This window comes from Corythoichthys intestinalis, chromosome 10 (genome assembly GCF_030265065.1).
Source record: "Corythoichthys intestinalis isolate RoL2023-P3 chromosome 10, ASM3026506v1, whole genome shotgun sequence".
In the NCBI taxonomy this organism is placed as follows: domain Eukaryota; kingdom Metazoa; phylum Chordata; class Actinopteri; order Syngnathiformes; family Syngnathidae; genus Corythoichthys; species Corythoichthys intestinalis.
This window is the reverse complement of record NC_080404.1, coordinates 43,636,171-43,743,411: the sequence shown is the minus strand read 5'-3', so window position 1 is coordinate 43,743,411 and position 107,241 is coordinate 43,636,171. Positions and strand designations below refer to the sequence as shown.

At 39.3% G+C, this 107,241-nt stretch overlaps 4 protein-coding genes across 4 annotated transcripts; 3 read left to right on the top strand and 1 right to left on the bottom strand.

Annotated features, from left to right (window-relative positions):
• Positions 1-5,960: 5,960 nt before the first annotated feature.
• On the bottom strand, positions 5,961-10,381 carry epcam (epithelial cell adhesion molecule). The gene is made up of 9 exons (XM_057847691.1): positions 10,062-10,381; positions 9,253-9,354; positions 7,266-7,530; positions 7,126-7,191; positions 6,953-7,019; positions 6,783-6,881; positions 6,503-6,700; positions 6,385-6,429; positions 5,961-6,305 (listed from the first exon to the last, which is right to left on the bottom strand). Exons 1-9 carry the CDS (start codon positions 10,120-10,122, stop codon positions 6,282-6,284), a joined length of 927 nt encoding a protein of 308 aa, XP_057703674.1. The 5' UTR covers positions 10,123-10,381; the 3' UTR covers positions 5,961-6,281.
• Positions 10,382-20,349: 9,968 nt separating this feature from the next.
• Positions 20,350-51,042, top strand: si:ch73-105b23.6 (fibrillin-3). Its single transcript, XM_057847578.1, has 26 exons — positions 20,350-20,371; positions 20,481-22,562; positions 23,454-24,398; positions 24,834-24,945; positions 25,050-25,062; positions 25,163-25,454; positions 25,531-25,664; positions 28,189-28,356; positions 28,431-28,610; positions 31,435-31,657; positions 34,081-34,230; positions 36,705-36,922; positions 37,167-37,242; positions 37,341-37,631; positions 43,046-43,282; positions 43,367-43,519; positions 43,670-43,848; positions 45,596-45,788; positions 45,858-45,977; positions 46,059-46,178; positions 47,704-47,724; positions 47,818-47,879; positions 47,990-48,182; positions 48,309-48,437; positions 48,620-48,752; positions 50,737-51,042. The coding sequence occupies exons 1-26, from the start codon at positions 20,350-20,352 to the stop codon at positions 50,876-50,878; spliced, it is 6,588 nt and encodes a 2,195-aa protein (XP_057703561.1). The 3' UTR covers positions 50,879-51,042.
• An 18,192-nt stretch (positions 51,043-69,234) lies between these two features.
• On the top strand, positions 69,235-73,828 carry calm2a (calmodulin 2a (phosphorylase kinase, delta)). The gene is made up of 6 exons (XM_057847701.1): positions 69,235-69,372; positions 70,152-70,182; positions 72,133-72,276; positions 72,355-72,461; positions 72,528-72,663; positions 72,744-73,828. The coding sequence occupies exons 1-6, from the start codon at positions 69,370-69,372 to the stop codon at positions 72,770-72,772; spliced, it is 450 nt and encodes a 149-aa protein (XP_057703684.1). The 5' UTR covers positions 69,235-69,369; the 3' UTR covers positions 72,773-73,828.
• A 1,305-nt stretch (positions 73,829-75,133) lies between these two features.
• Positions 75,134-96,504, top strand: stpg4 (sperm-tail PG-rich repeat containing 4). Its single transcript, XM_057847697.1, has 6 exons — positions 75,134-76,275; positions 82,094-82,348; positions 82,435-82,499; positions 82,667-82,712; positions 89,279-89,383; positions 96,373-96,504. Exons 1-6 carry the CDS (start codon positions 76,189-76,191, stop codon positions 96,481-96,483), a joined length of 669 nt encoding a protein of 222 aa, XP_057703680.1. The 5' UTR covers positions 75,134-76,188; the 3' UTR covers positions 96,484-96,504.
• The last annotated feature ends 10,737 nt before the right edge of the window (positions 96,505-107,241 follow it).

The window sequence follows — 107,241 nt, the reverse complement described above, 5'->3', positions numbered from 1 at the left end:
CCTCCTCCCGCAGCCCAGCAAAGGAGACACCCCCCCCGGAATCCAGGGTGGTCCCCTGGGCCACCCGCGCGCCCATCTACCGGCCCTCGGGGATGGCAAGAGGGGACGCACCACCAACCCCACGCCCGTCCCCAACCCCGTCCGCCCAGCCGGGCCGCCGCAGCCCCCCAGCCGACACGGCACGCCACGGGGCCCCCAGCAGCCCACCAAGCCCAGGGCAGGGCAGGGTCCCCCGCCATAGCAGGCAACATCCAGCCAATACACTGCCACCCAGCCAGCGATCCGCGGCGGAGCACAGGGCAGATACCCAGTTAGTAAAGAGAGGGGAAGCCGGAGGCAGGAGAACACCAAGGAGTCGCCGTGGGGCGACGCGAGACTGGAGCCCCGACCTCCCCCCACTCCTGCGGCCGGCAGCCCAGCCAGAGAGGAGGCCACGCCTCGGGAGCCATGCCATGCCTTCAATTGAAAATATGTTTGTCATTTTCCAAGATGACAATGCATCATGCCACGGAGCTAAAACTGTTAAAGCATTCCTTGGAGAAAGACTCATCCTGTTAGTGTCATGGCCTGCAAATAGCCCAGATCTCAACCCTTTTGATAACCTGTGGTGGAAATTGAAAAAAATGGTCCACAGCAAGGCTCCGACCTGCAAGGATGATCTGGCAACTGCAATCAAAGAGAGTTGGCACCAAATTAATGAAGAATACTTATCAAATCCATGCCTCAGAGACTGTAAGCTGTCATAAAAGCCAGATGTGGTGCTACTAAATCCTCGAGATGTGTTTTAATTGTTATTTCTTTGTTTGTTTCTCATGATTCCATATTTTTTTTCCTCAGAATGTAGGAATTCCATATATATTTCCCTGCAGTTGCTCTATAAAAGTAACATTTACTGACCACCACAATGGTTTTATTCATTTCTTTTAGTGTTTCTGAATGCTAAAGAGTTGCACTTTTGAACTAATTCATTATTTTTTTCAAGCTTTTTATCCAAGTTTGTTTTACATGAAAAAATGTCTGAGTGAGTGCTCGTCCGAGACTGGTGATTCCATACTTTTTGCTAGGGGTTGTATTATGAGTCATGAGCTGCCTAGCATTTCTAATATTCGCAACCCTCATTGTCTTGTTAAGAGACAATTTCACTTTTTTCAGGATGAAACCCAATAACAATAACTTGTCTTTTAGGATGTTTGCTTGCCTTTTCCACATCTGCCACTTTGGATTTCGACTTTTTACCTGCATTGTCAAGCCCTTTGAGGTTGTCTTGTTGTGTCACTTGTTGCATGAACACATTGTGTTTCTACAAGCAAGACAAAACCTGACTGTCTGGTTGAACGCAATTCTGAACGGCTTTAGCAAGACAACAAACATGCATAGTACACACCTCCAAGCCAACGCTACTATGGGTTGTCAACCAGCAAGCTGGCCCCATACTCTGTATTACCAATAAAATTACACCCATTTAGGCGTGTGCCGATTTCTAGTTTCAATGTATACAGTGGTATGGAAACGTCAAGGTCTCAAAACCGCAAAAATTTCCCCGTCATACCGTCCCTAAGGTATTAGCTATTTTTTATGTCCCAAAAATGCATGGAGAAATCCCTCACTTGCAGCTGTAAGGCTCAACCCTCCCCCACCAGTTGTTGCTCAGTGTCAGTGAGTCAGCTGTGCTACACGATGGCTGTAGGAAGTGAAACTCCTGAACTTTTTCCCCCATGGAAGAAAATGAAATCGCTAGCATGGGAATACTTCGGCTACAGAAAAGTTAACAGACGGCCGCGGCTTAGAGGAGGGCCAACCGACATGTAAAACATGTTAGCGGCGGGTGGCCGCCGAGGAGGCAATACCTCCAATATGATTTTCCATTTATACAAAATTAAAGATGAGTAACTCCAGCGTGTTTAGTGTGTCTAGCAGTGTTTTTTCTTTCTGGCAACTGTCTGTGTTGAGTGTATAATGTGAACATGATACGAGTCAGACACACGTGCATTTTATGGAAAATAATTCAATTATTTTTGTTCTGAAAGCTAAGACCCTCCCAAATGATGTTGAATGTACAAGAATATATTTGTTTCACTCAAAAAAGATTTATCATTTGATGAAGACGTAGAGGTCAAATTTTGGCAAGACAAAAGTTTTGTCGCTTACAGAAAGTAGTGTGAAAATTGAACAAAAAATTTACTTCAAATAAAAAAATATGTTACATAACATAAGCGAATTAAGTAGTGGTGCTGTGAGATCCAAATTTAATATTTTGTATGACTGACATAGGCTTCGGCAAGGATTCATACAATTTATTGATGAGGTCATCAGGAACATCAAAGAAAGCAGTCTTGCATGTCTCCCAGAGGTCATCAACACTCTTGGGTTTCTTCTTCCATGCTTCCTCTTTCATCCTACCCCAGACATGCTTAATGATGTTCATGGCTGGTGACTGGGCTGGCCAGTCCTGGAGGATCTTGATCTTCTTTGCCTTGAGGAACTTAGAGGTAGAGATTGAAGTATGCGATGGAGCAAAATCCTGCAGCAGAATTTGTCCCTTTTTATGGTTAAGAATGTAAGAGGCAGCTAAGATTTGTTCATATTAGTTGTTATTGCTTGTAAATCTTTTATACGTGGAACGAATATATTTTTGTACATTCAACATCATTTGGGAGGGTCTTAGCTTTCATATGAGCCATTTCTGAAACCAGTTGAATTATTAAAATTCAGGTTATTAGCAATTGTTTCTACAAAATGGATAAGCGACAAGACTTTTGTCAGGGACTGTAGTTATGTCCCAGTTTGCTAATATGTTTTGAAAAATAAAAATCCTGTTCAATGAAAAAAAAAGTTTTTATACCCAGATATCTCAAAGTAAAACATTTTAGAGCTTTAATTCCAATACCGTGATACCGTAAAATTTTTGCTTACACCGTCAGAATCTCATACCAGCACATGCCTACACCCATTACTTGAACCTAAAGTGACAGAAATATTTAGTATTGAAACAGCCACAAGACCACTTTCAGTCAACATTCACCACCATTAAAACGAACACAATATGTTACTGTATAATCAGTGGCTATTCCCCATTTAAAAACTTGACACGAGTTGCTTGTCATATATCAAAAAGGTTTTCATAGGCACCTCAAAATAAGCTTTAGCAGCAATGCACTTTGTATACAGTACACATGTAACTTTATGAGGAACACAACTATTACCTATAAAAGGACAGATACTACGGTGGCCGAGAGCTGTCAGGCGAAATGCAAAGTCCAAACACTTTGCAAATTGAAAAAGCACAAACCCCAATTGCAAACGCTTTGCAAAAGATAAAAAGCACGAATGCAAACTGCCACAACACGATCCCCAATACCTAAAGCGCGATCGCAAATTGGCAAATGCAAGAACCCCAATTGCCACAACACGGCAGCAAATGTCTCGCAGCACGAATGCAAATTGCCACGACACAATGCCCAATTCCCAAAGCGCAATTGCAAATCGGCAAAAGCCTACCCACGTACCACGTGCTCGCTGTATGGTTCCGCCCACTTGTCCGTCAAAACATAGTGTTAACCTGTTACGGCTACGTACATTTCTCCTATTTACGGCGTGTTTTTCTGCTCCTTAACATTAATAATCAAAATGGTGAAGGCGTGTGTGGCTGTTGGTTGCACTAACAGAGAAGATGGAAGGAGAGACTTGAAGTTTTACCGTATTCCGAGGGATCCAAAGAGGAGAGCGAAATGGACGGCTGCAATTCGACGTGAAAACTGGACACCAAAAAATCACCACAGACTATGTAGTAGTCATTTTATATCCGGTAAGATGCATTTAATATATATTTAGAGGGTTTTGGCCTGACAACCGCAATTAAGATCATTGCTAGGCTAATCGCCGACAACATACGACGTAGTACGACATAGTTTCAAATTCAAGATGTTTGTGACTTCCCTTTCTTCCACCATCGTTATTTTTTGAATAATATTTAGCTGGTACCAAGTGAAAGAAACTGGCCTCGTCTACGGGGCTGACAAATAACCACAATTAAGATCATTGCTAGGCTAATCGCCGACAACATACACGTATGTATGTAGTGAGAGTGCTATCGCTAAACCATATAAACATTAAAAGCCTTAACTCCATTGACAAACGACATGAAATACATTAGACTTGACAGTGGATGTTAGCAATAACAAAAGATTTTGAATTGAAAATTTCGTAACTCACCTTTCCAAGCACAAGATAGATTCCTGCCGAATTTTCGTGGACGAGGACCTGTTTCACCCAACCAGCAACGAAGTATTTATAAGCCTCCAAGCTCTTGAAGTTTTTCATATTTTCGTGAGAATAGGCTGATTTAGTGTGGACAAGATAATTGTAAATATCTGCGTAGCAGATGTCAGGCAGACAGGGCGAAGACAGTGGGTCGAAAAACATCGATTTGGGCATCAAATATGGATCTGGCGACTGTATAGAACGAAGCTTTTCCTCATAACGCCTTTTATGCAACAGATCCAGTGAGTTTGCGGCATCAGAAAGCACCGGGTCTTCCATGAAATGCATTTTAAATTCCGCCATCAATTGAAAACAATGCTAATACAGAGTCAAAATGACGGACAAGTGGGCGGAACCATACAGCGAGCACGTGGTACGTGGGTAGGCTCTATTGCCACAACACAACAGCAAATGGTTCGCAGCACGACCGCAAAAGGCTCACAAGACAATTGCAAAGACGATGACCCAGAAGTTAAAAAATAATAATAAAAAAGAGGACACTTTGTATATTGCTAAAATTTGTGACCATCTCCACGGGCCTCCGTAAAGTTGCCCCCCCATCAGACGCAAATTTATATAAAAATGTTAATAGTTTGTGCTGTAACGGTTTTGTAGATACAGTATTATGCTTTTATTGAGATATTAATTACGAGTGGGGATGTCAAATTGGGGGCTTAGAGGGATGTCATCACTTGAAATTAATATCTGAAGCCCCCTGATTTACTGCTAAATGAAACCGAATTTGTTTCCGCTATGTTCGTGCTAGCCTTGTTAGCACACCCCTGTTATTGAGAGTTGGTACGCTCCATTAGCTGCGGGAACTAAGCTAAGAAAAAGCTACGAGTGACGTCCCTACTCGTAATAATTATCTCAATAAAAGCATAATACTGTATCTACAAAACCGTTGCAGCACAAACGATTAACATCATTTTTATATAAATTTGCGTCTGATGGAGGTGGGGCAACTTTACGGAGGCCCGTAGAGATGGTAACAAAGCACATATAGCAATATACAAAGTGTTGTCTTTTTTTTTTAACTTCTGGGTCATCGTCTTTGCAATTGTCTTGCGAGCCTTTTGCGGTCGTGCTGCGAGCCATTTGCTGTCGTGCGTTCGTGCTTTTGCCAATTTGCAATCACGCTTTAGGAATTGGGGATTGTGTTGTGGCAATTTGCATTCGAGCTGCGAGCCATTCGCTGCAGTGTTGTGGCAATTAGGGTTCGGGCTTTTGCCAATTTGTGATCGTGCTTTAGGAATTGGGGATCGTTTTGTGGCAGTTTGCATTCGTGCTTTTTATCTTTTGCAAAGCGTTTGCAATTGGGGTTCGTGCTTTTGCAATTTGCAAAGTGTTTGGACTTTGCTTTTCGCCTGACACCTCTCGGCCACCTTAAGATACTGTGGCAGTGTCAAATGGACAAAATAACTTACGATAACTCGTTTATTGAAAGTACAAAAAGTGTTCTCAAATTCCTCATTCAACAATTCATCTCATTGGCTCCAAATGACAGCGGTAGACATTTCATCCATTTGATGGGGGAAGGTGGCTGCCAACTCTCCCACATGAAGTGGATTGGACATCTTGATTTTATTGAAATTCGTAACAAAGATGATTGCTAGCGTTAAAAACTGGAGGAATCTTTAAACCTCGCGTTAACACACCTTAAGAAAAAAACAAAAACAAAACAGCAATAACCTTCAACCACAGCCTTTAAAACATTTTATTAAAAACAATCCAACACAACACACATTGTAAAAACTGTACAATCTAACAAAGAATTTAAACCGTTTAGCGTCTAAAACATCCATTTCCTATGACAATTTTTAATGCATGTATAGTAGCGGGGGAGTGCTTCAAAATGTACACAACATTTATAAATAGAAAGCAGTATGAATAGTGCCAATGACAAGAATGTAGATTTGTTCCTTTACAAAAATGTGTCTTTCTCACATAGAACGGTAAAATGGCACACTGCAAGTATGCGCATCTGACGGTGACTCTGGCCTCCTGCAGTGATGATGGATTTACATGGGATCCATTTCTCTTTGCTACAACAAAAAATATCAACGATTAAACGATTTGAAGAGTGGGAATAAAAAAGGATATAAAACATTGCCATCTACTGACCTGAGCTTTGTTGTACTGCTGACTCTGGCGTCTTTTGAGGAAGAACTACAGACACAAAATGGAGAAGTTATGACTGGTTATAATTAAAGACAATGAATGAAGATTTATTTCAACTCACCAGGAGTAGCAAGCCTGCCACCACAGTGAGGACAACCACCACAATGACTGCGATGATCCCACCAGGAAGATTCTTCATGGTGAATGTTGGGGCCTCCTCATCTACGTAGTACACCAAGATGTTCTCCATCTCCATATTCCGACCTCCCACTCTGGGCTCAAACTTCTCTTGATCCTTGAATAGAGGAAGCACTTTGACCTGAGGAGAGTCAGGATGTCAGTTATAAAAAAACAAAGCTGAACTTAAAATAAATAAAAGGTGAAAAACAGCATGTCCGTACATCTTTCTCCATGTAGTAAGCCATTTTACTCAAATCGGTCTTGCGCTCTCCCTTGGGCTTCTTCACATCCACCACAATCGTGCGGGAATCAGGATCGTACTGCAGTGGAAGAAAATGCTAGTTTTACAACATCGGTTGGATATATAATACACACTCAAGCTCCCACTTACCTTAATCTCTTTCACAAATTCCTTGTTAAAATTGTCATAACGCTTGTTGATAGCATCAGCAATAGCCCTGTTACAGAAAGATCATTCTTTACCAAAATGTTTTCATTGTATACTCAAGATAAAACCATATACCGCTATTCTGACCTTTCAATCATAATTTTGCATGTACTTACATTTTCAGTTGTTCTGGGTCCACAGGACCAGTCACTGGTTTGTGCTTCAGCTGAAGACGGACCCAGCTACAAGAAAAAACATTTCAGGAATGTACAAAGAAATGACAGGTTGCCCATACGCTTCCTCACAAACAACTTACTAGGTCTCCACCAGCTTCTCACACTTGAGGTTCTTGTCTCCTTTATCTGTTCGACGAACACCGGCGCTGTTGACGCACCAACACTCCTCTGTGTTGTTGCACTGCTTGGCCTTGAATTTGCCATCATTCTCACACTCTGGGTCATAGATGCCGTCATTGTCCAAGAAAGCAGTCTCCACGGGTTTTCCTCCGATGCCAGTACGGGTGTCCAGGCCTTTTTTGGCTCTGTACATCTCAGCTTTCATCAAGAAGCACTTGGGGATCACTGAAAATAGAGGTAAACACATGCGTCAAGGATACTAACCATTGGAGTTTCTTCAATTAAAGTCATTTTTCACAGTTAATAGGGACCAGAACCTGCCGCGATAAGTGAAAATCCGCGTAGTAGTGCCCCTTCCCCCCCTATTTTTTGTGTGTGTGTGTTTAATGTATTTAGATTTAGCACTGGAAAGATACATCCAAGACATATATAATTAAAAAAAAAAAAAATTTTAATAAATGTTTTTTAAACACTTCAAATTTAATAATTATGATAAGTTTTAAACATGTTACTACTGAATTATTTTTAAACAAGAATAAAGTAGAAAAATGCTTGTCTTTATTAAATGCGTCATTGTCCGAGTCCCCTCAAATTCGCTCAAGCTGCTCACTTACATACGAGTTGCCACAGCAACTGTTTAACAAGTTAAACGATGATTGACACATGCGGCGCTTTAAAGTTTCGGCTTCAAGATCAAACCTTAACGTCTGTCAATCATCGTTATCTTTAATAAGCAACTACAGTGCACTGCTTGACCAAGAAAAAGAGCAGGAGGGAGTGTGAGAATACGGGGCTGTTTACATAGTGACGCTCCAATAATACGACAAAGTTCACGTCCACATTCAAACAATGTTGCAATTCTGCGTGAAAATGATGTAGTCCTGATGCCAAGGGCAGTGCAAATTTACAAGGCGACAGCCAATGATGCACTTCTTTGACACCAACAACCTCCTTAGCCCGGAAGACAACATACCCGCCCACTCCGAGCAATGGCATTTTTTTTTTGCTCCAAAAATGCACAAAATTGAAAACATTAAACATATTTAAATGATAAATATTATTAAAACAGCAAATTACAGCTGACGTTCCTGCGAGTGCTGACATCATCAGTGCGAGAGCGTTCCATTTATATGGTGGCAGAGCAAGCCCCACAATCGAATCCATCCATTTTGGAGCCCGGAACCAAAGGTTTGAGTCTTCACATTTAGTTTTCGCTGTCACCATATAAAGGCGAGGCCATTCCGCAACACAATTGTTGAGTCTTAGTGTCGCAGCGTCACCATGTATGCTGCCCCCACGTGATTGGATCGGGATAGCTCGGGTATCCCGCACTGGATTGAGGGCGCGAAGTAGCGAGGGATCTAGTGCTGCAACGATTAACTCGAGTATTCGATTAGAAAAAATGGATTAGAATTACATTTTTCTTCTTCAAGTATTCTTTTACTTAAAGTGGCGTTGTAATGGTGTATTTTGAAAGTGTTTGCATTTAGTTTTATTGATTTGGGTGGATACACAGCCTTCTAGTCTGCCTCATTTCACATGGCTGAATCCAGCTGCTCCATGTTAAGACCAACATAAGCCAAGTTTTTGTTCGAGCTATTGTTTTTTTTTAATGCATTCGTCATTTAGTTTATTGGTATATTTATATTTTTTAAAGGAAATACGTGTCCGAACCATTTGTTAAGAGTATTGTAAAAAATAAATAAAAAACAAAGCGTCTTATAGCATTTAAGCTAGCAGACTTTTGCTATGCAAGTCAGCAAATTATTCTTTTTGCTGTACATAGATCCTTATTTATCTACTTCTGTATGCAGTTTGAGGCTCAGCTCAGGTATTTTAATTTTTCATGTTCCTTATCCGATTACTCGATTATTCGAACTAGTTCATCGATTAATCGACTACTAAAATAATCGATAGCTGCAGCCCTAGAGGGATCCCTGTACTTACATGCATTGCAGTCGAGCTTTTGTTTCATCTGATCACCAACCAGGATGTAACACTGGCAAGGAGTTCCATCACAGGTGGCCCACTTCATAGTGCTACATGAACCTGCAGAGCAAAAACATTCAAATATGAAAACAAAAAATGAGTAATGTCTAAACACAATGCAAAAAAATAACTTCTAATTACAGCTCGAATTTGTATTACTAAATGATATTTTTTGATGATTTGATAGTTTATAAAATAATCGGCAAGGCTCTAAATTTCTAAAACAAAAAAAAAGGGTGTAAGTCATAAAGACTTATTGTACAGCAGTGTATAAAACGCCATCAATTTTGCAACTAAGGCAAACAAGCACACGACAATTCAGGTAATGGGCGTTGGTTTCTCCAAACAGAGAAATCCCAGGGGAGCAGGACTCACAATTCCCCACCCCCACTCTGCACAGAAACCTAAATGCATTTTATAGATGGCATTGACGTTTTAAATCGGATTTCTCCCGGAGTATTAAATAAAAGTCCTTCATTGTTAACAAATAACATACTTCAATACAACTAAACTGAATCATTATGATTAAAACAGGTGTGTGCGTTCATTAAAATACGGCAGAAACAGGTGAGGGGGAAAAAATGATTTAGATTCTGTACAAATAATATTTCTAGCTTTAATGTCAAATATCTTCGTTTTCAAACGGTAAGCGCTACTTGAAGCATTTTATTTTATATTGTTTTTTTTTTTTTTTTTTTTTTTTTAAATGACGTAAAAGCGAACATTGTTGTTTAACGCTGAAAGTAAACGGTGGATAAATTACTTACAGCTTTGTGCTGACGCTCCGACCGCAAGCGCGGCAAGCACGAGAGCAATCCACATCTTCATTGTAGAAATAAGTGAAAAAAAGTTCCGAAAATGCCTCCTTTAGTATGCTTTCGAACCGTCGTCCACAGAGGTCAAAAATGGAGTAGAGAAACAAAGCTTCCTGTTGTAACGTCTTACTTCCTACAGGTGTGTCCTCGTCAAACCTGTTTGGGCAGAAGGGTAAAGGCTGGCTCACTCAGCAACAGGCGTGTCTTTCTTGAAACTCCCTTGGTTGACTTGACTCAATCAGTTTTTGTTGTCAATAAACTGATAAGCAGTCATGAAGTGAATTTATAAACCAGGTTGCTTCAATGCGTCACATAATTTGCATAGGTGTTAAGGTAGGCGGGGTTTGAAAAAAATTAAACGCACTTTTTCCGGAGTGACCATATTTGGTATTGGAAATCTGGTTCTCATGTACGCGACTTTCGGCTTGAGACACCTGAGAGAACAAGTGTTTACTACTTGCTGTGAGGTTATTGCAAAAAAGAGCCACAGTAAAAACATTAGAAATTAAAACTTTTTTTTTTTTAAGTAAAATATTAAAATGTCAGTATTTGATTGAGTGACAAAAAATAAAATGATATGGAGGTAGATTTGTGTCTTTATTATTCAATCAAAAAAAGTTGCTTCAATCAAAAAAAAAAGTGCTTCAATCAAAATATTTATTTTCTATCAAAGAAAAAGTCACTTCAATAAAAAAAAAAAAAAGTGTTTGAATGCAAGAATAAATTTGAAACTCAAGAATATATATTTGGAACCTATTTTTCTTTGATTGACTTTGACTTTTTTGATTGACGTAATGTAGTTTTGCGTTTGGACCACATTTTGGCTAGGACATTTGTGTCTTTATTATTCAAAAAATAAGTTGCTTCCAACAAAAACATATTTATTTTCAAAAGAAAAATCACTTCAATCAAATAAAAAAAAATCACTCGTAGAAAAAAAAGTTTTTGAATGTGAAAAAATATTATTATTATTATTATTATATTATTATTAATATTATTTGAGACTCAGAAATTCGCTTTTGAACACTGAAAAGGTTTTCTTTGATTGAAGCAATCCTTTTTGTGTTTGAGCCATATTATGGGTAGGACATTTGTGTCTAAATCATTCAATCCCAATAAAAGTTGCTTCAATCAAAAAAAACATTTTTAATCAAAGAAAAAATATATATATTTTTAAATATTTTATTTCAATTTTTTAATTTTTTTATTGAAGTGTCACTTTTTTTTGAAAAGCAAAAAGTTTTAAACTGTTTTTTTTTTTTTTTTTTTCAAGTGGAATAAGTTTTGGACGCACTTTTTTTTTTTTTTAAGTGGAAAAAGTTTTGAAGGCACTTTTTTTTCGAATGAATCATTTTGACACAAAGATCCAACTTCAACGCTACTTCCGACATGTTTGAATTTGAATTTGAATTTGAATTTATTGTCCCAATGCGAATTTCTGAGTCTCAAATAATTTTTCACATTCAAAAACTTTTTTTCTACAAGTGAATTTTTTTTTTTTTTTTTTTTTTGGATCGAAGTGATTTTTCTTTTGAAAACATATATTTTTTTGTTTGAAGCAACTAATTTTTGATTGAAAAATAAAGACACAAATGTCCTAGCCAAAATATGGTCCAAACGCAAAACTACATTACGTCAATCAAAATAGTTGTTTCAATAAAAAAAAAAAAAACAAAAAAAAAAGTGACTTAAGTCAAAACAAAAAAATTTAAATAAAAGAAAAATAGGTTCCAAATACATTTTTTTGAGTTTCAAATATATTTTTGCATTCAAACACATTTTTTCTGATTGGAGTGACTTTTTCTTTGATTGAAATAAATATTTTGATTGAAGCAACTTTTTTTTGATTGAATAATAAAGACACAAATCTACCTCCATAAAATAATCTCAGTAGCCTACAGATGTATTCTCAAATTTTAAAATTTTTCAAATTGTGTCTTATGCTTTTCATAAGGTAATACAATAAGGTAAGGCACATTCTTCATATAGACTATATGAACAACAACACTAACACTGTATGATATAGTGTTGTTAATATCTATCGATGAAATTTGTATAGCATTGTTTTATATTTACGACTGAACACCTTCTAAATTCACCACTGTCACATGATGACGTGTTAGACCTGCACCCGTATATTGAGTCAATATGTTTCGAGACTGAAACCAGTTTGAAGAAACTTCTGATGAGCTGCTGTGAGTCACAGTCATTGTAGATGACTCAGTCAAAGCTTCAGGTTTCAGTGATTATTTACATGGAAAACATTCTTCCTAATTGTTGTGTCCATAACTAAAAAATTCAAATTACAGTAGTTTATCATGGCAATGCACTATTACAATGTGTGAAATATATTGCATAAAACGATTTTACATTTTTAAAAAATTTAAATAACAGGAACCACATACCGTATTTTTGGACTATAAGTCGCACCTGAGTAAAAGTCGCACCAACCAAAAAATGCGCAGTGAAAAGGAAAAAAAAAAAAAACATATATAAGTCGCACCGTACAGTATAAGTCGAATTTTTGGGGGAAATATATTTGATAGAATCCAGCACCAAGACCAGACATGTTATCTTAAAAGGCAATTTAAATTAAAAATACAATATAGAACAACAGACTGAATAAGTGTACGGTATGCTAATATTACAAGACGCATAAACAACGAACTGAGAACATGCCTGGTATGTTAATGTAACATAGCTATTAAGAGTTATTTAGATAAACTAGCTTAGATGTTCAATGTATTTCTTGTTGTTGTTTGTGTATGTGTTTCTTTTCTTTCTTCTCTTGTATTTCTTTTCTTCTGTCCCCCCATAATCCCTTCCTGTTCGCTGCTTTGTCATAATAAAAAGGTATTTTGAATGATCACAATGGGAGTATGTCAGACTCTCAATGTGAAACATTAAAACTGTTCAGAATCCGGGCACTTAGACTTCCATTCTCTGTGTCAAACAGCTGAACAGGACAGGTTTAAAAAAAAAAAAAAAAAAAAAAAAGAGTTATTTAGATAACTATAGCATACAGAACATGCAAAAAAGCAACAATGATATAATAATGTGTTAATAATTCCACACATAAGTCGCTCAAGTGTATAAGACGCACCCTCTTCCAAATTATGGAAAAACCCTGTGACCTATTGCCCGAAAAATATGGTACGCATAACAGCAAATCAATTACATCTTTTAGGAAAAATGACAAAGCAAAAAACTAGGGCTGTCAAACGATTAACATTTTCAATTGAGTTAATTACAGCTTAAAAATGAATTAATCGTAATTCAAACAATCTATAAAATATGCCATATTTTTCTGTAAATTATTGTTGGAATGGAAAGATAAGACACAAGACGGATATATACATTCAACATATGGTACATAAGTACTATTTGTTTATTATAACAATAAATCAACAAGATGGCATTAACATTATTAACATTCTCTTAAAACGATCCATGGATAGAAAGACTTGTAGTTCTTAAAAGATAAAGGTTAGTACAATTTATAGAAATTTTGTATTAAAACCCCTCTTAATGTTTTCGTTTTATTAAAATTTGTAAAATTTTCCATCAAAAATATAAACTATTAGCTCGCCATTGTTGATGGCAATAATTACACAATGCTCACTCATGGTACTAACCCATAAAATCTGTTGGACCCAAGCGCCAGCAGAGGGAGCCAAACACCAAAAACCAAGTAACAAGCGGACATTACGCTGTACTGTCATTTTAGTCTGTTTGAGCGGGCATGTGCCTTAATTGCGTCAAATATTTTAACGTGATTAATTAGAAAAAATAATTACCGCCCGTTAACGCGATAATTTTGACAGCCCTACAAAAAATCAAATTTCCAGTTCAAAAACTAAGATGGCAAAAACGAGGTAAAAGAACATTTTTAAAAAATCTGCACTAAGTAAATAGTAGTGGTGTTAATCACCAATTTCATGATGAGACAATACGATATTGATTTCGTGGACAACAATATAATATTTACCGATATTAAAAAGTGCCATGATTTTTATCAAGGGTGTTTGATCAATTTTACACGTTAAAAATGCGATGTCAAACAAGCAACAAGGCTGTAAAAAACCTTCGATGGCCTGGGGCGAATAACAATTACTATATGTTAAAGTGCCTGTGACAGCATAAAAAAAAAATCTTAAATAGCATTATTATGTGAATTAGAATCATATTTTAAGACGATTCGACGATATAAAACAATTTGGCAAAGCGTAGCTGACGAGAAAATTAGTCTTTTAACCCTTTAATGCCTGCAATATGAAGCGATTGTCAGAGAATCACAAAATTTGAAAAATTTGAAAAAAAAAAAAAATATGTGTAATAAGCGCTCTAATATCTATAACCCTTGCTGAATCCTGTTTTTTTTCTCATGGAACCTGCAGATGCATGAGTTGACTTGCTTCCATTATTTTTTTTTTGAGGAAAGATATTTCAAAATTCTGCATTTGTCTCAAAATCATGAAATTCTAAGTGTATTAACCGTGATACATTTGGCAAGAAAGGGTTAATCTGCCAAATGAGGAAAATACGACAGAGAGGAGCAAAATGTCCTGAATGTTTCAATCCCTCTACTCCAATATTTTTATAGGATATTTTTTTTTATCTAAGTATTTTTCCCAAATTTGCTAAATAAATGGTACGGTCATGACAAATAACAGTCTTGCGCTAAATGGAACATGACGTATTAAAAATGCATTTATTCAGTATGACAGGGCAAAATTACTGCATAATCAAAGTCAAAACTGGCAACTTCTTACGAACGATATTTTATGCCACCAGAGTTAGTCCGGCTTTCGTCATTTCCCTGCCCCGGCTTCTGAGAATGTAAACAAACCAGGAGGCGTGACAGCTAGCCGACATGCTAACCCGAACCGAGCACCGTTTCCAAGTCTTATTCTCGCCTTTCGAAGCGAAAAATCACACAAAACAACCCCAGATCATGTCACACAGCAGAGGGGCTGTCGACTGTCTTCACCAATTGGCAACCCCCCCCAACCCAGCGGCGAACAAGTTATAGCTCGTCGTTCTCCTGCTGCAGGCAGGAGAGCTCGTTTGCCGGGAAGCAGCTGGAGAATGACCACCATACAAACTGGCCGACATCGGAGCGGGGCGCTGCTCGTGGCCAAGCCGAGGAAAGCGCATTCTCGCTGGGCACGCGAATAGGACCGAGCGGGCTGGACTGGCCATCCATACCGGCCGACGTCAGAGCGGGGCGCTTTTCGTAGCAAGCCGAGGAAAGCGCATCCTCAGCGGGCATGCCTCTATCGTCGGCCGTGTGTCCTTCCCGGTGGACAGGGAGTATTTTCGCCCACAAAATGCAAAGCATCTCCTTATTAAAATGTGTGCCATGATCCCAGTATTTGACATAAAATAAAACACGTAGCTTACTCATGTCACAATGATCCCATTGTTGTAGGACTTGTTTTGGCTTTTATCTGTGGTGAACAGGAAATTTTTGAGACCCAAAAAGGCTCACACACCTCTCCCAGGTGCAGCAACAAAAGCCTGCAGCACATAGGGTTGGTGTGATGCGAAAAATAAACGAAATAATCTGCAAATTAGGTGGAATCCGCAGTCGTTCTGCATACTGTAGTATTGGCTGTACACTGAAGATGATTATCCCGCTGATGTCACATTCGCAGTCTTCGTCATCCCAGGAAGTTACTCATTTTCATAGCGTGGGATTAAAAAAATTGAAAAAATATATCAATCGCTTCAACGCACATCCAAGTGGTCAATTTCATTCAGGAGCATAAAATACCACTTGAAATATGGAATAAACATGCTTTTTGCTGTCATAGACATTTTAATGTCCTCCATGCTTGACTGCGGTAGTGAAGACAAACAAGGCCCGAGGGTTCTGATGCATGTACGGCATATTGTGCGAAAGCTGACAGGCAACCAGGTTATTTGGGTGTTCCCCTTCCCAGAGGTTTAAGATGTCAGGGCAGTGCACATTATTGTCTTAATTCCCTGGGGTGGAGGAATCAACTCGATGGAAGAGGAGGAGGAGGTGGAGGTGGAACCCTCAGATACTACTTGAACACTAAAGTGATGTTTGTGAGGATACGCAGAGTGTGAACCAAAGGAGGGGAATGCACACCTGTTCCCATACCACAGATCACAAGGAGAGGGGGAACTATGCGGTGAGTAGATTGATGTAATACTTTGTGCTGCTTTCTATTAATAGTGGTCAAGTATTCAATCCACACACCCAGGATCTGCATATCTATATCGATATCCTACTTTACTTAAAATCGCTGTTCAAATGATGCTTAATTTTGATTGCACCCATGCTACATTCAGTTCACCATATATGAATTTCAGTTACGATGTATGAATTTCGGCGCCAAATGACAAATGAGTTGTGATTTTTCCTTAACAGATTAGATAAATGAAATTGTGGTCTATATTAGGTGCAAAATGATGTTAACTTTTCATGTTGAGTGAAAGACCTGCACGATACAGCCAGATGTCAGTAACTGTAAAGTACAAGTAACTTAGCAATGTCTTGAAAAAAGTAAAAATATGTATTTAGATTTACTGCTCATCTGACTTTGTACTTTAAATCTTATTTGCTTAACTTGTGCAAAGAATTTTTAAATAATAAATATATATATTAGTATATTCTCAATAATAAACCACTTTTTTTTTTGTCTATAATTGTGTATAATTTACTGTAAATAGTTACAATACAGCGTTTAAGTTTCCAGTAAAGTTAGAGTTGACTGCATTTATGTAATGGGAGTCTGCTGCTGTACTATCATTGTCCAACTATTTACTTGTCCTTGGACACAGACAATAGTCTTACGTGCCCCAAAGGGAATCTTGACATCTAGGCTGTAACACAATCAGAACCAGCATATAAACCTATTATTCCAATATTTCCTGTGATTGACTGGTCTTTCAGGTTAGATATTAAACTCCAGTCAGTGGATTTGGATTTTTGAAATCATCACTTCATTTTAAGGATTCAAATGGTAGTTAATTCATTGACTGGCATTGATGAAAATAGGCGTCCAATCATTGGGCTCTTTCCAGCCTTCTCCTGTGAATATCAAAATTGGTTTGGTACTAGTAGATGTCTATCACCGTCAATGGCAGCCAATTGCTGCCCAAGATGCATCCTCCCACCAATTAGTTTATCACTATAGATGTCCGATCCATTTGTAGCAGAGACTGGCAGCGAATGAATGTTTGTTTATTAGCTGTTAGCCCTTCCAATTCAAATGGATGGGAAGTGTACTTGTTGTAAATTCATTTAACTTCAAAGCAGAAGGATGAAAAGGAAATGGCATTCAGTTCAATTGCAACTTCCTAATTCATAGGAAATGTGCAGTTAGTCATCCAGCTATAGCTTAGAACCACTGAGTTATCTCCTCGAATCCCCCGAAAGCTTAGAACCATTGAGTTATCTCCTCGAATCCCCCGGTTCACCTGACAGCTGGCCGGTTGATATAGACACATGTGTAGTGCATGGGCCGGAGCTGATCATGGACAATCTTAGCCTGGAACTCCAGACTCACCGCAGTTCCAGCGATAGAGTCTGGCGACCGTCCCACGGATCAAATTCCCAGGGCGGAACAACCCACAGCAAACAGACAGCGGAGTGGACCAATCAGCGCCGGGCGGACAGGATTTTGGTAAAACGACAAGAAACTCTAGCGCGAGCGATGAAGTTTATTCAACATGGCTAGCACAAGACAGACTGTTGTCAATGTGTCGATGTGTTTTTGGTCATTTAAAACTGAATTTACCGCAGATTGGAACATATTCTCGACTCTCCCGTTCGCCATATGTGTTGTTGTGGAGACGACCTGCGACGCGAAAGAGTGATGTTTCTAGTTAAGAACACATCACGCAAATAAACTAATCTGATTGCACGGATGATTTCGTTCAGGCTTGAGAGGCCATTTTGGAGCTGGGTCCCAGACTATTCTCACAGTGTTTGAAAAATAGAGGGAGAACAATCTGGCCGTGCCGGGCAACGACAATCTCCCTTTCCGGGTCTCTAAGTTACATGTTACATCTGGCAAACAAAGAGTTAATAAATTTTGCCATTGCACAAACTCAGAGTAACATGAGTAATACTACTGTTAAAAAATTAGAGGAACACTTGTTCAGCAGAGTTTAGCAACCTACTTGGCAAACATCTGGGATATTGATATGGTCAGTTAAGTAGCAGAGTTGGTTGTTAATCAGTTTCAGCTGCTTTGTTGTTGTTTAACAAAATCAACAACAAGTGTATCATTTTACTGACTGACTTTCTACTGCTGTAGTTTTTCATTTGGCTTGGATCACCATCTCTGTTCATAGAATGGTGCGGTACTTGGACACTACAAGGGTTGCACAAGTACTTCATCTCCTTCAGGATGGCACATCAATTTGTGCCATTGCAAGAAGGTTTGCTGTGTCTACCAACACAGACTCAAGAGCATGGAAGAGATTGCAAGAGACAGGTAGTTACTCCAGGAAAGCTGTACAAGGCCATAGAAGGTCCTTAAACCCTCAGCAAAATCGGTATCTGCTTCTTTGAGCAAGGAGGAACAGGATGAGCTCTACCAGAGCTCTACAAAATGGCCTCCAGAAGGCCACTGGTGTGAATGTTTCTGAACAAACAATCAGAAACGGGCTCCATGAGGGTGGCTTGAGGGCCCGGCATCTTGTTGTGGGCCCTGTGCCCACTGCCCGGCACCGTAGAGCTTGATTGGCATTTGCCGTATACTACCAGAATTGGTAACTATGCTACTGGTGCCGTGTGCTCTTCACCGATGAGAGCAGGTTCAACCTGAGTACATGCGACAGGCATGAAAGGGTCTGGAGATGCCATGGAGGATGTTATGCTGCCTGCAACATCATTCTGCATGACCGGTTTGGTGGTGGGTCAGTGATGGTCTGGGGAGCCGTATCGCTTGACTTATGCAAAGATTTCTTCTATAGGTTAGATAAAGGTATCCTGACTGTTATTAGGTCTGAAATCCTAGGTATGAAATCCTTGGACCCATTGCCAGAACCTATGCTGGTGCAGTAGGACCTGAATTAGTCCTAGTCAATGACAATGTGGCTACCTTATGCAGGCAGTTGCTGGAGGATGAAAGAATTGAACCACTGACTGGCCCCAACGTTCATCTGACCTAATAGAAGACTTCTGGGACTTTGCTGTGTGTTTAGGTCCATCCGGCACAGCTAGGTTGCTGCACAGATTGTCCAGGAGCTCAGTGATGCCCTGGTCCAGATCTGGGAGGAGATCACACAGGACACAATCCATTGTCTCATTAGGTGCATGCCCCGATGTTGTCCGGCATGCATACAAGTAGCCTGGTACTCCAGACTCACCGCTGTTCCAGCTATTGAATCTGGCCACCATTAAGCGGATAAAATTTCCAGGGCGGAGCAAGCCACAGCAAACAGACAGCGGAGTGGACCAATCAGCGACGGGCGGGACGAGGGACTTGCGCGCGGAAGTTATCATATGAGGAGAGCGGAGTTTATTCAACATGGCTAGCGCGAGACTGACTGTTGTCAATGACTTGTGTCGATGTGTTTTTGGTCATTTAAAACTGATTTTACAGTGGATTGGAACATATTCTCGGCTCTCCCGTTCGCCATCTGTGTTGTGGAGACGACTTCCGACGCAGAAGAGTGACGTTGCTCGTTAAGAACACGTCACGCAAATAAACGAATCTGATTTGTCGATTGATTTTGTACTTGCTCGAGAGGCCGTTAATGGGCTGGGTCCCAGACTATATTCTCAGTGTTTGGAAAAACACAGGGAGAACAGTCTGGCCGTGCCAGGCAAGCATAAAAGCTCTTGGGGGCCACACAAAATACTAAGAATTATTTTGAGTTGCTAAAATGACATTTTGGCAAAATGGACCAGTCTGTTGCATCATTTTTTTCACTTTAATTTTTGGGGTATCTTTGATTTCCCCCTCTATAGGGTGATCATTATAATTTGTATCAAATTATGTGGCACGTTTTACTAATTCATAACCCTTACCCTGTTTAGATCTGACATGTTTTCGTCGTGGTGCTCAGATTTTTTGAGCAGTTTATATAACATAACATCACTAGCTAACAATCGTAAGCAGATATCATAATAGTTCAAGAAAAACGATGAGCATTGCTCACTTAGTTTGGATATGATTTAAAATTGTGTTTTTCCCTGATCTATTTTCTTTGTGCTTCCAGGTTCCAAATCTTTTGTCTGATAAGTCTCTTGGTAATGCTAAACCACACCTCTGCAGGTAAGCAAAGCGTTTCCTCAGTCATAACACACAAATTTACAAAATCACTATGCTCCGGCATTTCTCACGTTCTTTCGCTCTCTCACTCTCTATCTCTTATTTTAATCAGTTGCTGACCTGGAACAATGTGAATCTGCAGGCAGCAAGTGCCATCAACAAGCGGAGTGTCTCAAAGTCCAAAACAATTTCACCTGTGTGTGTGGCATGGGCTACCAGGGTGATGGTGTTATGTGCAGTGACATTGACGAATGCTTTAGCGGCCTGCACAATTGTCATGCGAAAGCCCGCTGCAATAACACGCTTGGCAGCTACAGTTGCTTTTGTCTTAACGGATTCATCGGCGATGGCACTAACTGCCAGGATATTAATGAGTGTCAAAAAGAAAACGGGGGCTGTCACCCCTTCGCAAGCTGCAGCAATTTCGAGGGTGGACGTCAGTGCCAATGTAAAGTCGGCTTTGATGGAAACGGCTTCGAGTGCACTGATATAAATGAATGCGCCAACCAAAATATTTGCCACTGGAATGCCACATGCACCAATAACCCTGGCTCTTATGTGTGCACCTGTAATGCTGGCTATAAGGGCAACGGGAACTACCTGTGTTTGGATATCGATGAATGTTCAGAGACTCCGCAGGTGTGCTCGTCTTCGCTCGGTTACAAAGGCTGTAAAAATCTGCCCGGTACATATCGCTGCACATGCAGCAACGGCTTTGAGAGTAATGGCAAGAGTTGTGTGGACATTGATGAATGCGCAAGCAACATCTGTAGTTTATTTGCCGACTGTTCGAACACCATAGGGTCGTACCAGTGTACGTGCAACGGCGGTTTTGTCGGAAATGGCCTGACATGTGTAGATATAAACGAATGTAATCAGGACAACGACTGCGACCCCAATTCTGTATGTATCAACAGGCTTGGGAGTTATGAATGCTCATGTCTGGAAGGGTTTGTTGGAGATGGTAGATTTTGTGAGGATATTGATGAGTGTGGAGAACCAAACATCTGCCCTTCTACCACTACGTGTGTCAACACTGCTGGGTCATATTTCTGCGACTGTGGCAGTGGCTTCATCTTTAATAAATCTGAGTGTCAGGACCTGGATGAATGCGAAGCAGGTCTTTGCAGCCCAAACTCTGTCTGCACTAATTCAATCGGTACCTTCGCATGCCAGTGTGCAGCAGGTTACAGAGGAGATGGCTTCATATGTGATGATTTGGACGAATGTTCAGTTCCGACTCTGTGCCACCCCAATGCTCTTTGCACTAACCTCCCTGGTATCTACAATTGCAGCTGCCAGGTGGGTTACTCTGGAGATGGCGTAAACCAGTGCAGTGATGTCAACGAGTGTCTGGTGGATAACGGAGGATGTAGAAATAAGGCTACATGTGTGAACAACTTAGGCTCTTTTACTTGCCTGTGCCAGAAGGGATTTATCTTGGTTAACCAGACTATTTGCCAAGATGTAAATGAATGTGAGGAACAGGACAATCTATGTGGTGTCAATGAAGAATGCAAGAACAACGATGGTTCATATGAATGCCCCTGCCAGATTGGATATTACCGCCCCGCCATAACCATGGACTGTGTCGATTTTGATGAATGCACAGAAAATGTATGCCATGTTAATGCAACATGCCTAAACACGATTGGCTCCCACACTTGCACCTGTAAGCGTGGCTTTATAGGCAATGGAACCCAGTGTGATGATATTGATGACTGCTCTGTGGTGGACACGTGCCATCCACAGGCACTATGCACCAACTTTATCGGAGGTTTCTTTTGCTCCTGCCTGCAAGGCTTTGAAGGCGACGGCTTCTTCTGTAGGGATGTGGACGAGTGTATCCTTTTCGATACCATTTGTCCAGATTTTTCAAAATGTGTCAACTCCCCAGGAGCACATGTTTGCTCATGTTTGAACGGTACAGTTGTGTTGAACGACACTTGTGTGCCACCCAGTCCTCTCTGTAGCCCAGGGTGTCACATTAATGGCCTGTGCCACCACACACCTGCTGGACACCAATGTGTTTGCGACCTGGGTTATATTGGTGATGGGCTGGGTTGCTTTGATATAGATGAGTGCCAGAGGGAAGACATTTGTCCAGATAACAATACAGAATGTGTAAATTTCCCTGGTTCGTATTCCTGTGATTGCAAGCAAGGCTACACTCTCAGTGGAACTCAGTGCAGTGGTGAGACTACATATGTTCTTTTTATTATTGTTTTTACATTTTCCGGTATTTGCAAATTCAATGCTTGCAAAATGTGTTCTAAAGCCTGCCCATATATGCTGTACATAAAACCAACAGCATTCACAAAAATAACAATATTAATTTTTGTTGGTTAAACTTTAAAATTCAAAAGCAATGTCTGAAAATTCATCATTCATTGTTTAAATATATATAATTATTTTAATCTATGTCAAGTATTTTGAGCTGCGTTTGTGGCATGTAAAACATTGCGGATTGGCCATTACATCTGCAATGCTCATCTGCAATACAACTGATTATTCATTCATTCATTCATTCATTTTCCATGCCGCTTTTCCTATTTATTATTATATAGTAATTCAAGCAGAACTAGTTACTGGACAGGCAGCTGCTCATGAAAATTAATTGTGTTACCCAAGCATTCCAAGACTATTCAGTTAGATTTGGCTGTCATTTTGTAAAGTGGATGGATATTTAAACAGTCACACTTATCATTTCTTGTTTCATGTTCCTTTGGTATGATAATTGCATGCATTTGTGTTGCTTAATTCACCCAGGGTTTTCATATTGAGCTGTTTTTTTTTGTTTTTTTTTCTTAAACCCTTTTCTGTCAGATGTCAATGAGTGTGAAACGGGGACACATGAATGCAGTGACTTTTCACAGTGTAACAATACAGTGGGAAGCCATGTCTGCGTCTGTCTCAGTGGCTTCACAGGAGATGGGAAGAACTGCTCTGGTAAGTGTCAATTCCCTGCACACATTTATTGTACAATTTGGCTATTTTGCTCCATTTTAGTAATTGTCATGAGAGCTTTCTTCATCTCTATTTGGGGCTGCTTCCCTGACAATGTCCCATTTTGGATGAATTATAGACTTTGATGAATGCCAAGTCCAAAATGGAGGATGCCATAAGGTTGCCAGCTGCATGAATATCCCTGGATCTTTCATCTGTGAATGCCCCATTGGAATGGAGGGTAACGGTTTTTATTGCCAAGATGTAAACGAATGCGAGCAGAATTCCACGATGCCGCACAACTGCAGCGGCCAGGCATTGTGCCTCAACACATATGGAGCCTACAACTGCCAGTGCCTGGATGGATACCGCGGAGATGGCTTTGATTGCGACGATGTGGATGAATGCCAAGATAATACAACTTGTAGCACAAATATGACATGCAACAACACCATCGGTTCCTATTCTTGTCTGTGTATTGTTGGCCTGGTGTATGACGAAGGAACATGTGTGACTCAAGACACCTGCCAGAACAGCAGCTCCATATGCCATCCCCTCTCTGAGTGCCACCACTTTCAGGGTTCCTTCTACTGTCAGTGCAAAGACGGCTACGAAGGCAATGGTTACGAATGCTCTGATGTGGACGAATGTGACCTATTCCAAGTTGAAATATGCCCTACCTTTTCTTCCTGTATTAACACTAATGGCTCCTACCTATGCGAATGTTGGAAAGGTTATCTCAAGAATGGGACATACTGTCAGGACATAGACGAATGTGCAATCGGGAACTTCACCTGCCCGGTAAACAGCACGTGCAACAATGTCAATGGCAGCTACGAATGTATATGTGACTCGGGCTTCTCCGGCAATGGATCCATCTGTTTGGATGTGGATGAATGCTCTCTCGACTATATTCAGTGTCCTAATTCCTCCAGCTGCCTGAACTCGATGGGGTCTTTCTCCTGTGAATGTTGGGACGGTTACCAATACAATGGTAGGGTGTGTGAGGATATTAATGAGTGCCAGAAAAACTCTACCTGCCCTGATTTTAGCACGTGCATGAACACCAACGGCAGCTTCCAATGTATATGTGACTCTGGATTTTCCCTTGTCAAGGACTTATGCATGGACATCGATGAGTGCAATGACACAAATGTTGAGCACATATGCAACAATGGAACATGCATGAATGTAATTGGATCCTATTACTGTGAATGCTTTAGTGGATATTGGAGCAATCGAACAAATTGTGTTGATGTAAATGAATGTTCAGACACTAACTCAACAGTTTGCCCGCCTCACTCAACATGTGTCAACACCCCTGGTTCTTACCGTTGTCCTTGCAATCAGGGTTTTATTCATAACGGTACCAAGTGTCTGGATATTGATGAATGTCAACAAGCAGGTTTTAGCCTTTGCCCGGAGAACTCATTCTGTAATAACACAGCAGGATCCTTCAATTGCGAGTGTGATCCTGGGTTCAGTTCAGTTTCAGTTCAGCTTCTGTTGACTTGTAAAGATATTGATGAATGCAACTACAATACATCCTGTCGCTTTGATCAGGTGTGCACCAATGCTCCTGGGACGTACAACTGCACTTGTCCTTTGGGATTCCATGAAGAGGGGGGCAAGTGTGTTGATACCAATGAATGTGAAGATTTACCTTGCCATTCCTTGGCACGGTGTTGGAATACCCCTAGTTCCTTTTCATGTCATTGCCCTCTGGGCTTTGCAGGAAATGGCTCATGGTGCAAAGATGTAGACGAGTGTGTGGCATTTACCAATCCATGCCATCTTAGAGCTCAATGCCACAACACCCCTGGGTCATTTGTATGTTTATGCATGCAGGGCTTTGTAAGTATCGGGCCTCTGTGTGTAGACCTTGATGAATGCCAGCAGGCCAATGGGCAGTGTCACTTTGCTGCTACCTGCTCCAATCATGTAGGAGATTTTAAATGCACCTGCAACCAAGGCTGGAGTACAACAAAAGACAATGGTCATGGAAAAGGAGGATGTGAGGACTTTGATGAATGCGTGTCACCCTCAATATGTCCTGGGCAAACTTCTTGTAAAAATCTGCCAGGGTCTTATGCCTGTTCCTGTCCAGAAGATAATGTAGTGTGCAACATAACTCATAATGGTTAGCTATTATATAATATTATAACTTGTGTTTTCTTGATAGTTAGACTGATCAAATCTTTCCTCTTAACCAACAGAGAGCATCCTTTACCCATTTGGAGCAGAGGTCGGCGACAGACAAATACACATGGACACCAAAGACGGAAATTCTCCATATATTCTACCACCGATAGGGTTTCCATTCATGGGGAAATTATGTGACAGAATTTATGTAAGTTTTTTCTTTTTGCCAGAAAAAGAATGTGAAACATTTGGAATAATTTAGGTTACTGCATGCTTCGTGGTCAGATAATCAGATTTTCTTCAAAAGCACAACAATAGAATGCATAATTTAAAAAACACCACAAAAATAATGAAAAGGTTTTTACTTTTAAATTCTGGCTGAAAATGGGTGTGTAGACTTTTGATGTTTAATGTAATTGTGTAGGATATTTATTTTATTTAGTTATTTAGTTATTTAATGGGGACAGCGCACATTGATGAGCATCTAATTAGACATCCGGAACATAAGTGGATTTTAAGGGGGGGGTTAGGGCAATGACACTTTTCGGCCCCCTGGTGGCCGAAAAGTGTCATTGCATGAACTTGACTTTCCTACATATATAAAAGTTGTAAAGCAATAAAACTACAACAAAAATGAATGAAATGAACAAAAAATATATTTTTATAATGGGTCAAAATTATTTTTTGAACAGATCATGTGACTAGCACCTTAGACGGTCATTTGCTTTCCATATGATTTAAAAAAAAAAAAAAAAAAAAAAAAAAGGAATTTTTTTTTCTTTGATTGAATTTTTTTTTTTTTTTTTTTTGATTGAAGCAACTTTTTTGGGGGGGGATTGAATGATTTAGACACACAAATGTACAACCCATAATATGGCCCAAACACAAAAAGTATTGCTTCAATCAAATGAAACTTTTTCAATGAAAAAATAAGTGTGCAAATGCATTTTTCAATCTGAAATATTTTTTCGCATTCAAAAATGTTTACTATGGTTGAAATTTTTCTGTTTTTGATTGAAGTGATTTCTCTTTTTGAAAATATATATTTTTTGAAGCAACAAATTTTTTGATTGAATTATAAAGACAAAAACATCCTAGCCAAAATGTGGCCCAAACACAAACTAACATTACTTCAATTAAAAAAGTTGCTTCAATCCCCAAAAAATTAAATCAAAGAAAAATAGCTTTCATATGCATTTTTTTGAGTTTCAAAACACAAATCTACCTCCATATGGCTCCGCCCAGGGGATACAATTTTTGACTGGGGTAACTACATTGGCACGACACCAGCAGGCGCACCATATTCATATGGTTGACGATCTTGGCGAAAAGTATTGCCTAAGCAGCCTGATTTAGAATTCCTCTCAAGAATGATGGGAAACAAAAAACACTCATTGTCAACTTATTATTATAAATATTCTTGGAAGTTCATTTTGCTGACACTGAGTTTCGGGGTCATCAGCATCATCATCAGCGTACAATTGAAATTCAACGTTTACACATGAATTTTGGCAAGTCATTAATATACAAAGAAAATAACAGTGGGCCAAGTGTTGATCCCTGAGGCAGGCCAACATGGACATCTAGAAGTGTTGATTTGACACTGTTAATGGAGACACACTGTCTCCTGAATTCTAAGTAAGATTTTATCCACTGAAGTGCAATAAAAAAAGGTACCGTAATTTTCGCACTATAGGGCGCACCTGACTATAAGCCGCCACCCACCAAATTTGGCACGAAAATGGCATTTGTTCATACATAAGCCGCACAGGACTATAAGCCGCAGCGGTCCTCATTGTATTATGGGATATTTACACCAAAAGATATGAACCGGGAACAGTTTATTTGGCAGCATATTCATACGACTGTCATAAAACCAAATGAGCCACCATGAAGCTTTGAACCAATTAGCTGCAAAGCTTCAGCTGCAAAGCTTCATTGCTTCAAAAAGCTTCATTTGGCCATCACTGCTCCCTTGGGGAAGACAGTCAACCTCTGCTGCCACCTGCTGTTAACACTGTTGTTGTCCAACATGCCTCCGAGCATGCATTGCAGCACTACAGATGTAAATAAGAATCAACATTCATGTTCTGTACTAATGATCCTTTTAGTTACTGTTCCAGTTGTTTCATTAATTGCTAGTTATGGTATTTGGTAACACTTTCTTTGACAGTGCCGCCATAAGACTGTCATTACACAATTATAATTATTACGTGACACTGTCATGAGCATTAATGAATGCTTATAACAGGTGTCATTTAGTGTTACCCGGCAAATGATCTCATTTTGAATGGATGTAAACGATCCAAGCTGGACATAAATGGAGTTAGTGACATAATTTGCCGGATGGCACTTTATGACATCTGTCATAAGCATTCAGTAATGCCCATGATTGTGTCATGTCATAATTACCACGGTCTTATCATGCTGCTGTCAAATAAAGTGTTACCTATTAAGCCAAAAAAACCAACAAATAAGCTGCACTGGACTATAAGCCGCAGAATTCAAAATGAAGTTAACAAGTAGCGGTTTACAGTCCGAAAATACGGTAATTGAGTTCAGATATTTTTCAACCTGTTTAAGATATAAAAATTTTTCTTAGGCTTGACATATTTTACAAAATATATGTTTGAAATTAGATTAAGTTGATGAAATGCTGTTTTTTTTTCTTTCACTGTCCTTATAGTTCCAGATTTGATTGAGATCGGTGCATCTTTTTCTCCTCTCTTTAGTTCTCTGATAATGGCCTTGTCCAGTTTCAGTGTGTTGCCGAGAATGAGCAGTATCTGTTCCCAGCTCCATTAGCTCATGGATTTCCCACTGATATGAATGTGTCTCTTTTGGCGGTCTTCTGGGATGATGTTGACCTCACCCAAGGCGATGGACGTCTCTTCTACAAAGTTAGTTCCCATGCACAAGAGGTCCTTTAAGAACTTCATTATTTCCATTCTGTTGATATTTTTTCTCTTTTAAGGAATACCACGAGTCTGATAGTTCAGATGTATACTTCCACATAGTGTTCAATCGTACAGCCAATGATGTTTCAAAATTCGAGGGGTTGAGAGGAAAGCCTGCTTTTACGCCTGCTTGGATCCTCAAAATAACTTGGGACAATGTAATGGCTGTGTCTTTCCAGAACATCAATCAGTCAGAGGTAACAATTTTTCTGGTTGTGTTTTGCTTTTCTTTGTTTCAGGTGAACTTGGAATTTTTCATTTGTGTGCACACTCAAATCATAACTAATGTAGAAAATATTTTAGCGAGCAACTCTCATGTTTCTGAACTACTGCGATTAATAAATTGGATTTAAGCGTCCTCTTGAGGCAGGCTGAGTAAGTGCAGGGTAGTGGTAGGGAATCCTTACATTTGTACACACAATGCCAGTTTACAGTACTACAGTAAAAATTAGAATATCAAGTAATTGTTTTATTTTGGCATTTTAACATAATAGATAAAACCAGCAAAAATCCTATTGAGCCATTACACTCAACTTTACATACCTGAAGTAGTTTTTTGTTTTACCTATTTTCAGAAACAACAACCTTTCCATGATATACAGATTTTGTGAGTAGTAGTGTATCTGTTAGAAGTGCAGAACAATTCATTACTAGGCATGTGCCAGTATGATAACTTTAAGCCAAAACATCACGGTTTCACGGTATCATGGTATTGCAATTACAGGTCTAAAATGTGTTACCTTGACATATCTGGGTTTTAAAAAACGAGCAAAATTTTTTCCCCCATTGAACAGGATTTTTATTTTTCAAAATATATTAGCAAATTTGAACATAAGTATAATATTAGGTTAAAAAAAAACAACTAATAACAAAATATTCTAAATGAAATAAATGCATCACTGCAAGAGCCTTTAGATGAGTCTAAACCCACAGCCACAGCTCAATGTTATTACAATCAGAACAAAAATAATTGAATTATTTTCCATAAAAAGCCCATGTGCATGACTTGTGACATGTTTACATTACACACTCTTTCTCAAAACAGTTGCCAGAGAGTAAAAATCGCCACGTTTTACCACCGTTAGAAACACTAAACACTCTGCAATTAACTCTCGTAGCTGGTGGGAAATGTTCATGACAGTGTTTACTAACCTTTAATTTTGTATAAATGTGAAATCATATTGTTGGTATTGCCTTCTCGGTAGGGATGGACGGATCGATACCAAAATATCGATATTTCGATCCAGCGCGTTGAGTTTTAGGTATTGATCCCCAAGCAAAAGTATCGATATTTGGAATTAATATACAGTATTATATTTTCTTTGTCTATTTTGGGGGTATATTTTTGTGCACACTTTTTGTACTACTTTTCCCTTAGGCTCACACAAATTGGGAATTATTTTCCTGTCCAAACTCAAAAATACAAAATACATATTTTATCTTCTTCCACAAAAAAAAATCAGGTATAGGGACTTTAATAAAAGTGTTAAGTGAATGGTTTGTTAAATATTTAGAGATTTAAACTATCCTGCTGCAGACTTCAAGATTCTCAAGGAAACTTACTGACCTAATGCTTTACTTGACCTTATTATTTCTTATTCATTTAATATTATTTCTTGTTAATTTATGTTTAGTACTTATTTTGTTTAATATTTTTCTGTGAAATATATTTTTCCATATTGTTTTGTTTCAAACAATTAAATGCTTGATTTCTTATGTTTTGTTGCTATTTATTTTTATTTTGTTAAAGGTCTGTTTCAATTATTTCAAAATCTGTTTGAAAATTGTGTTAGTAGAATAAAATTCAAAAACGGCAAGTGACTATTGTTTATTGGATTTGTTTTTAATGATCAACCATTAAAGGGTGGTAACATGCTATTATTAATTCGTTCTTTAATTAGATCAAAAATATTTAACTTGGGTAGATTAAAATTTGATCAAATCCAACGTGTAGCAGGGAAATGTTCTGTGCATATGAATTTAAGGGTCATGGTTAAAGAGTGAGACTGACTAATCAGATTTTGTTGATAATGGTTTGGTCTGTGAGTTTGTAGGGAAACTGCTTTGCTAGTTATTAAAAGCAGCAGTTTTTTCATTGCAATGCATATCTGACACAAAGAGACTTTTAATAGTTTTTGAGTGCTTACTGTAGTTGTACATTAGATATAATCAGAATGGCTGAGAACTCTGCAGGGTTGTGTGTATATATAATATATATAACTTCCGGTATCGATATGGGATCGGGATCACAATATTTGGCCTTGTTATTACTTGGTATCGGATCGAATCCAAAATCACTGGTATCGCCCATCCCTACTTCTCGGCAGCCACCCTCCGCAAACATGTTTTACATATCGGTTGGCACTCCTCCTCTAAGCCGTGGCCGTCTATAAGTTCCAGCCGTCGTGTAGCACAGCTGACTCACTGACACTGAGCAATAACCGTTGGGGGAGGGTTGAGCCATATAGCTGCAAGCGAGGGATTTCTCCATGCATTTTGGGACATAAGAAATAGGGACGGTATGACAGAACATTTTTGCGGTTTTGAAAGCTTGACGTTTTCATCCCACGGTATACCTTGAAACCGGTAATCGGCACATGTCTGTTCTTTACCTAATAAAATATGTACTGACACCATGTTTATTCACTGCAGACAAACACATTTCAGTGTATTCTGACCACGGATGGAGTACAGTCCTTTGCCCTCCTACAATATGGAGAAATGAAATGGGGTCCGGGCCAGAGAGAACATAACGATGCTCTTATCGGCTATATGGATGGAAGAAACATCCACAAGGAACCTACTACCCCCACAGACAATATTTTTGGCCCAGGGGGAAGATACAGACCGCAACAAGTGAAAGGGTCCTTGGGGAAATTAGGCCAGTTTGTGTATGATCTAAGTGGAATTAATGAGTCTGTGGCGAACGCTGGACTGATGTGCCAAACATGGGCAATGAAGGAGCATAATCCTGCTGACTGGATTAATGACTTGCCCTCATGTCACTGTACCCGCACCCAGGCTCTGGAAGATTTGTCCTTCCTGCAAGAAACCGCTGACCAAGGATCACAGCTGAAGATTTTGAGGGCTCAGAGATGGGGCGGTGCCAGGGGCCATGTCTTTCGATCACTTTTGGCCAATAAATATGGATCAGGAAAGAGATGTGTGTATGATCCTGAAGGACCTCTGCTGGCTGGTTACAATGAGCGGTACTTCTCAGGACACAGTGCCCAGAAACATATTGGTAATTAGGGGTGGGAACCTCTTGGTACCTCACGATACGATACGATTTGTGACAGAAAGCTCACGATAACGATGATCTCACGATATGACAATATGACGATTATCGATACATTGGTCGGGAAATCATTCTAGGATATTCTACAAAACAACTAATAAACAGAAAAAAGTAAGCTTTTGTCATCCTTATGCTGTGAATTGTAATGAGTTTATCACTAGTAGACACCAATTCCATTTGAGCTGGGAGGGTGGCAGCGTGTGATTGAATGTCATCCCTCCTACTTCAAATGGATTGGACGTCAATGGCAACCCATGAGTTTAATTTGGGCGCATTTCAGGCCATTTGATGTTGACAGAGGTGGGTAGTAAAGCGTTAGATGTACTCCGTTACATTTACTTGAGTAACGTTTTGAGAAAACTGCACTTTTAATAGTAGTTTTACTAAGCCATACTTTTTACTTTTACTTGAGTAGATTTGTGAAGAAAAAACGCTACTCTTACTTCACTACTTTGGGCTACACAAGAGTCGTTCCATTTTTCCTCTTTATTCTACATATTTATTTATTTATTTTTGCTAGCGGCGCTACCAATTTCACCAAAGACGTCGCAACAATAATCACATGACTCCATTACACCAATCAGACGCAAGCTAGCTGTTCTATGAACACGCAAGCCTGTTCAATCACGCGTCTTTAAAGCACCGTAACAAATGAAGTATTTGACATAGAATGCTGCCCTCGATAGGAATCTAAAGCGCGGATTTAAAACTCTCTCTGTTTTTATTCGGCACTGATTGACCACGGAAAACCAGAGATATGATCCTTTTAATTTCATAATAGTGACTATGAAGGAACTACAGTATTCACTTTTCAAAATAGTAACTTTTCTCCACTAGAGGGCAGTGCACTCATGCTGTTTGGACGAATAATGCTTCATTACTGTGTTTTTCTCTCTCTCTTTAATGTTTTTTTTTTTTTTTAGGGCTGTCAAACGATTAAAATTTTTAATCGAGTTAATCACACATTAAAAATTAATTAATCATAATTAATCGCAATTCAAACCATCTACAAAATATGCCATATTTTTCTGTAAATTATGATTTGAATGGAAAGATAAGACACAATACATTCAACAAACTGAACATAAGTACTGTATTTGTTTATTATAGCAATAAATCAACAAGATGGCATTAACATTATTAACATTCTGTTAAAGCGATCCATGGATAGAAAGACTTGAAGTTCTTAAAAGATAAATGTTAGTACAAGTTATAGAAATTTTATATTAAAACCCCTCTTAATGTTCTCGTTTTAATAAAATGTGTAAAATTTTCAATCAAAAAATAAACTAGTAGCTCGCCATTGTTGATGTCAATAATTACACAATGCTCATTGTGCTTAAACCCATAAAATCAGTCGCACCAAAGCGCCAGCAGAGGGAGACAAAAAACACAAATAACAAGTGGACATGACACTGTGCTTTCATTTTAATCTGATTGAGCAGGCCATGTACGTTAATTGCGTCAAATATTTTAACGTGATTAATTTAAAAAAGTAATTACCCCCCGTTAACGCGATAATTTTGACAGCCCTATTTTTTTTCTTCATTTTTTTGACTTAATGTGGTTGTGTAATGGGTTATTGTACAGTATCATTATAACAACAGTTCATATAGATAAGTTTGTGCTGAGAGAAAAAAATACAATTTAAAAAAATAAAAAAACAAGCAGTTACTCAAAATGTTATTTATTACTTGAGTATTCTTTTCACTGAATACTTTTTTTACTTGTACTTCAGTACATTTTGGATGACTACTTTTAATCTTTCTTGAGTAATATTATTTTGAAGTAACGCTACCCTTACTTGAGTAAAATTTTTGGCTACTCTAACCACCTCTGGCTGTTGATTTTTAGTCCATTCCTGTTGATTTTGGGCATTTATGGGTCACCTCCAGTTTATTTTGAGTTACAGAACGGGAAGTGACCCAAGAATCTCCCCAAATGAAAAGGCAGTGACTCAAATTCAAAAGAAAATGGCCTGTAAATGCCCTAAAATGAACAAAAAGTGAACTGTAAGCGCCCCAACGAAATATCAATTCTTGGCAGAAGCATATCGATAACCTTTTGGGATACAAAGTACCACAATAAATCACCATTTCAATATTTTGTCACATCCCTATTGGTAATTGGACATATATATGTGGGTGATGACTAAAGTCACTGACTTTGACAGCATTAATTAGCTCAGACTCAAAAACCAAAATTGACCATCTAATGTGCTGTATTTATCAATCTCCGTACTTGGATGTAATTAGAGTGGATGAAGTTCCTTAACTGTCAGAAAAATTTTACTATTTCTTTTTCTACACAATGGTTTTATACTCTACAAATTTTGTCATATCCGCAAGTGATATTTTTTCTATCTCCAGATAAAGATCTTCTGCCTTTCCAGTGGTGTTGTATTGGGTCTCCTCTTTGCCACCTTTATCTCAAAAAGCGGCCCGTTGACCGGTGCAGTGGTTACAGTTGGGCCAATTTGGACGGCTCCAAGCTAGCCAATGGAGCAACACAGGGTCTCGGTAACAAGATCTCTACCTTGTATAATGATAAAGTTCTGTTTTCTATTCTATTCTATTCTATTCCATTCTATTCTTGTTGTAGTTCTCGTTGTAGTTCTTGTCCCTGGTCCTGTTTTTCATTACGTTTTCTTTAGGCTTTCATCGGGTTTTCATTGAGTTTTCGAAAGGTTTCATCGGCCTTTTGGCGAGTTTTCATTAGGGTTTTTTTTTTTTTGTCGGGTTTTAGTTGGGTTTCCGTTTGGTTTTTGCCAAGTTTTCATCAGGTTTTAGTTAGGTTTTCAACAGGTTTTCGTCAGGTTTTTTTGTCAGTTTTTTGTCGAGTTTTCGCTGGGTTTTCGTTGAGTTTTCGTAAGGTTTTATCGGCCTCTCGGCGAGTTTTCGTTAGGCTTTCGTCGGGTTTACGTTGAGTTTTCGTAAGGTTTCATCGGCTTTTCGGCGAGTTTTCGTTAGTGTTTTTTTTTTTTTTTTTTTGTCGGGTTTTAATTGGGTTTCCGTTCTATTCTTGTTGTAGTTCTCGTTGTAGTTCTTGTCCCTGTTCCTGTTTTTCGTTACGTGTATCATCGGGCCGTTGGGTTTTTGTTGAGTTTTCGAAAGGTTTCATCGGCCTTTCACCAAGTTTTCATCAGGTTTTTGTTAGGTTTCCGATGGGTTTTCATCACGTTTTCGTCGAGTTTTCGTCAGGTTTTTTGTTAGTTTTTCGTTGAGTTTTCGTTGGGTTTTCGTAAGGTTTCATCGGCCTTTCGGCAAATTTTCGTTAGGTTTTTGTTAGGTTTCCGATGGGTTTTCATCACGTTTTCGTCGAGTTTTCGTCAAGTTTTTTGTTAGTTTTTCGTCGAGTTTTCGTTGGGTTTTCGTTGAGTTTTCGTAAGGTTTCATCGGCCTTTCAGCAAATTTTCGTTTGGTTTTTTTTTGTAGGGTTTTAGTTGGGTTTCCGTTAGGTTTTCGCCAAGTTTTCATCAGGTTTTTGTTAGGTTTCCAACGGGTTTTTGTCAGGTTTTCATCAGGTTTTTCGTTGGGTTTTCGTTATGTTTTCGTCAAATTTTCGTCAGTTTTTTTTTTTGTCGGGTTTTAGTTGGGGTTTCCGTCAGGCCTTCGTCGGGTTTCTGTTGAATTTTCGTAAGGTTTCATCGGCCAAGTTTTCGCCAAGTTTTCCTCAGGTTTTTGTTAGGATTTCAATGGGTTTTTGTCAGGTTTTCGTCAGGTTTTTTTTTTGGGTTTTTCGTTGAGTTTTTGTTAGCTTTTGTCCGGTTTTCGTTGAGTTTTCATAAGGTTTCATCGGCCTTTCGTTGAGTTTTCGTTAGGCTTTCGTCTGGTTTTCGTTTAGTTTTCATAAGGTTTCATCGGCCTTTCGGCGAGTTTTCGTTAGTTTTTATTTTGTTTGTCGGGTTTTAGTTGGGTTTTCGTTATGTTTTCGACAGGTTTTGTGTTAGTTTTTCGTCGTGTTTTTGTCGGGTTTTCATTGGGTTTTTGTCAGGTTTTTCGTTGAGTTTTCATCGGGTTTTCACTGGGTTTTTGTCACGGTTTTTCGTCACGGTTTTGGTCACGTTTTCGTCGAGTTTTCGTTGGGTTTTCGTTGCGTTTTCGTAAGGTTTCATCGGCCTTTCGGCAAATTTTCGTTAGGTTTTTTTTTTTGGTCGGGTTTTAGTTGGGTTTCTGTTAGGTGTTCGCCACGTTTTCCTTAGGTTTTTGTCGGGTTTCCAACGGGTTTTTGTCAGGTTTTTCGTTGGGTTTTCGTTATGTTTTTGTCAGGTTTTTCGTTGGGGTTTCGCGATGTTTTCGTCGAGTTTCCGTCAGGTTTTTCTTTTGTCGGGTTTTAGTTGGGTTTCTGTTAGGTGTTCGCCACGTTTTCCTTAGGTTTTTGTCGGGTTTCCAACGGGTTTTTGTCAGGTTTTTCGTTGGGTTTTCGTTATGTTTTTGTCAGGTTTTTCGTTGGGGTTTCGCGATGTTTTCGTCGAGTTTCCGTCAGGTTTTTCTTTTGTCGGGTTTTAGTTGGGTCTCCGTTAGGCCTTTGTCGGGTTTTCGTTTAATTTTCGTAAGGTTTCATCGGCCAAGTGTTCGCCAAGTTTTCCTCAGGTTTTTGTTAGGATTTTAACGGGTTTTTGTCAGTTTTTTTGTTAGTTTTTCGTTGAGTTTTCGTTAGGCTTTCGTCCGGTTTTCGTTGAGTTTTCATAAGGTTTCATCGGCCTTTTGGCAAGTTTTCGGGTTTTTTTTTTTGTCGGGTTTTAGTTGGGTTTCCGTTAGGTTTTTGTTATGTTTTCGTCAGTTTTTTTGTTAGTTTTTCATCGTGTTTTTGTTGGGTTTTCTTTGGGTTTTGGTCAGGTTTTTCGTCTAGTTTTCGTTAGATTTTCGTTGCGTTTTTATCAGGTTTTTGTTGGGTTTTTGTCAGGTTTTTGTTTTTGTTTTCGTTCCTGTTCTATCAAACTTAGCCATTTTGTTAAAACTCCTTTCAATTCTTTGTAAAATGTACAACTCAGCAATGGTGTACGGCATTCTCCATTTCATCACCTTCGATGGGACGGAGTACTCCTTTAAAGCATTGGGAGAGTTTGTGATAGTGCGGCTGTCTTCCAACACTGGATCTAATATCTTCACCCTGCAAGGACAGACTGAGCGGCTGCACACACACAAAAAAGGGAGCATTAACTTCCCAGCGGTGGTACGCATGGCTTCTTTCCACCAGGGCATTGGCAAGGTCAGTCTTCTTGTGTGTATGGAAAAATAACACCAGAAAGTGAGTGTGGATGTGTATTCATGAGTTCAGTCCAGGGGTTTTGGAGTTTTCTTTCTTAAGCAGACTTTCATTTTAGAAGTTGCAGTATCAAATGTATAGAAACTTGGGCTTCTTTCTGAAAAATTATCAAAACACCGTAAAAAAATAAACAACAACCCGAGTGTACAAAACATGTACTGTACTTATATTTTATTGACTCTTACAGATTGAATGGAGATGTGCAGAGAAAGGAGAAGGACTGCAGTTATTTGTAGATAACGTTGAAATTTTTGTCACTGTTGGTAACAGCTACACTCATCTGATACAACATCTTAAATCTGCTGTGCTGTAAGAAATTGTAACCGACAACCTTTCTTGTGTCATAAATTATGTTTATCAGGTGTTGTGCACGTAGGAGAGAAAGACTTTGTAGTACGCTGCATTTCAGTGGATCGCTGTGCGGCTTTGTATGCTGGTGGTCTCCATGTGCTCGTGTGGCGTGTGGAAGGCCGCAACCAACTGGCAGCCATAGTGGAAGTTCCCCAGACATTTTACAACCGAACAATTGGTCTCATGGGTCTCTGGAGTACGAACCGCTCAGATGACTTCCTCATGTCTGACGGCCGGCTTCTGTCTTCAACTGACAGTAACCCGCCCTCAGAAGACGCGCTGCATCTTTTTGGGCTGTCCTGTGAGTGAATTACGGAAAAACAGACGTAACACATTATAGGGAAAAAAATGACAACACTTTGATTTGGAGCATTTGTTGTTTCATATAATACAACTCATTTTATGTAAGCTCAGTCACTGATCACCATCTATTCAAAACTTGACGCTTATAACCTTTAAATTGCATGTGACACGAAAAAGCATGTTTATTTCATAATACACGCGGTATTTTATGCTCCTGAATGATATGGACCGCTTGGATGTGTGTGGAAGCGATCGCTATATTTATTTAGTTTTTTTGAATCCCGCGCCATGAAAATGAGTGACTTCCGGCTTCGGTCTTGCACTGAGGAGGAGGGCGCTGTGACGTGTACGTGTGTGACGTGTGAAGGCGTCCTCTTCACTAAACAGCCGTACTGTTGTGTATGAGGACTAAGGATTCAGCTGATTTTGCGGATTAAAACGTTTATTTTTCGCATCACGCCAGCCAAACGGCTGCAGAAAAATCTTGCTTTATGAGGGAGAGGCGTGTGCGCCTTTTTGGAGTTTCAAAAGGTTCCCATTCACCGTGGATATTGGCCAAGCCCTACTACTGTGGGACAATTGGACTTACGAGGAAGTGAGTAAACATCTTGTTTTGTATTATGTCAAATATTAACACAGCGATTACAAAGTAAACACTACAAACTTTAAATAAAGGACTACTTACCTTTGATCATTGATAGGCATGTAAAAAGCTCTCCTCATGCACATTAGCTGCACGTTAGCTGCACAACAACTGCAGCCGCCCTCCTCCGGGCAACGAACTGTAAATTGCTTTCCACCGGGCGGTTTGCCGATCCGCGAAGACAATCGACAACCCAGTCGTCATGTCAAATAATCCGGGCTAGTTATGTGTGATTTTCCGCTTCGAAGACTTTGAAACATCACTCGGTTCGGGTTAGCATGTCGGCTAGCTGTCACGCCTCTTCGTTTGTTTACATTCTCCGAAGCCGGGGAAGGGAAACGACACATGTCCGATTTAGGTGTCATAAAATATTGTTCGGGAGGTGCGACAGTAAAGGTGAAGTCGACAGTTTTGACCATTATGGAGTAATTTTGCCATGTCGTCCTGAATAAGTGCATTTTTATTATTTCATATTCCATTTAGCACAAGACTGTTATTTGTCATGACCATGCCATTTATTTAGCAATTGGGGAAAATACTTGGATAAAAAGAATATCCCTGTAAAAATTTTGAAGTAAAGAGACAGAAACAATGACATTTTGCAGCTCTCTTTGTCGTGTTTTCCTCGTTGTGAATAGTTTCCCCTCGAAGGGGTGACTGGTCCTTCTCAAGCCATTTTTTTAGCTATTGGGGAAAAATACGTGGATAAAAGGAATATCCTGTAAAAATATTGGAATAGAGAGACTGAAACAATGACATTTTGCGTCTCTCTTCGTCGCGTTTTCCTCGTTCTGAATAATTCCCCCTCAATGGGCTGAATAGTAAAACCGATGAGCCCATTCTCCCGCTGACGTCATCCACCTGTTGGGGACGCTAGAGCGCTATAATGGTAGGCGTGGCTAACCGGCAGATTAAAAGACTAATTTCTCGTCATCTGCGCTTTGCTAAATTGTTGTATATAGTCGAATCGTTTCAAAATATGATTCTAATTCACATAATAATGCTATTTAACACTTTTTTTCTCCTGCCGTATGCTCTTCAACCCTTTAGAGGGAAAGTTTATTGGTCATCGAAAGAACTTACATTACAGCAATTAGTATTATTATTATTTAAATGATTTATCATTATAGTATTTTTTAATACTGTATTGGCCCGAATATAAGACGGCCCTGATTATAAAACGACCCCCTCTTTTTCAAGACTCAAGTTTGAAAAAAGACTTTTTGAACACTAAATTAATTTTCATACAGAAAATAATTACAGTTCATCTGAAACAAATGGTTATAACAATATATTTGAGAGAAAAAGCATGTTATTTTGCCTCATTCAAATCTTAATATCTGAACATTTAAATATGTAAACTAAAGTGCAATCACATTCGTAAATGAGTGGCTTCTGGTTTTTGAAATGTAAATAAACCAATCTATTGTGATACAACAACAAAATTGCAATAACTGCATTAACCATCGAAGTGAAGTCTAACTGTAACTGTAGTCTTGAAACGAATCAGAATAAGGAAAAATATTGCAATAAAATAATGCAAACTGGTTAAACATGAGAGTAGCTGAGATCTGTCATGACAGAACATTGCTTCAAAGATATCTGGCGCCATCTAGCGTCATGAACGGGTATAATGTCTAGACCACGAATATAAGACGACCCCCACTTTTTCAGTCTTATTTCAATGCAAAAAAGACCGTCTTATATTCGGGCCAATACTGTACAATTTTTATATGATTACAAATACGTAATTTTTGCACTATAAGGCACACCTAACAATAAGCCGCCACCCACCAAATTTCGCAAGAAAACAGCATTTGTTCATAGATAAGCCGCACTGGACTATATGCCGCAACAGTCCTCACTGTATAATAGGATAGTTAAACCGAAAGACCGGTAACACTTTATTTGACAGTGGCATCGTACAACTGTCATAAGACCAAATGAACCATCGAGAAGCTTTGAACCAATTGACTGCAAAGCTTCAAAAAGCTTCATTTGGCCATCACTGCTCCTTTGGGGGAGATGCTCAACCTCTGCTGCCACCTGATGTCAACACTGCTGTTGTCCAACATGCCTCCTAGCATGCATTGCAGTGCTAAAGATATAAATAGCTTCGTGTTCTGTGCTAATTATTTCTTCAGTTACTGTTCCAGTTGTTTCATTAATTGCTAGTTATGGTATTTGGCAACACTTTATTTGACAGTGGTGCCATAAGACTGTCATTAGACAATCATATTATGACATGACACTGTCATGAGCATTATTCAATGCTTAGAACAGATGTCATTTAGTGTTATCCGGCAAATTATTTTACTTTTGAATGGATGTAAAAGATCCAAGCTGGACATAAATGGAGTTCGTGACTAGGGGTGTGACAAAATATCACAATGGTGATATATCGTGATACTTTGTATCCCAAAAGGTTATCGATATGCTTCTGTCAAGAATCGAGATATCGTTTTAAAAACGTGTCAATTAAAAAAAAAAAAAAAAAAGGCTGCCATTGACGGTGCTCGACGCCCAATCCATTTAGACTGGGAACGTTCGTTCATTCAAAACCAGAGCATTCAGTCATTCGGTCCGATTTTCGGGGCAATTACAGGTCACTTTCTGTTCATTTTAGGGCATTTCCAGGTCATTTCCTGTTGAGTTTGAGTCACTGCCTATTCATTTGGGTGATTCCCAGGTCACTTCCTGTTCTGTTATGCAAAATAAACAGGAAGCGACCCATAAAATACCCCAAAATCAACAGGAAGTAACTGAAAATCAACAGGTAAATGACCTTAAATGGCCCAAAATTACCTCATTGCCTGGCATTGGCTGCCACTGCCGGCCATAGACGTTTAATCCATTTGAAGTGGGAGGGATGGCAGCGAATGAACGAATGTTCATTCGCTGCCACCCTCCCAGTTCAAATGGATTGGACGTCTACTAGTGATAAACTCATTCCAATTAACAGCAGAAGCTTGTTTTTCTGTTTATTAGTTTTTTGTAGAATATCCTAGAATGATTTCCTGACCAATGTATGGATAATCGTTGTATCGCCACATCATCAGATCATCATTATCGTGAGCTTTGTATCGCAAATCGTATCGTATCGTGAGGTACCAAGAGGTTCCCACTTCTATTCGTGACATAATTTGCCAGATGACATATGTCATAAACATTCAGTAATGCCCATGATAGTGTCATGTCTTAATTATGACGGTCTTATGACAGTCTTATGACGCCGCTGTCAAATAAAGGGTTACCTATTACCCCAAATACACAGTGGCGCCTCCAGAAATTTTTCATAGGGGTGGCCAGATGGGGCCACTTAAAATCTTGGGGTGGCACACCAAAACGAAAAGCCATAATTTCAGGTTTTCATTATATTATTGCAGTAAAAAGGTCAGGGGGAAACTATCAGAAAGACTTAAGGACACGGCTACTGATATACTTTGGTGTATTGTGTAATATTTGATGTTACTAATGATTTAATGTGCATAGTCCATAAACTTTCCAGTCTACATTTTGAGTTCCACAACAATTCTGTTTTATTGTGTTGTGTATATATTAGGCATAAGGTGTACATTTAACAAGGGCTGTCAATCGATTAAATTTTTTAATCGAGTTGATCACAGCTTAAAAAATAATTAATCGTAATTAATCGCAATTCAAACCATCTCTAAAATATGCCATATTTTTCTGTAAATTATTGTTGGAATGGAAAGATAAGACAAGACGGATATATACATTCAACATACTGTACATAAGTACTGTATTTGTTTATTATAACAATAAATCCACAAGATGGCATTAACTTTATTAACATTATTTCAGTGAAAGGGATTCACGGATAGAAAGACTTGTAATTCTTAAAGGATAAATGTGAGTTTGTATATTGTGACTAAATATTGCCATCTAGTGTAATTGTTGAACTTTCAGTAAATGATACTGTAGCGACTTAACTGTTCTGCCGAAATGCATGATGGGAAGTGGTACAACCGTGACTGTGTGTACTGGCTGCAAATGCTATATCTTCTCTGCGTTGGGTACACTACAGGGTGTTAAGAAAAAGATCAACTGTCATTCTTCCCCACGTCGCTTCCCACAATATTTTTGGTTGCTGTGGGAGAGATGACAAAGCTTTTGCTAATTAAAAGCACGGCCCCAATGAATGCTTGTATCTACTCCACTCTGCCTCTTATCTCTGTATATAAGTAAAACGGTGCCATTGTAGGCTGTTTGCTGCAATGCGTGAATGCGTCGTACAGCGAATGCGTTAATTGCGATACATTTTTTCACGTGAATAGTTTAAGAAAATTAATTACCACCCGTTAATGTGATAAATTTGACAGCCCTATATTTAACAAAACAAAATAAATGCATTCATTTGGGATGAAATGCAAAACTGATGCTACAACAATCTAATGATATATTGGCAAGCGGGGTGGCCAGTGGGGTGGCCACTGCAAATACATTAACAAATAAGCCACACTGGACTATAAGCCGCAGGATTCAAAATGAAGGAAAAATGTAACGGCTCAGAGTCTGAAAATTACGGTACATTTATATGGCAATAGACATCCAATGCTTTTAAATAGGCAGTCAATGATCATCTATCAGTGTTCATTCAAATTAGATTGGACATCCATTACCGTCAATGGCAGCCAATACGTTAAATGAGTGCAAAAAAAATCATAATTTGTGCATGAAAGAGTTCAAATAAATTTTAAGATATTCCTAACTACACATGCAAATTACAGTAACTGCTATGTCATTAGGGGCAGTCCCACAACCAGAAAGCCTACTATTTTCTTCCTCTCCACTGAATCCACTTGAAGCGGTCTCTCTCAAAGAACTGCTGGAGGGCTTCAGTCCTGATGTAGTGGAGCAGCAAAGGAAAATCTGCCAAGGCAGTATGCAATGTGTCCATGACAGTCTTGCATCCAGCAGCCCTGACCTAGGGCTTCAAACACTGAATGCGGAAAAACAATACCAGAATTTAGCCCAAATCTATGGTAAGGCGTCTGTTAAAATTTAAAGCATATCAGATGTGCCCTTGACTAAATTGGATGGACTTTTGTGTTTGTGTGTTCTGGTAGGCAATACTCCTCCCATAGTGACAGAACCTACGCTAATCCATGCTCAGGTCAACTCTCCTCTCAACATACGGATCATTGCTCAGGATCCTAATGGAGATTCTATCTTTTATTCACTACTCTCACCAAGACCCCGGCAGGCCTCCATTGGCAGTGGTGAGACTCAAATACACACATATCAGCATGTTTCTTATCCTTGCTGAGGGAAGACCAAGGCTAATAAGCTTTGCTTGAGATCATTTGTCACTGTCCAGTTGCCATATATAATTGAGGTGCAATCAGACTACTCCTGTTTTTCCAATCCAGCTGATGGATACTTAACCTGGATGCCCCCTAACATCCAACCGGTCAAGTTTACTATTAAGGTCACAGACATGCGCTCCAGCTCCTTATTTACACCCATTCTACGTATCTGCAACTGCCTCAATGGAGGGACGTGCTTGTCTGACAGCGTCATTGAAAACCACCTTCAGGGAAAGTTCCAGGTAAACGTTTTACTATTCACATATACACTGTAATTTCACCTCTAACAGTAATACATTAGTAAGGCCACTTCCTTCATTTACAGTGGGGCAAATAAGTATTTAGTCAACCACTAATTGTGCAAGTTCTCCCACTTGAAAATATTAGGCCTGTAATTGTCAACATGGGTAAACCTCAACCATGAGAGACAGAATAAGGAAACAAAAAAACAGAAAATCACACTGTTTGATTTTTAAAGAATTTATTTGCAAATCATGGTGGAAAATAAGTATATGGTCAATACCAAAAGTTCATCTCAATACTTTGTTATGTAACCCTTTGTTGGCAATAACGGAGATCAAACGTTTTCTGTAACTCTTCACAAGCTTTTCACACACTGTTGCTGGTATTTTGGCCCATTCCTCCATGCAGATCTCCTCTAGAGCAGTGAGGTTTTGGGGCTGTCGTTGGGCAACACGGACTTTTAACTCCCTCCACAGATTTTCTATGGGGTTCAGATCTGGAGACTGGCTAGGCCACTCCAGGACCTTGAAATGCTTTATACGAAGTCACCCCTTTGTTGCCCTGGCTGTGTGTTTGGGATCATTTTCATGCTGAAAGACCCAGCCACATCTCATCTTCAATGCCCTTGCTAATGGAAGGAGATTTTCACTCAAAATCTCTCGATACATGGCCCCATTCATTCTTTCCTTTACACAGATCAGTCGTCCTGGTCCCTTTGCCGAAAAACAGCCCGAAAGCATGATGTTTCCACCCCATGCTTCACAGTGGGTATGGTGCAATTCAGTATTCTTTTTCCTCCAAACAGGAGAACCTGTGTTTCTACCAAAAAGTCATATTTTGGTTTCATCTGACCATAACACATTCTCCCAGTCCTCTTCTGGATCATCCAAATGCTCTCTAGCGAACCGCAGACGGGCCTGGACATGTACTTTCTTCAGCAGGGGGACACGTCTGGTAGTGCAGGATTTGAGTCCCTGGCGGCGCATTGTGTTACTGATAGTAGCCTTTGTTACTGTGGTCCCAGCTCCCTGTAGGTCATTCACTTGGTCCCCTTGTGTGGTTCTGGGACTTTTGCTCACCGTTCTTGTTATCATTTTGACGCCACGGGGTGAGATCTTGCATGGAGCCCCAGATCGAGGGAGATTATCAGTGGTCGTGTATGTCTTCCATTTTCTAATAATTGCTCCCACAGTTGATTTCTTTACACCAAGCGTTTTACCTATTGCAGATTCAGTCTTTCCAGCCTGGTGCAGGTCTACAATTTTGTCTCTGGTGTCCTTCGACAGCTATTTGGTCTTGGCCATAGTGGAGTTTGGAGTGTGACTGACTGATGTTGTGGACAGGTGTCTTTTATACCGATAATGAGGTAAAACAGGTGTCATTAATACAGGTAACGAGTGGAGCCTCGTTAGACCTCGTTAGAAGAAGTTAGACCTCTTTGACAGCCAGAAATCTTGCTTGTTTGTAGGTGACCAAATACTTATTTTCCACTCTAATTTGGAAATAAATTTTTAAAAATCAAACAATGTGATTTTCTGTTTTTTTTTCCACATTCTGTCTCTCATGGTTTAGGTTTACCCATGTTGACAATTGTAAGCTTCTCTAATCTTTTCAAGTAGGAGAACTTGCACAATTGGTGGTTGACTAAATACTTATATGCCCACTTTACACTGTAATTTCACCTCTAACAGTAATACATTAGTAAGGCCACTTCCTTCATTTATCTCTTTTTCGTTCATGTCCCAGGTGTTGGGGTGTTTATGCCCGAAAGGGTTCAGTGGCAAGTTTTGTGGAAACATTGCAGACCAATGTAAAGGCAAGCCATGTTTCCGAGGGGTGCAGTGCCAATCAGATCTGCAAAATGGGGACTTTAAATGTGGGGACTGCCCTGATAATACAGTGTCCAACGGAAAGGAGGGATACAAGTGCTTTAAGCATGGTCAGTCATGAATAAATGGTTACTCTTAGGTCCTAACAGGCAGTTTCACACTCCAATGTTGTTTCCCAGACATGTGCATGCCTCCGTATACCTTCCCCTGCCACAAAGATGCGACATGCTCCAGCACCAAGCAAAACTACACCTGCACATGTAAATCAGGCTTTTTGGGAAATGGATTGAATTGTACAGGTATGCAACACCCTGGAGGCGGATAATCTCGCCTTTACTAAAATTTATCCAACATTGCCTCCTTCTGTGTATGTACTGAAGATATAGACGAGTGTGCTGAGGTGTCAACTTGTCCCAATGCCAAGTTTGAGTGTAAGAACATACCAGGTTCTGTCGAGTGCTACTGCAGATACCAGAATGATAAGGACACTGACGGATGTGGTATGCCTATTTTTAGTTCATTCATCATTCATTCATTTTTAATTTTCCTTTGATAGTCATATACTCCTGTAATCAAATACTATCTGACTTTAACGATAATAAGACATGAATACATGCTGTGTAAAAAGTATGTTTAACTACAACAACAACAGCAATTGGTAGTACTGTTCCAATTGCTCAATATCTGAGCCCATCATTACAGTGATCCCTCGTTTTTCATGGTTAATAGGGACCACAACCTGCCGCAATACCGTATTGACCCGAAAATAAGACGGCCCTGATTATAAGACAACCCCCTCTTTTTCAAGACTCAAATTGGAAAAAAGACTTTTTGAACACCAAATAAATGTTCATACAGAAAATAATTACAGTACATCTGAAACAAATGATTGTAACAATATATTTGAGAGAAAATGCATGTTATTTTGCCTCATTCAAATCTTAATACCTGAAAATTTAAATATGTAAATTAAAGTGCAATCACATTCGCAAATGAATGGCTTCTGTATTTTGAAATGTAAACAAACCATTCTATTGTGATAAAACAACAAAATTACAATAACTGCATTAACCATCAAAGTGTGGTGTAACTGTAACTGTCGTCTTGAAACAAATCTGAATAAGGAAAAACATTGCAATAAAATAATGCAAACTGGTTAAACTTGAGAGTAGCTGAGATCTGTCATGACAGAACATTACTCCTCAAGTTCAGCATTCGCTTCAATGATATCTGGCGCCATCTAGCGTCGTGAATGGGTATAATGTCTAGACCCCGACTATAAGACGACTCACACTTTTTCAGTCTTATTTCAAAGCAAAAAACACCGTCTTATATTCGGGCCAAAAAACCCCCCAAAAATGTTTTTTTTTCTTTTTCAATGTATTTATTCAGATTTAGCATTGGAAAGAGATATATATTAGACGTTTCGTCACTTTTTTCCCCCAAAGTATAATTAAAAAACAAAATGTATATAAATATATTTTAATAAATGTTTTTTAAGCACATCATATGTAATAATTATGATAAGTTTTAAACACGTTACTGCCCCACTGAATTATTTTTAAACAAGAATAAAGTAGAAAAATGCTTGTTTTTATTAAATGCTTCATTGAGTGAGTCCACTCAAATCCGCTCAAGCTGCTCACTTACACACAATGAGTTGCCACAGCAACTGTTTAACAAGTTAAACGATGATTGACGCATGCGGCGCTTTGAAGTTTTGGCTTCCAAGCACCTATCGCAAGATCAAACCTTAACGTCTGTCAATCATCGTTAACTTTAATAAGCAATTCCAGTGCACTGCCAAAAAAAGCGGCAGGAGCGAGAGTGTGAGACTATGTGATCGGATCGGGACAGCTCTGTCTATAAAATACTGCATTTATTCATTTATTTTCTTCATTGAAAAGAAAATCCGCTATGGACTAAGGGCGCGAAGTTTAAAGCGTGAAGTAGTGAGGGATCCTAATTTGTGTAGCTTTCCTTCCTAATATACAGTAATAATATACTCATTATCTAACTCCACAGGTGACTCTGCCAACCCTCCAGGTAATCATTAAAATGAATTTGTTATAATCCTGAACATCTCATTTAGTCGTAAGACGCCATCACAGAGGTGTCAAAACTTTAATGTATTGACAGGGGCAAATGTGTTCACTGTGCTTGTGGATTGGGGGAGGAACGGGCCGGACGGACTTGATCAGGTCGGTTAGTGTGCCCGTGGCAATGACTACTATATAATTTCTGCCAGCTGATGACAATTGGCCATCACTATTCAATTTAAACTAGAATACCGATATTTATTTTCTTTCAGTTGGTAAACATCCTGTCTCAAGGCTTTCAGAACAAATTCTACAATGCCAGAAAGATGGACCCAGGACACAGTTCAAGTCCAAATCAGGTTGAGTATCGAATTAATGTGTCCAGTGATACACCTCACTGGTACATCAGAGACTACCTAGCCAGAGTCAGCAGCCGTTATGACATCAGCGCCATAGAAGTTGATGGTAAACCACACATCCCTAATCATGTACTAACCAACTATTTTCAAATGACTTTTGTATGGTCATGTTTGAGAGGAAAATGTCATTCTAAAGGTTTTTGTCTCTTGTTCAATGCCTTTTCACCCACAGATCTGGATGAGTGTCAGGCCAATGAGGCGGCATGTGTGTACCCTGCAGTATGCACCAACACTTATGGGGGCTATAGGTGTGTGTGCAATGGCACAACTGATGTAGATGAATCACAGTCTTGTGTATTTGGTGAGTATCAATGCATTTTTGACATAGTAATGTGAATTACTCAGAAACTAGAGCAGTTTGAGTTGTCACATGCAGTTTCAGTAAATAAGCAACAAAACTTCCAGAACAAAGCTAATAGAAATGTCTAAAGTCTCACTTTGTTGAAAAACAAATGTATAGTAACAATTGCATTTCAATTTCAGCAGAAAGAGACAACGTTAACAACAAAAATATAGATCTTATATTGGGCCTGGTTCTGGGAATTGGAATCCCACTGCTTCTCATTCTGGCTGCACTGGCCTATTTTTGCTGCTGCAAGAAGACAGTGACTGGAGAGTAAGTAATCAAAGCTACAACTAAAATATAAATATATTGAGTTTACAAAACAAAACAATAAAATCCCATGCTATCAATGAACAAAACAGTATCATAATATTTGGGTCTTTTAAAACTTATTTGTAGTAAGTAGTAGTAGTAGTAGTAGTAGTAATACAGTGGGGCAAATAAGTATTTAGTCAACCACCAATTGTGCAAGTTCTACTACTTGAAAAGATTAGAGAGGCCTGTAATTGTCAACATGGGTAAACCTCAACCATGAGAGACAGAATGTGGGGGAAAAAAACAAGAAAATTACATTGTTTGATTTTTAAAGAATTTATTTCCAAATTAGAGTTGAAAATAAGTATTTGGTCACCAACAAACAAGCAAGATTTCTGGCTGTCAAAGAGGTCTAACTTCTAACGAGGTCTCACGAGGCTCCACTCGTTACCTGTATTAATGGCACCTGTTTTAACTCATTATCGGTATAAAAGACACCTGTCCACAACCTCAGTCAGTCACACTCCAAACTCCACTATGGCCAAGACCGAAGAGCTGTCGAAGGACACCAGAAACAAAATTGTAGACCTGCACCAGGCTGGGAAGACTGAATCTGCAATAGGTAAAACGTTTGGTGTAAAGAAATCAACTGTGGGAGCAATTATTAGAAAATGGAAGACATACAAGACCACAGATAATCTCTCTCGATCTGGGGCTTCATGCAAGATCTCACCCCGTGGCGTCAAAATGATAACAGGAACGGTGAGCAAAAGTCCCAGAACCACACGGGGGGGACCTAGTGAATGACCTACAGAGAGCTGGGACCACAGTAACAAAGGCTACTATCAGTAACCCAATGCGCCGCCAGGGAATCAAATCCTGCACTGCCAGACGTGTCCCCCTGCTGAAGAAAGTACACGTCCAGGCCCGTCTGCGGTTCGCTAGAGAACATTTGGATGATCCAGAAGAGGACTGGGAGAATGTGTTATGGTCAGATGAAACCAAAATAGAACTTTTTGGTAGAAACACAGTGTGTTTGGAGGAGAAAGAATACTGAATTGCATCCGAAGAACACCATACCCACTGTGAAGCATGGGGGTGGAAACATCATGCTTTGGGGCTGGTTTTCTGCAAAGGGACCAGGACGACTGATCTGTGTAAAGGAAAGAATGAATGGGGCCATGTATCGAGAGATTTTGAGTGAAAATCTCCTTCCATCAGCAAGGGCATTTAAGATGAGTAGTGGCTGGGTCTTTCAGCGTGACAATGATCCCAAACACACAGCCAGGGCAACAAAGGAGTGGCTTTGTAAGAAGCATTTCAAGGTCCTAGAGTGGCCTAGCCAGTCTCCAGATCTCAACCCCATAGAAAATCTTTGGAGGGAGTTGAAAGTCAGTGTTGCCCAAGGACAGCCCCAAAACATCACCGCTCTAGAGGAGATCTGCATGGATGAATGGGCCAAAATACCAGCAACAGTGTGTGAAAGCTTGTGAAGAGTTACAGAAAACGTTTGGCCTCCGTTATTGCCAACAAAGGGTACATAACAAAGAATTGAGATGAAGTTTTGGGATTTACCAAATACTTATTCTCCACTATGATTTGCAAATAAATTCTTTAAAAATCAAACAATGTGATTTTCTGAGGGGCTTTCCACATTCTGTCTCTCATAGTTGAGGTTTACCCATGTTAACAATTACAGGCCTCTCTAATATTTTCAAGTGGGAGAATTTGCACAATTAGTAGTTGACTAAATACTTATTTGCCCCACTGTAAGTCCAGCATGTGTCTAAAGATACTGTATGGATCATGGGTAAGGTGTTAATGACTCATAATCCCTAAAATGACTAGCCTGCTGTCTGTACTATATATAAACAACCGTTTATGGAGATAACACAGGGATGACTCAAGTATTGTGGGATTATAATGTTAGATTAGAGTACATCATGATATGGTTAAGGCTATGGTTACTTTAAATGTGCTTTATGCCTTTTTCTCCTTGCAGTTTGCCACACCTACTGTACGACCAAGTACAAGAATTGCCCAATTCTCAACCCATCAACTACTCTGACCCAACTTTACACTACACGACTCATTGCAGTCCCAGGATCATAGACAACATCACACCCCGGCAAAGGAACAGATAGCACATGCTGAATTTAATTTTACATAAAGCATGTGTATGCTTGGGACACACGCAAAAAATCATATTCCATGCAGACATGCGAAACAGACCTCAAGCACTTTTGAAGCTGATGTTTTATGATAAAGATGGAAAACTTATTTATATGGTGAAAAACGAGTAAACCTGAATGACTTTGAAAGCTTATTTTTGTCATTTATCCCACTGAATATTAGTCAAGTTTGACGCGGATGTTTTGATTTTCGCTCCTGCAAACAATGTTTCTTCAATCAAAGTCAGCGACAGAAAAAGACAATCTCTTGGCAATATGAAAGTAATCTACCGCAGTGCTTTGGCATCCAGTTGAAATGCCGCCAACAGACTCCTCGATGGCCTCATTAGCATCTGCCACAAACCTGGCAGCAAACTGCTGCCTTTTGTTCCGAAAAGTTTTCATCTGTCACTCCAAAGTCCATCCATTAATCTCAAAAATCTAAAGCAACACCTTTAGTTTGAAGCTAAATTTTTAGTGTTATTTTAAATTTGTGTGTTTTGAAGAGTCTTGCAAGCAGCAAAAAATGTCTGCGATTTGAACTCTTTAAAATTACACGAGTTTGCACACTCTAAACCAAGGGCATAGGTTTGCATAGGGATGGTAGGGACACAACACTAGCAACTTTTCAGGATGCTCAAATTGTCCCCACCAACTTTTAAGCAAACTTATTTGCATTATATATTAAGTTTAGCTGTTTAGGTAATTTAGATTTTCTACCCATATGTTGTAAGGATAGAATTGACCTTACCATTTTTAAGTGAATTATTTTCATTTTGTTCAGACTTACATTGATCCCTTCTCACTTGCTGAATATGTCAGGCCATTTTTTTCTCCACAAACGCACGTTTGATTAGCTGATGACTTGACACCCGCCCCCCACACATACGCATTCACAGCCCCGACAGAAATACAACATGTCGCCTCCTCCGCCCCCTTCAAAGAGGAGGGATACTAGAAGTTTTTTTCAGGCCAGCAGCAGCCACTGCAGGTAATGTAAAAAGGTGGAGGTGAGGAACACACGACTAATTTTGCTATTGAAAATCCGACCTGCATCAGAGTTAGCATAACATTAAACTGTGTCAATTTGCTAACCGGCAAAACTCGAGTCGGAAGCTAGAGAGTTGTCCTACTGTATGTGTTTTCTACTGTTAACGTTAATTAAACTGTGTGAACCGAGGTGTACCCCCTTCTCCCAATTTTAATAGTTTATATTTGTTTATATGGTCTTAAAGCTGCCTAAAGGACCTTTTTTTTTTTTTTTTTTTTTTTTTTTTTTTTAACTTTGGCTGTGTTTATTGACAGAAACAGCAGTGTTTTATCTGAAGGAAGGCTCCATTTTTATTATTATTTTTATTTCCTAAGTTTTTTTTGTCGTTGTTATATTTGATTTTTTTGTTTAGACCAGTGTTTTTCAACCGGTTAGAGATCGTCAGGTGTGCCGTGAGAAATGATCCAGTATTGGGTTTTTTTTTGTTTGTTTGTTTTTTTACACGTCGTCGGGCGGAGTTGCAGTAGCAAGGAAGGAGTAGGTAGGTTTTGGTCGTGTGCAGATGAGTGAGGTATTTCTCTTGTTGCGTTCAAGACCTGCTCGGATTTCTAGCCATCAGCCATCTTGCTGTCCACAACAATGTGGACCCCAGTATCCTTTCCATTTTATCCATATGTGACGACCGCCCATCCTCCCCCTGTGCTTTATTCCAACACATTGCGGCAAGGCTATCCAAGCAGCTATCCAACAGAGCCATGGTGCCAAGCAAGCTTAAACGTAATCTCCAAACAAAACACCTGTAACTTCAAAACGGGTCGACGGACTATTTTGTTCACCTCCGTTAAAACACAGAGAAATCGGCAATTTTTTTTTAGAAAAACTACAGAGTTAAATGAGAAAGCCCTCAAACCTTGTTGCTGAACTTCTTGCTAAATCCAAAAAGTCCCACAATGAGGCAGAGACATTAATACTACATGCATACAAAGCGCTGATGCGGTTAAAGACATTCGTAAAGTCCCCGTCTGATAATTCTGAGCTTTTCAAGCCTAACTGCTATAAAAACAGAGAGACGAAAGCTGTTGAAGAAGATTCCTGCCAGGATATCGACTTTGCGTTCATCAAAACAGGCTAAAGTTTCACACTGAGTAAGTATACATACTGAGAAATTATTTAATAATTTAATATACTGTACAGAAAATAATTTTGAAACATTTTTGGTTTGTGGTGTGCCTCAAGATTTTTTCCAATGTAAAAACGTGCCGTGACTCAGAAAAGGTTGAAAAACACTGGTTTAGACAATGTTGAGTGGCAAATGTCTATTTTTTTTCGCATTTCTGGATAGTTAAGAGATTATTAACAAGTTTGTATTTGTTGTGTATTTTAATATCATTTAAGTTATGTTCAAATATTGCACTTTCAATTTGCTAATAAAATCCAGACATTTATTCTGGAATTTTAAAAAACCTTTCTTTAGTAGTTTTTGAAAACAAAGGTTTGAATCCAACGGTGTATCACCCAAACCAATATATATGAAAGTATAAGTCAATACATGTTTATTTTGCATTGATCAATTAGCCTATCAATTAATTAGGTTCATATTCGTGAGCAGGGCCGGCCCAGGCCAGTTGGGGGCCCTAAGCAAAATGATGCATAGGGGCCCATATTTTTGGCCCACCATTTCGTCACAGTGTACTGTGAAACCCATACATGCAATCCAACCCATACGTCCATATTTTGTATATTAATCAGATTTTGTTGCACTGCGTACTTCAAACTTCTCACCCCAAATGATTGTCAGTACTTACAGTAGATAGCGCCGAACCTTTTTCTAAAAGAGGAAAGAAAGACGTTAAGGAAGAACTTTTATTTTTTTTAAAGTTTGTAATCAAGTATCAAAACTCACAAAAGTCAAATAAAGCAAACTGTAGTAAACAAAATAGAATATAAATTTAAAAATTGCCAGATTGGAGGCCCCCTAGTGGTCAGGGGCCCTAAGCAGCTGCATAGTCTGCTTATTGGCTGGGCCGGCCCAGTTCCTGAGAAATGTAACCCTGACTGACCCCTGTTCACCCAATCTTTTTAGTCTTATTAATGTCCAGTCTGCAGCAAAAAGTGTATATGCAGGTTATGCTGTTATATTGTCCCTACCAATTTTGAGACCAAACCTACCTCTGCTCTAAACCCAATAACAGTTGATTGACAGATTTTTTTTTAAGATAAAGCATTTAATTCCTTTTGACCTTTTAACTTGCCATGATTTTTGTAGCCCACATAGCTAAAATCATGCTGTGATGCACAACTAAGCACCGAGCTCACCTGTTACCTTAAGCAGGGAAAGCGGTATAGAAAATGGATGGATTGATAACAGGAGGACGCCCACTGTTTTTTATTTTTAAAATATTTTTGCCCGTCACTTTGAAAACAATTCATACTTTGGTCACCAGATGTCACTGCTGAGTCTTCCAAGCAGAGCAGATCCAACACGTTTGTTTGTGATCACAGTCTAAGCAGAAATGCAGAACGCACACACAGACGGCTTGACACCTGCACTGCAGACTTCATCTGGTAGTGGCCACAGCATGCTCAAAGAAGAATGATATCATCTTAAGGAGGCGTGTAGTTGGTAGGCCTGTGAATTTACACTCCTGCAGCTGCAGATCTGACCTGTAGTTCAGTAAGGGCCAGAGGACACAGCACGCCATAACACACTGCACTCTTTACTTCCTTTTTTTGTGGTTAAACTAAAAATAAAAAACTCACAGTCACTATGGTACAAACCATAATTTACTTTATTATTATTTTTACTTCTACTAATTCTATTATTTCACATTTCTCACTCCTGAGAGAGAAAATTGTGCAAAAGCCACATTAAGTATTCTGGAATGAACGAACTCCAGATCCATGTGATAGACAAGGACACATGTGACTAAGGGAAATCAAGCCAGTGAGGGTGAAATCACCCTTGCAAGAGATATTTGAAGTGCCACACTTCTGGAAGGTCCAAGTAGCAATTTCAACACCAACTCCACACAGATACTGCAGCAGAGGAGCTGGAGGCAAGCCAGCCAAGGAAGGAGGGCGCGAGAGGGCCAGATTGACAGAGGACAGAAGAGTGGTAATGAAAAGTGAGAGTGTAAGAATCAGACACTGGCATTCAATTTGACAACCGTAAGGACCCAGTAAAGAGATTTGTCTCGGAATACATTATAAATGTTTGAAGCTAATTGCTGAAAACAAGTGAGCGACTAAGAACTGCAGTGTGTAGTACTTGATGATACATCGTCAAGCTGTTTATCTTTATTTCAGTTTGCGTTTGTCTTGTGCAGCTAAAACAGAAACTGATTGTTACAAAGGTGTCAAACACTTTTGGACGAAAATACTTATTAATCTTAGTCATTTTTTAGTCATTTCAAAATGTGTTCGTCTTTGTCTAGTTTTGGTCAACGAAAACTCAGACAAATTTCGTCTAGTTTTAGTCGACAATTCTCAAAATGTTTTCGTCTATAAACTTACAACGTTTTAGACTATGAATAAATAAATAAATAAAAGGTTTCCAACACTTTTGAATGAACATGACAGATGAGCAAGTGTTGTTATTCTTACTTTAAAAAAGTAATTTTTTGGTTACAAATTACTTCTCCCAAAAAGTAATTGCGTTAGTAACTGAGTTACCTGAATTTAAAAGTAATTAGTTACTTGACTAAGTAACTGGTGATAATTTTCATGTTTTTTTTTTTTTTTTTTTTTCCAAAAAAAAAAAAAAAAAAAAGGTCACACAATCTGAAGTTTAAAGGGTTTTTGGGACAACAGGGGTATTGCGGATATTGCGATAACTAGATAAAAATAATAATAACTAGATAATAACCTTGCTATGTGTGGAAGTCATTTAATGTTGTGAATCAATTGTTAAAGTTGTTAAATTGTTCCTGTTATTGCATTACTTCCCTTTCGTCTATTTTCGACATGTGTAAGTTTTAAAACTGTTTCATCATTTAAAGATAGATTTAAGTTAAGTTTTGCCGATTTAGGAGTATTTTAGATAAAAAGGTTCGCTAGGAAGGTTATCTACAACAGAACCTTTATAAGAAGTCTACTACCTTTAAGATGGCGGCTGTTTACTAACACATCTAGTTCTTTATTATATATGTTGCTAATGCCGCCGTGTCTGTCATTTACATCTAGGTCTGTATATATGTGATATCTACTGAAGCATCATGTAGTAGTTTGTAGGCTATCGGCTATAGTCAGGTATTATTGGAGCCACCTAGCATAGAAGCATCGCATTTGCAACGGCGTCACACTCCCTTGCCTCCTCCCCACTCCTGCTCTGCTCTCTCGTCTCCGTGAGTCCGTCTTTTTCCAGACTTTTCTCGCGGCAGTCAACCAATATCGTAACGCATAGTAACGCACGCCTTTTCCGCCTCAGTAACGGTAACGGCGTTGCCAAGATGAGAAAAGTAATTAATTAGATTACTCACTACTGAAGAAAATAACGCTGTTAGTAACGCCGTTATATTCTAACGCCATTACTAACAACACTGCAGATGAGCGTGTAAGTGTTGACTCTATAAGGATATCACCATTTTCAAGATGATAATACACACTCAGTAGGAAAACAGCACATTATTTGCCATGAATTAAAGTCACCTGAACGGCACAAACTGTATGTAAGATGTTTTCCAAGAGTTGAAAAAGACACCGTGTCACTGCGCTAAATGCTAATGCTAACACGAACGCTATGCTATCGCAGAGTGTTCACTCAACACAGACATTTAAAGGCTAAAGCAACATGGCATAGCCAAGATATGAAAGCAAAAACTTACCAAGCATCACAAGCACATATGTTCCACAAAAGGAGCGACGTATGGCGCGGAGAGGGGAGGGGGGTGTAGCCTTAGCACGTCACATGAGTGACACAACTAAACACTGTTAAATGCTTGCTAACTACACATACAATAAAATCACACATTGTGAATTTATGACGGAAACTATGGCGAATTTTCATCTCGTTCTCGTGTAGTCAGACAAAAACTGGCATCGATCTCGCTATGTTTTAGTCTCCCAAGACACGTTTTCAGCGTGTCATCGTGACGTCATCGTCATGAAAAAATTTGTCGTTGGCGAAATACTTTCGCTCTCGTCATCGTTGATGAACACAACATTGGTGTCAAATAGTGTTGGGCTTATACCATTTTCCGATTTCCATCACCGATACCCGACAGTTTTGACCGATACTGTAACGATACATTTTTGGAGAAAAAAAATCTACCAAATATTAGGGATGTCCCGATCACATATTTCTGCACTCAAGTTACCTGATTTTGAGAATCTGCCGATACAGAGTCCCGATCCGATACCAAAAATTAAAAAAATATACATTTTAACAAAAAGTTTCAAACATGCCATAATGCCACCTTCATAATGTGTTTTTTTTTTTTTCAACAAGATTAATGTAGAAAAATGCTTGTCCTTATTTAATGCTTCATTGAGTGAGTCCACTCAAATCTGCTTGAATATGATTTGACCCTCATGCTGCTGAGAACAACCTCTCACTTACACAATGAGTTGCCACAGCACACTACCGCTAGTGTGTAACAAGCTAAACAATGTTTGACATACGTATTTGCGCCTTTGATCGGTGGGCTACCAAGCTACTCTGGCAAGATTAAGATCTAAAAACCTGTCAATCATTGTTAACTTTAAGTACCAAACGCAAGCTGTACTGAACAGTTTGGCCGCGCTGCTTAGCAGGAGGGAGGGTGTGGCGATTTACGAGCATGAAGCAGAAAGACATAAATATATTTTTTAAATATAAAACCCGATCATTTTACCCGATTCTGATCCTCTGAAAAATGGCGAGATCGGCCGTATTTCTGATCCCGTGATCGAATCGGGACATCCCTACCAAATATATATTTTTTTCTTTAAATACAACATTTCTGCATACTTGAATGTAAAATAATTCTATCGCGGTTAAGTCAGACACTGCTTAACTCATTGTCTGCCACTGATGATGCTAGATGTCCCATGCATTTGAAGTGGGATTATAATAAATTTATAAACATTCATTTGCTACCACCCTCCCACTTCAAATAAATTAGACATCAATTAGTGATAAACTTATTTAAATTCACAACAGAAGTATAATTGGACGCCATTGTCTTATTGGTGGCGTGTGTAGCTGGCGGCCATCTTGGGTCAGAGGACCAGCTGTTGGAAACTAGGTCTCGAAAAGTACATTTTGCACAGCAATGGCAAGTTATTTCTTAGTACTTGCCGAAACCGATGGCATCATTTTAGTGCCGTATCGGTACTGATACTAGTGTGCAACGTAATGTAACTGTTCAGAAGTCAGAATCATAATTATTTAATGCACACTCATACTCTTCTTGTAGAATTTTTTGAAGACTAAATGGTGTTATGCGCTTTTCCACCTTTCAAGGCGCTCAAAGTGATTTACACTACATTGCCATCTACCTTCTGGTGACGCAGCACCAGGAGCAATGTGGGGTTCAGTATGTTACTCAAGGATACTTAGGCAAATTCCTCGAACCCACAACCTCTGGATTGGGGGACACCTACTCTACCACTGAACCACGCCATCCCCATGACTAGATCTCATTTAGGGAATAATACTGTAATTTTCGGACTATAAGCCGCTACTTTTTTCCTTCCTTTTGAATCCTGCAGCTTATTTGTTGATTTATTTCGGATAATAGGTAACACTTTATTTGACAGCGGTGTCATAACACTGTCATAAGACTGTCATAATTATGACATGACACTATCATGAGCCTTTCTAAATGCTTATGTCATTAAGTGTCATCCTGCAAATTATGTCACTAACACCAGTTATGTCCAGCTTGGATCTTTTACATCCATTCAAAAGTGAGATAATTTGCCGGATAACACTAAATGACATCTGCTATAAGCATTCATAAATGCTCATGACAGTGTCATGTCATAAATATGATTGTCTAACGACGGTCTTATGGCACCACTGTCAAAAAAAGTGTTGGTATATACCATAATAAGTAATTGATGAAACAACTGGAACAGTAACTGAAGAAATAATTAGCACGGAACATGAATTTTGATTGTTATTTACATCTGTAGCGCTGCAATGCATGCTAGGAGGCATGTTGGACAACAACAGTATTGACAGCAGGTGGTAGCAGAGGTTGACTGTCTCCCCAAAGGGAGCAGTGATGGCCAAATGAAGGCTCTCGAAGCAATGAAGTTTTGCAGCCAATTGGTTCAAAGCTTCATAGTGGTTCAGTTGGTCTTATTACAGTCGTATGATGCCGCTTTCAAATAAAGTGTTACCAGTTAATATTTTTTGCTGTAAATATCCCATAATACAGCTGGGGCTTATAGTCCAGTGCGGCTTTTCTATGAACAAATACCGTTTTCATGCCAAAGTTGGTGGGTCGCGGCTTATAGTCAGGTGCGCCTTATAGTGTGAAAAATACGATAGTTAACTTCATATGAAGTAGGGCTGCAGCTATCGACTATTTTAGTAATCGATTAATCGATGAACCATTAGTTTTAATAATTGGGTAATCAGATAAGGACCATTAGAAATTAAATTACCTGAGCTGAGACTCAAACGGTACAAAAATCTATGTACAACAAAAGAACAATTGGCTAACTTACATAGCAAAAGTCCGCTAGTTTAAATGCTATAAAGTTCTAACTTTTTTCCAATGCTTTCAACAAATGGTTTAGACACATATTTCCACATAATAGGCTAAATATACCTAAACTAAATTACGAATGCATTACAAAAAAAAAAAAATTTGCTCAAACAAAAACTTAGCTTATGTTGGTTTTAACAGGGAGCACCTGGATTCAGCCATGTGAAATGAGGCAGACGAGAAGGCAATGTATCCACCCAAATCAATAAAACTAAATGCAAACACTTCCAATATAAAGCAATAAAATGCCACTTAAATTAAACGAGTACTCGGAGCAGCAAAATTAATCGAGTTAATCGATTAATCGTTGCAGCACTAATATGAAGTATGATTTTGTTTCTGTACTTCAGTCGAACTGCTATAAAGGTCTGTAACTGCTATAAAGGTCTGTCACATCACAGGTTGGAAGCAGGGGTGAAAGTGGCTAGAATCTCTTTCCAGAACTCCCTGACGTGAAGGTCCCCACGGAGCCAGAAATTTTATTTTATTTTATTTATTTATTTATTTGGGGGGGGGGGGGGGGGGGTCAAACCCCTTACACTACTGAAATGCAAAGAAAACTGTTTAAGCACAGTTATTTCTATAACACATACAAAAAGTGATTTTCATTCAAAATTGTATTTTTTTTCAATGATTTGCAAAATAAAACATAACAGAAACAGCAATAACCCCAACCTCCATCTCCTAATTTTTATTTTCCCTCATTTCCTCACATACTAAATGCCACATCTCAGTTTTAACTACTTAAGAACATAAGCTGTATATCAAAATTGAAGTTAATAGAAACATTTACTTTTTTAAAAATAAACATACATTCAGAAAAATAAATACAAATGACTTATATTATGCAGAGCAATATATTTTGAAGATCGCGCAAACATTGACTTTTTTTTAAATCATAAGGAAATGAATAAGTAGACTAACATAAATGGACAAATATAAGTCTAAATAAGCCTCCTCAACTATTTCGGTTGCTCTTAAAGATTTGATCCATTTTATGTTGCATTGCCCTTTTTTGTCGCATCAATTCAACAACCTATTTTTTTTCCTGTTCCACAAAACATACACATTTGAACCAATCAGAGCTAACTATCTCTGCTGATCACATGTCAGTATGTCAGCCAGTTGAACTGATAAATGAGTCCAGGTGTTTTGCTTTGCTGCGTGTATTCGCACATTGACGTCAGACTCAGATAACTGCAGCAGTTGGGGAAGCCTCCATGCCGTCCGTGGAATAAAATAATAAATATTGGTGGAAACGGATTACGCTACACATGCACTTTATTATGCTTGCTGTTAACACTTGTGTATGTAAATCTGATGTTGGTAGATTGTTTTCTTCTTGGAGATGAAATGCATGTGTGGCAGCAGAGCATGTTTTTTTTTTTTTTACATAGCGTTTTGACAGTTGCCTTCATATTTTCGGAATCAAAGCACCGTGTTCCGAAACAACATTCCAGCCCTGAATCTTATACCGGAACTGCGTTCCTGACCGTTCTGGCCCACTTTCACCCCTGGTTGGAAGGAAATCCATGGCCAGTTTGAAGGGTGTGTTTACTGACGATCTTTGAAGTTTTATAGCCTTTAGATTATATGACGTGGAAACAGCTGGTAAAATTACCTTTTATTCTTACTACTCCAAATACATTTCAGTTGCTGAACTTTATTCATACTTTAATTTGAGTGAGACAGAATGTGAGTATTTTTCATACTCCTGGCACTCTACAGCATATGGATGAAGTTTCATTTTCACTTTACAGGATTTAAAGCTAGGTTTGTACTATGATCACCTCAAATAAGACAATTACAAAAACAAATTCTCAAAAATACAAAATGTCAATGGAGATGGGAAACTAAGGACATGTTTCATGCTATATCCATTTCCTCACAACATGATTGAAACAGGCTGGCCCAAATAAATCCTCTTATCCGATTTGAGGCCATTAATCATTCCTGCCTCGTGATGTAATTTTGGAAAACAAGTCATCCCCCGGTAACAGGTAGGCCAGCCTTCTCGATGGGATTGGTTCATATACAGCAAGCCCGGTGTTGGACTTTATACGCCTAATACTGTTATTGCACGGCTGTAAAAGCAGCCGTGTTTCCTTGAAGTGCTTTGCTTTAGGCTCATCTACATTGTCCACTGACAGAGCCATAGCTTGAGCTGGTTGGTGCGGCGAGACATTTCAGATCTTGCTGAATTGCCTGTCTGTCATAAAAAATTCATTCCCAAACGACCACACTCATTCAATCTTGGTTTACCCTCAGTGCACACGTATTGAAAGATACACAAACAAGTATTTAGCTTGTATTTCAGTTCAAACATGGAAATAAGGCAAAACAAACACGCAGAATCACACACATTACGTAATGATCTTTTCATTGACAGCAATGTGCAAACACCTGACATTCTCTCCCATGAAAGGTGATCCACTCCTTTGGCACTGGACCAACAGGTGCATTACACAGCCTCATTTATTTGTAATGTCGTCTTTTGGTTTCACAGGTAAACATAGCCTTGTTATTTGTCATTCGGTTCACATGCTATATGAAAAAAACTCTCTTTATACTGCATGATGTTATAGGACAATAATGATCCTTGCATCTGCTAAACTACAGTGAACATTGACCTTCTCGGTTGAAAGGAAATGAAAGAAGCTACTTCATTAAAAAAATGTTCTGGGTCAGCCCTAACTGATAAGGACTATTACGGTTATGAGTAAAAGTTACATATTAACAGAGGTGACGAAAAGACAAGCGCACTGACTTTCATTTTTTCTGTTAACGGTAAAATAACGTGCTATTTCTTCAAAATGCAAAAACATTTTTGCATACGTCACAAATAGGGTTGTTCCGATCATGTTTTTCTGCTCCCGATCTGATCCCGATCGTTTTAGTTTGAGTATCTGCCGATCCCGATATTTCCCGATCCGATTGCTTTTTTTTGCTCCCGATTCAATTCCAATCATTCCCGATAATTTTTCCCGATCATATACATTTTGGCAATGCATTAAGAAAAAAATGAATAAAACTCGGACGAATATATACATTCAACATACAGTACATAAGTACTGTATTTGTTTATTATGACAATAATCCTCAAGATGGCATTTACATTATTAACATTCTTTCTGTGAGAGGGATCCACCGATAGAAAGACTTGTGACTTTGTATATTGTGACTAAATATTGCCATCTAGTGTATTTGTTGAGCTTTCAGTAAATGATACCGTAGCCATGCCCAAATGCATCATGGGAAGTGGAACCATGACTGTGCGTAGTGCTACCAATTGATATATCTTCTCTGCATTGGTGAATAACATAAGGTGTTAAGATAAAGATCAATTGCTACCTTGCTTCCCCTCATTGCTTCCCATGGTATTTCTAATTGTAGGGAGAGGGATTGTAAGGCTTTAGCCAATTAAAAAAGTCTCCAAAGGCTGCCAAAATTCACTCTACTCATTTTACGCTGCCTTTTATCTCTCTATAAGGGTAAAACGGCACCATTACAGATTGAGTGCGACAATGGGTGAGTGGGTCGTGCAACGCATGTATTAATTGCGTTAAATATTTTAATGTGATACATTTTTAAAAACATTAATTACTGCCGTTATCGGGATAAATTTGATAACCCTGCCTTAAGCCTAAACTAAAGACTCTGGATGAGTATAACATATTATGTCTGTAACGTTAAATACAATTAGAAAACGATTTCATTAAAAAATATATATATATTAAAAAAAGGCATGGCCGATATTTTTTTGCCAATTCCGTTACTTTGAAAATGACGTGATCGGACCCGATCGATCGGCACATCTCTAGTCACAAATATTGGTGATTGGTTTAGAGTTTATGGAGCAGCAAGTCATGTATCCTGAGCTCTAATATGGGCTCGCCATACTAACCTTTGACCTTTTAATCACCATTGTTCTCCATCAAGTCCACTGGGAGCAATGCATCGTCTAAAGAACAGCTGATTGTGCACGCTGGATGACTATGCCAGGTGACGTGCTTTTACATGTTCATGGTCACTTGTTCATAGTACTACAGGTTTTCCATGCATTCATTCATTCACTCATGTTCCAGCTGATCTGGTTCTTGTGACAGAGCTAGGCCTTTGTGTCGTCACCTTTTGGTATTTTCTAATCTCGAATGACAAAAAGACCTCTGTATGAAAACAAATCCAATGTGCTCAAGATTATGCAGGTTGCAAAAAAAGCCTGGCAGATTGTTAGGCTGCACAGTTGGTCACATGACCTGGCATTACCAAAGATGGAAGTAGGGAAATACTGTTTATATCTATGAGGAGACGCTAGAGATTTCTTTGAGCAAAAGGAGTGTTACAAGTATAAAGTTGTTCTTGTTGAACATCTACCTTCTCTCTGCCTCCTCCTCCTCTCCCTTTAGAGCGGGCCTGAGACAGGTGGCCGCTGGGGGACAGGAGTGCAGTCAAGCATCAGCAATCATGGTATCAGATACTCCCTCACACTAACTGTATAATTAGACCTGAAAATGCACCATGAACAGTAGTGTTGCACTAATGCCGATAGTTATATTGGTACTGATATGGCATTAAAATCACATCATCGGTATCGGGAGTGCTAAGAAATATCGTGGCGATGCTGCGCAATACAGTGGGGCAAATAAGTATTTAGTCAACCACCAAATGTGCAAGATCTCCTACTTGAAAAGATTAGAGACCTGTAATTGTCAACATGGGTAAACCTCAACCATGAAAGACAGAATGTGAAAAAAAACAGAAAATCACATTGTTTGATTTTTAAAGAATTTATTTCCAAATTAGAGTGGAAAATAAGTATTTGGTCACCGACAAACAAGAAAGATTTCTGGCTGTCAAAGAGGTCTAACTTCTTCTAACGAGGCTCCACTCGTTACCTGTATTAATGGCACCTGTTTTAAATCATTATCGGTATAAAAGACACCTGTCCACAATCTCAGTCAGTCACACTGAGCTGCCAAACTCCACTATGGCCAAGACCAAAGAGCTGTCGAAGGACACCAGAGACAAAATTGTAGACCTTCACCAGGGTGGGAAGACTGAATCTGCAATAGGTAAAACGCTTGGTGTAAAGAAATAAACTGTGGGAGCAATTATTAGAAAATGGAAGACATACTGACGATCTGGGGCTCCATGCAAGATCTCATGCCGTGGCGTCAAAATGATAACAAGAACAGTGAGCAAAAATCCCAGAACCACACGGGGAGACCTAGTGAATGACCTACAGAGAGCTGGGACTACAGTAACAAAGGTAACACAATGCGCCGCCAGGGACTCAAATCCTGCACTGCCAGATGTGTCCCCCTGCCGAAGCCAATACATGTCCATGCCCGTCTGCGGTTTGCTATAGAGCATTTGGATGATCCAGAAGAGGACTGGGAGAATGTGTTATGGTCAGATGAAACCAAAATAGAACTTTTTGGTAGAAACACAGGTTCTCGTGTTTGGAGGAGAAAGAATACTGAATTGCATCTGAAGAACACCATACCCACTGTGAGGCATGGGGTTGGAAACATCATGCTTTGGGGCTGTTTTTCTGCAAAGGGACCAGGACGACTGATCTCTGTAAAGGAAAGAATGAATGAGACCATGTATTGAGAGATTTTTGAGTGAAAATCTCTTTCCATCAGCAAGGGTATTGAAGATGAAACATGGCTGGGTCTTTCAGCATGACAATGATCCCAAACACACAGCCAGGGCAACAAAGGAATGGCTTCGTAAGAAGCATTTCAAGGTCCTGGAGTGGCCTAGCCAGTCTCCAGATCTCAACCCCATAGAAAATCTGTGGAGGTTATAGGTCATCCTATGAGTAAAACAGTGAAACATTGCCTTTTTCATGTTCAGTAAGTATGTTACGGTATACGACAGAAGAAAAAACGGTTTTTTTTATGGATGTGCCATGTTTTAAAATCTCGTAGATAACTACATCACCAAAACACGGAAATCAAGCAGATCAGTGCAGTGCAGTGGCTCCACCCAGACTGGGGTAACTACATTGGCACGACACCGGTGGGCGTACCATATTCAATGGATGACGATCTTGGAGAAAAGTATAGCCGAAGCAGCCTGATTTTAGAATTCCCCTCAAGAATGATGGGAAACAAAAATTTCTCATTTTCATCTAATTATTATAAATATTCTTGTAAGTTAATTTTATTGCTGACAGTGCGTTTCTGGGTCATCAACATATTGTGCCCCCCCGCCCCAAAAGTCAAACTCCGCCTATAAGGGCGTGTCTATAATGACCCACTTCCGCATTACGATGACGACGTCACGGTCTATAAATAGCATTCGTACGCTATTACTTTACATTCAATGAGTATGCACTAATTTAGAATTAAAGAGGAAAAAACATTATTACATTGTAAAAATTTACCGGCATCGGTCGATACCACACAGCTAGGGACCGGAATCAAGGGCCAAAAAACGGTATCGGTACAGCACACATGCAACAGTTATCTCACTGTACATACTCAGAGAAGTGTACACATTTTGAAGGGATAATTCTTGACATAACTAGACATAACTGTGGAGGAAATATTTTCCGGTGCACTAGGGCTGTCCTAAACGACAAATTTTCTCCTGATTAGTCAACCGACTAGTTTCACGACTAGTCGACTAATCTAATAATTTTCTTTTTTAGTAATTAAGCAATGAAATTTTTGTTGACACTTATTAATTCACAAAACCATTTTGGAACACTTAAATTCTTTATTATAAGTACAAATAATCACGTAAATAACAATAATTAATCACAAATAAACAATGAGGTTAAATGCTAATAGAATTTACTAGTGCAAAAGAATGGAAAGTAAACAGATTCAGAACACTGACTTTGCCTTTCCAACATTATTCAAAACAATTCTTAAAAAATATTCTAGCATTATTATTATAGTATACTACCATATATAATAGAAGTATAATAATTAGAATAATTATTCATTGCCAATCATATTTGTCATAAAGAGTGTCATTTGAAAGCCATTGTTAGTGTAGAATCTGTATTCTGTAGTAGTTACTCAACATATTATATTAATTCTGAAATATGTGGGATTAACTCCAGAAATCGTTATTTATATGCAAGCTTTACGCTCCGTAAAAAAACATTCTTCGTCATTACTTCTGGTGTCGCTAATAGATTAATTTTTTTATTTTCGTGAGCAAATGCTGTTAACCAGCTGTTGAGTGTTATTGTATGACTGATTGGAACTGTACTGCCTTGTTTCGCCACAGGGTGTGCTGTCGTGTGCTTTATGTTCGGTGTGAAGAAGAAGAAGAAGAAAGTTAAAAGAGGCATTAGCGGCCTGTTCTCAACTTCTCCCTCACTGCACTTTGGCTCTCATGGAGAGCACGTTAGCTCATGTGTTCGAAATAAACGATAGCCGACGTGCAAACTAGCAAGTGAGCTGTAAAAATAGCGAGCTTAGTGGCGTGAAAAACGCGGGAGAGCTAAGTGAAGCTAGCAAACAGCTAAGCGATGCTAAACGGAGCTAAGCGAAGCTAAACGATGCTAAATGAAGCTGAGCGACTGATACTCAGTCCGTTGTCGTGAACAGTCTATTGTAGTGCGTGTGTGTGGAGGAGAGAATATAAATGAAGCATTCAAATGGCTTTCTTTTTTATTTTGTTATTTGTTTGTTTGGTATGCTGACATCATTATACATGACGAATAGTTGGGCGTGCTGCTGGCCAGTGTTGTCAGTAACGCGCGTTACTGTAATCTGATTACTTTTTTCAGTAATGAGTAATCTAACGCGTTCATTTTTCTACACCAGTAATCTGAATAAAGTTAGTTTCCATAGTGTCTCTGCGTTACTGTTTTTTTCATTGCCTTATAACGTATGTAGAATGAAGAATATTGTAGTCATGTACGAAGAGCATTTTGAATGGAATATGCTAAAATAAAAGGTTCACGGTACGTGTTTCCATGACAACCTCTTAGCTATTTCCTGTTTTGGTCTCGCGTCACGTGTTGTGGGACTGAGGCGGTTGGACATTCGCGCCAAGTGTTGAGACGTTGCAAGAGAATGTTGATGTGTGGATATCCATGAATGAAGGTGAGTATTTTTCCTTCATTCTGGAGGGTATCACCAAAAGGTTGGACCCCCTACATGCGCGGCCGTTTCGTAGCTTTGCCGTAGCAACGACGGGCAGTCATCGCTCCAAGTTGGCAAGCTTTGTTTACATCATATGCGTGTTGCACATTTATGCCGTGAGGTGATGTGTTCGTTTAGCATCTGTGGGATGTGTTGTAAGTTCAATTGAGTGTAAAGTGCTTAGTTGCCGCCACGTTTTGTGGCCAAATTGACCGCGTGTGTGTTGAGACGAGTACTTCCGGGTTGTTAATGTGCACGGCTGCACGCGCATCCGCGCTCGCCACCACCTTTGTGTTTATTGCACTGTACATTACACTTGTGTGTTGTTGATTATTGTGCCGTCAGTTTGCGATGTTTTACATTGGCACTGATATGCTGTTAACCATAACCCGAAATTCAGAAGTTTTGCCATTAGGCTTAATCTTAGACTTAACGGGGTTAAATTGGTCGGTGGAGTTGATTTCAACAAATTCCAAGCAGTTTGTCAGATATTTGTTAGTTTCAGGACTCCGGAGTGGCTAAGCTAGCGCGGAATTCTGATATTCCCCTTTAAATTCAATCATCGGACAGTCAATTACATGTGATGACATTTTTCTGCTGTCATTCTTATGTTTAGGCAGCAAAGGGGAAAAATGGGTAAAAAGTAACTGATAGATTACTTTTAAAGTAACTTAGTTACTTTGATAATGAAGTAATCAGTAAAGTAATTAGATTACTTTTTTTGAGGCATAATCAGTAATTAAATTACTTTTTCAAGTAATCTGTGACAACACTGCTGCTGGCTCCGGTGGCCCAAGCTCTTGCTCGTTGGGGCAAGGGCAGCTGGTTGGGGGCCCCCTATTGGTTGGGGGCCTAAGGCGATCGCCTACTTCGCCTGAATAGATCCGCCTATGCGCATAGGTGTCCATCTAATTACGCATACATATTTAATTTACCCTACGAGTCCCAAATTGGGATAGCACACGCATACATTTTAACATCCTAATGAAAATGTAATTTGATCCTGGCAATCTGTGTCAACAAGGAGATAAGCCTGATGCAACGAATTCTTACTATCTATAAATATATTTATTAGTAGCTAAACTGTTTGGGAGTTCCCTTTGGATGACGCCCATCTGAATGTAATGCACACACTAGCTAGCCTGCTGTGGATGTAGCACCGCCGCCGACAGACAGGATGTCTGTGGCTACTGGCTAAGATGCAGCGAAACGCAGAAAATGGGGAGTGACGCATTGCAGGTACAAACAAACCAATCACAGGGCGCCATTTCTTTCAGCAAGGGCGTGTGCCCCATCACTGAGAAGCACGCTGTATTCATACGTCGTAAACTAGACCGTCGTCGTTTCAAGTGTATAATACCCTCTTTCAGCGCAAAAACTACTACAGAAGACACGAACTTGAGTAAAGTGTAGTGCTAAATTTTATTAGGCGTTCTTGGCCTAAATAAAATCTCAAATAGATAATATAATTCTTTGAATAAAATGGCAGTGAGCGGAGGGATATTGAAAGGAGGAGGGGTTTAGGACAACGGTTAAAGGCGAACCCAGTTGCAGTCGGCGGCGGTGTGTCCATCATTCAGGCTGGCAGTGTGGCGAGTTTACGTGCTAGCATAGGCGTGCAAAGGATTTTGGCCGCGAACAAGAAGCTCTATCTACATCGAAATGGTAAGTGAAAATAAAGCCACTCGTCGTCGTTTTTCAATCTCGCGCTGCCATGTCGAATCATCGTTAATGTCCCATATAACGGGACGTCGGAATAACGGGAAACGACGCCGCCTTTGAAGTTGCGACCAAAATGTCGCATTGTTGGTCGAATGGCGTCCTAATCTTCTTTTTGACGCCAATTATTATTCATTCGTAAGTTGCTACCTATGCCAGAAGATGAATGTACACTAATGTTTCCGCGTCTGCGTGCTGCCTTATTGGCGCTCTTACTGCACAGCTACATTGATGCGAATGTCTCATTTGGTACGTACGCGGTACTGGCGTGAATAAAAGTATTAGTCCGTTACTTGGTAGTATGTGACGACTTGTCATTAAAATGCGCGACGTTTGTGTCGAAAGTGTTGAAGGCTCAAGGGAAAGCTTCTTAATGTTAGGTTGCCGCCAAAATTGCAAGCAAAACGTCACGTATTGTGTGTGTGTGGCCATGTTCTCGCACCAAACGGCTCATTTAAAATGGATGTAATGTGGATAACTGGACGCTAGGTGGGAGTTAACCTATCTTTGGGCTCAGTCATTCCCTTTTGGATAGCCTTTTTTTTTTTTTTTTTTTTTTTTTTTTTTTTTTTTTTTTAAATATAAATTGAGAATCTACTTTCAATTTGTCAGTGTTTGCGTCTAAATGCACTGTAAGTTAAGCCTTCTGCAACACTGCATCATTAAGTCATTTACGATGCGGATTTGGTTATCATATTTTGAATTAGTGTATTTTTCTTTTACAGGCTGATCAGCTTACAGAAGAGCAGATTGCTGGTAAGCCATCTCGACATAGCTCTTGAGCTGCTTTCCTCACATTCTCCAAAGGCCATATATAATCGATCTTTCATGTATTCAGTGTTGCCTTATAATGTGGCCTCCTTGTTTTCAAATGGGGGACAATCATGGATTTCCTGCCTGTCTGCTTGCCATCAAATAAAATGATGAAATCTGGCTGTGAGCTTGATATGTGCTTTGGCCTGGGTGTGTCTTTGCATGGAACGAAGGCTTGTGCAGTTTCGTTTAAAATATAAATGGTTGTACTCAAGTTATATAATGTAGATTGCTTGGCCCAGTTACTGCTAGTTTTATTTTTCATGTTAATGTGGCGACTAACATGTGTATTGTTTGAGTTTGCAGATCTGCCTTTGATAATTCAGAAAAGGACTTTTTTTTTTTTTTTTTTTAAACCAAAATGTGTTTCATGGTGGTTTTGCAATAAGCGGTAGCTTTGATTTATTTTATTTATTTTATGGGTCCTTTTCTGTTTTGAGCTGCTTTTGAAACAAGGCAGTGTGTGCTGTTACCTTGAACATCCATTGACTACTGCCATGCAGTACCCTCACCGATAGTCATTGGACTACATTTTAGAGCTGTAGCTATTGATTATTTTAGTAGTCGATTAATCTGTCAACTAGTTCGAATAATAGAGTAATTGGACTAGGCACATTTAATGCGTTGCAGAATCAATTTGAAGAGATTTGAAACAAAGGCTTGCTAAGATTGTACTTTTAAAAGGGCATTACATGTTAAAACAAAATTCCCGGGTGTTCAATCATTTAAAAATAAAGGAAAATACCTGAGCTTAGCCTCAAACGCTATAAAAACAATTGAGGCTTTAGGTACGACAAGAGAACAATTGGCTGACTTGCATAGCAAATGTCCGCTAGCTTAAATGCTATAAAATGCTAATTTTTTTTTTTTTTTTTTTTTTTGGGGGGCAATGCTCTTAACAAATCGCCCGAATAAATTCCCACAAAAGGCTAAATATACCTATAAACTAGATTACGAATGCATTAAAAAAAAAAGCTGGATTCAGCCATGTTAAATGATTAGCAGAGAGGCCTCGCGTGCATATGGTGTCGGCGAAGACTAAAAATTCTGACTCCTGCCTCCGAAGTGGAAGAATCAGATTGAGGGGGCTTCCTCGGCATACATATCAAAGGCTCCCGCGGCGAGAGACCGCGCCGATAACGTCAGCACTCGTACACGTCACGTTGGGCGTGCGCAGCGGTGCTACTCAACATTAAAAACGGCAAATATAGCGGAATGTCTGTTTTAATTTAATTTAATTAACTGTTTTAATATTTTTAAATATGTTGAATGTTTCTATTTATGTGCATTTTTGAACAAAAGAAAAATGGCATTGCTTCGAGTGGGCGGGCATATTTTTTTCTTGGCTGAGGGAGCTTGGTGGCGTCAAAGTGCATCATTCTGTCACCATGTAAATCTGCACTGCCCCCTAGGGCCAGGCATAAATACTACATCGTTTTAATGCGGAATTGCGACATTGTTCGAATGGAGACGCAAATTTGAAATTTCTTGTATTCTCGGAGAGTCACCATGTAAACGCCCCCTAAGTGCATACTTTGAAAACAAACCATTACAACGTCACTCTAATTATAAGAATACTTGAAGTAGCAACATCTCTTAGCTTTTTTTCCTAAGTTAATTGTTGCAGCACTACATTTTCTTACTACATAAATGTTGGCTTTTTCAGTGTTGACCCTGTAAATAGTTAGGTTGTAAGGCATAACAGAGGCCTCATTGTTCTTGGTTGTCATCAATCTTGCATCCTTATGACTGTCATAAGCCCCCTACCCTGCCTTGTGTTTAGTGTCACGGTTTTTGTTTAACGAGAAACTACTGCCTTCGGAGAATCAAAACACTGAGTTGATATTTGCAACACATGTGACATAATATTTGTTATGGCTTGGCTTTACCCAGAGTTCAAGGAGGCGTTTTCACTTTTTGACAAGGATGGAGATGGCACAATTACCACCAAAGAGTTGGGCACAGTCATGCGCTCTCTTGGGCAGAACCCCACTGAGGCAGAGTTGCAGGACATGATCAATGAAGTTGATGCAGATGGTAAGTGGATTGGAAAGCGTTTTGCCGCAGCTAAACTAGGAACTCCCTACCTTTTAATTGAAACTTTGTGCTTTTCAGGAAATGGCACGATAGATTTCCCTGAATTCTTGACCATGATGGCCAGAAAAATGAAGGATACAGACAGTGAAGAGGAGATCAGAGAAGCGTTCCGTGTCTTTGATAAGGTAAGTTTTTGATAAGCTCATGACTGGCTACTACATGAAAGCTAAATTTTCCCGTGTCATTTTCAGGATGGTAACGGCTACATCAGTGCTGCTGAGCTCCGTCACGTGATGACAAACCTCGGGGAGAAGTTAACTGACGAAGAAGTGGACGAGATGATTAGAGAAGCGGACATCGATGGAGACGGACAGGTCAACTATGAAGGTCGGTGCATTTTTGTTGAGAAATATTTGAAAATGTTTTGGAAGGGTTAGCCTGACAATGTTTTTCCCACCCCTCTACAGAGTTCGTACAAATGATGACGGCAAAGTGAAGGCCTTGTACAGATTTCGTATATAAATAATTTGCCTTTTTTTCTTTGTGTAATTTATCTGTAAAATCTTATTAACCCCCAGCTTCCCCCCCTTTGCCCCTACTGCTGTCCAAAGGAACTGCATGTAAACTGCATAGGCTCTTGTCCCCATGTCCCTTTCTTTTGCTGTCATGGTGTTTGAGTGACAAACGGTCATCTAACCAGATGCCTGCGAGGCCCTTGGGAGCCGGAGGACCGACTCCTCTGTATTGTGCTCGGGGCCTTTTTGGGCAAGGCGACATTGGAAACCTGTCAGCTGGTTGTCACTTGGCAACACTGTTGGCATGGAAACAATGTAGAGGAGTTGAAACTCTGCATGGACTATGGACAAAGTATATATGGGAAATCTCTCAGCATTGCACTACTGCAAAAAAAATGACACGGGTGTATCTCCTACGTACTCGTACAAACTTTTTGTATCTGCTGTTCTATATACCAGACGATTACTAATCTTACCATGCTTTTTAAATGTTTTACTCACTCATTTTCTTTTTTTCTTTTTTAAAATGGCTTCTGGCCATGCCTCAAATAATCCATTCCAAGTTGTATATTTTTTGTTTTCCAATAAAATTTACAATCTACCCAGATTTGAAAATTGGTCTTATTTTCCTCAATTTTGATTTGAGGTAATTATTTTTTTGTATTGAGCTGCATGCCTTTGTTAAATGGAGAAATCCCCCTTCACTTAACTGTAATTATGAGCACTATTTACAACTGTCATGTACCAAAAGCACTGGGGAATTCTACCCAGTGCCTCTTGTTAAAAAGTGAGGGGAAATCTTCCTGTTTTAAAAAAGCAGGATTAAAGGCTTTTACTCTGGAAGTGTGCACAACAGTACTTAACATTTAAATTGGGCATGAGCTGTCACTGACCACAGGCTGTGTTGTCTGCTCATGTTGGCAGAGCATGTCAAAGCTAAAGGCCACATGTCTTACTTAGCTCAGTCTCAAGGTGCTGGGGATGGAGCATAGATCAGAAGCTAATAAAGGTGTACTTTTTTTTTTTTTTTTTTTTTTTTTTAAACAAGATTTATAGTTGAGTTTGTTACAGTAGCTTGCAGAGATACTGAGTTTGTTACTTTGACAAAATAAAGCTCTATTGTGGACCCTTGCCTTGTGTGAATTTTGTTTCAAGTCTAAATCGACTGTAGCCAGCTAAAAGGATTTAAATTTGAAAGTACTTTTAATGTTTGCACACAGTGCTGTTAATCAAAGGCTTTAACTATAGTATTTGCTTTTTAATATGAACTAACTTTCACCTATTAAAATTGTACATTCCGGTTAAATTTTTTTTTGGGGGGGGGGGGCACATATACTGTACAGGAGTGGGAACCTCTTGGTACCTCACGATACGATTTGCGATACAAAGCTCATGATGACCTGACGGTATGGCTATACAACGATTTTCGATACATCGGTCAGGAAATCGTTCTAGGATATTCTACAAAAAAAAAAAACAGGAAAAACAAGCTTCTGCTGTGAATTGGGAGTTTTATCACTAGTAGACGTTCAGTTCTTTTGAAGTGGGAGGGATGGCAGCGAATGAACGAACGTTCATTCGCTGCCACCCTCCCAGTTCAAATGGATTGGACGTCTATGGCCGTCAGTGGCAGCCTATGCCAGGCAATGAGTAATTTTGGGCCATTTAAGGTCATTTATCTGTTGATTTTCAGGTATTTTATGGGTCACTTGCTGTTTAATTTGCGTTACAGAACAGGAAGTGACCTGGGAACATAGGCGGACTTTGACTTTTGGGGCAGGGACGGGCACAACATGATGACCCCGTAACGCAGTGTCAGCAATAAAATTAAAATATAATTTGACAGTCGGCGTTTATTTCCCATCATTCTTGAGGGGAATTCAAGATCAGGCTGCATAGGCAATATTTTTTGCCAAGATCGTCATCCATTGAATATGGTATGCCCGTCGGTGTCGTACCAATGTAGTTACCACCGTCAAAAATTGTATCCCCTGAGCGGAGCCATATGGAGGTAGATTAGTGTCTTTATTATTCAATCAAAAAAGTTGCTTCGATCAAAATATATATTTTCAACCCCCCCAAAAATTGCTTTAAAAAAAATTGAATGTAAAAATAAATTTGAAACTCAAAAAAAAAAAAAAAAACTTTATTGGTGGATTTTCTCAAGTTAGAGTGCCACACAGAAACTAATAAATTGTGTAAGCAGGACCTGTGTATAATTATAATTATTTAATTCTTGAATTAATCTTATTATTTAATTACAGGTGTTGTAGCTCATTTCATTTTCTTTAAATGGGCTATTATTTATTTTATTATGTGTTTATATTTTACAAAAGTGATGTAGTATTCATTTATATTGTATATTTTATGTTGTATAACTTTAGTTCCTATGTCAATATTAGCTCCTACTTGTTCTGTTGTGGTAGGAGGGTTTTGTATTGAACACGGCGCCGTGTTGGTTATTATTATAGCAGAGAAGACAGCAGTAAATCAACAAAGACAAGTCAACTGTGCCCCGATCTACCACTCAAGAGATCTGATGGACTCAAAAAGTGGGTTACGATTGCATATTAGTTTGAAAATCGACCAGATCCACCGTATTTTTACACGAGTGACTGCCCGATCCTAGCTACCGGATAGTAGTATTGACGCAGGAGGGTCGCGTCTCGGGTCAAATAATAAACTCTGCCGTTCTTTTCGCATGCGTCGTGTTGAGCCGCTTCTGGGACGTGTCTAAAACGCGGCCGCACTGCGACTGGTGTGCATTGGCTGATTGACTTTAACGCCCGCGTTTCACTGCGCTCTCGCGGCAGCCACGTTGTCGCGCTGTTGACGTTTCTGGGTTATACTGTCCTACCGTGTTGGTCCTCATTATAGTAGAGAAATTGGAGTAAATCTACACAAAGAAACTGTAACCCGATCGACTCACAGCCTCGAAAAGTAAGGGTTACGTTACGTCAGAAACTCGTTCGGTACGCCACCGTTCCGAACCAGTTCAATACAAATACATGCACCGTTACACACTTACACATTACTGATTTAAATTACTGTATTTAAATGTAACCTACTGGCAACAACCATAATGAAATTAGAGTTGTGAAGATGTAAAATTTATACAGAAAGAAATACAAGTATAATCACACATTTTGACAATCAAACCAATACCTGTCAAACACCACTTTTCTTACAAAAAGCAAACTTGCAACTTTTCATTGCAGCTGTAGATTGTCCACCTGTCTGACTTGCGTTTGCCTTGCTTTAACTCGCCGTCTAACTGCTAAATTTAAATGAAGCTATTTACCAACCGAGCCTGCTTGTTGAAAAATTGATAGTGGAGTTGCTACTATAGTAACTGTTTTAATGGCGCTAAGGTGTCTGTGGGTTTCCGGTCAGTCAGATGGTGAACAACACTGAAGTGAGCACATTGTGGAAAAACGTCTCAATGGCAGGTGACATATGCAGAGGAAGTAAGGGAGCACATAAGGTAAGGTCCTTATTAGTATGTCATTGATTTTCAATAAGATGTTTTTTTCAAGGGACTTCAGCAATTGTCTTTCGGATCAAGTCCTGTTCATTTGTATTTTGTATGTGGCAGAAAACACAGACAAGGCTGAAAAAGCAGTTTCTGCTCCTGCACCTATTTTTCAACTAAACTCCTGTATTTTAAGCCAAAAGAACTGTTGTGTTTGATAAAACAATATGTCTATATGCTGCCATAGCAGATTCATGGCACAATAAGCCCCCGAACTATTTTTAATTTGTCTGTTTTACCCTGTAAACCCCTGTTTACAGACGTCGCGCAACCGCTTTCGTTTCAACCTAGCCATAAAAAGAAGGTAAGTAGTTGTATTTATTATTCGAAATGTCTGCCATTTTTAGCTTAGAATAATACATTGATGTCTAATATTTAGTTAAAAAACGACAAAAAAATTATTCACACGCATATTTTAAACTTTTAAACAAATTACATCACAATGAAAAATTTGGCGTCCGTAAAAGTCACGGATATCTACCTCATAACTATTGCTTAATTGTATTTTTTGGGTTACTGTCGCATTTCCCCCGATATTTTAGATGATAAATAACCGGTCCAAACAAAGAAAAATTTAAAAGTTTAGAATGTTTAATATATGAAAAAGAAAATCTCAACCACTCCTTGATGTCTGCGATTTCTGCATCGCGACCCTTGTTATATTACCATGTTTCACCCATCAAATCCCCCCAAAAATCCAGCTGTGGCCATTCACAGCTGTGTCTTGACACTCAGTGATACATGCCCTCTTGATGTTTTTGTGTTTATACAATTTGTAAAATTAGTTTAACTAGTAGGTCGCCATTGTTGTGTACGTCGCAGGGCGGTGAGCATAGGTTTGACTTTTGGGGCAAGGGGGGCACAACATGTTGATGACCCGAAATGTAGAACAAGAATATTTATAATAATAGGTTGAAAATGAGCGTTTTTTTTTTTTTTTTTTTTGTTTCCCATCATTCTTGAGGGGAATTCTAAAATCAGGTTGCTTAGGCAATACTTTTCGCCAAGATCGTCATCCATTGACTATGGTACGCCCGCCGGTGTTGTGCCAATGAAGTTACCCCAGTCAAAAATTGTACCCCATGAGCGGCGCCATATGGAGGTAGATTTGTGTCTTGAGTATTTAATAAAAAAAGTTGCTTCTATCAAAATATATATTTTCAACCAAAAAAAAAACAATTTCAATTAAAAAAAAAAAAAGTGCTCGAATGCAAAAATAAATTTGAAACTCAAAAAAAATGTATGTGAAAGCTATTTTTATTTATTCATTTATTTATTTTGATTGAAATACTGTTGATTTGTGTTTTGGCCACTTTTTGGCTAGGACATTTTTGTCTTTGTTGTTCAATCAAAAAATAAGTTGCTTCAACAAAATATATTTTCAAAAAGAACAATCACTTCAATCGAAACAAGAAAAATTTCAATCATAGTAAAAGTTTTTGAATGCGAAAAAATTAGGGCTGTCAAACAATTAAAATTTTTAATCGAGTTAATTACAGCTTAAAAATTAATTAATCATAATTCATCGTAATTCATCGCAATTCAAACCATCTATAAAATATGCCATATTTTTCTGTAAATTATTGTTGGAATGGAAAGATAAGACACAAGATGGATGTATACATTCAACATACGGTACATAAGTACTGTATTTGTTTATTATAACAATAAATCAACAAGATGGCATTAACATTATTAACATTCTGTTAAAGCGATTCATGGATAGAAAGACTTCTAGTTCTTAAAAGATAAATGTTAGTACAAGTTATAGAAATTTTATATTAAAACCCCTCTTAATGTTTTCGTTTTAATAAAATTTGTAAAATTTTCAATCAAAAAATAAACTAGTAGCCCGCCATTGTTGATGTCAATAATTACACAATGCTCATGGGTGCTTAAGCCCATAAAATCAGTCCTACCCAAGCGCCAGCAGAGGGCGACAAAACTCCAAAAAACACAACAAGGTGGCATTGCACTGTGCTGTCATTTTAATCTGTTTGAGCGGGGCATGTGCGTTAATTGCGTTTTAATGTGATTAATTTAAAAAACTAATTACCGCCCGTTAACGCGATAATTTTGACAGCCCAAGAAAAAAATATTTGAGATTGAAAAATTTGCATTTGAAAATTTAATTTTTCATCGAAAAAGTTTTCTTTGATTGAAGCAATCCTTTTTGTGTTTGGGCTATATTATGCGTAAGACATTTGTGTCTAAAGCATTCAATCCCCCAAAAAGTTGCTTCAATGAAGAAAAAAAAAAATTTCAATCCAAGAAAAAAATCATTTGAAAGATAAAATTGCCCTCTCCTATTTTTTTTTTTTTTGTGTGTGTGAAAATTCTATGCAAAAGCAAATGACCGTCTAAGGTGCTAGTCACATGATCTGTTCGAAAAATAATTTTGACGCATTATAAAAATATATTTTTTTGTTCATTTCATTCATGTTTGTAGCAGTTTTATTGCTTTACAACTCTTATATATATATATATGAAAGTCAATTACATGCAATGACATTTTTCGGCCACCGGGGGGGGTTTGGACCCCCCTTAAAATCCGCTTATGGCGGTGACATCACATGGTTATGCTGCCGGGCTTCCAGAGTATGACTCTAGCGACAAACATGTCATCTGTTCAACCCCGAGAGGAACCTTAATGAGCATGACAGCACTGTCGATATTTCACAAAACGAGCAGCAAACGCAAAATGAACAGGAAAGACTGGATGAGACGAGAGTAGAAAAAACGGTGTTCTGCCAAAATGTTCTACAACGTCGTACAAGAGGCGACTTTGACACCCACAGTACTACCGTGCACTTTCAGCTTGTTTTGTTTAGATGCAAATAGACAGAACATACTATAGATGCCTTAAGAAAATACTTCAACACAAGGGCATAGGTTTGGTCTTAATTTTGGTAGGGACAATATAACAGCATATCCTGCATGTCCACCTTTTGCTGGGGAAGGGACATTAATTAGACCAAACATATTTGGTGAATGGGGGTCAGGGCTACATTTCTCACCAATATGAACCTAATTAATTGATAGGCTAAATAATCAATGCAAAATAAATCTGCATTGACCTATACTTTACACTGCCAATTTATAACGTCTTAATCTGATAACCTCTTACTTTCCATCTAATTTTTTTGAGTGTTAAAGGCTAGTTAACAGATTAATGTGTCAGATTCTTCCATTTACATTAAGTAAATATTACTATTTGTTCAAATTGAGCCCATACATCTAAAAGTTGGTCATTTTTCACCTAAATCAAGACAAAAAAATTCAAATAATATTTTGAACAATATTCTTGATTTAAGAACATTTCTGACAAGCAAGTTTTTCTTTTAAGATTAAATATACAAACTTTTTGCTTAAAATAAGTCTGTTAAGATTATTTTCAGCTAGCTCTTACTTCAAGAAATCTAAGTGAGTACAACTTGAAGCACTGTAGCAGTAGCAAAATTAGTGGTGTGTTCCCCACCTCCACAACATTGACGTCTTTTTACATTACATACAGTGGCTGCTGCTGGTGGAAAAAAACTTCTAATATCCCTCGTCTTCGAAGGGGGCATGGGAGGCGGCATGTTATATTTCTGTCGGGCTGTAAATGTGTGTGTGTGTGCGGAGGGGGGTTCCAGTCATCAGCCAATCAAACATGCGTTTGAGTTTAAAAAATGGACTGGCACATTCAGCGAGTGAAAAGGGGTCAGTGTAAGACTGAACATAATGAAAGTACCGTAATTCACTTAATAATGGTAGGATCAATTCTATCCTTACAACATACAGTATAGGAAGACAGATCTAAGTGACCTGTAACACTGAAGTCATTATATAATGCAAACACGGTTGCTTAAAAGTTGGTGGGGATAATCTGAGCCTCCTGAAAAGTAGTGTTATGTCCCTACCGTCCCCATGCAAACCTTCGCCCTTGCTTTAACGTAGTAATATCAAATAAGGTTGGTTTAAATATGCTACGTGTCTAATGTGGTCAACAGACCAACAATCTGCTTTAAAGCTATCACAAGAAAACATAATGCTTAAAAGTATGAGAGGGAAAAACATGCAAAAAGTATTTTGGAGGCAATGAAAAGGTAATAAAAGACTCAATAAAAACAGAAATAGTAAGAACTCGCCGCTTTTAACCGATGAGCGCATGTGTTGGACGTCTCGCCGCGTAGAAGGAATTGCAGTAACCTGGTAGTATTCGTCCAGTGACAGTGACAAATGTAGGTCATCACTCCGAGTGTCCATTGCGCGCTTAAAGCATGGCGCCCTCCGTAGGTCAAAACATGTACTAAATATTATAGATTTTTAAATTAATGGCAATATTTTATGTGTTTCTAATATCATATTTTAGTAAAAGAGAACAATTGCGGCTTATTGGAGCCTACAAGTCTTTAAGTCTGAGGTTCACTATAACATTTAGGGTTTAGGATTAGGGTTTGTTAACTTAAGCATTTATAATTTCTTATTTAAGGGACACATGTGCTACACTTTACAATAAGGGTCCAAAAAGCATTCAGTAATGGTAAATAAAAGTTAACGGGGGGTAACTTAAGCATCTATAATTTCTTACTTAAGTGATACGTGTGCTACACTTTACAATAAGGGTCCAAAAAACATTCAGTAATGTTAATTAAGGTTAGGTAATTCTTATGAAGTACGTTCACGTGAAATAATACCATACTTAAGGTTAGGTTATAATATATAATATATATAATACATTACATAACATTAATTTACATATACATTAGTGCATTAATAAATAGTTATTAATGTATACTGGTACTAGAAAGTGATTGTTATACTGGTACTAGTAAGTGATTGCTTTTTTAAAATGAGAAACATTGCTCTGTGAGTCCTTGGGTGCTGCTAACCTAACATTGAGTATGGTATTATTTCACGTGAACGTACCTCATAAGTATTACTTAACCTTAATTAACCATTACTGAATGTTTTTTGGACCCTGATTGTAAAGTGTAGCACATGAGTCCCTTAACGTAGAAATTATAAATGCTAAAGTCCCCCTCCCTTAACCTTTATTAACCATTACTGAATGCTTTTTGGACCCTTATTGTAAAGTGTAGCACATGTGTCCCTTAACTAAAAAATTTATAAATGCTAAGTTAACAAACCCTAACACGCAAGCCTAATCCTATATAGGCCTATATATATATATATATATATATATTTTAAATTTTATCAAACCATTAGTTACACTCTGGTTATGCATTAACTAATGCATTAACGAAGGCATTAACTAATGCATTAGCTAATGAATTAACTCATGTTAATTAATATATTAATAAATGTTAGATAAGCAATTATATTAATTATTGTAATGTTACTTAAACATTAGTTATTGTCTAAAAATGCCTTAACTAATGTTTATTAAGTAACCCTTATAGTAAAGTTTTACCAAATTTAAATTTGCTAATAAAATCCAGACATTATTTCTGGAAGTTTTCAACTGTTTCTTTAGTAGTTTTTGAAAACAAATGTTTGGTGTATCACGGTGTATCATCTGAACCAATACACATGAAAGTTAATATAAGTCAATACAGATTTATTTTGTTTTGATTATTTAGCCTATTTGTTAATTAAGTTCATATTCGAGAGAAATGTAGCCCTGACCCCCGATCACCAGATCTGTTTGGTCTTCTTAATGTCCCGTCCCCAGCAAAATGTGTACATGCAGGTTATGCTGTTATATCGTCCCTACTAATGTTGAGACTAAACCTACACCCTCGAAATTTCCACATGTTCTGCTTAGGACTCACCGTACCCAGGCATGTATAACATTCGGGACTTTATCGAGGAAACTGACTTGAATCCTGTTAGGAAAACCTACGGATTCAAAGGCACTGGCCGCGAACGCACGCCTATGGGTTTGCAAAAAGGAGACATGCTGCTACCTGGAGCATACAACCTTACTGACTCCACCCAGGAAGCTCTGAAACGCCAGGCATCCTGCTCTTTCAAACGCTGTCCACGGCCTGATATTGTCACTCTAGGAATTAGAGACAAGGTTAGGTTCATTTCAAATGACCTAATTAGAAAAGGTTGTTTAAGTCCACTGAAAGTTCATTTTTGTCTCTTTCTATCATGTTGTAGCATATAAATACTTCACCGTGCGATTACAATGTGACAGTGAAGCCAGTGGAGAAGACGCCATGCACGTGAGTGCTGCAATTATGAATCATGTTTTCCCTCATCAACATCTCTCATTTCCTTCTCAAATCACAAAGACGGAAGGGCGATCACCACTCTGTTCTCTCATTTTCTCTTCAATTTTCAGCCATCCCTCTTTTTTTGACAGGCCGCTCCCTCATTGTCTTCTCTGCAGGCATGCAATGTTTCGGTCAAGCGTGCAAAGGATCACCTTTCCACCAGTAAGTATCTGATCGTTCAGACTCTGTATCCAGCCCATCAGTCTTTCCACTGCACACAAAAAGGCTTCGTTTCAAAACTTTCAATAGGTTTTGGTTACAAGTTGTGGCCTACTGTAATGCGTATCTGGTATATGTCACGCATGAGTGGGTTATGACAACCCCATGAGCCAAAGAAAAACGATTCCCCCATTCGAAGGAGCGTTAGGGTCAGCTTAGGCTCAAATTGCAAAGGGTTGCGGCCTCACCGTGTCTCCATGCTGGTAGCTGATGGATATTTGAGACCGGTTGGCAGCTGCAGAGTGTTGACACAGAAGGAAAGGCGCTAAGAAACCCCAAGGGTGTTATTACTGTAGAGTTAGGAGCAGTTTTCTGCTGTTAGTGGTGTCACGGTGATTCCGAGACATGTTAATTGTCAAAGGTTAAGCTCATTACACAAATCCCGATGACAATGACATATAGAATTAGCATATTTTTCATTGGTTTGAATCCTAAGGTTTCATCCAAAGTTCTCATTTGTCACTTGAATGCCGCTCATTTAATCCGAATCAAGAGAATCAAATACTGTATATACAGTGCCTTGCAAAAGTGTCCGGCCCCCTTGAACCTTGCAACCTTTCACCACATTTCAGGCTTCAAACATAAAGATATAAAATTTTAATTTTTTGTCAAGAATCAACAACAAGTGGGACACAATCGTGAAGTGGAACAAAATTTATTGGATAATTTAAACTTTTTTAACAAATAAAAAACTGAAAAGTGGGGCGTGCAATATTATTCGGCCCCCTTGCGTTAATACTTTGTAGCGCCACCTTTTGCTCCAATTACAGCTGCAAGTCGCTTGGGGTATGTTTCTATCAGTTTTGCACATCGAGAGACTGAGATTCTTGCCCATTCCTCCTTGCAAAACAGCTCGAGCTCAGTGAGGTTGGATGGAGAGTGTTTGTGAACAGCAGTCTTCAGCTCTTTCCACAGATTCTCGATTGGATTCAGGTCTGGACTTTGACTTGGCCATTCTAACACCTGGATACGTTTATTTTTGAACCATTCCATTGTAGATTTGGCTTTATGTTTTGGATCATTGTCCTGTTGGAAGATAAATCTCTGTCCCAGTCTCAGGTCTTGTGCAGATACCAACAGGTTTTCTTCCAGAATGTTCCTGTATTTGGCTGCATCCATCTTCCCATCAATTTTAACCATCTTCCCTGTCCCTGCTGAAGAAAAGCAGGCCCAAACCATGATGCTGCCACCACCATGTTTGACAGTGGGGATGGTGTGTTCAGGGTGATGAGCTGTGTTGCTTTTACGCCAAACATATCGTTTTGCATTGTGGCCAAAAAGTTCAATTTTGGTTTCATCTGACCAGAGCACCTTCTTCCAAACGTTTGGTGTGTCTCCCAGGTGGCTTGTGGCAAACTTTAAACGAGACTTTTTATGGATATCTTTGAGAAATGGCTTTCTTCTTGCCACTCTTCCATAAAGGCCAGATTTGTGCAGTGTACGACTGATTGTTGTCCTATGGACAGACTCTCCCACCTCAGCTGTAGATCTCTGCAGTTCATCCAGAGTGATCATGGGCTTCTTGGCTGCACCTCTGATCAGTTTTCTCCTTGTTTGAGAAGAAAGTTTGGAAGGACGGCCGGGTCTTGGTAGATTTGCAGTGGTCTGATGCTCCTTCCATTTCAATATGATGGCTTGCACAGTGCTCCTTGAGATGTTTAAAGCTTGGGAAATCTTTTTGTATCCAAATCCGGCTTTAAACTTCTCCACAACAGTATCTTGGACCTGCCTGGTGTGTTCCTTGGTTTTCATAATGCTCTCTGCACTTTAAACAGAACCCTGAGACTATCACAGAGCAGGTGCATTTATACGGAGACTTGATTACACACAGGTGGATTCTATTTATCATCATCGGTCATTTAGGACAACATTGGATCATTCAGAGATCCTCACTGAACTTCCGGAGTGAGTTTGCTGCACTGAAAGTAAAGGGGCCGAATAATATTGCACGCTCCACTTTTCAGTTTTTTATTTGTTAAAAAAGTTTAAATTATCCAATAAATGTTGTTCCACTTCACGATTGTGTCCCACTTATTGTTGATTCTTGACAAAAAAATTAAATTTCATATCTTTATGTTTGAAGCCTGAAATGTGCCGATAGGTTGCAAGATTCAAGGGGGCCGAATACTTTTGCAAGGCACTGTAGGTAGTCCCTGAGTTAAGAACGAGTTCTGTTCCTACGCTGGCGACGTAAACCTAATTTCCGTGTAAGTCAAAATGAACCCTTTAAGTCAAGGGCGTAGGTTTGGTTTCAATATTGGTAGGGACGATATAACAGTATAACCTGCATGTAAACTTTTTGCTGGGGACGGGACATTAATAAGACCAAATACGTATATTCGGTGAACGCGGGTCAGGGCTGCACTTCTCACCAATATGAACCTAATGAATTGAAAGGATAAATGATTAATGCAAAAATAAATCTGTATTGACCTATACTAACTTTCACACTGCTAAGGCTAGTTGCTTAAAGGTAACTTTAAACAGATTAATGCGTAAGATTCTTCCACTTTATTCATATTGAGCCCATACATGTAAAAGTTGGTCATTTTTCACCTAAATCAAGAAAAAATTGCTTTCAAATAATGTTTTGAACAATATTCTTGCATTAACATTTCCGACAAACAAGTTTTTCTTTTAAGATTAAATATACAAACTTTTTGCTTAAAATAAACCTGTTAATCTTATTTTCAGCTAGCTGTTTTTATTATGTCAATACATCTAAGTGAGTAAAATTGACTTGAAATACTGTGGCAGATGCAAAATTAGTGGTGTGTTCCCCACCTCCACAACATTGACATCCTTTTGCATTACTCACAGTGGCTGCTGCTGGTGGAAAAAAAAAGTTCTAATATCCCTCGTCTTCGAAGGGGACGGGAGAGGTGGAATGTTGTATTTCTGTCGGGCTGTGAATGCGTGTGTGTGTGTGTGTGTGTGTGTGTGGGGGGGGGGGTTGAAGTCATGAGCCAATTAAACATGCGTGTGAGGGGGAAAAAAAAGGACTGGCACATTCAGCGAGTGAAAAGGGGTCAATGTAAGTCTGAACATAATGAAAGTACTGTAATTCACTTATTAATGGTCGGATCAATTCTATCCTCACAACATATAGGAAGACAATCTAAATGATCTATATAACTGAAGTCATATTGCAAATAAGGTTGCTTAAAAGTTGGTGGGGATAATTTCAGCATCCTGAAAAGTCAGTAGTGTTATGTCCCCACCGTCCCTATGCAAACCTAAAAATCACACAAAACTACCCGTATTATGTCACACTTCCGCGGGGTTGTCGATTATCTTCGCCGATCTGCAACCAGCCCGGCGGAGAGCAAGTTACAGCTCGTTCCCCTGCTACTACGGACAGGAGAGCTCGCCGGGGAAGCAGCTGGAGAGTACTGCTGGACAAACCGGCCGACGTCGGAGGAACGTGTAGCTGCCACATGGTCAACACGAATATAATGAAAAATAATGCTTTACTACACGGCGACGACATAAACAAAGAGCGGCGTGCAGTTGTTGTGCAGCCAAAATGACAGACAGAATATGTCTTAGGAGATCTTTTCTACCTGCCCATCCATGATGAAACGTAAGTAAATAGTCTTTTATCTAAAGAAAGTTTGTAGTGTGAACTTTGCAATCGCAGCCATTTTTAACACAAAGTTGCAATTTCTGATGGGGTTGAAAATTTGACAGAACACCGGGCACATGGAGAGGGGAATAAACCGAGTACAGTGCTCTCCCGGCGGGGGATGTGCGACAAGCTGCTGGTGTCGTCGGCAAAGTCGACAAGCCACAAAATGCAAGCCACCTACGTATTAAAATTATCCCAGTATTTGACATAATACAAAACACGGTGTTTACTCACTTCCTCGTAAGTCAAATGGTCCCACAGTAGTAGGGCTTGTTTTGCCCAATATCCACTGGTGAATGGGAACCTTTTGAAACCCCAAAAAGACTCACACTCCCTGGTGAGGCAAAATTTTTCTGCAGCCGTTTGGCTGGCGTGATGTGAAAAATAAATGAATTCATCCACAAAAACATCTGAATGCTTAGTCCTTCTCATACAACAGTACGGCTAGACAGTGAAGAGGACTCCTTCTACCGTACACGTCACAGCGCTCTCCTTCTCAACTTGAGACTGGAGCTGGAAGTCACACATTTTCATGGCGCAGGATTCAGAAAAATAAATAAGTATAGAGGAAGTCGGACATCCGGGCATTTAATGACGTCACCAGCCACAACAAAGCGTCGCCTTATTGACAATGGTGCAAAAGACGAGTCACATGCAGTTGCTCTGTCGTGGATTGCAATACAAACGCGTTTAACTTTCATTTTATTTGCTGTCTTTTTTCCGTCAGAATCAGGGGTCGCGTTAACCGAATATTTTCCGTCGTTGACCGATTTTTTAAAACGGTGACGGAAAAAACTCAAGTCCATCCGTCATTTTGACCGGTTGCAATTCACACCCCAGACCACAGGGTGGCGAGTGAGCATATTAATTAGCTATTGTCTCTCTTGATGCATGACGTCGTTGGCCTTACTCGGAAAAATGTCAAGGCAACTGAGTGTCCGAAGTTTCTTCAAAAAGCCCCAAAACGACGATGGTGTTGATAAAAAAGGTGAAAAAACAGGGACTGCACAAGCGGGAACGCAATTCAAGTCCATGCGCACCAGGAGGAAAGTGTGAGACTACGTTCAGGCCACAGCAGGTGAACTGTTAATTTCATTGTTCCATATGCTACATATGGTAGGCTACCTACTTACTGGGGCCACAGTTAGCTGTTTTTGTCACTGCGGAGAAAAAGTTACATATTCATCTGCTTGATGTGTGATGGCACGGTGTGGATTCTCTGTTAAGGTTGTTCGGACAGAATATTAATTTCAAATGAATGAAAACTAAATACTATTGAATATGTTGAAGCGGTATGCAATGTTAAGAGTCTTGTTAGCTGTAGGCGCACTATCCTATTCCCCTCACTATCCACTCGCGGGGGCCTGCGCTTGTCAGTGACGTTCCTTATTCTCGCTATATGATTATACAACTTTAACATTTGTTAATAATACGCTCTGTGTGTTGTATCATCCATCGCTTTTCCTTTTTAAATGGGCACTTATAAGCGAACGCAAGAAGTAACAACGGGAACATTTTTAAACAGGCATTTCACGGGACAGCATTTCGACTCTTCGGCCAATAATATAGCGAGAGCGAGTGGATAGTGAGGGGACCGCGCGCGGCTCTTAAGTGTCTCTGTCACGTGACTGTTGTAGCCGGTAACGCGCTCGGCCAAATGGACACACAAGTACGGAAGGTGAATTATGCCAAACAAAGGGTCACCACAATGTCATTATCATCATTTTAAAAATTTAAGTGACGGGTAAAAATAGATTATGACCGGATTTTTATGACCCTGTCAGTCAAAATGACAGACAACGAAAAAGTCTAGCGCAACCTCTGGTCGGAATGACTAAAAGTTGCTGTGTTGCGGGTTGTCACACAAGGAAGAGTTCGGAGCCGCATTTGAAGTTCTTCATTCTTCCACGTGAGAAGAAAAGGAGAAACAAATGGCTGAGAGCAATTAATCGAGGAACAGTAAAAGAAGACGGTTCTGTGGACTATTTTCGCCTGTGGGAACCTAAATCCAAACACATTTACGTTTGTAGCCGACATTTTATTACTGGTGAGTAAACTTTTCATTTTTGCCCCAATTAGCTGCTAGGATTCAATAGACTAGGCAGTGGTTATTATTACCGTAACCGGCAACTCGCAAAGCGTTATTTTTCTTTTGCCGTGAACTGCTCTGATTAGTCAATCGGTATATTATTGGCCTGGTGGGAATTGGTTATTTTGCCATAACGTGCTCACGGCTAAATAACGCTTGGATGCGAATTACCGGTTACAACAGAAATAATCACTTCGTATATACTACCAATTTTCTCAGTTCCACACAGTACATATTCCACGTAAATGATAAAGCTCAACTTACTGGGTGACTTTATGAGGTAGTTGTAGATGTTTCCGAACTCCACTGCAGGCCATTCCTTTGTTTATCCAGCTATCAGCTGCGACTTTGTATCGGCAGCTTTGTAAGCCAATAAACGCTCATTTTAAATTGCATCGCCTCCTCGCGTCTGTCGGCAGTGACTCGTGATAATAGTAAGCCACGTTTAAGACGTTTTTAGGAAAAAAGACGCAAAACACACCTGAAATATATTAATTTCAGACGTTTGTCTATGGAATGTTTAGCTGTGCTAAAATGGCGACACGTTGCCAAGCGAGGTGACGTCATCATGTCATCACGCCGACTTCCTCCATAGCGTTCGCTTCCACACACATCCAAGCGTTCCATTTCATTCAGGAGCATAAAATACTGTGGAAAAAATGAAAAAAAAAATTTTTTTTGCTGTCATAGGCACTTTAAACCTTATTCAAACTTTTTATTCACGTTATGTGCTTTATTTTCTTTTTAAAAAAAAGTGATTTTAACATGAACTTTTTTTGGTGACTGCCTCAGAAGGAAGGCCCTGCTCCGGGTGTCTACAATCTTTCAAGCAAACCTGCAAATAGTATAACTTCCTGTTTTAAATCAAAAGTACCAAGGCTCCACAGTGTGCAATCAGTGAGTAAATCTTCCAAGTCATTTAAAAAAAAAAAAAAAACATTAGATAAGCTATAGACCCCAATCACATGACGTCACAACTCCGCCCCCCTGAGTTGAACCGAAATATTGTCCGTCAGCTTGTCGTGTTTACACATTACCTCTACGTACATTCCTCTTATTACGGCATGTTTTTCTGCTCGTTAACATTAATAATCAAAATGGTGAAGGCGTGTGTGGCGGTTGGTTGCAGTAACAGGGAAGATAGACGGAGAGACTTGAAGTTCTACCGTATTCCGAGAGTATCGGAGAGGAGAGCGAGATGGACTGCTGCAATTCGACGAGAATACTGGGCAACAAACGATCACCACAGACTATGTAGTAGTCATTTTATATCTGGTAAGATGCATTCAATATAAAGAATTCGGCCCCCTTGAACCTTGCAACCTTTCGCCACATTTCAGGCTTCAAACATAAAGATATAAAATTTTAATTTTTTGTCAAGAATCAACAACAAGTGGGACACAATCGTGAAGTGGAACAAAATTTACTGGATAATTTAAACTTTTTTAACAAATAAAAAACGTGGGGCGTGCAATATTATTCGGCCCCCTTGCGTTAATACTTTGTAGCGCCACCTTTTGCGCCAATTACAGCTGCAAGTCGCTTGGGGTATGTTTCTATCAGTTTTGCACATCGAGAGACTGACATTCTTGCCCATTCTTCCTTGCAAAACAGCTCGAGCTCAGTGAGGTTGGATGGAGAGTGTTTGTGAACAACAGTCTTCAGCTCTTTCCACAGATTCTCGATTGGATTCAGGTCTGGACTTTGACTTGGCCATTGTAACACCTGGATACGTTTATTTTTGAACCATTCCATTGTAGATATGGCTTTATGTTTTGGATCATTGTCCTGTTGGAAGATAAATCTCCGTCCCAGTCTCAGGTCTTGTGCAGATACCAACAGGTTTTCTTCCAGAATGTTCCTGTATTTGGCTGCATCCATCTTCCCGTCAATTTTAACCATCTTCCCTGTCCCTGCTGAAGAAAAGCAGGCCCAAACCATGATGCTGCCACCACCATGTTTGACAGTGGGGATGGTGTGTTCAGGGTGATGAGCTGTGTTGCTTTTACGCCAGGGGTGTCCAAACTTTTTGCAAAGGGGGCCAGATTTGATGTGATAAAAATGTGGGGGGCCCACCTTGGCTGACGTTCTTTACGTAGAACAATATACAGTATTTAAGCAAATTTTAGCAAGCCGTTCTCTGTGTCATATTTGCTTTATTATTTTTTTTTATTAACAATTTCAACAATCTCGCAACTAGCCTTTGTGGTGTTCTCTTTCGACTCTCGGGCTCTTGCAAAATACTGCTGCTGTGACGTTAAACTACCTTCAAGTTGCTTCAATTTCTCGCTACGTATCTTCCCTGTAATCTTGTTGTACATGTCAGCGTGTCTTGTCTGGTAATATCGCCTCACATTGAACTCTTTAAAAACAGCGACTGTCTCTTTGCAAATAAGGCAGACACAGTTGTTGCGTATTTTAGTGAAGAAATAGTCCAATTTCCACCTATCCTTGAAGCGTCGGCCGTTGCAGTCATCTTTCTTGTTTTTGTTGATTGTCACCATTTTAGAAAATTGGGAGTAAAGGGTCACACGGGGTAATATTTCTTAGAGTGCTGCTACGTTTTAGTGGGTATATGAGGAGCAGCATTTAGTGTGTAAGCTACTTCATATGCTGGTAGCAGTACTGCTGACCAAATTATTAAGTCTGTGTGCGGGCCAGATGTTATTGATTTTATGACAGAGGCTGGGGGCCGGATGAAATTTGACCACGGGCCGCATTTGGCCCCCGGGCCGGACTTTGGACATGTCTGTTTTACGCCAAACATATCGTTTTGCATTGTGGCCAAAAAGTTCAATTTTGGTTTCATCTGACCAGAGCACCTTCTTCCACATGTTTGGTGTGTCTCCCAGGTGGCTTGTGGCAAACTTTTAAACGAGACTTTTTATGGATATCTTTGAGAAATGGCTTTCTTCTTGCCACTCTTCCATAAAGGCCAGATTTGTGCAGTGTACGACTGATTGTTGTCCTATGGACAGACTCTCCCACCTCAGCTGTAGATCTCTGCAGTTCATCCAGAGTGATCATGGGCCTCTTGGCTGCACCTCTGATCAGTTTTCTTCTTGTTTGAGAAGAAAGTTTGGAAGGACGGCCGGGTCTTGGTAGATTTGCAGTGGTCTGATGCTCCTTCCATTTCAATATGATGGCTTGCACAGTGCTCCTTGAGATGTTTAAAGCTTGGGAAATCTTTTTGTATCCAAAGCCGGCTTTAAACTTCTCCACAACAGTATCTCGGACCTGCCTGGTGTGTTCCTTGGTTTTCATAATGCTCTCTGCACTTTAAACAGAACCCTGAGACTATCACAGAGCAGGTGCATTTATACGGAGACTTGATTACACACAGGTGGATTCTATTTATCATCATCGGTCATTTAGGACAACATTGGATCATTCAGAGATCCTCACTGAACTTCCGGAGTGAGTTTGCTGCACTGAAAGTAAAGGGGCCGAATAATATTGCACGCCCCACTTTTCAGTTTTTTATTTGTTAAAAAGTTTAAATTATCCAGTAAATGTTGTTCCACTTCACAATTGTGTCCCACTTGTTGTTGATTCTTGACAAAAAAATTAAATTTCATATCTTTATGTTTGAAGCCTGAAATGTGGCGAAAGGTTGCAAGATTCAAGGGGTCCGAATACTTTTGCAAGGCACTGTATATTTAAAGGGTTTTGTCCTGACAACCACAATTAAGATCATTGTGAGGCTAATCGCCGACAACATACAGTTTCAAATTCAAGATGTTTATTTCTTCCACCATCATTATTTTTTGAATAATATTTAGCTGGTACCAAGTGAAAGAAGCTGGCCTCGTCTACGGATCATCCGTTAAACAGGGGTGTCCAAACCTTTTGCAAAGGGGGCCAGATTTGGTGTGGTAAAAATGTAGGGGGCTACCTTGGCTAATTTACGTAGAACAATATACCGTAATTTTCGGCCTATAAGCCGCTACTTTTTTCCTTCATTTTGAATTCTGCGGTTTATAGTCCAGTGCGGCTTATTTGAAGATTTATTTGGGTTAATAGGTAACAATTTATTACAAAGCGCCATCATAACATTGTCATAAGACCGTCATTCATACTTATGACGTGACAGTATCATGGGCATTACTGAATGCTTATGTTGTGAAATGACATCCGGCAAATTATGTCAATAACTCCATTTATGTCCAGCTTGGATCTTATACATCAATTCAAAAGTGAGATAATTTGCCGGACACCACTAAATGACATTTGTTATAAGCATTCATAAATGCTCATGACAGTGTCATGTCATAATTATGACAGTCTTATGGCACCACTGTTTAATACAGTGTTACCAAATACCATTACTAGCAATTAATGAAACAACTGGAACAGTAACTGAAGAAATTATTAGCACAGGACTTGAATTTTGATTGTTATTTACATCTGTAGCGCTGCAATGCATGCTCGGAGGCATGTTGGACAACAACAGTGTTGACAGCAGGTGGCAGCAGAGGTTGACTGTTTGACAGTGATGGCCAAATTAAGCTTCTTGAAGCAATGAAGCTTTGCAGCCAATTGGTTCAAAGTAATTGGTATGACGCTGATTTCAAATAAAGTATTACTGGTTAATATCCTTTTCGTGTAAATATCCCATAATACATACATACATACATACATACATACATACATACTGTACATACATACTACAGGACAGCTGCGGCTTATAGTCAGGTGCGCCTTATAGTGCGAAAATGAGGGTATTTAAACAAATTTTAGCAAGCCCTTCTGTGTGTCACATTTGCTTGATTATTATTATTTTTAAATTCATAATTTCAACAATCTCGCCTTTGTGGCGTTCTCTTTCGACCCTCGGGCTCTTGCGAAATACTGCTGCTGTGAAATTAAACTAGCTTCAAGTTGCTTTCATTTCTCGCTGCGTATTTTCCGTGTAATCTTGTCGTACATATCAGCGTGTCTTGTTTGGTAATATCGCCTCACGTCGAACTCTTTGAAAACAGCGACTGTCTATTTGCAAATGAGGCAGACACAGTTGTTGCGTATTTTATTGAAAAAATAGTCCAATATCCACCTATCCTTGAAGCATCGGCCATCGCAGTCAACTTTTTTTTTTTTTTTTGGATTGTTGCCATTTTAGTTTTTCAAACTTTTTGAAATTTTTTTCAAAAGTTTTTCAAACTTTTGTGAGAATAGGCTGAGTTTCTGTGGACAAGATAGTTGTAGATATCAGGGTAGCAGATGTCAGGCAGAGACGGCGAAGACAGCGGGTCGAAAAATATCGATTAAGGCATCAAATATGGATCTGGCGAATGGATCAACCGAAGCTTTTCCACATAACGCCTTTTATGCAACACATCCAATGAGTTTACGCGTCTGAAAGCACCGGGTCTTTCATGAATTGCACTATAAATTGCACGACAAATTGAGACTAGGGTTGCTCCAATCATGTTTTTTTGCTCCCAATCGTTTTAGTTTGAGTATCTGCCGATCCCGATATTTCCCGATCCGATTGCTTTTTTTGCTCCCGATTCAATTCCAATCATTCCCGATAATTTTTCCCGATCATATACATTTTGGCAATGCATTAATAAAAAATGAATAAAACTCGGACAAATATATACAATACATTCAACATACAGTACATAAGTACTGTATTTGTTTATTATGACAATAAATCCTCACATTATTAACATTCTTTCTGTGAGAGGGATCCACGGATAGAAAGATTTGTGACTTTGTATATTGTGACTAAATACTGCCATCTAGTGTATTTGTTGAGCTTTCAGTAAATGATACCACAGCCATGCCCCAATGCATGATGGGAAGTGGAACCATGATGGGAAGTGGAATCACGACTGTGCGTCGTGCTACCAATGGATATATCTTCTCTGCTTTGGGAAATAACATAAGGTGTTAAGACAAAGATCAGTTGCCAACTTGCTTCACCACATTGCTTCCCATGATATTTCTAATCATAGGGAGTGGGATTGCAAAGCTTTAGTAATTGAAGAAAGGCTCCAAAGCCTGCCAAAATTCCCTCTACTCATTTAGCGCTGCCTTTTATCTCTCTGTATAGGTAAAACTGCGTCATTACAGATTGAGCGTGACAATGAGTGAGAGGGTCGTGCAGCGCATGCATTAATTGCATTAATTAGTTAAATGTTACACATTTTTTAATTAATTAATTGCCGCCGTTATCGGGATATTTTTTGATAACCCTACCTTGAGCCTAAACTAAAGACTCTGGATGAGTGTAACATTATGTCTGTAACGTTAAATAAAATTAGAAAACGATTTAAGTAAAATATACAGTGCCTTGCAAAAGTATTCGGCCCCCTTGAATCTTGCAACCTTTCGCCACATTTCAGGCTTCAAACATAAAGATATGAAATTTAATTTTTTTGTCAAGAATCAACAACAAGTGGGACACAATCGTGAAGTGGAACAACATTTATTGGATAATTTAAACTTTTTTAACAAATAAAAAACTGAAAAGTGGGGCGTGCAATATTATTCGGCCCCTTTACTTTCAGTGCAGCAAACTCACTCCAGAAGTTCAGTGAGGATCTCTGAATGATCCAATGTTGTCCTAAATGACCGATGATGATAAATAGAACAAACATACAAAAAGATTTCCCAAGCTTTAAACATCCCAAGGAGCACCGTGCAAGCCATCATATTGAAATGGAAGGAGCATCAGACCACTGCAAATCTACCAAGACCCGGCCGTCCTTCCAAACTTTCTTCTCAAACAAGGAGAAAACTGATCAGAGATGCAGCCAAGAGGCCCATGATCACTCTGGATGAACTGCAGAGATCTACAGCTGAGGTGGGAGAGTCTGTCCATAGGACAACAGTCAGTCGTACACTGCACAAATCTGGCCTTTATGGAAGAGTGGCATTTCTCAAAGATATCCATAAAAAGTCTCGTTTAAAGTTTGCCACAAGCCACCTGGGAGACACGCCAAACATGTGGAAGAAGGTGCTCTGGTCAGATGAAACCAAAATTGAACTTTTTGGCCACAATGCAAAACGATATGTTTGGCGTAAAAGCAACACAGCTCATCACCCTGAACACACCATCCCCACTGTCAAACACGGTGGTGGCAGCATCATGGTTTGGGCCTGCTTTTCTTCAGCAGGGACAGGGAAGATGGTTAAAATTGACGGGAAGATGGATGCAGCCAAATACAGGAACATTCTGGAAGAAAACCTGTTGGTATCTGCACAAGACCTGAGACTGGGACGGAGATTTATCTTCCAACAGGACAATGATCCAAAACATAAAGCCAAATCTACAATGGAATGGTTCAAAAATAAACGTATCCAGGTGTTAGAATGGCCAAGTCAAAGTCCAGACCTGAATCCAATCAAGAATCTGTGGAAAGAGCTGAAGACTGCTGTTCACAAACACTCTCCATCCAACCTCACTGAGCTCGAGCTGTATTGCAAGGAAGAATGTCAGTCTCTCTATGTGCAAAACTGATAGAAACATACCCCAAGCGACTTGCAGCTGTAATTGGAGCAAAAGGTGGCGCTACAAAGTATTAACGCAAGGGGGCCGAATAATATTGCACGCCCCACTTTTCAGTTTTTTATTTGTTAAAAAAGTTTAAATTATCCAATAAATTTTGTTCCACTTCACGATTGTGTCCCACTTGTTGTTGATTCTTGACAAAAAATTACAATTTTATATCTTTATGTTTGAAGCCTGAAATGATCGATCGGGACATCTCTAATTGAGACCATTGAGAATACGGACACACAATGACGGACAATATGGCAGCACAATACAGCGACACGTCATTGTGTGACGTTGGTGATTGGGGTCTATATTGTTGTTGAAATGAATAGGATGTTGGCATGTTGGGCATATGTTTGGATGTTTTTATTCCATAATCCAGAGAACACCAGGGCCGGGCGCATACGAACACCACTGGAGGTTTGGTAACCGACTGAGCACAAAGACGACATTGGATCCATCATTCAGCCTCCTCTTCCGTGACACTCCCTAGTTTGACTTTGTAAGAGTAGACCCCATTCAAAGATGCTGTCTTCATCTAATTAATAAATGTTAACTGAATTTACCAAACCTGCAGTCTCTTAATGCTTGGACTAATGATTATCTCCATGGATTTTCTGGTCTGCCAACAGCATAATAGGCTGCATTTGTTGCTGAAATCGCTTTAGTGATGACAGCCAGGAAAGCAGAAAGATCTTATCTGCTGCAAAGGGTACTTTATTCCACTTAACTACGTGTTCCCAGTGTTGCTCTCAGCCTTCATCTCTCCTCTGCACTGCTCTCACTCCTCTCTTCCTCGCCGTTACTGGCATTCAGGCAGCTATGCCTTCCTACTATCTCTGCCCCGCGATGCACTCAGGAGGAGGAATGCTGCTCAGCCATGCGTCACATGCACATAGCTTAGTATGGCATGCTGCTCCCTCAGATAACACATTCACTATTATGAGCCAAGGCAGTGGCACACAATAAAACAGCTATTCTTATCGCTGGCTACTCTGCATACGCTCCTTTCTTTCGCCAAACCCAACACAGCCAATAATTTCGAGACAAAAGAATGCAGCAATGATCGGAAGTAATAGTGGCGCTCATTACTGGGCAACAGGGAGCAATAACAGACTGATCGGGGACAACATGCTTGGCATACTCATATGGCTAGCATTTGTTTTAGCATTCAATTCATTCATTAGTGCTCATACCAGGATATCAACAGTAGTACAAATCACCATGGGAGTAATACAGTGGTATGAAAAAGTATCTGAACCTTTTGGAATTTCTCACATTTCTAAATAAAATCACCATCAAATGTGATCTGATCTTGGTCAAAATCACACAGATAAAAAAACTGCCTGCTTTCACTAAAACCACCCAAACATTTATAAGTTTTTATATTTTAATGAGGATAGTTTGCAAACAATGACAGAAGTGGGAAAAATAAGTAAGTGAACTACCACATTTAATATTTTGTGCCGCCCCCCCCATTTGGCACCAATAATTTCAACCAGACGCTTCCTGTAGCTGTAGATCAGTCTGGCACATCAATCAGGACTAATCTTGGCCCATTCTTCTTTACAAAACTGCTGTAGTACAGTCAGATTCCTAGGATGTCTGGCATGGATCGCTGTCTTTAGGTTGCCACAGCATCTCAATGGGGTTCAAGTCTGGACTTTGACTTGGCCACTCCAGAACGTGTATTTTGTTATTCTAAAACCATTCTGAAGTTGATTTACTTCTGTGTTTTGGATCATTGTCTTGTTGCAGCATCCATCCTCTTTTTAGCTTCGACTGTCTGACAGACATCCTCAGGTTTTCCTGCAAAACATCCTGATAAACTTTTAAATTCATTCTTCCGTTAATGATGGCGAGTTGTCCAGGCCCTCAGGCAGCAAAACAGCTCCAAATCATGTGGCTCCCTCCACTATGCTTCACAGTGGGGATGAGGTGTTGATGTTGGTGAGCTGTTCCATTTTTCCTCCACACATGACATTGTGTGTTACTCCCAAACAATTCAACTTTGGTTTTATCAGTCCACAAAATATTTTGCCAAAACTTCTGTGGAGTGTCCAAGTGCCTTTTTGCGAATATTAGCAACAATGTTTTATTTCTTTGTTTTTTTTTTTTTTTAGAAGTGGCTTCCTCCGTGTTCTCCCATGAACACCATTCTTGGCCATAGTTTTACATATAGTTGATGTGTGCACAGAGATATTGTGCCAGTGATTTCTGTAAGTCTTTAGCAGACACTCTAGGGTTCTTTTTTACTTCCCTGAGTATTCTGCGCTGGACTATTGGCATCATCTTTGGTGGACGGCCACAACTTAGGAGAGAAGCAACAGTGCTAAACTGTCTCCATTTGTAGGCAACTTCTCTGACTGTGGATTGATGAACATCCAGACTTTCAGAGATGGTTTTGTATTCTTTCCCAGCTTTATACAAATCAACAATCCTTGATCGCAGGTCTTTCGAAAGCTCTTTTGACCGAGCCATGATGCACATCAGACAATGCTTCTCACCAAGACAATTCTTACCAGGTGTGTGTTTTATAGGGGGCTGGGCAGTTTTAAACCACTAATCAGTGATTGGGTACACACCAATGAGACCAATGAGATAAGTGGAATTTCGTATTGTCATTGTTCCTTCCGTCAGCTCATTGGTCAAATAGCTGGAGAGGCGAGGTAATGTGTTTCTCTGCAAATTCTTGTAAAGTACCATACCAGTATTCGTTCAACAAATAAGGCACTATTTTCGAGTTTCATAATACGGGATAAAGTGCATCCCTTGAAAGCTCAATACAGACGCGTACTTTTTTTCTGAATACGGGACACTTCGGTTTTCAAGAAACAGTTGGAAATCCTAAACTCAATATAGTACCTATAAGTTACATAGCAAACAAAATGGAATACAAAGACAAAACAACAAGACTCTATAGAGTTTATGGTGCAGTCATGAGTGCTACGAGCAGTGTTGTTAAAAACGGCGTTAAAGTATTACGATGCTTCTAACAGCATTATTTTTTCAGTATTGAGTAATCTAATCAATTACTTTTCCCATTGTTGCAATGCTATTACCGTTAGTGAGGATGCGAAGGGGCGTGTTACTACAAATTGGATGAATGAAGTGCGGGGTGTCTGAATTTGTCACACATCAATGGTGTACCGCACGCAGTCTATTTTTAGACCGTGACGTCGCATCGTAAAGTGGAAGTAAAGCCGAAGTGGGACATTATAGACCCGCCCTTGCATTGACACAACGTAATTAGTGCTACTTTTCTCCGGTAATCTTTCAAAAACGAACATGCCGATCACGCATTGCTTTTTTGGAACTTGTAGAAACGACTCTAGACATTTCGACACATGAAGGATGTTTTCTTCATACGTTTCCGGAAACCAAAAACTCGGGAGGAAAAAATGTGAAGACCGAATCAACTTGCGCGGACTTTAACACCAGCTCGGCGAATCCATTCACATTTCATATGCAGTAAACATTATGTTGTGTTGGCATGGTCTTTCAGAGGACAAAGAGGTAAGCCATTTTTATATTTTTAACTTATTTTTTTAGCGTAACGTTGTGCCGTACCGCTTCTGTCTGACAATGAATGACCTGAAAAGAATTACAATGGTATCTGACTGCCACTGTTACCATTTCTGTTATATATATATAAAAAAAACAACTTTAGTAAGGGGGAAGTGTAAATAAATTATAGGATTAAGATGTGTTATCAATGAAAAAATTAAAAGTGTTCGTTGGCTGTCACTGAGTAGCATTTGCGATCGCTACACAAAGCTAACTAAATTACCCCCAAGAACGGTAAGACACGTAGGACAACCAGAGGATATATAAGAATAAAGGATATATCCTGATGGTAAAGGATAGCTTGTTGAAACAGGAGAATGTCATTGTCAGTCGCGTCGATAAAAAAGCTAAAGCTATACTTAGGTCGGCTTGTTTTTTTCGTCTTTTTCAACCTTCGACACTAAAGCCATCTCTTTAACTGAACATTTTTATGTTCTTCCACATCTTTGCCAGTCAATTTGGCACCAGGCACATCATTTTCGGAGAGAATTGGTAGGTTTAGCTCTGTAAACATCTCCTTCGTACACGATTTCCATTCATTTCCTATTAGGGACAAACGGTGGCTTGTCCCTACTTAGCAACAGTAGCTAATGTCATGAATATTAATGAGCGGAAGTGACGTGTTGCTTGCGGTACGCCATTGACTGCCAGGAGATAGCAGGACGGGAGAGGTTGGTGACGCCATTGAGAATGCGATGATGATTGGGTAGGTGGGCGGATCATGCCTTGATTCACTGCACGCTCTGGCAAACACAACAAGACAGCGAATTTCTGAATTTGTTCTGAAACTTTTTATTTTACTTAATATTATTTAATATTTATTTAATATTGTTATTTTATGGAATATTTAAGAATAGTGTTCCGTTTATTGTGCAGTAGGCCTAACATAAAATTTCTGAGATTTGCATTGGTTAATGGTCAGTTTACATTTGTGTTTTCTTAAGACTGTAATGTTATTTGATCCAAATACATACCAAATCATGTACTTCACAGTCATTTGATGGGACACGGGGCTTGAAGCCGATCCATAGGGGGCCTATCTTCAAAAACTAACTCAAATATTTTCAAAACTAAAGCCGATAGCGACATTAAACCAAAACAAGAACCTCCCTTAGGCATATATGAGTCTCCATGAGCAGTAACATCGAAAAATTCAGACTCGTTCCCTAATAAAATCCCGATTATTTTTTTTTTATATAAGTAAAACAAAACTTAAAATGTATATAAAATTCTCAAGTTTTACGCTGGATGCACAAAAATCTCCAAATGCAGAGATAATTACCTATATTTTCAGGGTCAATAGCAATATTTAACCCAAAAGTTTTTGGCCGAAATAGCAACATAGTTTTTTTTTTTTTTTTTTTTTTTTTAGTGCAAGTTTTCAACAGCTAATAAATCACTCAATTTTCACATCAGAAACTTAATACTTGAGGAAAGCATGCAGAATCATTGTAATTGTACTCAACAAAAGCAAAATTGGCATTTTTCTACAATTCCAATGTTACGATTGCCTCAGCACGTCTTGCAGGCTATCTGGCCCTTGTTGTTTTGTGATTGAAGTGTTACATAATATAAAACAAGAAATATGAAAAAAAAAAATTGTATGGACACAAAAATGTCTAAATTACAAATTTTTTTGCCAAAAAATGGGCAGTTGGCCGAAAATGACCTGATCATTTTAATGTAAAGTGACGCTATTTTGTATGGATACAACATGGCGGCAATCACAAAACAAAGAGCTTTTTTGAGTTGAAAATTCTTGTAAAAAATGCGTACATCCTGAAATTTCTATAGATATGAACACTGAACAGTCTAGATACTTGGTTTAAAAAACAAAAAAACAGGCAGTTGTCATTCATTTTACGTAAATATTTCAAGCTAAAGTTACGCTATTTTTTTCCCAATTGATTTTTTTCACGTTTCGAAGTGCATGTGCAATGATTACCTTGAATCTTCGACTGAATCTCTCTTGAGACACTCCAGCCTGCTTGTAGGCAGCACAACGTTCGTCCTTTGCGATCTAAATCCGGCGTTTGAACGCACTATGTTTGAGTTTATCACAGTGAGAGCCACCACAACGCTCTGCCTGGGTCGGCCCTCTACAGGAAGGTGTGGCGCAATGTCTGTAGGAGCTGTCTCATCAACTGATGGTGAAGTCTATGCTCATAAATGAACTAATTGGCTATCTATCGCTGCCAATGGCAGTGAAGTAGTTAGCTCTTTAACTCTTTATAGGGCAAGAGACTAATGTTTGTAATCAAAAAAATTACTTAACCTCATAAAGACCTGGCATCCACCTAGACATGTAGACCAGCTGATGGTGAAGTCTATGACTAAATGTTTTAAAACAATGTGTATTGTATATCGATTTTATTCTTCAATCAGTTAGTATAAACATCTTTGATGTGGAAGATGTTATAGAATGTTTACGTATTAATGTGTTGAAGATTAAAAGTAATGTCAGTCACTTTGATGAGTAATTAACGCCCGTTACAATGAGGTAATTGAGCTACTGACTCAATCACTTTTTGGAAGAAATAATATGTAACTGTATTTCCAACACTGGCTACAAGAGAACTTAGCATTCAGATGGGACACACTAGCCTTACTAAAGTGTTTTATTTGGGATGACAGTCACACGATCAGTGCTTTCACATTACCACATCCATGTCTAGGCTGGCATTTGAATCCCCACCACTGCCTTTCCTTGTGAACAAGGAAGAGGACAGGGCATGTGTATCGAGTTGGCGAACCGCAAGCAGCCATTCTTTCTGTCGGGGCCAAGCCCTCAGTAATCTGCCTCTCTCAACCTTTGGAGTCCTTCTTGCCTTCTTATCCCAGTCATCTCTACAGCCCACAGCTGATCTCCGACATGTGCCTCATAGTGACGACTTAACACCCTCCATCTCTTGCTGGAGTGGCCACCCACCTGCTTCTTCTTTGTCAATCAAGCTCGCTTCTTCATAAACACATATTGGACACTGAAATTAATACAGTGTCCTTATGGTGCGTTTTTTTGTGCTGGCCCTCGCAGTCAAAATGTACTGAGACGTCCAGAGCTGTCAATGGCAGCCAATAAGTGAAACGAGTGTCCTATAAAAGGTTTTTGCTGGCCCTTTTATTTTCCTTTTTGGTCCATGTCAAATTCTTTCGCTTTCATTGTGGTGATGAGTCAGCTGACGACTGGGGCGGACAGGAAAATAACAAATGACACTTTAATCAGTCTCTGTTGGTGACTTTACCAAACAAAGGGGTTCATTGTTTAGGTGGTGTTAGTGTGGGCCCAGGATAATCAAGCGGGAATTAAGTCACTAGCGGAAGTAATCTAAATTGTTTGACTTTCTGCCAGTGAATAGGTGAACCAGGGTTTCCCCTAGGATTTTTTTTTGAAGCTGTGGTGCTGTTGAGCTGCATCAGAGTCTAAGGGGCAGTTTACATGGCGACTCTGTGACATGAAGATGCAATGACTGTTAGGGTTGTTCCAATCATTTTTTTTTGCTCCCGATCCGATCCCGATCGTTTTAGTTTGAGTATCTGCCGATCCCGATATTTCCCGATTCCCGACTCCCGATTCAATTCCAATCATTCCCGATAATTTTTCCTGATCATATACATTTTGGCAATGCATTAAGAAAAAAATGAATAAAAAATAAAATAAAAAAATATATACATTCAACATAGAGTACATAAGTACTGTATTTGTTTATGATGACAATAAATCCTCAAGATGGCATTTACATTATTAACATTCTATCTGTGAAAGGGATCCACGGATAGAAAGACTTGTAATTCTTAAAGGATAAATGTGACTTTGTATATTGTGACTAAATATTGCCATCTAGTGTATTTGTTGAGCTTTCAGTAAATGATACTTTAGCCATTTAACTGTTGTGCCCAAATGCATGATGGGAAGTGCACCCATGACTGTGCGTAGTGGTACCAATTGATATATCTTCTCTGCGTTGAGAAATAACATAGGGTGTTGAGAAAAAGATCGATTACTACCTTTCTTCCCCACATTGCTTCCCACGATTTTTCTAATAGTAGGGAGAGGGATTGTAAGGCTTTAGCCAATTAAAAAATGCTCCAAAGGCTGCCAAAATTCACTCTACTCATTTTACGCTGCCTTTTAGCTCTATATATAGGTAAAACAGCGCCATTACAGATTGAACGCGACAGTGTGTGAGTGGGTCGTGCAGCGCATGCGTTAATTGCGTTAAAAATGTTAACGTGATAAATTTTTTTTAAAATTAATTACCGCCGTTAACAGGATAAATTTGATAACCTTACCTTAAGCCTAAACTAAAGACTCTGGATGAGTGTAACATATTATGTCTGTAACGTTAAATACAATCAGAAAACGATTTAATAAAAAAAAAAAAATTAAAAAAAGGCATGTCCCATATTTTTTTGCCGATTCCGATACTTTGAAAATGACGTGATTGGACCCGATCGATCGGGACGCCGATCGATCGGGACATCTCTAATGACTGTGTTGCGGAGTGGCCTCGCGTTCGTATGGTGTCGGCGAAGACGGAAGGCAAAGACGCAAACCTTGGAATCCTGCCTCCAAAGTGGAAGAATTCAATTGCGGGAGCATGAGGGGGGGCTTACTCTGCATGCATATCAAAAGCTCCCGCGGCGCGAGACCGCGCTGATAACGTTAGCACTCGTAAACGTCACATTGGGCGTGCGCAGCGGTACTACTAAACATTAAAAACAGCAAATATGGCGGAATGTTGGCTTTAATTTACTGTTTTAATAATATTTTTAAATTAATATGTTGAATGTTTCCATTTTTGTGCCTTTTTGAACAAAAGGAAAATGCCATTGCTTGGAGTGGGCGGGCAATTTGTTATCCGGGCTAAGTAGCTTGGTGGGGTCAAAGTGCATCATTCGCTGTCGCCTTGTAAATCTGCACTGACCCCTAGGGCCTGGCATGAATACTGCAATCGTTTTCATGCGGGATTGCAACATTGTTCGAATGGAGACGGACCCATATAAATGCAAATTTGAAATTTTTCGTGTTCTCGGAGAGTCACCATGTAAACGGCCCCTAAGTCAGCCCCACCATGTTGTGCCACGGTGAAATTGCTTCATATCATGACGAATGAGAATTTTTTTTAACAACTTTTTTTTTCCAAGAAGAAGCATAACAAAAATCTACAGTGGTACCTCTACATCCGAAGTTAATTTGTTCTAGGACCTTGTTTGTAAGTCGAAATGGTCGTATGTCAAGCAGGATTTTCCCATAAGAATACATTATAATTCCATTAATTCGTTCCACAGTCCGAAAACCTACACTAAATCCTTAATAAACGCTGCTGGTGCCATTGCAAATAGCAGTTACACAGAGCAAAACAAATAAATTATGAATGGAAATCGGAATAATAATATAATAAAAGTAACTAGGCCTGCAAGCAGGACTACAGGCCCTCGCAGTTTGGCGCAACTCGGACGTCGCGCAAAAGGTTGTAGCAGATCGTCTCCCTCTCTTCATCTCATGAGAACCTAACTTGCTCGAAACTCGCCTCTTTTTTTGGGAATTAAAAATTCATTCACACACCTAGGAGATAAAAACCCTATTAAGAGGGTCCTAACAAAAAGGAGGTGCTACTGAGCTGTGCAGTCAAGCCTTCATTCAAAATGTGTTCACTATGCGTTGAAAAAACCTAATAGGAGAGGCCTTTATGAAAAATTCAAGGGGGCACCACTGAGCCATTATGTTAAGTTTTTTTTGAGAGGTTGCAAAATTATCGAAATTTACCACTAGCTGCATGTATGTGCAAATTTTGGTGAGTTTTCAAAATTGGTAATGCCTCAAATTCTGCTGCCACTAGTTGGCGCTACAGAGTTGATGCAAATGACCAATATAGACCCTACCCACGTGACGTCACAACTCCGCTCTCCTGAATGGTACCGCCCAATTGTCCGTCAAAACATAGTGTTAACCTGTTACGGCTACGTACATTCCTCCTATTTACGGCGTGTTTTTCTGCTCCTTAACATTAATAATCAAAATGGTAAAAGGTGTGTGTGGCTGTTGGTTGCACTAACAGAGAAGATGGAAGGAGAGACTTGAAGTTTTACCGTATTCCGAGGGATCCAAAGAGGAGAGCGAAATGGACGGCTGCAATTCGACGTGAAAACTGGGCACCAAAAAATCACCACAGACTATGTAGTAGTCATTTTATATTCGGTAAGATGCATTTAAGATATACTTAGAGGGTTTTGGGCTGACAAATAACCACAATTAAGATCATTGCTAGGCTAATCGCCGACAACATACACGTATGTATGTAGTGAGAGTGCTATCGCTAAACCATATAAACATTAAAAGCCTTAACTCCATTGACAAACGACATGAAATACATTAGACTTGACAGTGGATGTTAGCAATAACAAAAGATTTTAAATTGAAAATTTCGTAACTCACCTTTCCAAGCACAAGATAGATTCCTGCCGAATTTTCGTGGACGAGGACCTGTTTCACCCAACCAGCAACGAAGTATTTATAAGCCTCCAAGCTCTTGAAGTTTTTCAAATTTTCGTGAGAATAGGCTGATTTTGTGTGGACAAGATAATTGTAAATATCAGCGTAGCAGATGTCAGGCAGACAGGGCGAAGACAGTGGGTCGAAAAACATCGATTTGGGCATCAAATATGGATCTGGCGATTGTATAGAACGAAGCTTTTCCACATAACGCCTTTTATGCAACACATCCAGTGAGTTTACGGCATCAGAAAGCACCGGGTCTTCCATGAAATGCATTTTAAATTCCTCGATCAATTGAAACCAATGCTAATACAGAGACAAAATGACGGACAAGTGGGCGGAACCATACAGCGAGCACGTGGTTTTGTGACGTCGGTGGGTAGGGTCTATAGGAGCCTCCAGGGTATGACTCTCAACAAGCATGAGAAGTTTGGTGCAGATATGTTGTATATCTGCCAAGTTATGACTGTTGAAAATTTGAGGTGAGACAAAATGGTGTCTTTTCCCTTTCCTGTTTGGACCCCTCTGCTGCAACGAAACCTCAATATTTTTCATCAGGCACCTGAACACATGTCTACAGACTCCCCTGAAGCAGGTTTGAGGTCAATTGTTTTTTTTCCCTAGGAAGAGGAGCCGGTCTCGTGAATAAGGCTGTTTCCTGTTCCCAGCAGGGGGCAACAGGCCTGATGGCAAATATTTCAATGCAGTCATGTTCAGGCTGGGATACTTCACATACATGCCAGATATGAAAAAGATTGAACGTTGTATCAAGGAGTTATTAGTCATTTACTGAATTTGTGGTTTTGCCAAAAAAATGGCCAAATTTGGCACCCCGCGCAGGTCGGACCCATGAATGAAAATGCACCATTTTAAAAACTTAAAATCTCTAATGTCTCATGAACAGTCTCACCAATTTTGAGGAGGATCCAGCTAACTCCCTGGGCGTCAAGGTTTCAACTGTGCACCCTGTAATTCGATAAAAATTTCACATTTAATCCAAAATACCCGATTTCCTATTGGGTTTGGAGACTTTTTGGAGCAGTTTTGCACAAGGTATTGACTCCCCAAATTTCATTGCTCTACTTTGAAAAAACCTAATAGGAGAGGCCTTTTAAAAAAAATTCAATTCAATTTTTTTTTTTCGCAACGATGCAAAATTATCAAAATTTATACAAAGCCGCATGTATG

Bases quoted from the DNA above. Each gene is read 5' to 3' on its own strand.
- stpg4 (XM_057847697.1), top strand. From the start codon at position 76,189: ATGGTGAACAACACTGAAGTGAGCACATTGTGGAAAAACGTCTCAATG. The intron at 76,276-82,093 runs GTAAGGTCCTTA...TGTTCTGCTTAG, and splicing joins GAAGTAAGGGAGCACATAAG to GACTCACCGTACCCAGGCAT. The intron at 82,500-82,666 runs GTGAGTGCTGCA...TCTTCTCTGCAG, and splicing joins GTGGAGAAGACGCCATGCAC to GCATGCAATGTTTCGGTCAA.
- epcam (XM_057847691.1), bottom strand. From the start codon at position 10,122: ATGAAGATGTGGATTGCTCTCGTGCTTGCCGCGCTTGCGGTCGGAGCG. The intron at 6,701-6,782 runs GTACGGACATGC...GACTCTCCTCAG, and splicing joins CTTACTACATGGAGAAAGAT to GTCAAAGTGCTTCCTCTATT. The intron at 6,306-6,384 runs GTCAGTAGATGG...TTTTTGTTGTAG, and splicing joins AGCAGTACAACAAAGCTCAG to CAAAGAGAAATGGATCCCAT.
- calm2a (XM_057847701.1), top strand. The intron at 72,462-72,527 runs GTAAGTTTTTGA...TGTCATTTTCAG, and splicing joins CGTTCCGTGTCTTTGATAAG to GATGGTAACGGCTACATCAG. The intron at 72,664-72,743 runs GTCGGTGCATTT...ACCCCTCTACAG, and splicing joins CGGACAGGTCAACTATGAAG to AGTTCGTACAAATGATGACG.
- si:ch73-105b23.6 (XM_057847578.1), top strand. From the start codon at position 20,350: ATGCTAAACCACACCTCTGCAG. The intron at 48,183-48,308 runs GTAAACCACACA...TTTCACCCACAG, and splicing joins CAGCGCCATAGAAGTTGATG to ATCTGGATGAGTGTCAGGCC. The intron at 48,438-48,619 runs GTGAGTATCAAT...TTTCAATTTCAG, and splicing joins ATCACAGTCTTGTGTATTTG to CAGAAAGAGACAACGTTAAC.